General features: G+C 46.3%; 5 protein-coding genes and 1 pseudogene across 5 annotated transcripts; 5 read left to right on the plus strand and 1 right to left on the minus strand.

The window, feature by feature from the left end:
* Positions 1-21999: 21999 nt before the first annotated feature.
* Positions 22000-28723, plus strand: LOC136449377 (aspartate--tRNA ligase 2, cytoplasmic-like). Its single transcript, XM_066449394.1, has 10 exons — positions 22000-22739; positions 23112-23222; positions 23368-23481; positions 26067-26357; positions 26429-26539; positions 26632-26685; positions 27096-27175; positions 27252-27367; positions 28104-28218; positions 28341-28723. The coding sequence occupies exons 1-10, from the start codon at positions 22227-22229 to the stop codon at positions 28465-28467; spliced, it is 1632 nt and encodes a 543-aa protein (XP_066305491.1). The 5' UTR covers positions 22000-22226; the 3' UTR covers positions 28468-28723.
* Positions 28724-33147: 4424 nt separating this feature from the next.
* LOC136454129 (aspartate--tRNA ligase 2, cytoplasmic-like) lies at positions 33148-44170 on the plus strand (annotated as a pseudogene).
* Positions 44171-57693: 13523 nt separating this feature from the next.
* LOC136451334 (mitochondrial arginine transporter BAC2-like) lies at positions 57694-62348 on the plus strand. The gene is made up of 2 exons (XM_066452045.1): positions 57694-58414; positions 60058-62348. Exons 1-2 carry the CDS (start codon positions 58091-58093, stop codon positions 60754-60756), a joined length of 1023 nt encoding a protein of 340 aa, XP_066308142.1. The 5' UTR covers positions 57694-58090; the 3' UTR covers positions 60757-62348.
* Positions 62349-89825: 27477 nt separating this feature from the next.
* Positions 89826-93027, minus strand: LOC136451336 (indole-3-pyruvate monooxygenase YUCCA4-like). Its single transcript, XM_066452046.1, has 4 exons — positions 92281-93027; positions 90626-90874; positions 90405-90527; positions 89826-90273 (listed from the first exon to the last, which is right to left on the minus strand). The coding sequence occupies exons 1-4, from the start codon at positions 92989-92991 to the stop codon at positions 90082-90084; spliced, it is 1275 nt and encodes a 424-aa protein (XP_066308143.1). The 5' UTR covers positions 92992-93027; the 3' UTR covers positions 89826-90081.
* A 36770-nt stretch (positions 93028-129797) lies between these two features.
* Positions 129798-140292, plus strand: LOC136451337 (uncharacterized). Its single transcript, XM_066452047.1, has 5 exons — positions 129798-130142; positions 130266-130380; positions 139444-139508; positions 139591-139677; positions 139759-140292. Exons 1-5 carry the CDS (start codon positions 130008-130010, stop codon positions 139993-139995), a joined length of 639 nt encoding a protein of 212 aa, XP_066308144.1. The 5' UTR covers positions 129798-130007; the 3' UTR covers positions 139996-140292.
* A 363-nt stretch (positions 140293-140655) lies between these two features.
* On the plus strand, positions 140656-143078 carry LOC136451338 (plastid division protein PDV1-like). The gene is made up of 2 exons (XM_066452048.1): positions 140656-141130; positions 142196-143078. The coding sequence occupies exons 1-2, from the start codon at positions 140831-140833 to the stop codon at positions 142697-142699; spliced, it is 804 nt and encodes a 267-aa protein (XP_066308145.1). The 5' UTR covers positions 140656-140830; the 3' UTR covers positions 142700-143078.
* Positions 143079-144179: the final 1101 nt, after the last annotated feature.

Genomic DNA, 144179 nt, shown 5'->3' on the forward strand with positions numbered 1-144179 from the left:
CTCACTGCTATATTTCATTACTTGTACTTCTACTACACTTATACTACATTAATGCGTGGTGTTATCTGAACTATGGGGAGTGTGCTGCGTGTGTGACTTGGGTGTGTGGAGGGTGAGGGTTGTGTTGACCAAGTTGGAGTATACAATGAGCCTGGGGTAAGTCTTGCCATGGGGTGCTACCTGGGCACCCCTAGGAATAGATACCCATGGTGGGTAAATGGCATATGAGGCGGTCCTAGGTGTGAACCTGTGATGGGAGGAGCCCAGGATGGAGGTGCTGTGGTGGCACAGTAAATGGAAACCCTGATGGAGACATTCTGGCTCGGTCATCCCTAAGGACTTACTAGTACTCAGATTCACCGGGAAGCCTTACGTACCACTTGCCCTATATGGTGCGGGACGGCCGGACTACTTGGTAGGATATTGCCACTACTGCTAGGTTGATAGCAGACCGTGTAAGGAGGTACGTGGTGCGGAGGATTTCCCCCACACCCTTCCGAGACTTCATGGAGGCCTTGTGGACCCAGCTCATGACTCACAGTTTCAGCCACCCTAGACTAGACTTGGGGTGTATCAGGGCTGAATGGTAGAGTGGCATTATCCTAGGCTAGCAAGCGGCCGGAATCAACCCAGTTGACGATGGTCAGCGAAGAAGGCAGATCTTGTGGTTATGTAAAACCTTTTGCAGAGTGTATGGTTGATCGATCGATACATGTGCCAACTTGTCGGCTATGGACCTTTCCTGGGTTTCGCTTAAACTAGATAATGAGATGAGTCCTTCTCTTCTTCCCCCGTGAGAGAGTGTCGGTCGTAGCCAGGGGCTACGGGCCTTGAGACAGTGCCGAGAAGGAGTTGGCCTATCGGCTGAGCGATGGTATGGTGATGGTGTGGAGATAGTGGTATATCGATCCTAGGATCGAAACCTGGCTCGGAAAAGGGATTGGGGTGGAATGCATATGGGAATGGTGTTAAAACTTGACAAGTAGTGTTGTGGGTACTGACATTTGCCCTACAGTATTGTGGGCGCCATCAACTCCCATACTAGACAAATGCGGTAAGGCTCCCCCCATATGCCTCTAGACATCAACAGTGTTGTGGGCGCAGTCATCTACCATACATGGTGAATATGGTAAAACCTCCCACATGTGTTTAACAACAACAGTGTTATGGGCATCTACCATCATCTTGTACTCGACGGCGTGGGCAACAAGATGTAGTAGCATGCGTACTCTCTCTCTCGCTTGTAAGGTCGTCCTCTTCATCTATAAAAGGGGACATGCTTTCTCCCAATAGATAGATCCCTCGGTTCACTTACATTGATTCACCCTCTGTAGCTTTAGACACTCTAAAGCTACATAGAGCGCACGCTCGAACACTCAGCACATAGCGGAGCTCCCGTCACTCTCGGCCCTTCAGACCAGAGTCTGACCGGACCTCTTGTACCCTCCATCTTTCTCCCTTCTGTTTGTAACCCTACAGCAAACTTCGAGCACCTAGGCTCAGGAATAAAGTCACCGACCGACTCATACTAGACGTAGGGCACGTTGCCTGAATCAGTATAAACCCTGTGTCATTGAGTGTTAGGCCACATCCGATCACAACGTACGGCAAAACTATAAATATTTACGTGTTGGTCACTTTCTACACCGATAATTGGCGTCGTCCGTGGGGAAGACGTTGTACGTTAACACTTTTGGTCATGGGATGGCCCACTTTTCTGTCATCTTTGCCATGGCGAGCTCAGGCGATACGACTCGCTTTGGCTCGCTGGAGTTTTTCGCACTCCCACCTGTTGGGATATGGGTTCCACCCGTCTTCGAGCTGTCCCAGGCCTTCCTCTTCGGAAGCCTGGACTTTGTCGCCGACTGACTCGGCATACTATACCTCCGCGAGGAGGCACTTGTTCTGGCACCCATCGGAGGGGCGCCCTCCATCAGCTCTGAGACAGACGACGACTTCAACGACAAGGTGTCTACGCTTCATTTCGAGTAAACGCTCTGCTCACCCCGCTATGAGTAATGTATATACTGTTATTTACTTGCTATTTACCATCTTTCGCCAATTATCCGGAGGGACTGTAACAGCCCTCGTGTTACGAGCTTGTTTAGCACCACGATTTTGGCCTAAGAAAAATTTTCGAAGCGAGTTTCTTAGATTTTTTATTTAAAAGCATGAAAAGCAACTTTTATAAATAAAATAAAATCCATTAATAAATAGAACGATATATATATTTATTCTCACGGGTTTATTTTGATAAGCACGAACTGACGAGAGAAAGAGCGCAGTAGTTTTGTTTATTTTTCCTAGCGTACAGCGTACTCGTTGTAAGGTAATTATTCACCATCTCGTTCTCGTCGTGGCTCTGCACCCCCGGCGCATCGTTTTGCCTGCGTCACTGGCCTTGTCGTGTCCACGCCCCGCTAAGCGCCACTGTTTGACTGCCCGTTTCATCGCATCATCTCTGCTGCAATGAGTGTCGCTGCCTCCCTTGCCTATCTCTACGGTCGCAGTCTTGTCCATGCCAACTGGCACGATAGGCAATATAAACGACGAAGAATAGTAGATGTTAGATTAGTGAGAAAGTAGTAGACTTATAGTACAATTTATAATGACGGAACCATTACGAATGTAGTCATATAATAGAAACTAAAATTTGGTGCTAATATAGGAGGGCATCTTAGGCCAAACTAGAGAGGAAAGATGATTAGAAAATTCATCAATCACACAGTTGAACTGTCACTGCTCAATCTTGCCGTAGATGCTAGATGAGGTTAGTCCCACCACTGCTCCTGTGCAGGTTTCATGCAGATGCAGAGATGCAACAACTTTTCAGTCAATCAGTCTTGTAGGTCAGATGGTTTCACTGGCTAACGGAGCCCAGTTTGGCCTTCACAAGGCTTCGCCCATGCTCATACATAGTTGAATTTGCATCCTAACTCAAACATGGGTGACCCGCTGCCGTGCTTGACGAGAGCTGCGTCCTTTTCCTTTGCCCTGTTGCTTGATTAGTCCACTGCCTGCCTCTGACAGGTGCCTACCTCTGCCTTGGCCTCACAGTGTCAGGTCACCCTGTCCCACGCTGTGTCCTTTCATCTCCATGTGTGTGCATAGGCGCGCTGCTGCCAGCCACGCCGCGCTGTCCTGCCCAGTCCGTATGTCCGTCCTCTGCCACGTACGATGTTTCCATCCTTTAGAGCACCAGCGGCCAGCGCACCTTTACAGCGCCAGCAGCCGAGCCTTAACAGCTGCAAAAGACCCTTTCTTCCCTATGGCTGCGCTAGACGTAGTCCTAGCTTCTGCTCTCCCTCCCCGATGTCACCATGGCCATTGTCTGCCATGGACGCCACCGTCTCGGTCCATGCGCCTCCTCCCCATGTGCCCGTAGCACCACGCCGCCTCAAATCACGCGAACTGCTGCTGTCGTCACCCAACTCCTCGCTGTGTCATGGGCCTCGTGGCTGCGTAGCTCTTCTCTGAGCCGCACTATCGCCGTGCCTCCCACGCTGTTGCCATCGTCGTGTGGGCATGGCTAGGACCCCTTTGCGGATGCGCGTGTGCCCCTTGGCTCCGCGTGGACCTGCTGCCCTCGGCGTGTCGTGCCACAACACCGGTCATACCGTAACCGCTTGCTACCCTGCAGCACCAAGTCTGCCTGGTGCCGAGCCTCCCTGTGCATGCTCTGCTGCGTTGAGTCGTCTAGTCGCCTTCTACACCCCTTTCCGCCTTTGCTGCGCCCCTTAGCGCCGCAGCCGCCTTTACCGCCGTGGACGTATGTAGCCTAGCCGCTGGGTCCTCGTGCGTCCTGGCCGCCTCAGCCGAGGCTATGCGGGTCCTCGTGCGTCTTGCCGGCGGATGGTCCGCCGCCGCCATGCCTTCCCCGGCCCCGTCATGTCGTTCCTATCGCCGACCGGTGCTCCCCGTCTGCCCTCTATTTTGAGGATGAAGCGAGGGTATAAATCTAAGCAAATACTTTGTACAAGGTCTTTACTGTTAAATACGTGACTTATGCAAATAGTACACGCTGGGTTGATGGGTAGTTTCGAGAAAGTGCAGGGCCCTTTTGCATAAGTATGTGCCCTCTCTAGTTCCTAGCTACGTGGGCCGGCTATTGGGCCACGGCCTGTGCGCCTGGGTTGTCGCGCCGCTAGGCCGCGCACGCTACCCTGCCGGGCCAGCCTGTCGCTAGCTACGCGCCTAGGCCGCCCACGCCGTTGCCACGTGCCCTGCTAAGCCGGTTGTGCCGCTTAGTTGGGCCACTGACCGCATGCCACGCCTGGGGCGGCCGAGTGCCAGTCTCGCCTGGGCCACGCGCGTGTCTACGGGCCGAACCGAGTCGCTGCCCCTTTTAGTTTTCTAAAAGTATTTGTTAATTTAGTCTTGGAAATAGACTTGTAAAAATTGTAGTAAATAGTAGAAAATCATAAAAATACGAAATCAATTTTGTTAGTCTCCTAAAATCATGATCTACCTAGTAGTATATTTTGTTCACATAGGCTTGGTATGTTTTTAGGGTTGCTCTAATTATTTTAAAATGCTTAATATTATTAAAAGGAGAACTTATAGGAATCTCCGTGATAAATCGGTAATAGTGTTAGCTCTAAAATTTTTATGGCAAATTACTAATACAATTAGCTGCTCACTGTAATTTTTGTAGCTCTGGAATAATTAGTTTGCTAAATAGATAATGATGTCCTATTATGAATAAAGATTAAATTGATAGAATAGAATAAGGAAACAACTTGGGTTTATATAACTAAAATCATTGTTGGGAAATAACGCCTTATCCGACAATGTGTATATGTAGCCTAAGTACGGTCGTTGTTAGAACTAGGCGTTAACTCGAGAGGTGTACGTCGTATTTTACGAGTCACGATTGCAATTGATTAATTACATCCTTGCATTGCATCGCATGCATATCATATAGATACGATGATGGATCAGCGGATCGATCGAAGGATGATTGAGAATCCAAAGATGGTGTAAAGGTATTCTCTCCATGAGATGATGCAATGAGTTTTCTATCCAGTTGATGATGGATGATCTGAAGATGTAGATACTAACTTTTAATATATATCTTACCTAGGCAAGTCCTCGTACGTCTCGCCGGCGGATGGTCCGCCGCCGCCGTGCCTTCCCCGGCCCCGTCACGTCATTCCCGTCGCCGATCGGTGCTCCCCGTCTGCCCTCTATTTTTTTAGGATAAAGCGAGGGTATAAATCCAAGCAAATACTTTGTACAAGGTCTTTACTGTTAAATACGTGACTTATGCGAATAGTACACGCTGGGTTGATGGGTAGTTTCGAGAAAGTGAAGGGCCCTTTTGCATAAGTATGTGCCCTCTCTGGTTCCTAGCTACGTGGGTCGGCTATTGGGCCACGGCCTGTGCACCTGGGTTGTCGTGCCACTAGGCCGCGCACGTTACCCTGCCGGGCCGGCCTATCGCTGGCTACGCGCCTTGGCCGCCCGCGCCGTTGCCACGTGCCCTGCTGGGCCGGTTGTGCCGCTTAGTTGGGCCACTGACCGCACGCCACGCCTGGGCCGGCCGAGTGCCAGTCTCGCCTGGGCCGCGCGCGTGTCTATGGCCGAACCGAGTCGCTGCCCCTTTTAGTTTTCTAAAAGTATTTGTTAATTTAGTCTTGGAAATAGACTTGTAAAAATTGTAGTAAATAGTAGAAAATCATAAAAATACGAAACCAATTTTGTTAGTCTCCTAAAATCATGATCTACCTAGTAGTGTATTTTATTCACATAGGCTCGGTATGTTTTTAGGATTGCTCTAATTATTTTAAAATGCTTAATATTATTAAAAGGAGAACTTGTAGGAATCTCTGTGATAAATCGGTAATAGTGTTAGCTCTAAAATTTTTATGACAAATTACTAATACAATTAGTTGCTCACTGTAATTTTTGTAGCTCTAGAATAATTAGTTTGCTAAATAGATAATGATGTCCTATTGCGAATAAAGATTAAATTGATAGAATAGAATAAGGAAACAACTTGGGTTTATATAACTAAAATCATTGTTGGGAAATAACGCCTTATCCGACAACGTGTATATGTAGCCTAAGTACGGTCGTTGCTAGAACTAGCCGTTAACTCGAGAGGCGTACGTCATATTTTACGAGTCACGATTGCAGTTGATTAATTACATCCTTGCATTGCATCACATGCATATCATATAGATACGATGATGGATCAGTGGATCGATCAAAGGATGATTGAGAATCCGAAGATGGTGTAAGGGTATTCTCTCCATGAGATGATGCAATGAGTTTTCTATCCAGTTGATGGTGGATGATCTGGAGATGCAGATACTAACTTTTAATATATATCTTACCCAGGCAAGTCCTGGTGCATAACCCCTACTCTTCTGCAGTTAAATTATATTTGTGCATTAAGTTTTAAGGAGTTGAATGAAACCCACTTGCATATATATATCTTTATCCTATGGGTCTTACTAGTATGACAGGATCGTGTAGAATGCTATGCTACAGGACTCCGGTAGAAGTCGAGTGATTGCCTGTCACTCGCGAGAGATAAGAAATATATTATTGGGTTATTATTACTTGGAAAATATAAATGGTGGAAAAGAAAAATGGTGACCGGATAGGGATATGGTTTGGGTATTGATGGGTGTAAGAGGTTGTGTCGCTGTGGACGCGGGGCATGGCTTGGTTACTCTGCTTTCCCTGTTTGTGTCAGTTAAGGACCGATCGTTGCATAAGCCATCGAGGCAAGTCACAGACTTATTATCTCGAGCATATACTTGGGTATGGGCGCTTGGAAGACTTGTTGCTCTCTTGTCGTGGATCTGGCTTTTTTCGAACCGACTGTTAGGGTTTTATTTTGGTGGAGGAGGTCCTTGCACTGAGGGCTTGGAGTCCTAGTTTGGATGGGGACCTGGACACCCGGGACAGGAGAGTGATGGGTTGGTCCTGCTTGTGCCTTGGATACAAGCGGAGCATGTGTTTTCAGGGTACCCAGCTGGGGGCATTGATTCACGAATCGCTGAGCGATCTGGTATGGCTTGTTTCGTGTCTAGCACCGTAGTAAGAACTAAAAGATGAAAGATAGAAAAAGGAAATCTGATTGCTTACCATCTGCTTGAAAGTAGCGCAGGTGCTTACATAGAATGGTTAGTTAATGAACCAATGCGGCTATAAATAAAAATCGAATATAAGGACGCACGCTTAGTAATGCTTCCCGCAGATGCAATAAACCCACAAGCCAGATAGCCTTGCATATCCTTGGAGTCTTTTCTTTCCTCCTGTCGGGTAAGTCTTGCTGGGTACAATTGAGTACTCAGGGTTTTATTCCCCATGTTGCAGGTGACAGGTGGATGCTAGAGCTAACTCTTGTGTGTGGATATCTCCTGGTGGGCTCAGTGAGGATTCCTTTATGCTGTGATCATAGTTTTTAACTCTCACTAAATGTTTTTATGAATGAAAGTATTATAATCTATTGTCATAGTTTATATATCAATGCTTCATCCTTTCATGAATAGGTATTTATTTCCGCTGTAATTCTGATCACATGTGTATATTCCGCTGTTAAATTAAATTGATCATAACTCTGATAATATGATTACATTCCGCTGTTATAATGATAAATATTATACTCTGATGTCGTATTAAAAGTGATGTAAGAAATGGTTAAGAATGATGTAAGCTTTATTCTCTCATTTGTGATCCTGATGGTAAAAATGTGGATTTTAGGGTTCTCCCCTGGGGTGTGCTTGATGGAACTGAGTAATTTAGTGTTCTCCCTTAAGTGCTTAGTGTCTAATGGAAGACAAGCACTCTTGTGAGGCATTTGATTAGGCGGTTCTACCACAGGGACCACATTGTCCGCACCGCAACCACCATACGACCGTTCCCCTATGGTCTCACATCCCCGATGAATGCGTATGCTCGGGGGCTCCGAAGGACGCTGGCGTCGCCCCCTCTCACATCCGAATTCATGGGAATGGTGAGCTATGCTCCCACCACTTCCCACAAACTCTTGGCCGATGAGGTTGAGAGTGACGGCTCTAGCATCGACGACATGGCACCTAGCCACCGTCTGTCCCAGGAGTGCGCTATGGTAGATGCTCTAGGACAGCCACCGGTGGTACCGGAGTCCTTGCAAACTCACACCCCTTTGGACCCTCGTGCGAGGGTCCTTGCATTGGCACAAGAGCACGTCGAGGAGCTACGACAACGATGGTAGAGCCAGCCAGCGCGTTCGGTGCAGCACGTTGCGCCCCATGTGTGTAACCCAGCGAGCGGCGCTCAGGGTCATGCTCGCTAGGTCTAGCGTGACATCATGGATGAGTGGAACATCGCCGCTGCGGCAATGCTTCTGCATGGCGTTCTTGAGCCTGTCGACCCCTAGGAGCGGACGGTCCATCGGAACCTCCGGGCACTGGTGGAAGCCACTGCCAGTTCAATAGGTGGAAAGCTCCACACCGTGACTCCGACTTGTGGCCTCTCTCCACACTAGGGGAGTAGGGGACGCACCTAGACTGGATTGCTCCATCCTGTTCATCGCTACAGCCGCCAAATGCTGCATAGGAGGCCACAGCTGCGCCGTGGTTCGACCTGGCGCCTGCTCCACACCGACCGCTGGTATGTGAACGGCTTAGTTCACACCAAGACGCTAGCAGCGTCATCAACAACCGACATCAGGTCTAGCATGATGATGACGTCCCTTGAGCGGTGGTGAGGGCAAGCGACACGGGCCCTGGCTGGACCATTGAGGGGAGCGGTGAAACATGCCCCAGTCATGGTCATCGGCTAGACGACTAGAGTCCTAGCCTAGATAGCCTAGGACCATGGGCCTTTGGCCAGCATATCCAGAGAGCTCTATTCCCACAACTCTTTCGACTGCCCACCAACATCGCTAAGTACATCGGGGAGACGAACCCTGGTATTTGGCTCGAAGATTTCCGACTCGTCTGCCGAGCCGAAGGGGTGGATGATGACCATTTCATCATTCAATATCTCCACATATATGTAGGGGAACATGTTCAGGCATGGCTTGAATTCCTCCCGCACGACAACATCCATGACTGGATGGACCTCAAGAGTATCTTTGTTGGAAATTTCTAGGGGACATATGTCTACCCTGGTAACTTCTAGGACCTCAAGAGCTGCCAGCAGAAGCCCAGTGAGTCCCTATGGGATTACATCCGTAGGTTCTCCCAACAATGCAACTCCCTCCCTGATATCATTGACGTGAACATCATTAGCTCATTCCTCTTTGGAACAACCTACGAGTCCCTGATCCACAAGCTTGGCTGCCTGAAGCCCCGTACCACCTACGACCTGCTCGACGTCACAACAAACCATGCCTTCGGCGAGGAGGTGGTCGGAGCGGTCTTCAACAGAGGCTGAGACAAAGGCAAGGCCAAGCGCAAGGACCAAGACAAGGGCCCCTCCACATAGAGGGGCAAGAAGAACAAAAAGGATCTGCGTTGACCAGCCAACACTGCGTTGGTCGCCGTAGCTGATCGCGCAGGTAAGCAGACCCAGCAGGGCCTCCCTGACCACTTCAAAAACCTCATGGATAGCCCATGCACCAACCATGCCTATCCCGTCAAACACCTCTACAAGGACTGCGAGCTGCTCAAACATTTCCTACGATAGCTGGTGGGCCAAAAGAAGGAGACAACAAAGAGGTGCTAGCCAAGAAAGGAGGAGCGACGGGCAAGGACAGAGATGGCTTCCCTAACCCTGAGGAATGCATCATGATCTTCAGGGGATCCGACATGATCTACTCCAAGTGTAAGCACAAGGTACGCTACAGAGAGGCATACGCTGTCGAGATGGCCGTCCCCTCCTTCCTTAGCTGGTCGAAATCTCCGATCACCTTTGATCAAAGGGACCATCCCTCCCACATCGCTAGACCAGGACGCTACCCACTCGTCATCGACCCCATCGTCCGCAAGAAGCGCATCACCAAGGTGCTGATGGATGGAAACAGCGGCCTCAACATCCTCTATGTCGACACCCTCGACGCCATGTGCATCCCTCGGTCGGAACTCCACCCAGTGGGCTCTCCCTTCCATGGCGTGATCCTAGGAGCACAGGCGTACCCACTTAGGCAGATTGACCTGCCCGTCACATTTAACAACTGAGCCAACTTTTGCTCGGAGGTCCTCACCTTTCAAGTGGTGGACTTCCTAGGGTCCTACCACGCCATCTTGGGGCGACCATGCTACGCCAAATTTATGGTAATCCCCAACTACACCTACCTCAAGCTAAAGATGCCGGGACCAAATGGCGTCATCACTGTGGGCAGCGCCTTCTCACTTGCCTTTACGTGTGACCACAAGCATTTCGAGATTGCCACCATGGTCATCAACTCATCTGAGCTCCTGCAGCTCGAGGAGTCATCGACCCTAGCAGTCCCGGACTGCAATAAACCAAACTCCTTGATGGCCTTCCACCCACTCGAGGAAACCAAGGTGGTGGGGATTGAGCCCACTGACCCAACCAAGATGGTGTGGATCAGGATCCATCTCTCGGCCAAATAGGAATGTGAGCTCATTGACTTCCTACGCGCCAATCGCTATATCTTCGCATGGAAGCCATCTAACATGCCAGGCATACCATGGGATGTAGCCGAGCATGCACTACGCCTCATCCTAGGCTCGAAAGCCCGCTAAGCCATGCCTATGTTGCTTCAATGATGAGAGGCATAGGGCCATAGGCGAAGAGATCGCCAAACTCCTGGTAGCCAGATTCATCAGATAGGTATTCCACCCTGACTGGCTTGCCAATCCTATTCTTGTTAAAAAGAAGACCAGAAAATGGAGAATGTGCGTTGATTATACTGGCCTCAACAAAACATGTCCAAAGGATCACTTTCCTTTGCCATGTATAGACCAGATAGTTGACTCCACCTCAGGATGCGAGATCCTCTCCTTTCTAGATGCCTACTCAGGCTATCACCAAATTGCGATGAAAGAGTCTGATCAACTCGCAACCTCGTTCATCACCCTATATGGTTCATACTGTTACGTAACCATGCCTTTCGGTCTAAAGAATGTTGGTGCCACCTACCAAAGGTGCATGCAGCAATGCTTTGCTGACCAAATCTCCCCGCTCGATCAGCCTGATCAAGCCGAGTGGCCGAAACCAACAATCGCCATCTATGTTGATGATATAGTGGTCAAAACGGCTCAAGCTTGTGACCTAATCACAAACTTGGCCGCAACATTCGCGAACCTCCGAAGGTTCAACATCAGATTGAATCCCGAGAAATTTGTTTTGGGGGTTCCAAAGGGGAAGCTGCTTGGATACATTGTGTCCGAGCGCAGCATTGAGGCTAACCCCAAAAAGATCACGATCATCTCCAACATGGGCCCTATACGCAACATCAAGCACATACAAAGGCTCACCGGCTGTCTGGCTGCCCTGAGCTGATTTATCTCCTGGCTCAGCGAATGGGGGATGCCACTCTACAAGCTCCTCAAAAAGATGGATGCCTTCATCTAGACTGAGGAAGCTCAGTAGGCTCTAGAGAGCCTCAAAGCATCACTGATGTCCGCCCCAATCCTCGTCGCTCCTGAATGGGGAGAACCCCTCCTCCTCTACATCACAACAAGCAACCATGTGGTGAGCACCGCCCTAGTCATCGAAAGGGAGGAGTCGGGACACCACCTTAAGGTCTAGCGACTCATATACTTCGCCAGGGAGGTACTCATCGACCCTAAGGTCCAATACCCCTAGGTGTAGAAACTTCTATATGCCATGCTGATGGTGACCTAGAAGCTCCTACACTACTTCACTGACCACGAAGTCACGGTCGTCACTTCATACCCACTCGGGGACATCGTCCGCAATCACGACACCGTGGGACGGATCTCCAAGTGGGCACTCAAACTCATGAGCCACAATATCAGGTATATCCCTCATACCACTATTAAATCTCAGGCTCTCATGGATTTTGTCACCGAATGGACGGTGGCCCATCTATCGACCCTAGACGTCACCAATGAGTACTAGACAATGTACTTCGACGGGTCAGTAATGGTGCCCAGCTCGCGGGCTAGAGTGGTTCTGATCTCCCTGGACGGGAGTAGGCTCCGCTATGCCATTCACCTCCATTTCTTGGCCTTAAACAATGTCACAGAATATGAGACCCTCATCAATGGGCTGCACATCACTATCGAGCTCGACGCTATGCGACTCTATGTCCGCGGTGACTCAGAGCTGGTCGTTGACCAAGTCATGAAGGAGTCCTCCTGCAAAACCCCCCTCATGGTAGCATACTGCCAGGAGGTGCATAGCTCAAGGACAAATTTCAGAGGATCAAGCTACATCACGTCCCTCGAAAGGACAATGATGCCACCGATTTTCTTGCAAAATTGGCCGCCAGACGAGATCCATCTCTAAGTGGGATCTTCATCAATGATCTCCATGAGCAGTCCGCCCACATCCTAGAAGGTCTGAGCCAGACACACACCGACACCAACCTAGTGCCTAGGGGCTCCGACCTCGACGCCAATTCGATGCTCGGGGGCTCCGACCCTAGTGCCTCCATGACGACATCGCCCACCGATGTCGCCATATTAGCACTCGATCAAACCGACTGGTGAGCACCGCTACTCACCTACCTCCTCAAGGAGGTTCTCCCACCCTAAAGGACTAAATCCCAATGGATTGATCAATGCACCAAGACCTTTGTCATGCTCGGTGATGAACTCTACAAACAAAGTCCATCAAGGGTGCTCATAAAGTGCATCCCTACCAACTAGAGGAAGCAGCTCCTCCTCGAGGTCCATGCTGAGATCTATGGATATCACGTGGCCCCGAGGTCGCTGGTCGGAAAAGCCTTTCGCTAAGGTTTTTACTGGTCCACTGCACTACGAGATGCAGAGGAGGTTGTCAGTAGGTGTGAGGGATGCTAATTCCACGCTCGACAAACTCATTTGCCGACACAAGAGCTTCAAACCATCCCCATCACCTGACCATTCATGGTCTAGGGCCTTAACATGGTAGGACCCCTCAAAAAGAGCTCGGGTAGCTTCACTCACCTGCTCATAGCAGTAGACAAGTTCACTGAATGGATAGAGGCCAAGCCCATCACTAACATCCATACAGAAGAGGCGGTCAAATTCTTCCTCGACGTCATCTATCGGTTTGGCGTTCTGAACTGTATCATCACTGACCACGGGGCTAACTTCATCGGGAAGAAGTTCCTAGACTTTAGTGATTGATATGGCATCAGGATCGACTGGGCCTCGGTCGAACATCCACGTACTAACGGTTAGGTCGAGGTGCCAATGACATGGTTCTCCAAGGACTTAAGCCACGCATCTTCGACCGACTCAACAAGTATGTCAGGCGATGGGTTGTAGAGGTCCTAGTGATCCTCTAGAGCCTCAGAATGACCCTGAACCGATCCATAGGGTTCACCCCCTTTTCCTGGCCTATGGAGCTAAAGCAATGCTGCCCTCCGACCTCGACCATGGTGCCCCAAGTGTGAAGGCTTTTGACCGTGATCGAGCCACAGAGGCTCAGCAAGACGCAATTGACCTGCTCGAGGAGGCCCGTGAGATGACCATCATCCGCTTCGCTTGCTACCAACAAACTCTCTGCAGGTACCACAAAAGGAAGATCAAGGGAAGGATCCTCGAAGTCAGTGATCTCATACTCCGAAGGACCCAATTAACGAAGGAGAAACACAAACTCTCTCTACCATGGGAAGACCCCTATACGGTGACCAAAGTGATCTGACCGGGCACCTATCGACTGAAGGACGACAATGGAAATGTTCTCACCAACACTTGGAACATTGAACAACTATGTCATTTTTTCCCTAAATTCGGTTTTACCGCTTTTATTCAACACTTGCTCCTATAAAGCACCCAGCCTGAATACTTTCAGCCTGGGTCACTCGAGGACTCCATGAGGGTACAATACTAAATACTACCTCTCTTTTTAACTATCATATGGTAAAAACTTTCCGCCCAAACAAAGGGGCGTTGCTCGAGCGAAAGGGCATTCCATTCCTTTGATTACCCTACGTGACTTTGTTTTTACTCCCGGCCGAGTGCACCCCGCCACGACCTATGATTACGAGCAGCCGAGCCTCATAGGCCATGCCCATGTTCTTAAAGTTGCTACCTATAGAATGAACGGGCAGGTGCAAAAAAGAAAGGATAAAAATAAAGCTATGCTAGGATAAAAAACATGGAACGGATAGTGATTCTATCACAAAGTAGAACTAATGTATTCATTGATACAAAAATTGTTCACATAGGGGCTCCCCCATGAACTTAATAGTTACATTTGCTGACTACTTCTACTCCAAATGCTATTGTGGCCGCTCAGCAGCATCGGCTGATGCCAAAGGTAAGGTCATGACACATGCCGTCGGACATAACCACCACCGCAAGGGCCCCGCTTAGTTCTGCTCCCTTGACTTCGATGAGCACAACGGGTACCTCAAGGGTGTCGCACCCATAGATGCTCAGTAGAAGAACATAGAGCTTTGGGCTTTCTCATGCAGTCGAGGCAGCTCCTGGATAGAGACGCTACCCGCCGAAGTATGGTCGCCATGGCTGAAGGATGCCTCATCAAACTTGATGAACTGGCCAACCTAAGTGGCTACAAGGGTGAAACCCCCCACCAGCAAAGTCCTGGGTGGTTTCCCCTCTGACAAAACTTGCCTAGAGAAGATTCGTCGAAAGGAGTCCATGTGCGGCTCCATCCCGACGAAAGCCTCGCAGACAGTGATGAAGCCGATGATGTGCAGTACCCTCAAGTGTGACACCTCCTTCGGCGGAAGCAGCCCCTCCTCGGCGAAGGTGGTCAGCACCACCTCATCTATGTTGGATGACCTCTAGCTTGACATCGCGCTTCAAAATCATGAACAGGTTTGTGAGTTCTCCTTTTCCTCTCCCTTCCCCTATTTAAAGAAGAAGCGGAGCAGTTGAGGAAAGGTGAAAGGATTGGGGTGAGAAACCCTCTCCCTTCCCCCATTCAATGTGGATAGGAAACAACGAGATGCACCCTGCCCGATGGGATGCACCCTGCTTGGTCAGACGGAACATGGCCTAGGTATGGCCCACCACTACTGCATGCCAGGTGCAAGAAACAAAGCGCCACCATGCGCTGGCAGCCCTTTGCCTTCCCAGGCGGGACTTCGAAAGGCCCAACTACGGGATCTCTGCCTAGGAGAGACCATCGGGCTTCCTAAGTCAATCAGACAGCTCAAGCAAACACTAAGAGACATGTAAGGAGCAGAGGGACACCCCATGTGAGCCATGCTGACTCTATCACGAATGACGATCATGGATCCTGGTCGGACATTTCCAATTGGAGCTCCTCAAACCCCATCACTCGAGTTATCAAGGTAACATTACCAACCCCCACTATTTCTTTATATAATCATTCATTTATCTATACATGCATTCATTCATCCATACATCCGAGGCATCGCATGTGATGTTAAATGCATCATAACGCTCTGTGTTGCATCACGAAGTGGCAGTTGCCTCATTCAACATGAGCAATGACTGACCTGGGTTCGAAGGCTAGCCCATAAAGGGCTCGAGGCCGCCTCATGTCAAATAGAGCTAGGGGAGAAAACACAGATGAGCCCTGAGTGGCCCTAGCCTAGTCTGTCCCGAAGCAGATAGGGTCATCTCAACCTTCTTGTTCGATCCTAACCTCGAGCTAAACCCATAGAATCTCCATCAAGGGGAGGCCAGCGGGCCACCTGGATCGGTCTCCAGAATGACCCAAGCATCTGCCAGGTTGTAGGTTAAGGAGTAGTGGAATGTCACATGTGGGCTATGCCGACCCTATCACGAATGATGGACCCAGATTTTACTCGAACGTACCGGTTAGCGAGCTCACCGAGTGCATCACTTGAGCCATCGAGGCAAGCGATGTTAGCTCAGCCCCTCTGATTGTGAGAAACCATGGACAGGGTAACATACAAAACTCAACCAACCCCTACCAAGCCCAACAGGGCTCAGGGGCTCAAGACACCCAAATGCCTCGGCTGCGTCCGACGCTAGGATCCACGAACTCTATCTTGCCTGATCCCTAAACGCCTCGGCTACGCCCGATGCCAGGATCCATGAACCCTATCTCGCTCGATCCCTAAACTACCTCGGTTGCATCCAATGCCAGGATCCATGACCCCATCTCACCTGATCCCTAAACTGCCTCAGCTACACCCGACGCTAGGATCCACAAACTCTGTCTCGCCCGATCCCTAAACTGCCTCGGCTGCGCCCGACACCAGGATCCGTGACTCCATCTCGCATAATCCTTAAACTGCCTCGGCTGCGCCTGACGCTAGGATCCACAAACTCTATCTCACCCAATCCCTAAACTATCTCAGCTGCACCCGACGCTAGGATCTACGAGTCTGTCTCGCTTGATCCCTAAACTACCTTAGTTACGCCCGACGCTAGGATCTGCGAACTCTGTCTCGCTCGATCCCTAAACTATCTCAACTATGCCCAATGCTAGGATCCGTGACTCCATCTCGCTCGATCCCTAAACTACCTCGGTTGCGCTCGACGCTAGGATCCGTGAACTCCATCTTGCCTGATCCCTAAACTGCCTCTGCTGCACCCGACGCTAGGATCTACAAACTCCGTCTCGCCCGATCCCTAAACTACCTCGGCACGTCTGACGCTAGGATTCGTAAACTCCATCTCGACCGATCAGATCCGCGACTCCATCTTGCCCGATCCCTAAACTACCTCGGTTGCACTAATATTTGCCATACAGTGTTGTGGGCGCCATCAACTCCCATACCATACAAATACGGTAAGGCTCCCCCCACATGCCTCTGGACATCAATAGTGCTATGGGTGCCGTCATCTACCATGCATGGTGAATACGGTAAAATCTTCTACATGCGTGTGACAACAATAGTGTTATAGATGCCTACCATCATCTTGTACCCGACAGCATGAGCAACAAGACTTAATAGCATGCATACTCTCTCTTGCGCGTGCTTATAAGGCCATCCCCTTCATCTATAAAAGGAGATACGCTCTCTCCCAATAGATAGATCCCTCAGTTCACTTACATTGATTCATGCTCTATAGCTTTAGACACTCTAAAGCTACACAGAGTGCACGCTCGAACACTTAGCACATAATGGAGCTCCTGTCACTCTCGGCCCTTCAGACCAGAGTTCGATTGGACCTCTTGTACCCCCATCTTTCTCCCTTCCGTTTGTAACCCCATAACAAACTTCGAGCACCTGGGCTTAGAAATAAAGTCACCGACTGACTCAAACTGGACATAGGGCACGTTGCCTGAACTAGTATAAACCCTGTGTCATTGAGTGCTAGGCCACATCCGATCACAACGTACGACAAAACTATAAATATTTACGTGTTGGTCACTTTCTGCACTAACACTCCCTGTTCAGCAGATAATGATCTGCTTGAACCTTATTGCTACAAGTGACCTGTGGCAAAGAGGGATGCCAGAAAAAGAAGAACCAAATGCTTTGTTCAACATAGGACTCAGCACCAAGCATAGTTCAACACTTAAACCCAACTACAAGGTTCCCGGATTCTAACACTTAAATCAAGGTTCAACACTTAAATCAACATAACAGCATACCAGTAGCATCATACCAGGTTCAACTACTGATCTTACAACCATACAAGGTTCCAGCATACCAGGTTCACAACCATATAAGGTTCCAGCATTCTAACTATAAGGTTCCAGGAATCCAACTACAAGGTTACACAAACAACAAGGTTCAACTGCTGATCTTATAAAAGCATACCAGTAGCAGCATACAAGTTCTCTTTTTATTACAGAAGCATATCATAAGCTACTGACAAGCTCTAGTCTTCATAGACTAGCCTCCTAAGGCTACTAACAACAGTAGTAGGTGGGTCGGCTATAGCCTTCTTGAGCTTCTTCTTGATGGGTGTCTTCTTCTTCTTTAGTGTGCCCTTCTTCTTCTTCTAAACTTTCTATTTCTTGGCCTGGGAGGGACCAGCTGCATCTATTGGAGCTTCTTTCCTACATTTTAAAGGTGACATTATATATTGTGAAGTGAAAAACAATGAGATAGATTTAGTGCACAGAAACATACCTTTTGTTAGCCTTGTTCCTTAGTGGAACTCTCTCACCATCTTCTCCAATCTCTGCTTGTTTGCAAGTTTTTGAAAAGTGGCCAAAATCTCCACATCTCCTACATTTGACCTTCTTTTTGGATGCCCTTTTCTCCAAGCAACCTCTTTGCCTTTGAACCTTTGGTCTTCCTGCTCCTCTGCCTAGCAACGATGGATACACTTTGAATCCAAGTTCCACAATAGGCCATTGTGACATATCGGGATAAGTTCAATTCTGTCCTCATAGGTTGCCTTAAACCAAGCCACTGAGTAATACTCATGAACAAAATCTTTAATTTTCACCCCTCTGTTGGATAGGATCCATGCCAAAGCATGTTTGCAGGGCTTTCCTGTCAACTGCCACTCCCTACAGGAGCATTTATGGTTCTGCAAGTCAACGGTTTGTCTTTTCTAATTGTTCCACTCATCCAAGATGGTCACTTCTAGCAATATCAACGTCACTAACTAATACCTTGACCACTTTGAGGATATTGCTGATCAAGTTGAGCTCTTTCATCACATTTGGGAGTATTCCATCTGTCCACTGCCTAGCAAGCATCTTTCTAGTGCATCTCTTCTCCATGATCAACTCTCTGATTCTATCAACTAATTCATGTAGTAGCAAACCTTTGAACTTCTTTATTTATGCATTGAAGCTCTCTGAAACACTATTTGTCAAGTAGTCACACTTGCTGTTTTCTAAAAATGCACACCTGTACCAGACCTGTTGTGGTGCTCCTCAAGGTACTCAATGGCTTTAGGTGCAAACTCAAAAATTTTCTTCATGTGCCTCTGAAACAACCCTTGTGTGTAGCTTCTAGCTACAGGGTACAAGTGATCAGTGAACACCTCACCAGAATACTTCTTAAAAAAATTATGATACAAATGCCTCATGCACTCCCTATTTTCAACTTGTGGGAAGACAACCCCACTATAGTCTCTAGTCCTTTACATGCATCTATACATATAACCATATTTGGAACATCCCCTACAACCTTATGCAGCTGTTGTAGAAACCATTTCCAATTATCTTCAGTTTTTGACTCGAAAATTGCATAAGCTATATGGCATAACCAATTGTGTCCATCCACACCAGTAGCTGAAGCTAACTGACCCATGTATTTACCATGCAAACAGGAAGCATCTACCCCAATAAAAGGTATGCAACCAGATAAGAATCCATTCACACATGGTCTAAGAGCAACAAACATCCTCTTGAATCTGTTTTTGGTGCCAATCTTCTCTAACTCTATCTCTACTAAGCTATCAGGAGATACTTTCTCAATTTGAGCACCCCAATTAAAAAGCAACTGAAAACTCTCCTCATATTTACCATGGATCTGCTATAAAGTTACCTTCATACCTGACCATGCCTTGGAATTTTTCAACTTAATGCCATAGTCACCCTTCAATTTGTCCCTGCAGTCAGTTACACCTTTGGTTGGATTCTTCTTCAGCTAGTCTACCAACCTATCTGCACACCAACCTTGGGTAGCCATCTTCCCTTCTCTGAGTTTTGTGGTAGGACAGTTGTGTTCAAAAGGTAGCCTTTGGATCTACACAAACAAATGCAAAAGGACATTAGTTGCATAAATAACAAATTTAATAAACAAACAACTCCAACAGTAATGACAAATTTACCTCTATTGTCTCGCCATAAGAATTTCTAGAAGCATGTATACACCAAGGACATCCCTCTGCTTTACACTTGGCAATAAATCTAGTCTGGTCAGTTTGTAGACCAGCAAACGCAAAGCCTGTCTTCACTGCATGATGCCTAATTGCCTTCCTGAATGCAACAATATCAGGAAAGAGCCCTCCTTTCACAATCTTGGGGTTTTCTGGATCATGAATCATATGGACCTCATGTGGATCTGTATCATCAATCTTTGCCTCAAGAGGAACACCTCCTTCAGCAGCACCACAATCATTTGCATCAGCATTAGCACATGGTTGTGGGTGAGAACTGTTAGCAGCCTGTGCATTGTTAGTGTACTGATGAGGAGGTACTGGCATGTACATTCCCTCATCATCGACACCCACATACTCCTCCTCATTATCAAACATGTCTGGCTCCCTATCAAGCTCTAGTTCAGGCTCTAAAGGATACTCTAGTCCTTCATCTGGCTCAGCAGTAGGCTTAAGGCAGGGCTAACATGAGGATTTGGCTGCTCAGCAGGATCTAGAATAGGATTCTCATGCCTATTGGGATCTGGAATAGGATTCTCATGCTCAACAGGGGAAGCACACAAAGAGGCTCTAGGGTAGCAAACTCATCAACATCTGCAACTTTTCTTTAAAAAACTCCTACAACAAGTTGTCAATGCATCTGATCCTTATACATTTAAAACACATCATTCAGCTGAAAGTCATTAACTAGTCTGACGTCTTCACACATCCTTTTGTCAAAGAACCACACACAAGGACTCTAGGTAGGGGGACCATTTCTGATTGGTCAAGCTTTGCATCAGCAACTCAAAAGTGAACGATCCTACCTCCACATCCCATTTAATCACACTACCCTTCGTGTAAGCTTTCCTACCATTACTGTCTATAGTACATAAACCTTCAACTTTAATCTCTATGGAGAACAACCGAACCCTAGCAGCAAACAAACAATTTGCAAATAAAATACACTAGGGTCAGCGCAATTCCTCGACCTACTCGCATCGCTACTCAGACTCAAGAGATTGAAGGTTGGGGATCCATACCTCTCCTCGCCGTACTCCATGTCCGTGGGGTCAGCCATTGCGCTTAATGGAACACCATCGTGAGGTCGCTGGAGAGGCTCCAATCGTCCGGGATCCGGGAGGACAGCTCGGGCACGGACGGCAGTGGAGTTGGGCGGCGACGACAGTTGACTCAGGCGTGGGCGTGGGCTTTAGGACGCCGACGGCTAGGGTTAGGGTTCCGCCGCTGTTGCCGCATCGGGAGGACGAGAGAGTGAGAGACAGAGTAAGCGCGAGGAGGAGAATGGACTAAGAGATGGGGCCACGGGCGCAGCGCAAGGCTCTTTCAACTTCGGACGGCAGCAAATACGTCCATACAGAAAGGCGAACAGTACGCATACGCCTGCCAGTGGCCCCAAGTAGCTGGAAGACGTAAAAAATGGCGAAACTCAGTGAAACGTTGAATTATAATGGTAAATCTCAAAATAGATGAATTTTAATGGTACATCTCAAAGTTCTGAGAATTGTAATGGTACCAATCCAAATAACCAAAAAAACCTACGTGATGGAGGGCGCAGAAGGAGTTTTATGCGGTAGAAACACGTAAGATGTAAGATCGGTAGGTGGTCCACTGATGAATGATATGGAGCGTTAGATCTAAAGGCTTAATTCATCTTACGGTTCTTATGTAAGGTGGGTGGGTAAACAAATTTTGGGTGAACGATATTTTCAATTCCTTCACTCCTTTATAGTATAGATTATGCAATCATGAAAACTTTAAACCATAAGCAATATTGCTCCAAATCTAAAACAGACTGAATTCTACACTTTAATCATTTTTTTGCCAGGGGTATCACTTATAATAACATCATTAAAGTCCCGTTTGCTGGTCTAAAACTTGACTGAAAAACACTGTTCCGGCTGAATTGTTGTGAGAAAAAATACTGTTTAACTGATTTGATAAATAGTAAACTAAGAAGGGAAACCAGCCTGGCTGGCTGGTCTGAACCAGGACCAGCCAACGGCCCCTAAGTGTCTAGACTAACGGAAAGGCCATATGGGTATCTAAACTTAGTTTTCGGGACTAGTAGATGAGTTAAAAAAAAAGGGTCATGAAAGAAGCCGGACCTTTTTTAAAGGGCCTCACGGGTAGTTCTCTCTATGTAATTTTCTGATCCAGTTCTAAGATTTGGGCCAAATGCTGTAGTCTTCCGGCCCAACATAGACAGGAGAGAGGCACGACATCTAGCGAAGCACGGCGCCCGTCCGACTCCCCGACCTTCTCTCCGTTACTCCATAACCCTAGCCGCCGGCCACCGGGCGCCGTCTTCCGCGGCTCCGCCGCCCGCCGGTACTCCCTCCCGCAGTCGCCCGTACCTCCACCCCGCAGGGCGCACACCGTAGCTGTATCGACCAGACCACTTCGTTCGTAGGCTAGCCTTGCTCGCTTCTCGTCGTCGCCACGATGTCGTCGGAGCCTCCACCTGCCCCCTCTGCCGCCGCCGCAGTGGAACTAGCTGCTGACCTTTCCGCCGCCACCCTCAGCAAGAAGCAGCAGAAGAAGGACGCCAGGAAGGCGGAGAAGGCTGAGAAGGCGGCGCAGCGCCAGCAGCAGCCGGCGGATCCCGAGGACCCATTCGCTGCCAACTACGGCGATGTCCCCGTTGAGGAGATCCAGTCAAAGGCCATCTCCGGCCGCTCGTGGTCCCAAATCGGCGACCTCGACGACTCTGCTGCGGGCCGCTCCGTGCTTATCCGCGGAGCCGCGCAGGTAATCCGCCCTGTCAGCAAGAAGATGGCTTTCGTCGTGCTGCGCCAGAGCATGAGCACCGTGCAGTGCGTGCTCGTCGCTAGCGCCGACGCCGGCGTCAGCACGCAGATGGTGCGCTTCGCCACCGCCCTCAGCAAGGAGTCCATCGTCGACGTTGAGGGCGTTGTCTCCCTCCCCAAGGAGCCCCTCAAGGCCACCACACAGCAGGTTCGTCTGACTTATCTCCTGCTTTGTAATTCATTCATGGCTTCACGCAGATATGGTAATTTCTTATCACCACGAGTAGTAAAACCGGTACCAACTGATCCGATACATGTGAGCAGTATATTTCCTGATTTCTCTAGGATGATAAATTTTTTTGGAAGTGGCTAGGCTGATGAATTAACATGGGATGAATATGTTGTTTGTACATATGCATGTTGGATTGTTGTCAGTATCAATTAGGTTTGCTGACGTAGCCTAATTCACGCTTCAATCTACTGCATGCTTCTGTAAACATGGTTTGTTTCGATCCCGTGACTGTCTATATTCAACTAATGAATGGATTGTCTCTGTGGTCGCTTTGGATGTAATCTATAGGTTGAGATTCAATTAAGGAAGATCTATTGCATCAATAGGGCTATCCCGACCCTTCCAATTAACCTTGAAGACGCGGCTCGGAGTGAGGCAGATTTTGAGAAGGCTGAACTGGTATGCCTTATGCACATCCTGTGATTTCCCTTGCATTCTGTTTCAAGGAAGCACTCAATTTTGTGCTTAGCCTTTCTGCCTATGAATTTTAGATTCATATATTGAAGTTCTTTAAATTGACTATTCCTAATTCCTATGATTGAAGGCTGGAGAAAAGCTTGTTCGTGTTGGTCAAGATACCCGCTTGAACTACAGAGCTATCGATCTACGAACACCCTCTAATCAAGCCGTATTCCGGATCCAGTGTCAAGTTGAAAACGTGAGTGTTCCATACTATTTTATCGCTAATCTGTTACCATTCATGTATGTATTGTGCTGCAGGAGATAGCATGCTATATGATTTATGTTTTAGGCTTTAACTAGCTTTGTTATTTGTTTGGTGACTATACTAGAATCATGCCCGTGTGTTGCAACGGGAAAAAACAATCATATGATAATTTATGTTTGAAATGTATGTTATACTATTAGAATATAATACTTGAGTGTAATGTGAGAGCTAGAGGCCAAGAGTATCGCACACTCCTTCCATCCTTTGTCCTACGGGTAGACCTAGATGCTTGTATGGCTTTGTTTCCCCAAGCTAGATAATTGGGTACTAATAAAATCTGGATGTTTGAGACGTGTAATACTCCAAATGCACAGGGACACACGTGCAAAAGCTCCTTGCAACCCCCGTCTCCTTAATGTTCAAATATATTCCACTGAAAACAGAAAAGGTAAAAACATAGCTGTTCAAAAATATATTCCATTGAAAGCTGAAAACAGAGCATATAATTTCAGCAAACCAGAGCATTCCTAGCTCCACCTCGTGCCGGGAGGTCATTATCAGCCCTTTCAATCATCGAGAACAGGGACTACGCCGTCATCGTGGACACCAAGCTCCTGGGAGCACTGCCCCTGCTAATGGGAGCAGGCTATTTAACAAGAGCATTGAGAGAGGATAAGCAATCTCATTAACTGCACTAAACAGCGTCAAGTAGCAAACAAGTAATGGTAACCTGAGACCAAAACATTGAAATATTTTGTGGTAACCTCAAGTTGCAAATAGTTAGTTCTATCCTTTTTTTTTGGCAAGAAAAGACGCAAAAGTAGTAACCTCAGTTCATAGCATTAGCAATTATATATTTTAGACTTTTTTTTGGATCAATTGCTTTTTCTTACCAATGACACCTAGTTTTGAGTTCATCTGACAAACAAAATCTACAGGGTAAAGTTGAACATTTTTTACCACAGAAGTTGGTACTAAACATTTGAACTTTTTCCGATTTTACCAATCATAGTATATCAATCCATGGCAAACCAATTATACTTATTGAGATGTTAAGATGCAAACAGATTTGCATCGACAAATGGGGCTTTGTCATCACGTCCTCTTTGGCTGCATAGTATGTCATCTATTCAGATCAACGAATTACTGTTCATAGTCACCAAACCATGTTAGATTGTTTTCACGTTGTCATCTGTTCTCTAAAATTTATACAGAGTATTTTATCCCTTGCACAAATATGCACGGCAAAGTGATTAAACTGACCGCTTTATTACCAAACAATGTTAGCATGCTATCATTCTTACTGTTTTATCTGCTGTAATTTTTGGGAACTTGCCTTGAATAAGAAGCAAAGAATTTTTTTTCAAAGGTTGGCAAAAAGAAGCAAATAAAATAATGGTGGAAACTATTACAATCCCGTATCTCTAGGTGAGAGATCACATGCACCTTGAGGTTGTGTACTAAACATTAATCTTCAGACTTTCGAGTCATATCAAACGACATCAGTAGACTTTAGGACCTGGGATAGTAGCAATAGCTGAATGCCGTTATTGATGCACTGAAATCTTAGGACATTTGTCTTTCATTCAGTAGTCAGTACGCACATGTTTTACTGGCATCTCTGTACGTACATCCCACTCATCCTATTCCTATAATCTTGTTCCGAAAAGGAATCAGAGTGCAAGCTTGAGGTGGTCATTGTAGGCGTTTGGCCGGTGTTATGGCTCCGGGCCACGGAGACGCAGACCTGCCCGATGTGCTTGCCACCGATCGCATATGTTCCTGCACCTTGCGTTGCTGCTGCGGCTGCGAGGTGAAGCAGGACCACCACCTTGTCCGCCAGGACATCATCTAGCATCAGCACACGCCCTCCGCACCAGCGTCGCTTGCACGGCCCGCTGCAAGTTGTCCTGCACCAGAACCTCATCGCCCGCGGCCTCCAGGGCGACGAAGTGCCCGCCTCGGGGCTCTCGGATCCCGGCCCTGAACTGTCTGCCCGCGCTGCGAGAGGAGTCTGGTTGGCGCAAGCATTCAAGGGAACAAAGAAGGGTTGGCCTAACGTGGCATCCACAGTTATTGGGCTGGGCCGTATCGAGCAAACCGGCCAGATACGTTGTTGGTTGATGCACGGGATTACTGGGTGACGGGGCGGGGGTGGGTGGGGCGATTAACCGCGCTGATGATAACACTCGAGATTTTTTAGGTGTAGCGACTGAGTCTGCAAAACCTTCATACTTCCAGAACAGAATAATTTTCTTCTATACAAGGCTGTTGTGTCTTAGGTGCCAGACTTGAATTTGGCATATGCTAACAAGTGGAATAACATTAATCGTAGTACATTATCTAACAAGTGGAATGTGATTCTGTCTAATTGTTCACAGTAGTTTTCACTTTTCAACATTCAGCATGAGTCGTTTATTGTTCAAAGCTGTTTTCTGTTTTCATTTTCATATCTCCATTTTACATCAGTGGTGTGTCAAGGCGCCAAGCATATGGATTTTTTTATTATCTAATTTTTAACATATACTGTTCTTTCTACTTATTTTGATGCATTCTTTTTTGCTTAACATGTGCAGAAATTCAGAGAATTTTTGTTGTCAAAGGACTTTGTTGGGATCCACACCCCAAAATTGATTTCTGGATCTAGTGAAGGAGGTGCAGCTGTATTCAAGCTTTTTTACAATGGTCAACCTGCTTGTTTAGCACAGTCTCCTCAGTTGTACAAGCAAATGGCTATCTGTGGTGGTTTTGAACGAGTATTTGAGGTTGGCCCTGTGTTTAGAGCAGAAAATTCAAACACACACAGGCATCTCTGTGAGTTTGTTGGTCTTGATGCTGAAATGGAGATTAAGGAGCATTATTTTGAGGTAAGATTGTAAGAAGAATGCATTATTTAATTGTCTGAAGCAGTCATTGTTAATTATATTTTTTTACACAGGTCTGTGACATTATAGATGGCTTATTCGTATCAATATTTAAACACTTGACTGAAAACTGCAAGAAAGAACTCGAAACAATAAACAGGCAGTATCCGTTTGAACCTCTGAAGGTAAAAATTCTTGCTTGTTTTGTAATTTGACTATGCAGTTCTCTGGGTTCTGTAGCTCAAGAGATTGACAGATCACTAACAATGTTATGCAGTATCTAGACAAAACCTTGAAGCTCACTTATGAGGAAGGGGTTGAAATGTTGAAGGTACATACTTGCAGCTGTCTCTTGCATAGTCTAGGCTTGCTCTGTGTAGCATATATAAATATATGATCATGAAATAAATCTAGTTGCTATTTCCTCTGATCCCTAATATGAGTCCATAGCCATCTCAGACTCAAACCAAATACAGGTCCATCAGCAAATCCAATGCAACTTTTTTTTATCTCCACTTCCCTGTGTTGCCCCTATTTAAATACACCTAATAATAAATGAAGTAAACAAGCTAACTACTTTTTCTATAGCAATGATAGCAGCAATTGGATCTTTTCTCCACCCACCTTAATTTGTGTACGCAAGTCCAAATGGACTTATCTAAGTCAGTGGAAGTAGTTGCTACTGCTAATTTTGTTATAGGCAAAATCAGACTATACATTGTTGATTTATCTAATCAACAGGAAGCCGGAACAGAAATTGAGCCTATGGGTGACCTCAATACTGAAGCTGAGAAAAAACTTGGTCGGCTTGTCAGGGAAAAGTATGTAAACTCTACAGCCCTATTATGTTTCACTAATTTATATTTTGATAATAACAACTTTCTTTGTTATTTGTAGGTATAACACAGATTTTTTCATCTTGTATCGATATCCTTTGGCTGTACGTCCATTCTACACCATGCCTTGCTATGACAACCCAGCTTACACCAATTCTTTTGATGTCTTCATTCGAGGTAAGCACTACAATTGTAAATGTTGTTTCTGACGCCATGTAGTAATTTGGCATGCCTCTTGATCATGTAAATAAGTGTATTTGGGCAAGCCTTTTCTTTTGTAAGTATATGCGATGCCTCTTTAACTGCTGTAGTGTTTTATATGCAATTATATGCATAAAGAAATAATTTGATTTCTGATTCCTATTTGTAACAGTAAAAGTAAACTATATGTTTTCTTGTTCTATAAATGTATCTCTATTGCTTTTTATTTATAATAATAAAATGTGCATGGGCAGGACTTGTTCTTCCTAAACTGTTAAGAGTTAGGTTGTCTCCTTTGGGTTTGAGCTGTATAAATAGCTTGTTTTATTGTTCAGCGTTACACCCTTACTGCTAGGGTTGTACTTCCCGTTATACTTAGCTGTTATGTTTACTTCAGTGAACTTAAAACATGTTGCTGGACTCCTCTATTCCTGTTTGTCTCTTGGGAATGCAATTTGACCTTGATGAAGTCATTTCCCACTGGATGATCCGTTCACTTTCAGCTATTTCCTAACAAATACATTAGTGTTAGTATTGTCAAATAATTGAAATTTTGTTTCAACATGCTGCAATTTAAGCTTCCTCTAGAATTTTCTTTCACTTAAGCAAATGTATTTGTTTCATTAAAGCTAATGCGCTTGTCCTTTTGAACTTCAAATATAACTCATGGACATCCAAATAATGAGCTGAACCAATTTCGCTGATGTTACAGGCGAGGAGATAATATCTGGAGCACAAAGGATACACACTCCTGAGCTGTTGGCCAAGCGTGCAACAGAGTGTGGAATTGATGTGAGCACTATCTCGGCCTACATTGAATCCTTCAGGTATGTTGCTTGCCTATACCATGCTCAAAATCTTGAATCTTGATCAGTTGGGGTACACTTTCTCGCCTAGCCTCCTTTGTTTGGTACTCATGTTGACATATATGTTTCCCTGCCCATTGTAGCTATGGTGTACCTCCACACGGTGGTTTCGGGGTGGGCTTGGAGAGGGTCGTGATGCTGTTCTGCGCCCTAAACAACATCAGGAAGACCTCAATGTTCCCCCGCGACCCGCAGAGGCTTGTGCCGTAATTTCCTGATTCCAAGCCTGAGCCTGCAAGTGGTGTCACTAAGCGTACGGGTTGTTCCGATGTTCTTACCATCATCGTTAACTTGCAATCTCAGCTACTGAACCCGGTTGCTGCAGTTCAGAGTTCCTGTTAAATTCACAAAGCTACTTGTATCTATTAGATTGCTGAAACCAACAACAATAAATTCACAAAGCTACTTGTATCTATTAGATTGCTGAAACCAACAACAATACGATCCTTTTGGGCTTTTCTTCCCACCTCACGTATTGCTCTGGTCTGATTGTTGTTAAGTGCAAGTATTGCTCAGTTCTTTGTGCTCAGGCCTGATTGTTGGTATATACCAAGGGCTTCAGTTCCTAAGACTAAACGAGTGAGTTTTTTTGTTTTTGTTTTTGGAGAGCCGGCAGGAGTTCTGCCCGGCATAGTGAAGAAGAATTGTGCTACGAGTAGTCGCCAAAAGAAAGAAAGAAAGAATTGTGCTACGAGTGAATTCGTCGTCCGTTAGATGGCTTGATTCTAGGTTCATCCCTTTTTCTTTTTGTTCTTTATTTGCCGGGAAGGCTCATACCTTTTTCTTTTTCTTCTTTATTTGCCGGGAAGTGTAATAAAGTGTAATGATAAAATCCATCATGTTGTCCTCTTTGTGAGTAGCAACATACCTTCTGTTGAGAACAAAGAGAATTCAAACAAAATAGACCTTTAACTTCTCTTAAATATATTACCATTTCATAAAAAAAATCAATATTATCTCATAGCCATGTAAAATGATGTGAGTTTTATGTTCTAAACATTTATATAATTTTATTAAAAACCAATTTTATCTCATAGCCACGTAAAATGATGTGAGTTTATGTTCTAAACATTTATATAATTTTATTATATAATTTTGATTAGTTATTTGTCAAAGTTTGGATGGAAAACAAAAACCCGATTAGTTATTTGTCAAATTTTATTATATAGCCTACTCCAAAACACGCTTATGTGAAAAAGAAAACCCGATTTGGCCTAGCCTGTTCATTTGGCTGTGGCTTGTCGTAAACGATCGTAAATTTTTAGCCGGAACAATATTTTTCTCTCAATAAATCAGCCAGCAGTACTTCTTTACGAACCAGCAACGATACGAACCAGCGCAATAGGCTGAGGTCTTCCCGACATATATGGGCTGGGTTTTCCGGTTTCACCCGGGTTTGCAACCCAAGCCGCCTGCGCGTGATTAGGTCCGGTTTGGGTTACTCCACCGGTTCCTGACAAAATTAATCCACTGCGTTGGTCTGTTTTGGACGGGTCGCGGGTTTTTCTACCTTGCAACTTTGCAAGTACGATAATGACACGCCGTGGTCGTCCGGACAGATGGACCGACCCACCAGCGTTGCTCACGTGGGCTGTGCCCCGCGCGTCTAAACCTGTGTCGCCCGGTCGCGCTGCGCGTCCTTGTCAACTCCGTGCTCGCTGCTGCCACCTCACCCTCTCCCTCCCGTCGCCCGCGCAGCCTGCTCCCACCCGTCGCGCGCACCGCCTACCCAGCTGAGCCAAGGCCGGTGCTAGTGGTGCTAAAGATGATAGTGCTTGCGCGCCGCCACTGGTGCTGGTGCTGGTGCTAGTGGCGCTCGCACACTGGCTTCCACCCCGATGCCTGGATTCGACCGGTCCCGGCCTTCCCTATGTTGCAAAAAAGCATGTTTGGAGTATTTCAGATGTTTCATATAGATGTTGCACATATTGCAATGGTTATATACATATGTTGCAAGAGTTTGTTCAAAATGTTTCATCTGTTTTAGACGCATGTTGCAAGTGTTTTATCTGAACGTTGCATATGTTGCAATGGCTATGTTGCAAATGTATGTTTTAAATGTTTCATCTGTTTCAGAAGTATGTTGCAATTTGTTTCATCTGAGTGTTGCAAAAGTAAATCTAGATATAAGATTGTTGATTGAGGAAGAAATAGCTTGTGCGGGAGCCATGGCGGTGTCAATGTGGGGATGAGGCGCAAGCCGCGCAACGCCGGTGTGGAAGAGGCGGGGAGTCATGTGAGCGGCGCGGAAGAGGTGGGCGCGAAGCGATATGGAAGAGGCGGGCGAGGCGCCGGTGTGGAAAAGACGAGGCTAAGTCATTTGGGCGGCATGGGCAGTGGAGCGGTCTAAAGCGGAACTGGCTCGGGCAGCGCGTGAACCCGAGAGACCAGGGTGGAGCAGGCGTGGACATCCGGATGCGTGCAACCATCCGGACGTCCGGGCGCTAGTCTTTCTGTTCCAAGTATGGTGTGAGCCTGTGATATGGCCCCAGGCTACAGCAACCGTGCCATTTGGCGTTTCTGCGCACAGCCGCCCTCGGGGAGAGGCCAGCAGGCGAGGCTGGGTGACAAAAGTAAACGAGCTAGGTTAGAAATTAGAATCATGTACCAACAACTAAATACCTGTTTACCTCCAACGTCACTAAGTATGATTGATTCATATAAAAAACAAGGGTAACTGGAGGAGTAGCAACGAACTTAAGAATAAATAGCCACTAATTCATCATTTATCACCGTAGTGCCAACCCACTTAATGCCGTTGAGGTCTCCCGTTATGGGGGACCACTCCTCGACATCTTCTATAGCGGCGTCCATGGGGCAGCGTAGAAGGTCTGCTCATGACTCCAAAGGTTTCCATTCGCCGGCTTTCTTCGCGAGCAGCCCTGGGCTCCGCAAAACAGGAAGACAAGGTACCTTACGCCAAGAGGGCCGGTGGAGCCGTGCAAGGTCGGCCCGTTGACGGAGTCCAGACAGTCATTGCTCGCCAGAGCATTGTTGGCAGCAAAGACCCCGTGCGAGTCCAGCGAGGCCGCGAGGGTCTCTATAACCACGGCCACGGCGTAGCGCTAGTGATTGGGGGTCCAGTGACAGGGAGCATGCGTGCGAGGGTCCACCCTCAGTCCACGGAGGGGCGGGGTGGCGCGTCGAGAGCGTTCCCCCAACAATTTTCAGTGGCAGCTAGCGTCGAAGACTACGCTAATAGACACATATAGTTTGGAGACACATTTATTTTGACTAGAATAGATAACAAACTACTTAAGGTTTTAGTTTACCTTTTCATTAGTTGAACCATTAATTGATCCAGGAAAATTTTATTTGATCCAGTCAAATTTTAATTCTAATCAAAACTATATTAGCAACTTGGTAGCGGAAATCTTTGTCTATTAAAAAGAGTTGAAAGGCCCGTAATATTAGAGTGAGTATTTGTTATTTTATTTTTAACGCGGTGAGAAAAAAACAGGACCGAACGGTGGAAAAAAGAGAAAATAAGAACAGGTGGTAAGAAAAGGCCGTAAGAAAAAAAATCGGGAAGCCGAACGGCGAACGGGAAAAAAATAAAATCGAAAGTTCCTCGGTATCGCGTCCCAGTCGGGCCGTCCCACTGCAGTTTCCTCGCCGCCTTTTCTTTTCCACATTGGTGGGCTGAGAGAATTCCTTATTTGACATCAGACAAATGACCCGTTCCTTTATTGGTCCTCAAAGAATTTTCGTTACATATTTGACATCGAGTTCAACTTTTATTTCTTACATGACACCCCGTTGCATTTTCCATCCGGCCACCGTTAACTGCGCTGTGAAAAGACGATTTTGCCCCTGTGGGCCCCACCACCCTTCTCTCTCCTCTCCTCCTCCAGGCCGCCCCCTCCCCACTCTCGCTCAACCCCCATCTCTCTTCACTCCCTCTCCCACAGCGACTCCATCTCTCTCATTCTCTCTCTTCCTCAGCGGACCCGACGACCACATCGCGGGCCCCTCCCGGCGGCGCGAGGGGCGGTCACGGCATGGCCCTTTCCCGTCGGCACGCGGTGGAGGCCCGGTGCGGCTGCGCGGCCTCGCAGGCACGGCGCTACGGCGCAGCCTCGCGGGCACGACCAGGTCCGGCTCCCTCTCCGACGCTCAGATCCGGTGGCCATCTTCCCTCTCCCTCGTCCTCCATCCCTCTCACTTCCCGTGCGGCTTCCCGTGCTTAGATCCGCTCTGGTGAAGGCAGGCGGCCGCGCCCTGAGGGTGGATCCAGGGCCTCCGCGCGAGCAGATCCGGCGCAGGTGGCGGTGGCCGTCGAGCACGCGGCGGCTCCGGTGGGCGGAGGCGTGCGACCTCCCGGTCCTCCGAGCACGGCGCTGCCTCCCTCTCTCCTCTGACGAGCCGCACCACCAGGTACCGCTTCTCTTCGTCGGAGCAGGCAGGAGGAGGGTGGCGCGGCTCGTCGGACGAGGGAGGGGGCTCCGGCCGCAGCGGCGGGGACGGCCAGCGGCCTTCTCCTCAGGTGGCGCGGCCGCGCGTACGTGGAGGCGGTGGCCGGGGCTATGGGAGGACGCGGCGGCCTGGAGGAGGAGAGGAGGGAGAAGGGTGGTGGGGCCCATAGGGGCAAAATCGTCTTTTCACAACGCAGTTAACGGTGGCCGGATGAAAAATGTAACGGAGTGTCATGTAAGGAATGAAAGTTGAACTCGGTGTTAAATAGGGAACGGAATTTTTTTGGGAGACAAGAAAGGAACAGGTTATTTATCTGGTGTCAAGGAATTCTCTCTGGTGGGTTTCGGTCTGATCGGTTTCCTCGGGTTGAACCCGTCGAACCGGCTGTGTTGTTTCTTGTGGTTCAGATCGGTCTCGACCGAACCCACGTCGCGCACCAGGATGACGGTTTCATACGGCTTGTGTACGCCGTCGATGGCCGATCGGAGCGGAGCCGTGTCATCGGAACCTCGTGCACTTACACCCACCGCGGCGGAGGAGCTCGCGGCCGACCTGGCATCCGCCGCCGCCCACGGCCCACCCCATCCCCAGCAAGAAGCAGCTGAAGAAGGACGCCAGGAGGGCTGAGAAGGAGGCGGCGGCGCAGCGCCAGAGACAGCATCAGCATGGGCACGCGCAGGCCGGCGCCGAGCAGGCGGAGGAGGACCCCTTAGCGAGCAACTACGGCGACGTCCCGGCGGAGGAGACGCAGTCGAAGGCCGTCACCGGCCGCTCGTGGACGCGTGTCCGCGACCACGGCGCCGCCGAGCTGCTGGACCGCTCCGTGCTGGTGCGCGGGTTCGTGCAGTCTACCCGCTCCTTCTCCAGGATGACCTTCCTCGTGCTCCGCCAGGGCATGGCCACCGTGCAGTGCGTGATCGTCGCCGGCGCCGGCGTCAGCCAGCGGATGGTGCAGTTCGTCGCCGCGCTCAGCATCGAGTCCTGCCTCCTGCGTCCACGTCGAGGGTGTAGTCTCCGTCCCCAAGGTGCCCATCGCGGCCACCACACAGCTGGTTCGTTCGTTCTGCCCGCTATTAATTACTGCCTCAGTCCAAAAAAAAAACCTCACTCTTTGTTTAGATGAGTCAAAGGATTTTAAGTTTATAATCAAATCAAATCTATATAAAGAACAAACACTTCAACGTTTATGACACGAATAGTTAGCACTAGATTAGTAGTTGTTCCTTCCTTCTTTGAAATCCACAGAGACTAACAAGTAGGAGTAACAACTAATTAAGCGCATGGGTTTTAATCCTTATTTGTGGTTGTTTGGCCGCCATATATTCAAGTTGAGATTCAAGTCAGCAAGATCTATTGCATCAACAGGGCAACCTCGATGCTTCCATTTAGCCTTGAGGATGCAGCACGGAGTGAGGCCGAACAAGTACGTATAGTTATGTCTTATAGAAACTACTAACATGATTACTATGTTTTCTTCGAACTGCACTGAAGTTCAAGGGAGACTAACTGAATACCTTTTTTGCTATGCATGATTGAAGGCTGTTCATGTTGGGCAAGACACCTGCTTGAATGCTAGGGCTCTTCATTTGCGATTACTCTTCAATCAAGCAGGATTCCGGATCAAGGCTCAAGTGAAAAACGTGAGTGTTCGATATTATAGTTTATTTCTGTCAACCGTTGATTTCTTATTATCTATATATGTAGTAAATAGTAGTAATAGTCTAACAGAATGGGCAGTGCCAAGCCACATACTCACATCTGCATGTAGCCCATTAGCTAGCTAGCTAGCTTAGCAGCACTTTGTACTTTTTTTCATTGACTAAAAAGTATTTTTTTGGATCAAAGAGTGAGTTTTCTTTGGCATACAATGTTCCTTTTATTGATTCATATCTATAATTATGTTATGAGCATTGCGCAGAAATTCAGAGAGTTTCTGTCGTCAAAGGACTTCGTCGAGATCGAAATGCCAAAACTGATGGCCGGGTCCAGCGAGGGAGGTGCGGCCGTGTTCAAGCTGCTGTACCACGGACAGCCTGCCTGCTTAACGCAGGCCCCGTTCGCTTCGTCGAAAAAACAAGCTGAAATACTATTCTGGCTGATTTGTTGTGAGAGAAAAACACTGTTCGGGCTAAAAAAATAAGCTAAAAAGTACGGATTATAAGAAAAGCGAACAGGGCCGCAGTCTCCTCAGCTACACAAGCAGATGGCCATCTGCGGCGGGTTCAAACGCGTATTCGAGGTTGGCCCTGTGCTCAGAGCAGAAACCTCCAGGACGCCCAAGCATCTCTGTGAGTTCACTGGGATTGACGCTAAGATGTGTAAAGTAATTTGCTGCTCTTCTCTATACGTGCGGTAGGGGCAGACGTCGAAAGGGCTCTCCTGCTGCTGCACTGTAGCCGCGGCAGGTAGTGGCGTAGCTAGGATTTGTAGCTATGGTGTTCCATTGTCTAATTTTTTTTAACTGTTATAAATTTAACTCGTCAGTACACAAGTATATGAATTACAAAATACGATTAAGCATAAAAGGACATACAGAGTTCATAAAATAGATGAGTATAGTTTTCTTAACATAGAATTGAAATATTACAAATTTGTTCTTCTGAAACGGAGATGGAGAAGAAGCCTTTTTCTTTGATTCATATTTCTGAAAAAGAGAGACAATATCACCACTCTTCATTTTTTACAAATCTGAAAGAGAAATAAATAATCCCAATGTCCAATGATACAATGTTTTAATTAAATATTTAAATTATTTCAGTGCTACAATAAAAATTTAAAATTGCGATGAAATAGAAACTAAATTATTTTTGCATACCGCGGCAGTGGCGAACTCCAAACTGGGATGTGCCATGAATTGAAGTTGAACTGCAGATCACTAGATCGTTGATTGTCTCCTGTTTAGCAGTTTAGGGCTTAATCACTTGATACAGATAGAGACGTGATAGAACTTTGGTAAAGAAAGGATATCAGGAATTCAGGATCAACATACAGGTACTGAAGTGCGTTGCTAGCCTCTGACTCCGACGTCTGGCCGGCGGGCGGCGGCTGCTCCGGTGCTCCGCTGCTGCAACTGCAACGCTGCAGTCCGTCGAGTCGAGCGGTTGGAGTCAGAAACCAAGGGGCAGGTCGCGGTCTTGCATTGTGGACGTCGCTTCGAGTCTTCCACCAGGTTCGATCGGCAACACGGGCGAATAGGCTTTGGGCCAAAATACCGAGGGATATTAGACTTTGGGCCAAATCTACAGGGTGGTCCGTGGCCCACAGGGACCACCCTGTAGCTCCGCCCCTGGCGGCAGGGGTAGACGTCGAAAGGCTCTCCTACCGCACTGTAGCCACACCAAGGGCAGGTGTCAAAGTCAGCCCTGCTATCACATTTAGTCACTGTAGCAGCATGACAGTCTGACATGTCTGTGTACTAGAATTAGATGGGTAGAGTTGTATATATAGCTTCCCACTACAACTCAGTGAAGTGAGAGAGTTCAGTTTTGCCATCTCCTCTGCAGAACTCCGGTCAACGCTGGTACTTGTACTGTGCGTGTGTGCTCTGTTCTCCCTCCCTCTTCTACCTACAGCCATAGTGTGTGTGCGAGAACGCCGGTGAGCGGTCGGCTCACCCGTGCGGGAGATCTCGGGCCCAACAACTGGTATCAGAGCCGAGCAAGCGCCGTTGATGGACTAACCGCTGGCGATGACGGACGGTTCGGAGATGGGCGATAGGAGATCATCGTGCGCACGGTGCGAGAGGTCAACGACACCAGTTGACCGACGTTGACTCGCACCAACTATGGCGAGTGGGCAGTGACCATGAAGGTCAAGCTTAGAGTTTGATGGCTCTGCAATGCCATTGACAAGGGCACCGACAATAAAGAAGACAATATGTCAGCGTTAGAGGCTATCCTCGCTGCTGTGCTAGTGGAGTATAGGAAGCCGTTGGGGGCCAAGAACTCTGCTAAAGAGGCGTGGGAAGCCATTGCAGCGATGCACGTCAGATCCGATCGGGCAAAGAATATGATGGCCCAGCTGTTGAAGCAGAAGTACGCCAACCTAAGTCGGTGGAGGACTTCTCCCTCCGCCTGCAGTCGCTCATCAGCAAGTTGAGGAGCCACGGTGTCACCATCAACGAAGAAAAGGCGGTCTTCAAGTACCTCCATTCCGTGCCTGTGAAGTACATCCAGGCTGCTCTCTCCATAGAGACGATTTTGGACTTGTCCACCCTCACCATTGAGGATGTGACAGGCCGTCTCCAGGCGGTGGATGAGTGCATGGAGCAGGCCACAGTAACGATAGACAACGTCAAGCTACTGCTGATAGAGTTGGAGTGGGCTTCCCAGATGATGAAGAAGAAGTCCAGGGAAGCCTCCTCCAGTCATGGTAGCGATGGCAAGCGCTGCGGCAAGGCTTCTTCGAAGAAGAAAAAGAAGAAGAAGGTCGACCCCAATGCCTGTCGGCGCTGTGGGAAGATGGGCCATTGAGCAAAGAAGTGCCTAAATCGTAAGCAGAAGAAGAAGGTTGAAGCTCATTTAGCATAGGCTGATGACGATGATGAGGCCACTCTTCTGATGACGATGTTCTGTGCACTATACGACGTTGAGGCCAAGGAGAAGGAAGAGATGATGGCGGTAGAAGGGCATGGCAAGGCTTTGAAGGCTGTCAACCTCGATGAACCGCACGCCCAAGTCCACCTCAGATGTGTGGGCGGTGAGCGGGAGCAGCGGTGGTACCTGAACTCTAGCGTCAACAACCACATGAAGTGCTTTAAGGAAGCCTTCTCTGAGATCAACGGCAACGTGACCGACACAGTGAAGTTTGGTGATGGCTCAAGGGTGGCGATCTGAGGGCACGACACCATCATCTTCAGGTGCCAGAACGGCGAGCACGACGCACTGACGGATGTATATTACATCCCACAGCTACGTTCAAGGATCATTAGCATTGGCCAGCTAGATGAGCGCGGCAGCGAGGTACTGATCAAGAACGGCGTCCTTAGGATCAGGGTCCAGGTGCGGCGGCTTCTTGCCAAGGTGAAGAGGTCTCAGAACCGGCTGTACCTGCTCGACTTGAAGGTGAGCAGCCCATCTGCTTGGCTGCATGGCACACGGAGGAGCCGTGGCTGTGGCATGCCCGGTATGGCCATCTTAGCTTCGACGCTCTTGGTCGGTTGGAGAAGATGGTGACTAGGCTGCCTCATATCGAGCACGTAGGCGAGCTATGTGATAGCTGCCTGGTCAAAAAGTAGAGAAGGCTGCCGTTCTCAAAGGTGGCCAAGTATCACGTGGTGGACGCTCTCGAGCACGTCCGCGGCGATCTCTGCAGGCCAATCACGCTAGCCACAAACGCTATATGTGACTGCAACTCCTGACGAGCAAGGATGAGGTGGCAGAGGCGATCAAGAGGTTCCAGGCACGGGTGGAGGTAGAGTCCAGAAAGAAGCTGCACGTGCTGAGGACAGATTATGATGGTGAATTCACTTCGGTGGAGTTCGCTGCGTACTGCGCGGATCAGGGTGTGGTGCGACACCACACCACACTGTACTCGCCACAACAGAACGACGTAGTGGAGCGGTGGAACCAGATGGTGGTCGACATGGCACGATCCAAGATGAAAGCCAAGAGCATGCCAGTAAGGTTCTGGGGTGAGGCGGTAACCATGGTAGTGTTCATCCTCAACCGCGCTCCCATAAAAGCCTTGAAGGGCGTGACGTCGTTCAAAACTTGGTATAGGCATAAACCGAGCATGTCCTTCCTACGGACATTTAGCTGCATCAGCCATGTCAGGAAGACAAAGTCGGTCCTCACCAAGCTAGAGGACAGGAGCACACCGATGGTGCTCTTGGGCTACGAGGAAGGTACCAAGGTATACCGGCTCTACGACCCACATGGAGGCAAGGTGGTTGTCTCATGTGACGTCGTATTCGATGAGAAGGTGGCCTGGGACTAGGACAGTCTAGGCACGGGGGAAGCTGGTGGCTTCACCAGCACCTTCATCGTTGAGCACTTGGTCATCCACGGTGGTGGAGACACTGGAGATGAGGTGTCGACCACTATGGGAGGGGTGCCGAGCACTACAGGAGTGGTGCCAAGCGGTCCTGCAGTAGTGTTGACTAGTACAAGACGGGTGCTGAACGCTCCTGTAGTGGAGCCAAGAGGTCTTGCAGTGGTGTCGACCACTCTAAGACTGGTGCTGAGCACTCCTATAGTGGTGCCAACCACTCCAAGAGTGGTGACAAGCGGTCTAGGAGTAGTGCCAAGCACTGCAGCTGGGGTGCAGAGCACTCCAGGTGCTGTACTGACCACTTTGGTGGAATAGGGGACTCCATCGACGCCAATCGAGTTCGCCTCACCTCCAAGCAACATCACCGAGTTCGTGGATGCCTTCCACGATGGTGAGGAGGTGTGGTTCCGTAGGCTGGACGACATCGTCGGTGACACAGGGTCCTCAGGCCTGGTGGGTCGGCTGCTCAATGACCTAGAGCTGCTTCTCATCAGTGCAGAGGAACCACCCACGTTCGCGCTAGCCGAGCATGATGCAAATTGGTGACGACCGATGCTGGAGGAGATGAAGGCGATCGAGGAAAACGAGACTTGAGAGCTCGTCGATCCACCTCTAGGATGCAGTCCGATCAGCCTGAAGTGGGTGTACAAGGTTAAGCGGGACGACTGTGGCGCCAATGTCAAGCATAAGGCGCGCCTCGTTGCCCGAGGCTTTGCCCAGCGTAAGGGCATCGACTTCGAGGAAGTCTTTGCGTCGGTAACGCGCATGGAGTCTATCTGACTGCTGCTAGCTTTGTCAGCAGCGAAGGACTGGCGCGTCCATCACCTGGACATAAAATCGGCCTTCCTCAACGGTGAGCTGGCGGAGACAGTCTTCGTCAGGCAACCTTCAGGTTTTGTCGTCAAGGGAGCAGAGCAAAGGGTGCTCCGACTGCGCAAGGCGCTCTATGAGCTACAACAGGCCCCGTGAGCGTGGAACGCCAAGCTTGACACCACGCTGGTCAAGCTTGGGTTCATGCGGTGCGCAACCGAGCACGCGCTCTACACGCGGTGATTGGAGAAGGAGGAGCTCGTCGTCGGCACGCATGCGGAGGACATCGATAGCTTTAAGCACGAGATGGTGGCTCGTTTTTGAATGAGCGATCTCAGCGCGCTCTCCTACTATCTTAGCATCGAGGTGAGACAGGGGAAGGAGGCGCTCATGCTCAGTCAGAGCACGTACGCCTCGAAGCTGTTGAAGCGGAGCGGCATGGCTGAGTGCAAGCCATGTGTGACTCCGATGGAGGTGCAGCTAAAGCTGACGAAGGCTAGTACTATGGGGAAGTTAGATGCAACACTCTATCAGAGCATCATCGACGGTGTGCGCTACCTAGTCTACATGAGGCTGGATATTGCGTTCATCGTGGGCTACGTCAGTCGCTTTATAGAGGATCCCCGAGAGGATCATTGGGCCACGGTGAAGCGGCTGCTGCACTATGTCAAAGGGACGGTGGATCAGGTGATCGTCTTCCCCAAGACCAGTGGAAGTAGGCTGTAGCTCACTGTGTTCAATGATGCAGATATGGCGGGGGACATCGACAGACAGTGGAGCACCTCTGGCGTGCTTGTCTTCCTCGGGTCGGCTCCAATCTCATGACTGTCGCTGAAACAGAAGGTGGTGGTGCTGTCCACGTGCGAGGCAGAGTACGTGGCGGCGGCCACAGCGGCGTGCTAAGCTGTGTGGCTGCGTCGGCTGTTGGGCGAGTTGAACAGTGTGGAAGCTCACTCACCAGCACTGATGGTGGACAACCAACCCGCCATCACCCTCGCGAAGAATCCGGTTCTCCACGACCAGAGCAAGCACATCTACATCATCAAGTTTCACTTCCTCAGGGACTGTCGATGGAGGGCAGATCGTCATTGAGTTCGTCGAAACTGGTCGGCAACTCACGGACGTCCTCACCAAGCTGCTCGGCGGTCTTCGGTTCACGGAGCTGAAGAAGATGATCGGTATGGTGTAGGTTCTAGGGTTAGCAGCAGGATTAGGGAAAAAATTGTAAAGTAATCTGCTGCTCTCCCTCTGCATGCGCGACAGGGGCAGGCGCCAAAAGGGCTCCCCTGTTGCTGCACTATAGCCACGGCAGGGGCGGGCGCCGAAAGGCTCCCCTGCCGCACTGTAGCCACAGCAGGGGCAGGCGCCAAAGTCAGCCCTGCTGTCACATCTAGTCACTGTAGTAGCATGACAGCCTTGCATGTCTGTGTACTAGGATTATATGGGTAGAGTTGTATATATAGCTTCCCGCTGTAACTCAGTAAAGTGAGAGAATTTAGTTTTGCCATCTCCTCTGCAGAGCTCCGGCTAATGCTGCTGCTTGTGCTATGTGTGTGCACTCTGTTCTCCCTCCCTCCTCTACCTCCAGCCGTAGTGTGTGTGCGAGAATGCCGGTGAGCGGTCAGCTCACCCGTGGGGGAGATCTTGGGCCCAACAAGATGGAGATCATGGAGCACTATTTCGAAGTAAGACGAACCAAAACGAGAATAATGCTGGTATTTCATTTCATTTGGTTTGGTTTAATCCAGTGTAGTAGCAGTAGTGATGGCTAATGGCTAATTATCTGCTGTGTTACCAGGTCTGCGATGTCATAGCTGGCTTGTTTGTGTCAATATTTAGACATTTGAATGAAAACTGCAAGGAGGAACTTGGCGTCATAAACAAGCAGCGTCCGTTTGAACCTCTGAAGGTAAAACAACCTTGCTTATTTATTTTAAGGTACTACTCTACTAATTGCAGATTGAATGGCCACGTTCGCTTCGCTGAAAAAACAAACTAAAACACTGTTTTGATTGTTTTGTTGTGAAATGACATTTTGTGCGGTATCTAGAGCAAACCTTGAAGCTCACTTATGAGGAAGGAATCCTAATGCTGAAGGTAGGTAGCAATACATGCATGCAAGCTTTGAAATACCTGCTTACTCTTGCAGAATGTAGGCTTGCTTTGTATTGTACTGTATATATACCAACCACATTGATGGTTTATCTAATTGATAGGACGCTGGAACAGAACTCGAGCCTATGGGAGACCTGACTACTGAAGCTGAGAAAGTGCTTGGTCGGCTTGTCAAGGAAAAGTACGTAATAAACATAGTCAGTGGCGGATGCACGATGCGAAATAAGAGAGGCTAAAACAATGGAGATGTTGATTTACATGAAGATTTAATGGTGAAATTAAGCTTTTACTACAGTAATTAGGCTTGAAATCAAGAAATTAGGAGGGGCTGGAGCCCCCCAGCCTCCCCTGTGGATCCGCCGCTGAACATAGTATATCCCCATATATTACTCGGTCCAAAAAGAATGCAGTTTTTCAAGGAGCATCAATTTTTTTAATTTTTTTTGATCAAATCTATGTAAAAAAATACTAACATATAATATCATTGATTAATTATGGAATCTGAAAGCTTAACAACTGCTTTATTTTTGTGTGATGGTGTAGGTACGGCACAGACTTCTACATCCTCCACCGGTATCCTGTGGCCGTGCGCCCGTTCTACACCATGCCTTGCCCTGACAACCTGGCTTACAACAATTCTTTTGATGTCTTAATTCGAGGTAGTTATAAGAAAAATGGATCCTAGGTCCATTTACTTTGGATTTTGGTGTTTAATGATCAACACAACTAAATTGGACTAATTATTTTGCAAGTGATTGTTTTATAGTTCAATATGGCGCAAGACGTGACTTGGACGAAGGCGACATGATGATCCGATGATCAACACCATACGCAAGACCCTAGGAGCACAAGAAAAGACCCAAGATATCAAGCAAAATCCAAGCACGAAGATAGGAACCAAGCCGTACGTAAGATCACGAAGAAACGAGCTCACAGAGGTGACCAGACGCTGGACCGGACGCTGGCGGAAAGTGACTGGACGCTCCGATCAAGAGGACGCTAGAACAGCAGGCGTCAGCAGCAGCGACCGGACGTTGGCGGCAAATCGATCGGACGTAGGACTGCAGCGTCCGATCGAGTACAGAAAGGTTCCAGAGCGACGAAATTGCGACCCGACGCGTCCAGTGGCATGTGACCGGACGCTGGCAGCGTCCGATCAGTTGATCGCGGCTCTAACGGTCGGGACGACCGGACCGGACGTGTCCGGTCAGGACGTGATCAACGTCCGGTCAGTAGCAGAGAAGTAAGATTTCGTCCCCAACGGCTACTTTCTCAGTGGGGCTTATAAATAGATCCCCAACCGGCCATTTGAATGGAGTAGAGCTGAGGAAACATATCAAGGGCGCTAGTACACCATTTTAGTAATCTCCACTTGCATAGTGCTTAGTAATTCATTAGGTGATTAACGTAGGTGCTTTTGCGAAGTGCTTAGGTTGATTAGACCACCGCTTATGCGCTTGCTCTAGGTTTAGGCCTAGTGTTTAGTGAGGTTTGCATACCTCTTACTACCCGGTGCTTGCGCGCACCATTGTTGTACATCGGAGAGGCTTGTAGTCTTGCGAGATCACACCGACTGTGGTTGTGGTGTGGCCGCCACCGTGTACCAGAGGGAACAAGGCATGCGGCGTTTCGACCGGAAGCTTGATAGTGAAGACGGCGGGGAGCATCTGGGAGAGGCTTGCTGGAAGGCACGTCAGAGACCCACTTGCGCGTGGGGAAGGCCCAAGGCTATCCACGGAGTTACCCGACCGGGAGCTTGGCCTTTGCGAGGGATTCCTTGCGAGGGGCTCCAACGAGGACTAGGAGGAAGCTTGCGCGCTTCTCGATACTTCGGTAAAAATACCGGAGTCGTCGACGGGATTTTGCATATCTCTGCCTTGCTTTTTAACTTCCACATTTACATTGATTGTATTACTCCTTTTGCGGTAGAGATGGTAATACACTAGAAAAATCGTAGTTGCACATTTAGATAGTTTATCTTTTGCATATGTTTTGCTAGGGTTTGAAAAAGAGGCCATAGTTTAGAGTTAGAATTTTAAGTTGCATAATTCACTCCCCTCTTAGACGTCATGGTCCCCTACAGTAATTATATATATTAACTATTAAGCATGCGTTTTAGTAGAACCGCGGAGTGCTGCTGCTGGCACACAGCTGATGATAATGTTGTGTACAACGACACTCCTGCATTACATAGGCCAGGAAATAATCTCCGGAGCTCAAAGAATACATTCGCGTGAGATGTTGGCGAGATGCGCTGAGGAGTGTGGAATCGACATGAACACTATCTCGGCGTACATGGAATCATTCAGGTACTTCTCAAAATGTTTGTTCCTGCATGCATGCTGTCAACACTTGTGCATTTCCAAACTTCATCTCGTGATATACCCCATATTTTCCCTAGTCAGCTAGGGTTCTTCCTCATGTTGGTTTGGATGTTGACTTGTTATATTGTAGCTATGGCGCACCTCCACATGGTGGTTTCGGGGTGGGGTTGGAGAGGGTGGCGGCGCTCTTCTGCGGCCTCAACAACATCAAGGAGATGTCCATGTTCCCACGTGACCCGCACAGGCTCTCCCCATGATAAACCAACAGCCGTGAGGACGAACACCCTGTTCGCTTATGCTGAAATTTGGCTTATGCTGATGCTTATGCTGAAATGTTGTGAGAGGAAAACACTGTTCTATGGCCGAAAAGTAGCTCAAGCGAAACTTCTTTATAATGCATTGCTGTGTTATCGTATATTCTACTCATGACATCATCTATGTAGCTTGCACCTTAACAGGTGGTATATGCAAAGTATGTGCATATTGTGTTGACAGTAAAATATGATCGAGGGGTTAAAGATGGTAAAAAGAAAAGAAAATCAAATTCAAATGCAATTAAAAAGAATCAAATTGGACGCAAAATATGCAAAATCCAAAGAAAAGCGGTCGAGGCTAGTTTGGCATGGTAGATAAAACCGGCCCATGTCGGTTTCTTCAGACAAGCCTGCAGGTTTTGCTATAATTGACCTAGGCCAGTTTTCCTATCTGAGGAGATTTTGAGATTTTTTTTTGAAACTCACCCGATTTCATGAGAAACATGTAAATTATGTGCCGAAGTTGAAATATATTTCCTACTGAGATAAAACCACCCACTCTATATATATGAGATGATCACGACCGATCGAGAGATCCATCTATCCAATAGATTAAAACCAATCTACTACGCTTTTTAACCCTTTCTTCAACCTCAAGCTCTTCCAACTCCCTTCCTCGTTGTCCAGTGCGTCTCTCACGAGTTGTGCTGGCATTTTAGGTGGCCTCTTGCCAATCCTAGAACATCCTCACTGTGTGCCTCCCCGATGGTCTTTTTGGGAGACGTTTGTGGGTGTTTCAGACGAAGAATGAGTGTAAAATCAGTCTTGCTGACCCCCCTAGTATGTCTTGCCATTTAGACCTACCTTATCTACGTGTATCAGCCATATGAAGCACGTACAATCAGTCATGCACTTACCGGTGTGTGACCAAAATTTAGGTCATCATCAAGCTCATGTTTGGTGCATGGGGCTTGCACAAAACTGTACTTAATGACCCAAATCGTTTAAAAAAACACTACTACAGCAATCTTTACCATGGCGGGCAAAAAGTGTTAACCGAGGCGGTTTTTGCAATCGCCTCGGTCGAAAGGTCACGGTTAATCGTGGCCTTAACCGAGGTGGTTGTTCTGCCCGCCTCGGTAAATCGAAGAAAAAACAAAAAAGGAAAACCCGTGGATAAGCCCGGCGAGCCCATCAACGGGCCTGCTGAGCCCATCCATGCGCCGCCGCTCCGCTCGGCGGATCTGCGCCACCACCAATCCCCGCCGCCACACTCGCTCGCCAGATCCGGGCTCGTCCTCGCCGGATCGGGCTTCTCCTCGCCGGATCTGGTGGTGGCCGCTCAGATCTAGGCTCGTCCTCGCCGGATCGAGCTCATCCTCGCCGGATCGGGTGGTGGCCACCACCATGTGCTTCATGCGGCCTCCAGCAGCGCGCCGGAGGAGAGAGGGTGAGGGGGACTGCGCCACCGAGTCCCGCCGCCGCTGGAGCCCGACGGGAGGCCACGCCACCGAGCTCCGCCACTGCGCCTCCGCTAGGGAAGGGAACAGGGTCCCACGCGCCGCCGGCGCTAGGGAGGGGGACGGGCCCCACGTGACCGTCGGGAGGCCGCGTCCCAGAACCCACGCCGCCCTAGGGTGTGTTGCCAAGTGCCGCCACGCGGAGAAGATGGGGGTGCGACGCCGTGCGCCACAGCTGGAGAGGGAGGGGCGTCGTGGGGGAGAGAGGGAGGGGCTCAGAGGATAGGGAGGGTGCGGTACGGGGTAGAGACGGAGTCACGAGAGAGGGAGAGGGCGGCGCGGAGAGAGGGAGTCATGGACAGAGGGAGACACGGGGCTGAGTGGGTTAGAGAGAGAGAGAGAGACTGTGTTTAGTGTTTCTGAGTTTTGTTTATATATTGGAGAGGGTAGTGGGCTGGTGTGTGGGCTAGTGGGCTGGGCCTGATTTACCAAGACGGTTGAATTAGAATGCCCGCCTCGGTTAATGATTTAACGAGGCGGTTGCGTTAGGTTGTCCGCCTCGGTTAATATATATTATATTAACTGATGTGGTTTTTTTACAGTACCTGCCTCGGTTAAGCATTAACCGAGGCGGTTGCTGGCCCGGTTGCCCTGCATCGAATAACCGAGGCGGGCAACCAGGCCAACCGTCTCAGAGCCCTAAAGTGAAACGTTGTGCAGAAGATTTTCTGTAGTAGTGAAATGCCCCGAGGGAGTTGTCGCCACAAAAATTGAATCCAAACTCCTGAACCTTTTTTTTAAAGATCCGGTTATCCGGCTTTGATTGATAATGAGTTAGCATACAACAATGATGAGCATTTATTGAAACTCTAGAAGTTAGTATAATTTTACAAGAGGTCAAAGTTAATAGCTACGACAAAAGGAAAGTGAATTATATAATTTAAAAATTTAAAACGAAGTGGCCCGAAAAACGTCATGGTCGTTGATAGGGGAATTTCACACGTGAACACCATATGCATGATGCATGGTTCCAGAAACGTCGACTACGTACGTCGATGGAACCCCATCAACCACTACTAGCTAGCTAAGTACGTTGCGTGCTCGCTACTCCCCCATCAACAAGCAAACCCAAAACCCAAGCAAACGTAGGTAGCAGTAGCATGGTGCTGCACATCTCTCTTCGTCGATGTTTGCTTGTTTCAGTTTGTTTCTGTGTCGCCGTTGGTTTCCTCTCGAGCTGGAGTGCTGGACTCACCTGTCACAACTCACTACACGAGTTCACACGAGTCCGTACCCGTCTTGCATTGTCCTGGCAACCAACGTCTACGTATATGTCGCGAGTCGCGTACGTGCTCACGTACGTTCCCCGAGTGCCGGCCGGACACGTGGAGACTTTACTTGTTTGTTAATCCGGTTTGGACAATGCAACGTACTAGTGATGATGATCAGTTCCCTCATATCTCGTCAGTTATTTCTTTCTTATTTTCTTTGTTCTTTACTATAAATTATTATTTTTTCTTTCTAAATGCATAACTTTTGATAAGGACCTAGACATATATTATGCGAGCTCTTTTACAATGGTTGGGAAAGTACCTTGGTACCTCCATGTACTTTCATTTTTAATATTTTCTAGCCAATTAATTAAAAAATTATATTTATAAGATGAAATTTTATTATGGAGGGTATATTGGTAATTGAGATTATACCTTAAACCATGTGAGTTTTTTTACTAGCAAAAGTGCCCATGCGTTGCAACGGGAGGTATAACGTCATCCAAAGTTTTGACATCTTGTGTTTTTTTTGTCTTGAAAGCTAAAGTTTTTCATTTACATCGTCATATTTTTATTGCACTCAACATTATGCTAAAAAACATATATATAAATAATTTGATGCAATATATTTTCTTCTACTTAAGTAATCAATTGCATCTATGCCATAGCGCGAAGGGCCAGGGGCGCACGTTTTCACTTCCACTTCCAATTATGGCATAAAAAAATCAACAAATGTAACAGAGTACCAATGAATTTACAGTGTATAAACACTTCGTCGTGCAATTTTTGTTAAAGTCGATACCAATAGCACACAGTTAATCGATGAGGAATATCACCAGTGAAGCAACTTTTTTTTATTTCAGCTCCACGAGCACCTCTTGTGATGGAGATGAAGCTATTTTGGTAAAACGTTTGGTTAAACAACTCCTTATAGTATTTAAAAGTATAAAATATCCATAACACCCTATCTTTGCTTTTCTTTTCTTTTTCTTTTTTCTCTCTCCTTTCTCATCCTTATCTGCTAGCTCGGACTCGGAGTCACGTGGCCTCATCCACTCGCACCCCAAGTCCTCCAACTTTGTCCACCTAAAGCCTTACAAGGCGGCTACGGAGCTTTGACGGGCTGACGGTCACAACACCCCCGACGGTCATGGATCCTCGGCACGACCACGCCCCAGTAGCTCCACGTGACAGCGTCCCGGCAGCCTAACAGGTCCATGCGACGGAGGCTCGGTGGTCGCACGCCCCAACGTCTTGCAGCCTCGCCGCGTCGCCGTCGACGGAGGCTCAGCGGTCGCACGCCCCAACGTCTTGCAGCCGTCTTACCTTATGGGACGGTTTGGACTTGTGGAACGAATTAGACTTGTGAATTATTTCTATTTAATGATGGATTGTATATATTCTTGTGAATTGGACTTGTAATGATAGTTTATATAATGCTCTTGTGCTTGTGGTCAGATTTGAATTATATATATATATATATGTGTTCTGGTCGAATTTGAATTGTAAATTTAATTTTTTTTTGTAGAAAAATATACTGTAGGTCGGATCTCAGATCATATTCTGATCAAGAAATCATCGTACCCATCGACGCGAGGACGGGGTTCATTCAATCTTCAATTCCTGCCTTTCTTTTATTCAAAATGACAGGAAGAGCGATGATGACACAGGCAGTGGCTGGGCACGTGCACTGCTATGCTACAGGAATGGTTTCTAGGGGTAGTTGGTGAGGCTTTGTAGAGATGGCTCGGTCAGCCATCCCTACCATATCGTCTCTACAAATCATGTATTTATAGGGGCGATTTCCAGACCGCTCTTATAAATCGATTTGTAGAGGCGGCTGGTGTTATCAACCGTCCCTACAAATTTATAGGGGTAGCTGTAGTACCAGCCGCCCTTATAATACCTGTTTGTATGGGCGGTTCAATTTAGAACCGCCCCTACAGTATATTTTTCTGTAAATTTTTTTAAATATATATATATATATATATATATATATATATATATATATATATATATAATTCAAATCTGACCAGAACATATATAATTCAAATCTGACCACAAGCACAAGAGCATTATATAAACTACCATTACATGTATAATTCACAAGAATATATACAATCCATCATTAAATAGATATAATTCACAAGTCTAATTCGTTCCACAAGTCCAAACCCTCTCATAAGGTAAGACCAATGTCAAATTTTATACACATTGTTCTCAACGGCTTAGAACTAGCCTTTCAGTCTTACGAAGGTGTTGGTACTGAGAATTTCTACTTAAGTCAGAATCTCAATCATGGTAGGTGCCTTTGACGTGTACAATCTGGTACAATATGAAGTTGCAAAGATCGCCGACGAGCTCTAAGAGTTGATCATCCTTGTATGGGTCTCTTTTCATTTCTTTCTCTTCTTTTCAGTACAAGAGAACAAGTTTCAGTTTAGTATTTTTATCATGTGCGAAGTTTTTATACTACGGGTGAAGAGGTTCAAACTTACCCTTAAGGGGTGTCTCCTGTAGGTACCGGTGTTACTCATCATAGAACATACATAGTATCCACAATGTACACTCACAGGCTTCTGCTTGGGGCACTGTGTGTTTTGCATATGTAAATGTTAAGTAATGCTTTTGATAGCCATGTAATGGAGTACTAAAGTAAGTTACACTTACTGCACATAGTGTTTTTATAGGCAGCCTTTTCTTCCTTACTGGATCATGCCTTCCGTGATGTTCATTAACATAGAACCTAAATGCAACTTGTTAGTATCCAAAAGTGAATGTTACAAGTATGTATACAAACATATAAGCTAATAAGGATTGTCGATATGTATATGTCTTGAGAATCGATATGAAGTCTTTGTATGTCACCGGGTCTCTATCTATTGAACCAAAGACCCATGCCATGCTCCTCTCGACATCGACGCCTATACAAATCCAGTGGTTGCTGCATAAATTTAATCATAGAACTAGATAAGCTCTTTTGCATCGAATAAAATATATCAAACAAAGCTTTAAGTATAGAGTTGAACTTACTCGAAGTTGTATGGTAGCCATATTATAGAGTGCTGTTAGAGATTTTTAAAAGCCAGGGCAATGTATGCCTAAACCTTAAGGGACTCTTGCCTTAGTTTCTTCGCACGGATGTCCTCTTTCTCCCGAAGGATCTTTCCAGCAGCTAGCTCTTTGGCATCCAGTTTCCACTATCTAGGGTAATTAAAATTTGTTTGTGCTATAGCTTGAGGGTCTATATACCTGACTTTCACACTTAGCATTTGTTTTATAATGTGCACTTGCATTTTATAAATCACGGCGTGGGTTAGTTACAACAAAATCCAAAGATTACATTCATATCATATCGGAAGGGCAAGGACTTATAGGCACCACGTGCGAATTAGATTCATTTTCATTGCCTGAGGTGAAAGCATGTCTGCATGTCATTGAAGTCAAAGACAATTTTTCCGGCTAGGCTTCCAAATGTGCCGGCTGGGAAGCATGCTTGTATGAGGTCTATGCTCGTTAGAAGAACACGCAAGTACCAATCATGGAACCTTCTCATTCCAAGTGGTAGGCGCTAGATGTCCTAGTTTGGTAGGAAGGGCTTGTCTCTTTCATATGTTTTTGGGTAATCCTTTGACCATTTGATGGCATCAACATTTGGATACTTCTTTACTGTTTGGTGGACTTTGGTAGTGACGGCCTCCTCAGAATTCCGTGTTGGGACTTTTTTAACTTGGTTCTCAGGCTTGAACTGGTCATGGGCATACCACTTGTGCACCGACAAGACGTCTTGAAGGGTCGAGATGGCGGACTAGAGGGGGGTGAATAGTCTTTTCTAAAATTAATCGCGTCGGCTAACCGATATAAATGCGGAATTAAAACAATCGGTCTAGCCAAGACTATACCCCTCTATATATGTTCACTAGCACCTTGCAAAGATACTAATTATGCAACTAAGGTGCCGGGCTAGCTAGAGCTCTCCTAAACAATTCTAGGAGCAAGGTCACACAAACCTATGCCACTAGTCTTTTAAGCAACAAGGAAGCTCCTACACATGCTAGTAAATAAAAAGCACAAAGCCAACTAAGCTCACTAGCAATGCTCAATAACAAGGCAACCAATGCCAAATTAGAGAGCGCAAATACTTAGCTATACAAACTAAGTAATGTGACTAACAAGGTTACACAAACCAAATTAGACACTCAAGGGAGCTACTTCTATGCTACACAAGCAAGAAGGTAATTAGCAAGCTACACAAGCTATCTAATTACAAGAGCAACTACACAAGCTTAATATGTATAAAAGTAATTGCAGGCTTGTGTAATGGGGATGCAAACTAATGGGAAGAACAAGGTTGACACGATGATTTTTCTCCCGAGGTTCACGTGTTTGCCAACTCGCTAGTCCCCGTTGTGTCGACCGCTCACTTGGTGGTTCGGCGGCTAATTAGCATCACCCGCTAAGCCCGCACATCGAGCGCCGCAAGAACCTACCCCGGAAGTGAGGGTAGCTCAATGACACGCTTTACTAGAGTTGCTCTTCGCGGCTCCCGCGGGGCGAGCACAATGCCCCTCACAAGCACTTCTCCGGAGCGCCGCACAAGCTTCTTGCGCGCTTCGACGGAGACCACCACCAAGCCGTCTAGGAGGTGGCAACCTCTAAGAGTAACAAGCACCACCGGCTTGCAACTCAATCACCTAGTGCCACTCGATGCAACCTCATGATTCAATCGCATTAGAATCGCTCACTCACACAATCGAATGATCACTATCAAGTATGTGTGAGATGGAGGGCTCCCAAGCACTCTCAAGCATGGACACTAAGTCCCTTGAGGTGCTCAGCACCAGCCATGGCCGAAGTCCACTTCTATTTATAGCCCCAAGGGCTAAACTAGCCGTTACCCCTTCACTAGACAACGGTCGGGCCGACCGGATGCTCCGGTCGTGTTGACCGGACGCTGGACCTCAGCGTTCGGTCGCCCACAGACGGCCACATGTCCCGACTCCAACGGTCACTTGACCTGACCGGACGCAGTAGCTTCAACTGACCGGATGCTGACCCCCCAGCGTCCGGTCGTTTCCAGTAAGGTACCGACCTCGACCGGACGCGTCCGGTCACACTTGATCGGACGTAGCCAGCGTCTGGTCACACTCCAGCTTCTGCGTCACTCCACGTCAGCGTGACCGGACACAGGCAGGCAGCGTCCGGTGCTTTTGGATCCAGCGTCAGGTCACTTGACCGACGGTGGCATCTCCTCCATTCTCTTCACCCTTGCTCAAGTGTGCTAACCACAAGAATTTGCATCCGGCGCAATAGAAAAAAGACATTCCATATTCCCAAAAGCGCCGAATCAGAGAGGGACCTAAACCCATCTCACCCCTACAAACACCATCTCCTTTGTAAATATGCCAACACCACCAAGTGTACACCACCATGTGTAAGTGTGTTAGCATTTTTACAATCATTTCCCAAAGGATATTAGCCACTCAACTTGCCACGCCACTTGATCCTAGCGACAATGCAAAGTTAGATCACTCGAGTAGCACTAGATGACCGATATGCAAACAAGTTTGCCCCTCTTGATAGTACGGCCATCTATCCTAAACCCGGTCATAAACTTCTCTACACACCTATGACCGGTGAAATGAAATGCCCTAGGTTATACATTTGCCTTGCGCATTCTATTCCATCTCCTTCAATGTCGATGCAACACATGCACCAACACGATCAACAATGATATGATCCACTTCATATCATCACATGATCATATTGGTTCATCGATCTTGACTCTACTTGCTCTTCACCGTTGCCATCGTCCATCGGTGCCAAGTCTTGCTTAAGCTTCACCGTCACGCGGTCCATTACTCCAAAGCCTTCGACTTGCCCTTCACGCTTGCAACTGGTCCATCAAGCCAAGTCTTGTCTTGATCTTCTCCACCTTGATCACATGACTCAATATCATGTCTCATGTGTATTTAAGCTCCTTCATCATCACATGTGTGAGCTTTGCAACATCTCCAAGCCATTTTCACCTTCATGGCATATGTTGCTCACACACATATACCTGTGGACTAATCACCTGTGTATCTCACATAAACTCAATTAGTCCACCTAGGTTGTCACTCAATTACCAAAACCAAACAAGGACCTTTCACATCTTTTATCGGAACATAAATTTGCCATATGGTGATTGGATGCTTCTTTCAAAGTTCCCATCCTGGCACATCCTCATCTTCTTGTGCATCACCTTCTTCAGGAGGCACTCATTGTTCATGTATCGACTGCGCTTGTTGAGAAGACCGTGACATCTCATCATGCACTTGCTCGGTATGAGCTGGAGAAGGTTGTGGCTTATCAGGCACATGCTCGCTAGGAGGCGGGGAAGAATGTGGCATCTTAGGAATCTGGTGGTCACGAGACGGTGAAAATATCTCCCCGTCCTCAACAACTTGCTCCAAATTTGAGAAAGGGGGAGGCGACGAAGAAGCAGTCAATATAATGTCCCATTTGTGCCAAAGGATGAATTGCCCTATTACGTCTCCGAGTAACACCAGCCCCTCTAGAGTTGCGTAGTCTATCCTCCACTGCATGAACTTAGGCTTCACGGTATGCACCTCGACCCTAGTGTAGTCCAACGGTATCTTATTATTGTGGTGTAAGCCACTAGGAGGATGTGCCACACCCATTGCCACCTCCATCACAATGTTCTGCCGGCCGCTGAGAAACACCAAGGTGCAACAAGTTGGTTCCCGTATGCGATCGACGAGGGTTATGGCTACAGTGGAACTTTGGCTGCTAGAAACTTTCAGAGGGCTACCAACTAATGCCAGTTCTCCCAGCGACGCCATTAATGTCCGTGGCTCCATAGACAGTCCTTGCTCCTCCAGCGCCTTCGCAACTAGTGCCTTCACTTGGAGCTCAAGATTAGCCTCTCGGTCTCTGCCATGTTTCTTGTACATGTGCCTGTCCTCTTCAAATCCATGCTTTCAGATCGTCCTTTTCCCTAGCCCCCTGGTGTAGCCTGTGTGCTCGTTGTTTCCCAAGCCAAGGCTAAGCTCGTCCCTCTCTCTGGAAGGATTGAATGAGCCCTTCTCTTTGTCTTCAGCATATTTCAGTATCCTTGATACTGCCTCTTGGGTCTACGGCTTATCAAACTTAAGATTACCGCCGGATGATTTTGTACTCCTCGCATATATCTAATTCCCTGAGCGTACCTTTAAATTCTTCACATCGATATTCCCAGAAGCTGCGCCCTCTTCGTCCATCTTCCTAAACTGCTCTTTCTTAGCATAGTAGCCACTGAGGCCTAGATGATGGTGGTGTTTGTTCCTCTAAGTCAGCTTGGTGTTACGGGTACTGAGCTCCAATGCCTCCGGTGAAGTCTTCTGAGCCACGAGCTCCTCCCATTAACTAGAAGTTATGTTATCGAACTCGTTGAAGGGGGTTAACCCCTTTTGGATATACTTCTTGTTGAGCTCCGACCTCCAATGTCGAAATGACTCTCCCATGATCTTGAAAGCATTTTTTACCGGTTCTTGCTTACCCTCTGGAAATCTAAAATTGAGCTTCAGCTGCTTATCCCATAGTTCATCCTTTTTTTTCTCTGGTACCTCTTTCTAGTAAGGGATTGCTGGGTTCAATTTATCTCTTACTAGGGCCTCGATCGCATTACGGAATCGTCCTCTGAATTCCTTCGGCTCAAGGATCTCCCCTGCTGGCCCGACCTCCGTTATCACATAGCATGCCTTATCTGGATATTGGTTTGCTTTTCTATCCCCTTGTTTCCTCTTTGGCTTGGTAGTTGTGTTCGTGGTTGTGTCTTGAGGTTGTGGAGCATAGGCCTCAATGTCCGTCTCTGTGGCTGTTGCCTCTGCTCTCCTTTCCTCTACTCTGTCTTGTCCAGTGAGATGTCGCGGACGTCGACGTCGTCTTTTTCGAGTTTCAGGAGAGACCTATATATATGACAGGTCAAAGTGTTAGCAGAGATAATACAACCAAAGCTTTAACAAAATTTACAAGCTAAGGCTTTATCTCTACCTCCTCATTCGGGTCAAAATTCTTGTCCAAATCTTCCTCCGTTGGCCTTCTTCTGGCTTCACGTGGGAAAGAATCCTTGGGACTTATATATCCCTCTTTTGAGTCCTCCTCCTCATCATCATCTTTTTCTTCGCCTTTAGTAGCCTCTCCTGCTCTTCCTTCTGCTCCCCCTTCCTCCTCGTCACACTGCTCCTGAGTAAGCATCACTTCTAAATCCTTTTCTAACTCGTTATCGAACTGCTCCTGAGTAAGCTGGTCCTCTAGTGCTTGCTCCTCATAGGTTGACCGCTCATCATGCTTGGGACATCGGGTTGCACTGTCTGGTGTCCGCAATATTATTTCGCGTTTTATTCTAATAGATGCAAGAAAGTATGCTTTAGGTACGCGAGAAGGTATAAGAAATCAAAAAAGATCTATAAACTAAAGTAGTCCTATAAAACAACAATATATAAAAAAACAAGTAGTAGCAGTAGTAGAGGCCTCAGAAACATGTCAATCATCATTTGATCATGAACTTGGAGCATCAAGGCATCATAACAGAGAAGAGAGGAGAAGGTAATGTAGGGGCGGCTTGTAACGATGCCAACAGTTGCTTAGCAAATGCCTGCAAAAGAAAGCAAGCACAGGATCAGTCGGAGCTCTCAGAGTTCCCAAAAGAAAGCAAGTACCATGGGGTTGAAACTGAAATGATTAAACCAAACGCCTGCAGTTCAAATTCACCATTCTAATTCTACCGCAATTCTTGCTGATTCTACTAGAAGTCTAGAAACAATCGAGACAACACAGCACAGAAATTATATTGCTAACTAAAATTACTAACTGATATTGCAATCTGCAAGCTAACTGAAAGCACCTCGAAATTAAAAACTGAGATTACTAACAAATACCAGACAGAAAATACAATTGAAAATGACAACATAGCTACCAAAAACTAAAACTAACTGATATTACAAAACTGCAAGCTAACTGAAAGCACATTGAAATTACAAACTGAAAATACTAACAAATACAAAAAAGAAAATAAAACTGAAATACTACGTGGAATTGCAATTTCTGAGCTGAAGTTACTAACTGCAATTGCAAACTGAAATTGAAAACTAAAAGTCTACCTGCAATTAGAATCTAAAATTAAAAAAATGAAATTACTAACGGCAATTGCTAACTGAAACTGAAAACTAAAAGTAACACTACTTGAGATTAGAAACTAAAAATACAAAATGAAATTACTAACTGCAGTTGCTAACTAAAATTAATAACTAAAATTGATAATTGTTGTTACAATACAAAACACCAAGCAGCAAAGAAGCTAGGTGAACATGGCAAGCCGCTGCTCAAACCCGAAAAAAACAGAGCTAAGCTATGCAGTGCCAAAAATTCTGCTTATGCTGCCTAATAGTGGCCTACCTGAGATTGCAGGTGCTATGACCTGCAGATAAGAACCGGAGCAACCAATCAATAGAGAAAGCAGGGATCCGAGAAAGCACAACAAGCTGCATTTTCTTAGGCAATGCTGTAGTGCATAGGCAATTTAAGTCTCATTTGCTAGGCAACAATGTCTTCATATATAGGCAATTTATATATTCTGAAAAGGCAGAAAACTGCATTAACACTGCTGCACCATAAAACAAAAGAAAGACAGAAATATGCTTGATATATAGGTAAGTTGCAGAATTCAAATGCATCAGTAGAGAGGTTTTTACACTAGTAAAATAACAATAAGATGTTCTAATGCTCATCTCCCATGTTGAACTCCATCCATAAAAAGCCTAAAGATAATTATGCTGCAACTGCATCCAACAATTTACACTCACTACAGACAACAATTTGATACTGAAATGCTTCTATTGCCCCTGACATTTCTTTACTAATCAACATTGGTAATAAAAAAATGACATCATGACTAGCACCCTCCCAAAATACCACAATAGTAGTAGTAGTCGATGGCTACCACCGTGGCAATCAAACCAAAAAATAAAATATGAAACTATCAACTGACAAGAAGAAATACCATCCAAACTCACATGACACAAAGGAGTCACTGACACAGCCGAAAGAAAGAGACGCCAAAAAAGCTTCGGCAGGTCGCAATTACAACAGCTCACATGACGACTCTTTTGGTCAGCAAACCGACGGAAATCAGTGCCAATGGGTCTAACACGGCGTCTGCAGTTGATGACTATGCTTATTGACTTGTGATGGGCTAGCAGTTTTGTATATTAGTGCAGGAAAAAAATCATTTGTTGAGCAATGAAAGGGCCTAATTTTTATAGTAAGGCGCTCCACTTTCCCTACTGAAAAGTTAAAACAAAAATAGCCAGTTCATGGGACCGCAGGAGCGAGGGTCGCCGTCATGGCGATGCCCAGGTTGGTCACGGGACCTAGGACGCGCACGCAGAGGATTCGCGATTTGGGCCTTGTTTAGATCGAAAGTTTTTTCAACCTGATGAATAGGACCATTTTTGTTTTATTTGGTAAATATTGTCCAATCGTGGACCAACTAGGCTCAAAAGATTCATCTCGTGATTTTCAACTAAACTGTGTAATTAGTTATTTTTTTACCTATATTTAATACTCCATGCAAGCGTCCAAAAATTGATGTGACAGAGAGAGTGAAAAAACTTGGAATTTTGATGTAAACTAAACAAGGCCTTGTTCCAGTCGCATTGTTGCAACACCATGTGGAGTACGGGTAGGGTAACTTTTTGTTTGACAGAGATGGCGGACATGACAGGCATGCCCCTCTCCTCGGCGCCCGCCAACGGCCAAACCAAGGCAGACGGCCACACGCACATAGCATCCACGGCGCCCTCTCCTCTCCTCTCCTCTCCATCCAGTCTTCTTCTCTCCGCTTCAGGCGCCGCGCGCCACCATTATCCCGCCACCGCCTCCTCTTTTTCCTCCACCGGCCTGTCCGCGCGCGCCGTCTCGCACGAGCCCGGGCACGGCGGGGCGTGGCGTCCCTTTCTTTTTTTTTTCCAACGGAGGCCGCCCGCCAGCCAGCGCTGCCTTTAATTTTGGATCCATCCATCCGTCCGTCCGTCCATCACGTTCACGGGTGGGCGCGCAATCTGCCGTGCACGGGCACCTAGCAGGCGGAGGACGATCGATCGAGTTCGAGTCGATCCAGCCCGGCCCGTCGTCGCTCGTCCGGTCCTCGGATGGTCGCCGCCGCGCCAGCAGGCACGTACAGCGACGACAGGAACTGCGGCGGGTCCATGGAGTTCTGGCCGGAGTTCCTGGCGACCAGCGGCGGGAGCGAGTTCGTGGCCGGCGGTGTGGGCGGCATGGCGGGCGTGCTGGCGGGCCACCCGCTCGACACGCTCCGCATCCGCCTGCAGCAGCCGCCGCCTCCGCCCGCCGCGGGCCTCGCCCACACGCCGCAGCCCTCCGCCGCGCGCCTCCTCCGCGGCATCCTCCGCGCCGAGGGCCCCTCCGCGCTCTACCGCGGCATGGCCGCGCCCCTCGCTTCCGTCGCCTTCCAGGTCAGTCAGCTCTGCTCTGCACCACCGCGCTCCCCTCCCTTCTCACTCCGCTTCATGCCGCGGCTATCCGGACGGCCGGATCACGGATTCCAGGACATCGGCGCCGTGGATTATTTCGATACGTCTTCCTTTTTTGTTCTTTTTGTTTATCTCCGCTGATTACCTACTTTTAATTTTTTAGTAAAAGTCGATCGCTTTCAAAGATAACATTTTTATTTGCTCAGAAACAAGCACGCAATCGAGTTTAGCCGTCGGGGGACGGCACTAGTTACCGTCTCACTCACTCAGAAAGATCATGCGCAAAATTTCACCTTGCTTGTCGCGTTTGAACTCTTGTTGCAGCGCTACCTTTTCTTGCCTTTGTCTGCCTTCGCGTTGCCTTACCATGTTTCCTGTAAGATCGCACTAGGAAACACAGCCAGCCAGCTTGTGGCCATCAGTTTCAGAAGTAGACGTGACGAAATGCCCATCTTGATCACCCATCACCATTCACCAAAACATGATGAATGGAAATAGCTGCATTTCTGCATTGGGGATTGTGTGGGCAGTTGGCAATCTGGGCACAACATCTTTGGACGGAATGCTGCACGCAATGGTCCTCTCACTCACAGGGTATGCTTCAGCTTCAATGAACTGTTGCTCTGTGCCCGCCCGCTGCTTCTGGAGCTTCACATGGTGTGCCTCTGCCTCCTTGTGCTCTCACCAGTCAGCAACAAAGCCAGTAACGTACTAACGTACGGTGATGCACATGCCCATGCCCATGCGCTCGTGTTCCTGCCGACCTTTGCGTACTGCCTCTGAACGCCTAACGTCGGCCAAGTCTTCATATATCTTACAAACGCCTAACGCCTGACGCCTAGCGTTGGCAAACCCACAATTCTACCCTCAAGGGGTGCTGGATTAGACAAGGGACACTGAATTTGATTGAAAAATAGATAAAATTTAAGTTGTAGATTTGGTACGTTGCGTTGGATTTGCGGTCATACAAGAAGGGATCGAGTTCGGAACGATGATATACGTGATAGATTAGGGGTAGCACCAATTGAATAAAAGCTCGTCCAACACCGCTTGAGATGGTTTGGACATGTCTAACGCTCCAGAGGCACCGGTGCGTAGTGAAATCCTAAGTCAGGATAGTAACGTGAAGAGAGGTAGAGGAAGACCAGAGTTGACTTGGATAGAAATAATAAAAGGAGATTTGAAAGGATGGAATACAACCAAAGACTTAGTCTTAGATAGGAGTGCTTAAAAAACAACTATTCACGTGCCTGAACCTTGATTATTTGTGCTGGGTTTTAACTCTAGCCCACCCAACTTATTTGTCTTATTTGTGATTTAAAGGCGGCGGCGGCGTCGGTGTTTTCTTCCGTAAAAAAACGCAAAGCTAGGTAGAAGAAAAGGATCTAACCTGAATCAAAATGGCACCATTCCTAGCCACACAACATCATATGAATGAATAGTCAGCCATCCAAAGTTTGGTACAGTTAGCAACAGATTTGTACCCATCAACCTTCACTGCACATGGCCATGGCCTTGCCGTGTTCGCACAAGTCACCGACGTGGTGTTACGAGCTGCAACACCATGCATGCTCTGTGTCGTGTCATGACAACTGACGAGAATGCTCGCTGCTGCCTGTCTGCAGAACGCGATGGTGTTCCAGGTGTACGCGATCCTGTCGCGGTCGCTGGACCCGGAGAGCTTGGCCACCTCGGAGCCGCCCTCCTACGCGAGCGTGGCGCTGGCCGGCGTCGGCACGGGGGCGCTGCAGACGCTGATCCTGTCCCCGGTCGAGCTCGTCAAGATCCGGCTGCAGCTGGAGGCGGCGGGGCACAAGCACGGCCGCCACCGCCGCGGCCCCGTGGAGATGGCACGGGACATCCTCCGGCGGGAGGGTCTCCGCGGCGTGTACCGCGGGCTCACGGTGACCACGCTCCGCGACGCGCCGGCGCACGGCGTCTACTTCTGGACGTACGAGCGCGCCCGGGAGCGTTTGCACCCGGGGTGCCGCCGGCAGGACGGGGACGAGGACGAGGGCCTGGGCACCATGCTCGTGTCCGGCGGCCTGGCGGGCGTCGCTAGCTGGGTCTTCTGCTACCCGCTGGACGTGGTCAAGTCCCGGCTGCAGGCGCAGGGCGCGGGGTCGGCGCCCAGGTACCGCGGCGTCGTCGACTGCTTCCGGAGGAGCGTCCGGGAGGAGGGCCTACCCGTGCTGTGGCGCGGCCTCGGCACCGCCGTCGCCCGCGCGTTCGTCGTCAACGGCGCTATCTTCTCCGCCTACGAGCTGGCTCTGCGGTTCTTGGCCAGCGGCAGTGGCCCCAGGCTAGTCATGGAGGAGAACTGAGCTCAGTTCATTGATGCAACAATGCTCCCATTTGTGGGACGAGATTGGACCGTGTTGTACATAGGCTAAGTATTCATTGGGATTTGGGAGTGGTTGGGGTGGAGTCTCATGCCATGGCAATGAGATGAAATTCGTAGAGTACCTTAGCTGCAAGCTTCATACAGATTGAAGCATGCGTCTTGATGATGATGGCGATCAATTCCCCCGATATTTGGGGAAATACAATGTGCAGTACATACATTGGTGTGCTGCTATTTCAGATACTCTGCATGAACATCAGTGAGAGAATGACCAATTGACATTACAGTATGCATTGATAAACCATTCATGGAAAACATCAGAACTCTGCTTGTCAGTTGCTTTCAGTCAGAGCAAGGACGAGGCTGTGTTCACTCATTATTTTGTTTTCTTTCTTTTTTAAAAAATTGTTACTTTCAGCTTCAGTCGAAGAGGCAAAAATGGACTAGCTTTTCTGTGTAGCAACAGAGGATATGATCATGTGAAGACCTCGTTTGGCACGGTTCCAAACAAACACTTGCAAGATTCATAGAGTACCATAGCTGCAAGATTCATATACAAATTGAAGCATTCGTCTTGACGATGGCGATCAATTCCCCCCGATATTTAGGGAAATAGGACAATGTAGGAGTACATACATTAGTGACTTGCGTATTTCGTTTCAAAAAAAAAAACTAAGTCTTTTGGGTATTTGACTGAGAAAAGAAAAAAGAAGAAAACATCAGAACTCTGCTCGTCAGTTGAGCAAGGAAGAGGCTGTGATCAGCCATTTATTTCTTTTTTTAAACGGTTGCTTTCGGTCTGCAACTACATCAGTGGTCAGTGCAAGAGGCTGATCACAAACACTCTGTTTGCGGCCGGCGGCCGTTGTATCGTAAACTCTCTTCTCCTTAATATGAAATGATATGTAGAGCTCCGGCTTATTCGAGAAAAAAAAAAGTGCAACAGGCAAAATGGACTAGCTTTTCTTGCAGCAACCGTGGATATGAAATTTTACCAAACAGAGGATATGAAGTTTTACTATTTTTGTGCAATTCTCCCGCGCCGCCGCTAGCGCTTGCAAGATTCTATCTAGTTACAGTAATCTAGGAGGCGGCGTCCAACCGTCCGCACGCTCCGTTGCTGGACCGAGACGTCCTGACGCCGGCCCAATGACCACCTCTAATTTGTTCGTCCATTAGCCCACAACCGTTCTAAAAAAACTCACCTCACCACAGTGCCGCAAAAGCGCTCCGCAACCACGCTCCACCGCATTCTCCACCGCGCCTCCCTCTCCATTGTGCTTCCACTCTGTCGGCCGGCCGCCGGCATCTCCACCGCGCCCAAGCGCGGCAACCGGTCTTCCTCCCTCTACACTGCGCCTCCCACCCGTCGTGGCCTTCTCCACCAGAGCAGTGAGCTCCGCGCCACCGGCGAGCTCTACACTGGTGAACTCCACGTGCCGACGAGTCTCCATTCGCAAGCAACAAAGATATGTTGCACCGAAAGAGCATGTTGCAAGCCTATGTTTTAAGTGTTTCAGATGTTTCATAGGTATGTTGCAAGTGTTTCATAGGTATGTTGCAAGTGTTTCAGATGTATGTTGTAAAAGTAGATCGGGATGTTGCATATGTTACAATGGTTGTACACCTATGTTGCAAGATTATGTTCTCAATGTTTCACCTGTTTTTCCATACATACGTTGCAAGTGTGTTTATTTGGATGTTGTATATGTTTCACACATATGTTGCGAGTATGTTTATATGAATGCTGCGTCCGTTTCACAATGGTTTAAAGTGTTTTTTAGGTGTTTTTGCAAGTGCTTCAAATGTATGTTTTAAGTGTTTTATCTGTCTTAAGACTTATGTTGCAAGTGTTGCATTTGGATGTTTCAAAAGTAGATCACGTGTTGCATCTCTCTCCTTGCGTTCTGCTGCTTCGCCTCGGTATCTTCTTCTTCTCCTGACACCGGTTAGGCATCCGAACCAGAGGCACATGCGGGTGCTGGCCCCTTCCTCTCTTCTCGATATTGATGACGTTCAGGACGACGTGAGGCGTGTGAAACAAAGTGCAGATGTGGGTGTCCGGACGCCGGTGTACATGCACTAGCACTACTGCCGGCAAGATTCTATCCAGTTAGTCCAGCCAAGCCAAGCAGGAATTGGTTCCGATTCCAACACGGAATCCTGCTGATTTTGAGGTCCCGGCCTCCCGTCCGGGTCACTGGAGAATTTGTTAGGGAATCTTTGTTTGTATGCGTGTTCCAAGCAGTGCCCTCCAAGCGTCGTCCTTTCCGTCGGACCTTCGCTACCAGCGTAGACGTTGGCTTCTACGGTTTTGAGCTTTTCAGCCATAGTACATTTGGCTGCTCTTCCAGTGGTCGCTGCAGAGGAAGTGCATGTGACCCCAGAGCAGAGATGTGTAGCTGTTTGTATTTTCTTTGGCCCTTTGTGTTTCTTCTTTCTTTTGGTGCCAATGTTCGTTTTTTCCCTTCTACTAATAAATATAATTTGGCAACTTTCTTGCCGTTTTTCAAAAAAAAAAAATGTATGCGTCCATGCCAACATGGACTTGAAATAAAACAATGCATGGTGGGTTAACAAGGAAATTTAACATTTTTGTTGTATGGCCACAAAGTGGGAAAAGCGGAACTGTTCAGCTCGCTGTTCTTTTTCCGTAGAGACCGGAATGTATTTTTAAATGTTTTTTAGATTACTCATGAGTTGAACTCATTATCTTAAACACTAGTTCTATTTTTTTAGAAAAACAAATAATTCAAGTCAAAAATACCATAATGTGCACAATAGGAAGCTCGAATCCACCAGGAGAAAAAAAAAGCCATGTCCTTTTCTCCTCCTCGTCGCTACCGCCGTTGTCTAGGGTCTCTCTCCTTCCACTCCGACGAGTCTTCTGGTGAAGAAGGGATCCATCTCTTGTCTACAATAATTCATTAGATCTAGTTTGTTTAGGTTTTGTCCAAATAAATCTACCGATGAAATCAAATAATTTTTGGTCGTGATCTTGTTACACATGATGATTTCGGTGATTACCACAATGAGGTCGCCATTGCATACATCAATTTCATTGACATGCGACCATTATCTACAAGGAGGGGTGTTCCTGGGCATACCTAAAGAGGGCAGTTACTCCATGTCATCGATCTCATTGACGATGGTCGCAGAGAGAATCAAGAATTGAAGGCGATTAATCTGCAGCCTATGCCGTATCCAATGGTACAATTACAGATGTTTTTGGGCTGATCGTTGGATTTTGAATAAGGACTGCACTCTGACTCTTGTATTCAACAAGGCTATGTTCATCTAGAGCGTTGGGTGTGTTGAAGAAAGCCATTAGGAAAGAAAACGGTAGAAGGATATAGAAAAAATATTCTATGTTCTTTATTTCAGTTTTTCATGGGTAATATGGGGATGTACCGTGCTAAGTTTTAGTATAATTCCCGCTTCCCTTTGTAAAAAAAAGAGACTGAAATACCGTAGGTGTGATGTTTCAAAGGCACTATCTAGTTGGCCTCATTTGTAGGAGAAACAAAGAGTTCAAAATCTCTAGTATCTAAAAATTAGCGAGGGCCTTGTTTACACCCAAATTTGGGAAGAAGAACTCGAGAATTCGAAAATTCTAGGATTGTGTCATCAAGGAATCGATTGGATGAGAATCAATATCAGTTGATTTAGATGTAATGTCAGAATCGACTATTTTATGGATGATGTCAGTTGTCAGCAGACGACGTCAATGGGCTATACTTGAGTGACGCCAGGGAGATGTGCCAGACTCTACGAATAATGAAAAATTGGGGTCCAAATTATTATTAAGTTAGAAAGTTTTCTTTTATTCCAAGAATTGTAATGAGTCGTATTTGAGTAGGATTCATGTTTAGGTTCTGAGCATAAATATTAGACCCTGGTTATTGTAAAAGGACACGAATATTCAATCAATACAATCTTTTTGACTTTCATCATCGCATTAAGAGTAGAAGTATTGTAGATCTCAGCGAGTTTTTTAGCAAACAGGGCTGCATCGACTGATCGACCTCCGGCTTGCTTGTAAATACCGTCATGACTTGTATTGTGCTTGTAAAGCTGCATCAGCTGATTGATCTTTTATGAGTCATAATATAAGTTAGTTATCGATCTGTATCATAGTTTGTAAGGCTGCATCAGGTGATTGATCTATTACGAATCATAATATATATCAAAGTTATCGATTTTATGTTAGATAATTTGTTGTTTAATACAATATCACCAGTTATCGAATATGCTGAGATTAGTAAAAATTTTCTTACTATTTTTGGTTGATTCATCAGTTATTGATCTTGTTATAATTAATGCTTTATTAATTATAATAAATCACCTGATTGAGATTGAGATAGAGATAGATCGGTATCATATCATCTTAATTGGTCGTTTTCTAGTCTGGTCGCGCTTTAAATCTTACGATTGACAGCTTAATTCCGCTAGATCGGCTGTTTTATTTTTATTCCAATCAAACATAGTATGTATTCAAAGACATGTTTCAATTTTGTATAAACTTACTAGTTAATGAGATCTAATCTAATGATACTACCACAGCTGCATTGATCTGGTTGAACCTCACTAGTAAGACTTTAGATTAGAAATTATCGATTAGTAGATTTGTTCATGATCAAGATATGTACTTTGTTTGTTTGCTATGACTGCATCGGCTATTTTAGCCGATTTGCCTATACTCTTATGGATATAGCATGTTTTCATGAATCTGTCGGCATATAGATGGTTTTATAGATTCTTTGGCTTTAGTTTATCATCATTATCATAGCTGTATCGATCCGATCGAACCTCACTGTTAATAATAATAGATTTGACTCAAACTATTTGTACATTCATTTATATTAGACAGTCGATTTGTTCGCATGTTATACTCTTTTTTATCAAACTTATCAGCTCAACACTTTATATCGATCATGTTCCATTTAGCCGATGATGCTTTCTTGTATCGCTTCTTATGGATACGCCGAATATCGACTATTTAGTCAATAGCCTCATCGAATCGACTATCTAGCCATACATCTGGAACTGTTTGGTGCAACACCGACATGTTCTACCTTAAATTACTGATAATATTTTCTCTCCTTGTCAATTACAGGTCAAATTGACTGGCACATCGTTGGGTTTTCAGAATCGGCTGGTTCTGTGTTGAAGCCAAGCAGATCTTTGGTCTCGTTCCATTCAGATCTTCTGGCTTGTTGTGTGTTGATCACATCGCCATACTTTTGTGTCAACACACTTTTTGGCACGCTTGGTGGGACCACAATCGTCATGGCGGTTCACAACAACAAGAACATTCTTATGGTACCTTATGAAGACGTGCCTATTGAGGATAAAGATGTCATTGGTAAAGCTATAGAGGAGTTTCAGAACAAGTGTTTGTTGTCATACACCAAAACACGTGACAATAAAGTTATTCAGAAATATCCACTGCCGAGAGTTTTGATGCACGAACAGCCAGATACAGACGAAGCCGATGATAGACGTTTCTTTATAGAAGCTGTCAACAAATCTATTCATGATGCAATGCTAAATCATAATATAGTTTTTTTGAATACATTCCACAATACCATGAAGGAGGTGTTTCATGAATTTCTACTTGATCAGATTGGATCGGGTTATTACAATATTCCACATCCGTCGACTCAGGGACTAATCAAGCTGGTACTAGCCATCAAGAAGTAGCTTTAGCTAAGAGTGATGATGCCCAAGCAATTCAGAATTCGTCTGAGCAAATTCAGGGTGCTACTACGAATCAAGTGCAATATAATCCTAGATTATCAGTGTAGCATGCGCAACAGCCGATAGGACAAGTTCAGAATCAGATGATTAATTTTAGTACATCAGGCCAAATACCATCGTCGGCTTAAAAAATAACACCATCAATTCAAATGATTCGTAGAGATATAGATCATAATATTTTTAATCAAAGATTTCAAGCAGTAAATCAACAAGGGGCTCAACAAATAGAGATCCCACATGGATATCATTATGGTTCAGATTATAATAGTCTCAATATGATTCCAAATCCAGGATATCAAGACACTCAGAATTTTAATCTACAGATGGGTTAGCAGTTGCCAAGAAATTCAAACTCAAATGCTGATGAATTGTTGCTCAGAGTAACCGAAATAATAAAAAATTAGTTTGGTTCAAAACCAAAATGGCAGACCTTTTTGTACAAACGTCCATATCCAGAGTGGTATGATTTAGTAGCCCTTCCTACGAATTATAGGCTTTCAAAATTTGCTAAGTTCACTAGTCAAGATAGCACAAGTATAATAGAACATGTCAGTCGATATCTTACTCAGTTGGGTGAAGCCTCTATTGAGGAAGCGCATGAGTTCATTTCTTCTCTTTGTCCCTGTCAGGACCAGCCTTCACTTAGTTTTCATCACTAGAGGTTAATTCTATTGCCAATTGGAGTGATCTTGAAAAAAATTTAATATATATTTCTACATTGGGACAGGGGAAAGAAAGTTTATAGATCTGACAACTATAAAGCAGAGAGCTAATGAATCGGGTGCTGAGTTCCTTCAGAGGTTCCGAGAAATAAGAAACTTCTCATTTTCATTGAATTTGACTGATGATTAGCTAGCTGCGTTAGCCGTTCAAGGAATGTTGCCAACATAGAGAGAAAAGTTGCTTGGGCAAGAATTTGACAATTTAGGTCAGTTGGCTCAACAGGTGACAGCACTTAATAGCCAATTCCAGAATATGCGCAGAGGTACCTGATTCTAGAAGAATGCTGCAATCGCTGAAGCTTATAATCCATATTTAGTCGATGAGGATGATGAAGAAGAGGAAATTGTTGTAGCTAATGGAATTGGGGTAAAAAGATAGTAATGGTTCCAAATCCTTAGGCAAAAGAAGTTGAAGAGAGTTATGATTTTGATGTTACAAAAGCCGACAAACTTTTTGATTTCTTACTTGAGAAGGGACATATTAAACTGCCTGCCAATCATGTTATATTACCTCCCAATCAGTTGAAGAATAAGAAGTTCTACAAGTACCATAATACTACTTCTCATACTACTAATGATTGTAGGATTTTTCGGCAGCATATTCAGAGGGCTATTCAACAAGGGAAGCTTAAATTTGATACAGCTCGGAAAATGAAAGTTGACGATAATCCTTTCCCAAAGGATCAGAATATGGTTGATGCTAAGTTGTTCAAAGGGAAAGCTAAAGTTTTAACATCAGCCAAGGCAAGAGAAACTAGAACAGTTGATCCAGAGATGCAAATATCGGCTGATGAATATAGAGAAATCAAAAGGCGTCGTGACCAACAAAAGAACTAATATGAGCAAGGAGAAACATCGAGAGATGGTGCGATGAGACTATGTGTTACATCTCAAATTCTGTTGAATAAGTGCAACGGCAGAGAGAGAAAGATTATCAGCGTTGGTTGGAAGAAAAGGAATATCAATGTCAATAAGAAGAGATATATGAAAGAGAACAAGCTGAGTCACATTGAAATTGCCCTTTCTTCAGACTTTGTTGGAACAAAGGTTTGAGATTGCCTACTAGAAATAATTGCCTAGCATATAGCAAATAATATTAGGAGTTTCGGCAATATTAAGTCAACCGCCGGTATATCCATGATGGAATTTAAAATCAACGTAATGATGTGGATCGACGCTTAAAAATAGAAGCATTCATGATTGGCTTGGAAAGTGAGTTGTTGATCAGAACTGGACTGATTAAGAGGAAAAAGATGATCAAGAGTATGTTTGGTAGGAAGAACAGTGGTGTCTAGGAGGTTTAACGGGAAGTCAGAAGAGCAGAGTACAACGCCTATGGAGCAAAGAATTAGAACAAGCTCAAAAATCTAAACCGCAAGTATGGCGTGCTAAACTAAGAGCCGATAAGGGTCAACCATCGGCTAATATTCAAATGACTTTTCTTTTACCATCTAAATTTAAAGCTCCAGCAGATCAAGAAGTTTATTCAGATTTTGATGAATCGAAGTGTGAAGAGATAGCAGCCCAGTTGGCATTGATACAACAAGCTATATTTGATAAACCAATTAAGCATCGACATTTGAAGGCTTTATACGTGAAAGGTTTTGTTGATGGGAAGCCGATGAGTAAAATATTAGTTGATGTAGGTGCTTCTGTTAATCTGACGCCTTATACTACTTTTCGCAAGCTTGGTAAAGGACTAGAAGATCTGATTGAGACTAACATGATGCTTAAGGATTTTGGGGGTAATGCGTCCAAGACCAGGGGGCAATAAAATGCTGAATTGATAATTGGAAGTAAGATTTTGCTCACTACATTCTTTATCATTGATGGAAAGGATTCATACAGTTTACTCCTTGGTTATGATTGGATTCATGCCAATTGTTGTGTACCATCGACTATGCATCAATGCTTGATTCAATGGCATAGAGACAATATTGAGCTAGTTCATGCTGATGATTCTATGAATATAGCAACAGCTGATCCAATGTATTGGGAACTAGAAGATTTTGAGTGTTTTTCTGACAAGTAATGGGAAGGAGGCTTCATTAGGATCAATGATGAAGGCCAACAGCCGATCCAAGTTGTTGGCTCTGAAAGTTTGTTTTAATGGATAATCCAATAGATGGTACAGATGGTAAACTAGGTCATGATTTTATATCGGCCGATGAGTTAGAAGAAATAGATATTGGTTCTAGAGATAGGCCTAGGCCGACATATGTAAGTGCTAAATTGGATCCTGAGTATAAACAAGAATTGATAGATTTGTTAAAGAAATTTAAAGATTGTTTTACTTGGGAATATTATGAAATACCTGGTTTAGATCGGTCAATTATTGAACATCGATTGCCAATCAAAACTGGATATCGGCCATTTAAACAAGCTCAAGGAGATTTAATCCAAATATTCTTGATGGCATCAAGAAGGAGACTGAGAGACTACTAGAAACAAAATTTATCTGACCTTGCCGATATGCAGAGTGGATATCGAGTGTAGTTCCTGTGTATAAGAAAAATGGGAAGTTGAGAGTCTATATTGATTTCAGAGATTTCAACAAGGCTACACCGATGGATGGATATCCGATGCCAATAGCCGATATGTTGATAGATGCAGCGGCCGGGCACAAGGTAATTAGTTTTATGGATGGTAATACAGGTTATAATCAATTTTTTATGGCTGAGGAAGACATAGCGAAATAGCCTTTATGTGTCCCAGTGCAATTGACTTATTTGAATGGGTTGTAATGACTTTTGGATTGAAGAATGCTGGTGCAACTTATCCGAGTGCGATGAATTATATTTTTCATAAGTTGATCGGCAAGATTGTTTAAATCTATATTGATGATGTGGTAGTGAAATCTAAAGGGTATAAAGAACATCTGGCTGATCCATGGGAGACTTTGGAGTGCACAAGAAAACATGGTTTAAAGATAAATTCTAATAAGTGTGCCTTTGGAGTGTCAGCTGGATAATTTTTTGGGTTTTATGGTCCATGAGAGAGGAAATGAGATTGGTCAGAAAAGTATGAAAGCAATTGATGAGATAGTACCTCCAACTAATAAAACAGAATTACAATCTCTGCTTGATAAGATTAATTTCATCAGAAGATTTATTTCAAATATGTCATGAAGGATTCTGTCGTTTTCTCTTTTATTAAAGTTGAAAAATGGTCAAGAATTTAAATGCGGCGACGTACAACAAAAAACGTTTGAAGAGATAAAAGAGTATATAAAATCTCCACCTGTGCTGGTTCCTCCTCAGTAAGGTAAGCCTTTTAAGTTGTACGTGTCGGCCCAAAGCCAAACAATTGGATTAACCTTGATGCAAGAGTTTAAAGGAAAGGAATGAGTTATTTTCTATTTAAGTAGAAGACTTTTGAAAAGTTATGCTTATGCTTATATTTCTCCTGCACTAAGTTACGACATTATTTATTATCGGCTGAGTGTATAGTTGTGTCTAAAGCTGATATGATCAAACACATGTTGTCAATGTCGATACTAAATGGGAGAATGGGAAAGTGGATTCTTGCATTGTCAGAATTTGATTTGAGGCATGAATCGGCTAAAGCAGTCAAAGGGCAAGTGATAGCTGATTTTATTACTCAACATTATAAACCAAGCATCGGCTATGTGGAACCTATGCCTTGGACATTATTCTTTGATGGATCATCGTGTAAACAAGGGGGTGATATTGGTATTGTTATTATTTCACCTGGGGAGGCAAGTTTTGAGTTTGCATTTCAAACCAAACCAATGACCACCAATAATCAAGCTGAGTATGAAGCTATTCTTAAAGGACTTCAACTTCTTCAGGAAGTAAAGGCTTAGTCAATTGAAATATTTAGAGATTCACAACTGTTTATTAATCAGTTGATCGGCCTGTATGAATGTAAGGATGATATTCTAAAGAGATATCATAATGAATGTCGAAAGTTGCTTGAGGGGTTTCCTCTTACTTCTCTTCAGCATATACCGAGAGCACAGAATCAAGAGACCAATCGGTTAGCTTAGAATGCGTCAGGCTATCGAGTGTTCTAGGAAATTTTAAGCAGTGAAATTTTGGCTAATGATTGGAGAGTTGAGATAGCCGATTACCTCAGGAATCCATCACAGAAGGTTACTAAAAAATTAAGATATAAATCGACTAAGTATGTTTTGTTGGATGATCAATTGTATTACAAAATAGTCGATGGAGTTTTGCTTATATGTTTAAGTCAAGAAGAAGCAAAAGTATTGATGAGAGAAGTGCATGAAGGAATATGCGGAGCTCATCAATTGGCTTATAAAATGAAATAAGTTATTCACAAGTCTGTATATTTTTAGCCAATAATATTAGAAGATTGTTTTGAATATTACAAGAGGTGTCAGGATTGTTAGTGTTTTGGTAATATTCAGAAATTGCCTGCATCAGCTATGAACCCAATAATTAAGCCTTGGCCATTCCGAGGCTGGGGAATTGATTTGACTGGCTAGATTTTTCCACCTTCAAGTAGAGGGCACAAATTTATATTGGTAGTAACAGATTATTTTACTAAGCGGGTTGAGGCGATTCCTTTGAAAATAATAACTTCAAAGAATATTATTGATTTTATTAAGGAGCATATTGTTTATCATTTTGGGATTTCTCAAACTATTACTACTGATTAAGGAACAATGTTCACATTAGAGGAATTCATAGATTTTGCTGCCAGTATGGGAATTAAATTATTAAATTCTTCTCCTTGTTATGCTCAAGCTAATGGTCAGGCAGAAGCATCCAATTAAATTTTGATTAAGTTGATTAAGAAGAAAATTGAAGAGCAACCAAGGAAGTGGTACCTAACACTTAATGAAGCATTGTGGGCCATATAGGATGGCTTGCCATGGATCGATTAAATCATCACCTTATGAGTTAGTATATGGGCATAATGCAGTTCTTCCTTGGGAGGTTCAGACTGGTTCAAGACATGTTACATTGTAAAATGATTTGACAGCCGAAGTCTATAAAAACCTTATGATGGATGAGCTGGAGGACTTAAGTTGTCATCGGCTACGCGCTCTTGAAAATATTGAGGCCAATAAATTAAGGGTTGCAAGACATTATAATAAAAAGGTCAAGAACAAATAGTTTTGCGAAGGAGAGTTAGTTTGGAAAGTAAGATTGACGATTGGGTCTAAAGACAACAGGTTTGGCAAATGGTCGTATATTTGGGAAGGTCCTTATCGGATTAAACGATGTGCGCCTGGCAATGCTTATATTTTGGAAACGCTAGAAGGGGAAGAGGAGTTTGATAGAGCAATGAATGGAAAATTCCTAAAGAAGTATTATCCTATTGTTTGGATTAATACTTGATAGTTGATTTGTTTGTTCGTCAGCTCTAATAGCCAGTACTAGGAGTGTATCGCCTTTAGTTCAAAAATCAGCCCTAAGGGGAAAAGCCAATACGATATGTATCGCCTATAGAGCAAAAACACACACAAAGACAATCAGATTTATATCTTAGTAGATTCTAAAATGCATTCATAAGGAGAAACATAAATTTTATTCATTGAAAGTTTGTTCCTAGTACAAACTAATCAAAAACTTTATTGATTACATCCTAGGTGGATGTAATGTCCATGATGGCCATAACTGCATAGTCAAAGTTCTCAATCAAGTCCTTGTGCATGTCGGGGTCATCGGCCATCGGGAAGCCCGGATCCATGGTGCGGAGCTCATGCTCGGTCTGGACCTATGTTGCGGCTAGGGCCACTACTGCGCCACGGCGGATGCCGTGGAGGGCGATCTCTTAGATGTGCGTCAGGATGTCATGCAGGCGGTTGTTGAATAAGGGGCCACGGGTGTTGATGGCCGCCGTAGCTGCGTTCACCGCTAGTTGGAGGTTCTCCAACTGCACCGTTAGGGCTGGTAATCATAGAAACAAAGAAACTGTCAAGACAAAGGTAGAGAAAATAAGAATATAAGTTTTCTTGGAATCCATCTTACCCGTCACCATGGCGTCGGATTCAGCCAACCATGCCTGGGCGGCATTGGTTTCTTCCTCGGCGGTGAGGAGGGTGGCTTGATAGGTCTTGAGGCGGATCTCAAGCTGACCGTTCTCATGAGTTGCCTCGGAGTAACGGTCCTTGGCCGCCTTCCATTCTTGGAGGAAGCACCAGGTGTTGTCACCGGTGTAGGAGTCAGAGGAGTCCAATGATGAATCTAGCGTAGGGGCGGCAGCAGACTCAGCATTGGAGGGCTCGCTAGCCCTAGGAGGAGGAGGAGGAAGCATGTTGTTCAAGACAAACATGCAAACACATCAAAAGGTGATCTGTTGATATGAGTAGGAGTCATTTGGTCATACCTTAAGCGGTGGAGCAGCTGGCTCATCGACATCTCCTCTAGGAGATCTTCCGCTGCATGCTTGCCGTGGTTATCTTCATCGACCATGGGTGCTGGTTAGATCTTGAGGGGAGGAGAAGTGGAAACTGCTATAGGGTCTGTGAAGGTGGGAGGACATAGGAGAATGGGAGCAGTTGCAAATGTAGATGTGTTCGAAGCCAAAACCCTTGGCTGGTATTTATAGCCATGAAGGCGAGACAGTAGATATCTTGGGACGTGTGAAAGTAATCCCAATTGATGGAAGGGGAAGTGCCGCTTCACTAATACCGAGGGGAATGCGGCGTTGATGACTGAGAAGGAATTCAAAGGGTTTTGTGATAAAAGCCGTTTTCAGATTCAGTTAAGTCAGAGTAAAGTCAGAAATCGGCTAATTCAAATCGACCATTCTAGCCAAACTAGAAAGTACAGTTATTATCAGGTTTATGTGCTATAGATACTGGAATGTAAATTGCAAGTTAAGAGCATCATGAATTGCTCGTAGTGCTTTCAACCGAATAGTATCAACTTCTGCAATTTGTTGTTTATCTTCTTTGGCTGATCCAGGAATGCTCTCAAGACTACTGTGAATAGCTTTGCCCTCTTTGACCTTGGTCAGCATTTCTTGTTTCTTCTATTTGATAGCATTGGGGATCTAAATCAAGTTAGACTCATGACGTTCGATGGTGGCTTCCACACTTTCTAGTTCTTTTTCAAGCTCAACACACCTAGTTATTAGCTGATTCAGTTCTGGTTCAATTTTAGAAGAAGAGTTCTTCAAATTGTCGATCAGTTGTGCTAATTCTTTGGCTTCCTGTTTGTTAGAATTCTTTTTGGCCGTGAAAGCTTCACGGTCGATCAGATTTCTTTGAGCCTTTTTCACCTTGGGAGCTTGGTCTTCAATATTGGATATAGGTATCAAGGCCTCAGTAAGATTTGGGGTCAGATTATCCTTTATGGCCAAGAAGATTCTTCTCATTGGGTTTGCATCCTAGACCAAATCGGCTATATTTCTCTCGAGCATTGGCAATATGTCTTTTAGCCAATTTTTGGTCTCATCTGATAAAATCTCTTGGGAAGAAATGACTGATGAGCTAATCTCACTTTTGTCTATGTATTCTTCAAAGTTGAAGGAGTAGCTCAGAGCTGGAGAATTAAGTGCCTACATGTGAGCAAAAGAAATCTTATTCAAAATGGCAAATGGGTTGACAATGAGATGAATGGTGAGGGGGACATAGTACCTTTTCTAGAAGAGACTCTAGCTAAGGAGAAGGAACAGCCGATGATGTGCCAACATCTTTTTCAACATTTGGTTGAATCGGCTCTGGAATTTCGATGCTAGTGTCTACAGGCATTAAGAAATTTTTTGGTTTATATTTGTTAAGAAGGACAAGAATGAGCATATAAATTTCTTACCATCGACTGTTTGCTGAGTTAGAGGATCAACGATTTGGGTATCAGCATCAACATGATCATCTTCAACTATTGGGATGTTAGACCTTTGCTCTTATGTAGATGTTTTCTCAGGTGGTGTCTGATAAAGAAGAATGATCAGAGAAGAGTGAGGATTACATAAGATTAAATGGGTTGAGGAGATGCCTTGGTAGCATCGGAGGTGAAGTAGAGAGGTTCTTATCTTCTGCTATTTTGGGTCTGTTAGAAACATTGGTTATTTTAGTTGTAATCGGCTCTTTAGGAGGATTAGTCGATGGAAGGTTGGTAGACACCGATTCAAATGCCTGGGATAACAATTCAACACCCAAGGCAGATTGAGATGTAATGGTCGATGGCTGTAAGAAAGGGATTGAATTAGAAGTTGGATATCATCTTAAGAGGGAAGATAAGTTAAGTTACCTGAGCAATTGATGATTCTGTTCTGCAAAGTCTCTTCCTAGTGGTGGTTTTCTGAGTTACACCTTGGGTTGCCTTGTGTTTTGAAGACTAAGATATTGGGGTAGCTAGGGTTTTCACTAACTTTTTTAGAGTGGGTGCAGTTGATCCCATTCTTGAGGCTGAACATGGTGGATAATATTCTATAGGATGCCCTTTCCTGTCCATACTTGGTGGATCAAATTCGGTATCCTATAAAAGAATTTGTTAGATGAATTGATAGGAGAACTTGTTAGATAATCCTTTGAAAGAAAAATAGTAAATTACCTCACTATCATAAGCAAATTCTTCATCCAGGGCTAAACAGTTGGGATGAATTGGACTACAGAAGAGGTGAGAGTGCCATTCTTGCCACCAGGAATCAAACAAATTTGAGGAGAAGGTAGCTCTTGTCCATTCATGCGGGCAAAAAGAAGGAAGGTCTGATCTCAGTTGAAAAACTTTAGAAGCTTCTATTATCTCACTGATACCTTCTCTTGGCTTCAGAGTGTTCCAAAAGAATAACCGAGGAGGTAGTTGACCAAGGCCAAATTGACGGGCAACAAAAGAAGGATTATAGAATTTATAAGTTGAAAGATTATCCAGGAGAAAAGAACTAGAAGTCATTTGCCACAGCCATGGTGAAATTTGACTAGCAGTACACAAGGTTTGATAATACAACTTTAAATTGTAGTAGCCGTTTCATCTGAGCAACCTGATTCAAACCAAAATTTGACTGGCAGAACTAGTTCATTATCTTCATCCTCATCATATGGCAGCCAAGTCAAGATGTTTGCATCAAACCCTTTGAAAATTTTCTTGAAAAGGTGGCCTATATCAATAGCAATTGTTATGGCTGATGCAGCTTCACCATAATTCATACACTATCGAGTTCTTCTTTTCCTTTATAATCTTCAGCAAATTTAGAGGAAGGGAAGCTCAACTTCCTAAGATTGGGTCTTACAATTTTATGCATGTACAGATTCAGCCACAATTGTATTAATCACCAAGGGCCACTGATGGTATGCACTGGTTCATCTTTTAGTAATTGAGCAGACACTTGATGCATCAAGTGATAAGCAGACTGTGGTAGAACCGCTCGAAATAACACACTTACGGAGGCGCTTGTCTTCCACTGACACTAAGCACCCTGAGAGCGGGCTACATTGGGCGGGTTCCATCGAGCACACCCAAAGGAAGAGCCCGAATAATCTACATTTTTTTCTTAAGGATCCAATAATGAGAACAAATTACAATACTTAATTCATTTCATACATCCAGAGTTCTTAGAAATATATTATTACAGTGCCAAATTCAGAGTGTGGAATATTAAACAGCAGAATGAAAATACACATCTATCGATAATAAACAAGTATCTGTCTGTGCCCACCAGAAGAATCCTTCACACAATGGCTACTCCTCAAGCAGTACCTACAACAGGGGTAAATAAACCCTGATTACACAATGTACTCGCAAGACTTATCCGACTAGTGGGAATAATTTTTCAACTCCAAGGGATATGATAAGCTTTATGATTTGCTGGGTTTCTTTTTGTAGAAAGCAATGCTAATAGTGGATCCTTATTTATATTATTATTAGCAGTCATGATTAATTCTTTATCGAGCCATTCTATGTAAGCACATGTTCTACTTTCATGCAAGAGCTGAGCAAACAGTCCCATTTCATCACCTTTCATCTTTTAGTTCTTACTGCGGTGCTAGACTATAGACAAGCCATACCGGATTACCTGGCGATTCACGAATCAATGCCCCTAGCTGGGTACCCCAAAAACACACGCCCCGCTTGTACCCCAGGCATAAGCAGGACCAACCCATCACTCTCCTGTCATGGGGTCTAGGTCCCCGTCCAAACTTGGACTCCAAGCCCCCGCTCCTAACTCCCAAACTCAGTGCGGTGCTTAGACCTCCACCATCCCCGCCTCTAATCAGTTGGTCTGGAAAGAGCCAGAACCCACGATAAGAGAGCAACAAGTCTTCCCTACGCCCATACCCAAGTATGTGCTCGGGATAATAAGTCTATGACTTATCTAGAACCCAATGCAACAGCCAGTCCTTAACCGACATAGATAGAAAAAAAGTGTAACCAAGCTATGCCCTATTGGCCGCAGGACACAACCTCTTACACCCACTAATACCCAAACCATATCCCTGTACGGTCTCCATTTTTTCTTTCCACCATTTTATCATGAGTGATCATAATTATCACCTATTGTGAGTAATGGTAGGTTACTCATGCTACCATACTCTGAGCATAGCAGCTACTCGACCTATACTAGTAGGACTCATAGGTAGATATATCTATGCATATAGTTTTCATAAAATGCCTGTAACGTAAATGCACATCATATATATATATTCACCGATCATTCAAAAATAGGGGTTATGCATCGGGGCTTGCCTTGGGCAGGCGGTGTGTCAACCAAGTCAGCAACGAACGGCTCCCGAGCTCCCTCCTGTACGAGAATCTCCTCCTCATACTCCTCAATAATCTCCTCATAGTCCTGTTGGTCTGTAGGCATGAACTCTACCAACTCGTGATCTACATGCATGAAATGATGATGCAACACTTAGTAATACGACAACAACAACTCTTAAAATATGAATACACCCATCAAGCCACTAAGCTAGTTCTACCAGCTAAGGTGCTAAGTTACCTATTGCTACCACTAACAAGTATGAAACATGGCATGTACTATCTTAGCAACTAAAGGCATTCCTACTCTTAATACCGATTTACTCTATATGTGATAAAACAAGGAGTACTAGCTATTCTATTTATCAATCTACTCTAGGGCTACAAAAATTATAGTGAGTGCATAATAATCTAATGAGCCTACTATAAAAATTTCATGACTAAAGCTACTACCAATTTGTCATAAAAATTCCTACAAATATTAAGCTAAGTAATACTAACCTTTCTAAATTGAATTAATGAGCCTATCATTATCATAGATAACTGTAAACTAACTATACCAATAGATAGATAGCATTTTTGTGAACCTAACAAATTTTGTTTCACTATTTTTGGATACCTACAACATTTACTATAATTTTTCAAAGTTCAGCTCAAAACTAAATTGAATAATCATTTATTAATTCACTGGAAAAAGAAAAACTAAATCCACCATGTGGCCCATTGCGCAAGCGGACTAGCCCACTATGGTGCCTCACACGCGTGCTACGACCCACTAGCACGGCCCAATGCAGATGCGGCCTATCCACGCGACTACGGCCCATGACGGGGAGGCCCGTGCGTGCCAGTCATCTTATGAAAATGCCCTTGGACTACCTAGTAATAGAGTGAGCCCTAAGTGCACTATTCCATCTGTCGGGTACCATGAGAAGGGGTCCCCTAAGCAACAATCGAGAAAATCACTTAGACCCCATCAAAATCAAAGCCAAGAGACAACTATTGGCTAAACCCCGGCCATGTCCGAGGCCACCTACTCTCCGCCTCGCTAGAGGCCTCGCATGAGAGGCCTCGGACGGCCTACCGAATCTCCGCCTCGCTCGGGGCCTCGCACGAGAGGCCTCGGACGATCTACCGATTTTCTGCCTCGCTCGAGGCCTCGCGCGAAAGGCCTCGGCTGGGGAACCGATTCTCCGTCTCGCTCAAGGCTGGCTCGGCAAAACAACCCCGTCGCCTTCGCCTCGACCAACTTCTCGGACAAGATGTCACTTTCGACCGATGTGTTCAACCGCTCCTGTGATATCAGCCGAACAACGGCTCAACACAGCGGAGTGGCCGACGAGACGCCAGTCACATCGAAGCCATGCCGTCCATGATAGGACAGGACAGGGGTTACCGGTCGCTGTGCTCGATGCTGTGCCCACGACCAGCACCCATACTGCGCTATGCTACCTAACCCCTACTCCAGGAACATCGTGGCGTGTGGAGTCAAGTCTAGGTTACTATAGCCTTGGAATCAGTGTATAGGACCAACTGCTCCCTCCACACCTCGACAGTCTACTTCAGGGCCTCGGCAACCTCAGGATTCGCGCCCGCTGAGCCCCCCCACGATGTCTTAGCCTCGGCACCAACTGAGCCTCGGCTCTTCACGCAGTCAATGCACAGCAACCATCACATCGCTTGCCATGCCCTACGTCAAGCCATCACTGGAGCTCCCACGTCGCACAGGATCGGATGTGACCGGCGCGTTGCTCCAGCACTTCAAGGGTAGGACCACTCCATCAACCATGCCGCCATAGTGACAGGCTATAGGGCTCGGACGTGCCACCTCTGTTCGCATGACACCGTGTAGCTAACACATGTATCACCCCCCATCCCCCCTTCAACTATAAAAGGGAGGGATCGGGGCCGCTTCTAGGGGACCCCAAGCGCACGAGATAGATGAACACGTATAGGAGGATAGACTTACTCTCATGCTCACACACACTCAGGCATAGGTGGGTTCATGAGGTAGACGGACACACGCTCGACACTCTGTGACGTGCACACTTCCCCACCGCCTGAGATCAACATCTTAAGCAATCCACGCCGCTCCACGTAGAGACCTAGGATTAGCTCCCTCACTCGCCCTGCTTGTAATCCCCTACTACGAGCATTTTTGTGCAAGAAATACAAGATCGATCTCTCAGACTAGATGTAGGGCACCTATAGCTCGAACCAGTATAAACCTTGCGTCTCTTTACATCACCATTCGGGATTAGGGGCACGCAGTATATTTTTACTAGTTGATTGAGGGCCCGCCGCTCCAAAACACCGACACCATCAGTCTGTGATTACACAAAATGGCCCCTACAACAGCCTATCTTCACATCGAGGAGGTCCTTGATCGGGCTACGCACGCCAGCGCAGTGGCCAGTGGCACCGACAGCCCCTGCCGAGCACCTAGGACCCTCCCCACCCTATCTAAGGAGCTGATACCTGCCTAGGCATCAACACAAAGCACTAGGCGAAAAAGCATGAGCCAGGATGCCGCAGTAAACCGGACCATGGCGACGGAGCTCCTGCAACAAGGCGGTGGCTTTCTGATGAGTTACAACAACACCGGAGTAAATAGGGTAGCGAGCGAGCTCCAGACACTCACCACAGATCCAGATGAGGTGGTAGTTCGACCGAAGGTGGCCTGAGCCAAGCTGTCCACGCACGCATGGATGGTGCGGTGGTGCGCCATGATGGCAAGGCTACGTCAGGGGTGGCTAGGAGGTGATAGTGACTTGGCAAGGGTACATCGAGTGATGGGTAGGTGGAGGCGAAGTTGGTGGTGCAATGAAATGAACGTGAGCAGCTCTGGAGTAGGGGCCTTGCCATCGACGTGTGCCGAGACAGTCTTAACGACCCAGCGGGAAGAAAGCTCCAAATTGGAGCATGGCACCGCAAGGATCACTGCACTATGGGTCGGGTGGTTGGTTGACTACATCGTGAAGCCATGGACTGAGTTAATTGGATCGAGGCGACTCCACCACGCTGAATTGAAGGCGCAGGTCCGGCGACTATGGCGATAGAGGAACAGGGGAAGAGCCGACATGGCTTGGCTCATCGCTGCCGTAGCGGGACGTGGCTGTCAACTCGGTGCACAAGTGCGCACGCGCTATAGGTCATTGGGGGAATCAGGCAAACGCGCTCAGGGATGGTTGGCCACATTGCCATAACTCGCAAACCGACGGCAGCTTGGCTCTGTGCGTCACAGTGACTGGTGCCGGTCTGAGCAGAGGCAGCAGCACAACGTTGCATCGAGCGCGGATGCGATAGCAAAGGCAGGCGAGGCAAGCCCACACGTGGCAAGGCGACATGCGGGCAGGGCCATGTGCTGGCCACAGCAGGCCAAGTGTGGCCACGCAAGCATGGTCCCATGTAGGTGAGCACGAGGTGGCACAACGGCCAGGCGGACGCGACAATGGTGGCAGAGTGAGCGCACGCAGGCGACTTAGCACTCGTGGTCGTGGCTAGCAACAGCGCGGTGACGCGACGCAACGCAGGCAGCGACACGACGAAGCGGGCGACAGCGGACTAGCTAGGGTAGCAGGCCCGCGATGACGGCGGTGCTTGTAGAGCCGCCAAGCCCACCGAGCGCGGCGTGTGCGTGTGTGCGCGAGTCACGTGCCAGGGCGTGGCAACGACGGTGCAGGTGAGTGAGTGGCATGCTAGGGTGTGACAACGGTGGTGCGAGCCTGTGCAGAAGTGCACGTGTGCACACATGGGCAAGCCAGTGCTGCGGTGCTGAGCCGACCCGAGGCATGGTGACCGCGTCCAAATGCTGAAGCCGGCCGGGAACGTGCCTTGTACGCTTTTTAAAGCGCCCCAAAAATCCCACTCAATGCTTAAATTGCTAAACCACCTATTTTACACTCGAGATAGCATGTCATGCTACTAAAACAAACCCTAAGACCATACCACTACTTAACCCGATTCCTCTACAAAAATTGCCGATCTTAGCTTCGTCATAGCGTTTTCCGACTTAGGAGATTCGACTAAGTCTCAATCGGTTTCGCACCAAATTCGATTTTCAAGCTATTAAGTATGCTAAGTAGTGAATCCTATTCTCGACTGCAAGTATTTCATCGTCACCTATGAAGTTTGTACTATAAACTTTATTAAAGTTTCGTACATGCATTCTATAACATTTTTGTTCCATAAAAATTCGTTTAAAACCCTAAGTGATATAATGCGACATGAAATATAACATTCGTTTTGCGTTTTCGATGAACATTTCAAGTTACGTACATTGCTTTACACCCTATATTACATACATTCACACATAAATATGATGGTCATGCATTGTTTTAGCAAAAACTATGTAGTGTAACCTGAGGGTGTTACACAGACCCGAGCAGATATTTTTCGAGGGGGATTTCATTGCCGGCTGCTAGAAGTTCTGTCATGTATTTATGATTATAAGTTGGCCCACAAGATGACCCACAAAAGATAATTTTTTTAGCCACATGTTCAGGAAAGCTACATGTTCTCTTTCATTAACAATCGATCCATCTCCAATATATTTCAGAATATAGCTTGCCCATCCTGTGCAGTCTGATATTTTAGCTAATTTCTTGGATCCAACACTTAAGAAATCATAGGGTTGCATTGATCCTGTTATTCTAAGGTCGGTCAACATGTAAATATCGGCCAGAGTGATGGTCATTGAACCGTGACAAAAAACAAAAGCATTCAAAGTGTTGGACCAAAAGTAAGATGTAGAAATCAGAAGTGAGTCATTCCTCTCCATGCCAGATAGTGAGAGTGTCAGGAATTGATTCAAGTCATAAATTTCCCAATCTCCAGCCTTTTTCTCTGATACTCTACGAAACCAATCTCTCCATCCCTTAGGTATTTTGGGCTAGTTTCTAAAGGGAGTTTTGGTGTTCCAAGAACATAAATCTACCACAGATTTTTTGAAGGGGATTTGGTTGGTTTCTTGATTGATGAAATCGGATGGATGAGGGTCACCCATGGGTCCAAGATAATAGGCATTAGGAACAACAGCTGATGGAATCAGAATTTCGTTCCTTATTTCCTAGAAACCAATTGGGATGAATTTAAGAAAAAGGAAAATACAGAGTAGCGGCTAACACTTGAAAGGAAGAAGTTTGAAGGCATACCTTGGGAACGCGATCGCTGGTTGCCATTGTAGCCAAAATAGATCTGAATCTGAGGAAGATTACTTGAACGGTAGCTTGGTAGAGCAAATAATTTGCTAGGGTTAAGACTTTGGCGGTGGCGGCTTTGGCTATTGAAGTTTGTTCGAGAAAAAAGGGGAAAGTAAGCAGGCTGGGTGAATTGGAAATGATACTATTGGGGTGTTATGTAGACTTTAGCCCGAGAAGTCAGGAGCCATGCATTTATTTTGAAATGAGCGGTTGCAACACGGGGAACAAATGAATAGGAATTTTAGAATAAAATTATTTTTATCCAAAAATTGGGGGACATGTGTTTACAACAAAATTTGGGAAGAAGAACATGCGAACTCGAAGCTTTCAGGATTGTGTCATTAAGGAATCGATTGGATGAAAATCTGTATCAACTGATTTAGATGTAATGTCAGAATCAGCTATTTTATGGATGACATCAGCAGACGACGTCAATCGGCTATACTTGAGTGGCGCCAGGGAGATGTGTCGTACTCTACGAATAAGGAAAAATTAGGGTCCAAGTTATTATTAAGTTAGAAAGTTTTCTTTTATTCCAAGAATTGTAATTGGTCTTATTTGAGTAGGATTCATATTTAGGTTCTGGGTATAAATATTAGACTCTGGTTATTGTAAAAGGACACGAATATTCAATCAATACAATCTTTCCGGCTTTCTCCATCGTATTAGGAGTTGGAGTACTGTAGATCTCGGCGAGTTCTTAAGCAAACAGGGCTGCATCGACTGATCGATCTTCGGCTTGCTTGTGAGTACCGTCACGACTTGTATTGTGCTTGTAAAGTTGCATCAGCTGATTGATCTTTTATGAGTCATAATATAAGTTAGTTATCGATCTGTATCATAGTTTGTAAGGCTGCATCAGCTGATTGATCTCTTATGAATCATAATATATATCAAAGTTATTGATTTTGTGTTAGATAATTTGTTGTTTAATACAATATCACCAGTTATCGAATCTGCTGAGATTAGTAAGATTTTCCTTGCTACTTTTGGTTGATTCATCAGTTATCGATCTTGTTATAATTAATGTTTTATTAATTATAACAAATCACCTGATTGAGATTGAGATAGATCGGCATCATATCATCTTAATTGGTCGTTTTCTAGTCTGGTCACGCTTTAAATCTTATGATTGATGGCTTAATTCCGCTAGATCGGCTGTTTTATTTCTATTCCAATCAAACATAGTATGCATTCAAAGACATGTTTCAATCTTGAATAAACTTACTAGTTAATGAGATCTAATGTAATGATACTACCATAGCTGCATCGATCCAGTCGAACCTCACTAGTAAGACTTTAGATTAAAAATTATCGATTAGTGGCTTTGTTCATGATCAAGATATGTACTTTGTTTGTTTGCTATGACTGCATCGGTTATTTTAGCCGATTTGCTTATACTTCCACACATATAACATGTTTTCATGAATCTGTCGGCATATAGATGGTTTTATAGATTCTTTGGCTTTAGTTTATCATCGTTATCATAGTTGTATCGATCCGATCGAACCTCACTATTAATGATAATAGATTAGACTCAAACTGTTTGTACATTCATTTATATTAGACAGTCGATTTGTTCGCATGTTATACTCTTTTCATCAAACTTATCGGCTCAACACTTTATATCGATCATGTTCTATTTAGCCGATGATGCTTTCTTGTATCGCTTCTTATGGATACGCCGGATATCGACTAGTCGATAGCCTCATCGAATCGGCTATCTAGCCGTACATTTGGAACTATTTAGTGCAACACCGATATGTTACACCTTAAATTACTGATAAGATTTTTTCTCCTTATCAATTGCAGGTCAAATTGACTGGCACGTCGTTGGGTTTTCAGAATCGACTGGTTCTGTGTGGAAGCCAAGCAGATCTTTGGTCTCGTTCCATTCAGATCTTTTGGCTTGCTGTGTGTTGATCACATCGCCATATTTTTATGTCAACGGGCCTTAACAAGATTGTTTCTGAAGAAGATCATGCAAAAGCCTTAATTAAAGAAAGAAGAGGCAACGAGAAAGCATAATGACACGGAAGACAGAGAACAGTGGAAGATAAGCCCAAAAGACCCATGGGCTTTCTGTTTCCAAGGCGGTTGGAAACCTGGCAAAGGCCCACCTTGCTCTACACGGGCCGGTTAAAAGTGGGCTGGGCTTTGTTTGGCGAAGCTACTGTATCAATATATATGAGAATTTGGAGGGGCTCGCATGATCGCATCGCAACGACCACCTGAGCACGCGATGTGATGCGATATGATCAATACATGGTGCTCATGCAGGTCGACTGATGGACGCTGCAATGATGGGAAGATGCCGAAAAGAAAAGGCTCCTGTTAATTAACGGGACGCACGGGGTGGCCAGGCCAATAGGCCATGGCCACTTGACCAGGCAGAGGCAGCCGCCGAGCCCGAGCAGGAGCAGGTGCCAAGCCCAAAGCTGAACAGGACGCGCCGCCCACCTGGGCGCCCCAAAATGGGCAGGCCGGACACGCGCGTTGCCCCCTGTCGGGCCGCGGAAAAGTGCCCCTTTCCCTTTCCACGCGAGGACGCGAGGCTTTTCCCATCATTTCAGGTTTCCATCCGCCGATGCCCGATCTCAAGCGCCCGGCACAGCGGCATGGCGGTGGCGGGGCGGGCGCACCCATGTCGACACGGACACGATGGCGTCCAATCATTCATTTTGTAGGGCGCGGGCGTCGGGCGAGACGAGACACGCATGGCAATGGCCACCACCACCACCACCACCACCATGACAGGCACCACACCACCAGGCAGGAGGAGTTGAGTTGCGCGCGCACGGACAGGGGCAGGGATTGTACCGGCCGACATGCATGCATGGCAGGAGCGGAACGGCCGAGCCCAATCGGGCGGCGGCTTTGCCGGCCGGCCCACGGACGGCTACTGCTGCTGCTGCCCATTACGACTATGTCCACTTGGATCTCTGCAGGGGATCCCATTAATTCATGCTGGATGCGTGTGGGGATCTCTCCCGAATCTGACCGACTGGCATGGCTGCTGCCGTGCTGCATGCTAGCTAGCTGCATCCAGAATCCGAGGCGAGTGGATCGTGTGCTCACTCGGTCGACACTACCGCCGTAGTACGACAACACCTAGTAGTGCTGATGCATCATTGGCTCATTGGTGCATCGCTCATTACTCATTATGGATGAGGATGGTACGCCACTTGTTCGTCAACGAGGCCATCAGGGCCAATCCAGTGGAGAGACCTGGATCCGATCCAGCCACAGGTCCCATTCAGATTCAGGGAGAGGATCGTCGCAGCTGCTGTGCCTGCCTCCTGCGGCGCACAACCAGCCAATAAGCTACATACCCCGATACCCGCTGGCCGCCGGCCGGCCGGCCGGTCCACTCAGCAGTGCGGCGTGACTGTCACGTCATGATCGATATGGAACTATGGAACACAGCTCAAGCTGACAAGCTACCAATGCAAGCAGCCCAGCCTGCATGGCATGGCGATCGAGCCATGGGGCGCGGCCGGCGCGACGGGGACACGTACGGGCCAGGCCACCAGCAGTCCAGCACGCACGCATGCCGTTTGGCAGCTAGCGACCGAACCGCCGGGAACTAGTTTGTCCGTCGATGTCGTCGATCATTCGATGCGCGCGGTGTCATCACCATCACGTGGGCGCCGCGGCCGCGCAGGGCCGGGTCACTCACAAGCGTCCCCTGTGGCCTGTGGGCGCCACGTGAGGCGCACGCGCGCGCGCGGGGTGCTGTGCATGCCCGCGTCAGGTCGGCGTCGGCCTCAGCCGGCCGCCATTCTCCCGCCCGCGCGCCCTGCCAGTGGCCAGTGGCCAGTGCCAAGCGCCAGCGCTGATGGAATGGAAACCCACGACATCGATCGGTGGATGCTCGCGCGCGGAATCACGCAAGGGCCTCCTCTCTCTGGCTCTCTCGGCCACGCACTGTTCATGCGCGTCAGCGTTCGGCGCCGGGGACCGCCGGAGCACTACTGCACTAGTCGCTGACTCGCCCGCGCGCCGGTCGCCTTTCATTCCTCAATCATTCGCGGCGGGGCTCTGATTCTCGGACAGATTCCGATCCACGGCGGCAGCAGGCGCGCGCAAGTACTACTGCCTTCGATTCTACCGGCCATATACACATGCGACAACGACGGCCGGCCGGCGGGCCGGTCAGCTTTTATTCCTTCACCCACCACCTGCGACGGCGATGCATATATGGAGACTTGGAGAAGGATCGGAGTGCGCCGGTCGTCCATGCATGCCGTCCAGGCCAGGCGTATATATATCTAGTGAGTGCCGCTCGCTGTCGCTTCAGAACCGAGCGTTCATGCTGATGCCCCCGTCGATTTTTTTACCTCGATCGTCTTCACAATGTATGCTGTGTCCAAGCATATCCGCTTTGGTTACTGGATGTCGTAGTACCTAATCTAGATAAGGCTATCTAGTTACAAGCAGTTTTTCTTACCAATTGTACTGCCTTTCTATCATTGCATAGTGACAACGGTTTTATCCATATGGATCGATGCATTGCGGTCAAGGCATGTTTGGATCCATGCTACATTTTTAAAACTATTTTTTATTCTTAGATTGTAAAAGGCTAGAGCAAAAGGTACCTAGGTGTTTTAATAGGCAAAAAAACTCGTAAAACCCATAGAAAACTAGTTTTGTGAATTGTAAAAGCTATACTAAAAGTTAGGCTGTTTGGATCACAATATGGATTTCACGCTTCATTGGGATCTAAACTGGACATACAAGTGCTTGTATACTGTAGAAGATTACACTCGGTGGACTCTGTAGTGTTGTTGGCTCCTTTTGTGTTCGTTGGTTCGACACTTGGGATGTTGTGTTGTGGTTTTTCATTGGGTTTTCTTTGATTAACTGTGCACTTGTATGGTTTTCGGCCCTAGCTTTTCTCAGGAACCGAGTCAATTCTTTCTTCTATAGTGAATTCTTGGAACCTTCTGTCCTTTTCGAAGATCCTTCAAAAAAAATCCTGCGTGATATATCTTTTCCAAAGCATGATTTGAATATATGAAACATATGAAATGCACCGAATCCCTAGTCTTCGGAATACAGTGAACAAGAGAGCTGCATGCTATGCAAATACACACACTTTTACTTTTTTTTATAAGTGTTGTAGGTGCAAACTAACCAAAAGTAACAAGTAGTTATGGGCTTATGGCACACACATATAGTAACCATTTCACTAAAAAGTCCAATGCATGGTTTGCTACATTGGTTTGCAGCTAGAAATGAGCTTGTCACTTGACTTGTGTTCATCATATATGTCGATCTCAGACATCATCAACTCGTACTACCATTGTCAGTTAGCATACACACATACTATATATACCCATATACCAGGTGTACTTCCAATAAGTGTATGAGTAGATAGCCCAAAAGTCCATGAAAATAATGGACCAGTTGTGCAGAAAAGAAAATATGCAAAACCCAACAACTTGCATGCCCAATACAAAATGAGGTTCCACATAAGAACACCATCTTACGTTGCTGCTTATCTAAACACAAAACCTCGCAAAAGTGGAAAGTAACACATGTGCCAATGCAAAAGAAGAGATGAAATGGAATCATGACTCTAGAAAAAGCTAAGGAGCAAGGTTGCACACACTAGTAAAGTGACAACGTTTGTAAACTGATAAAGAATATGCTCTCGTGTAGAATAAGTACCGATGGAGTATATTTGTCTGCACATGATCAGGCACAACACACACAACAATGATCTAGCTTAACTTTGAGAATCATTTGTTCATTTTACTCATCACTCGATCAAATTCTATTTTCTGATATTATTATACGTGAGATGGTGAAAGTAACGGTGGTTTATTAGAATGCAAATGGATCTAGAATGACGGCAATAGAATTAGGAGCGCTTTTGACATATGCATAAAAAGACTAGACTGGAACTATAATTAAATCATATGGAACGATGGACTTCCACACCATTTTATCTCATTCTAGAAAAAGAAACATTGTAGTGTTTTTGATATTTTTATAGTTTTCCTTAGTTTTATTGCCTAGTGGTATAGTTATCACGTATTCAACCAAAAGTTTCATTGCCATTTGCTTGATTTTCTATACAATTATTTAATAGATCTAAAGTGACATAAATATCGCAAAACATATCATAGCCATAGTATATGCAAATTATAGATGAACTTGTTATATAGTGATTTATAAAGATTTAAAATTTCAACACTGTCTAAATTACACACTTGTCTTTTATATTTGTTACGCCTAGCAAATATAGGCACCACTATTTATTGATCCCAAGTAATCATCACAAGCTATGACTTCTATCCAATTAAAATGATCTATTGGATACAAAACTATGGGGCAGCCAACAAATTAGCATGAATTACTAGAGCCTACAAGCGTGTTGTGGAAGAAAAAAAAAATTGGTCAGGAATATGCTTCTCTCAAAAGATCATCATTCACAAAAAGAATTAAATAACACGTTGAATATTTCAATATTTGTTTGAAAAAGGCCACTTGGCCCGGCCTTCTTTGGAGTCATTTGTAGGAACCAGGGATCGAACCCTGACCGGCCAGCTCCCAACCAATTATATTAAGAATTGAGTGGTCTGAAGACTAAACAATATATGTACTCATGATTAGTTCAAGCACCAAGGTAAAAATATTTATCCATTCATCTATTACAATCAACACTTATAAAAACAACTTACATTGTTTGTTAAAATAAAAGAATATTTTCAACCTCACAAAAAAAGAACCTATCAGCTGTCTCAAATCAGGAGATCTAATGTTAGAGCAAAACTAAAAGACAAAATATCAACCTATATTTTTTTTTACATGTACTAGCCTAATTCAACTATATGATTGTGGTGGTAGAGAAGCTAGCATCATATTTTTCCTATTGCACCTACCCATTAGAATAGATGTAAATAGACTGGTACATGTATTCACAAAATTTTTCGACTAAAAATAGAAGATGGATGGCCTTATCAATCAAACAAATCAGATATTATTTGCTCTTGTGTCTTTCATAGCCAAAGTCATTCCAACATTGAGCGATGTCATCTGCAATATTGGTAGCATCCACAGACACACCAAGGAGCCCACGTCTTGAGAACCCAGCAGCATAAAGGCCATTCTTTCCTTTCCATTCATTTGAATTGTGTGGAAATCCATTTTTCTCTGAAAAGAAATCCTTCTCCTATGTACAAATGAAAGAAAATTAGGTCAATAATTTGTTTTCATAACATCAACAATTATAAGGAGCACATACCAAAAGAAAAGTGATATTAAAAGTACACAACATGCTAGTTTTTATATAAACTTTTATACCTTCAACCAATAAGGAACATTGCTTTTGTATCCAGTGGCAAGAATCACAACATCAAATGATTCGGTTTTGCCGTCAATAAACTGAACACCATGCTCTTTGAAACTTCGAATTGCTGGAAACACCTGACAAATTTACAATGGAGACAGAATTATTAGGACATGTAATTAAGATAGTTATATAATCACAACAATGTCTAAATGAAAACAAGTAAACTAATTACTTTAATGTCTCCAGACTTGATCTTGGCTATAGTTCCCACATCTAGAACCGGCGTCTTTCCAGAGACTTTCTTCAGCTCCATTGGGCCAATGCTAGGTCGAGGGATGCCGAGGCGTGCAGTGTCACCTAGCACGAGCTGCGTGAGCACTAGGAGGATCTGGTCCACTGTCTGGACTGATAGACACATGAGAAGCCACATGGACAAACCAAAAGTGGAGAGCCCCATGATCTCTCTTGGAAGGACATGCACCTGGAAAAGATAAGAAAAGATACTATCGGTTTCATAGTTCAGAATAAGAGTCAGTAATGCACTAAATACAGTTACAGTCAGTTGGAGAAATGATCATCTATCTGAAATACTGTAAACTAACACCGAAAGGGGAAGCAAATCAAAGTGGCTCTTGTTTTTTTTCCTTTCGTGACAGGGATGCAAGTTAATAAAAGTAATTTGGCAAAAGGGAGCAAAATAATAAAGGTTGAGCCTCGGGGCCCAAACACTTGGAGCTAACCTGCCCTTTATAGATATTGTGTTAGTTGCAAGCTAGCGGTTGCTAGGTTGTACTACAACTTTACAAAGTGTGTGTGGGAGCAACAACACCTGTGGTGCAACTTCCATATTCATATGCTTATCACGTTCCAGTTTTAGTAATGGTTTGCAAATCACGTTCCAGTAAGAGAAAAGAAAAGATAAAACACAAAATATATATGTAATATCGCAGTGTAAAGTATGTGGAGGCCAATCCCGAAGAGTTCTTGCCGAACAAATATTGCAAAGGGCATGCATCTGTTAGTGCGATTGTTCGTTACTCCTATTTGGCCAACTAACTGATGAACTGAATGTGGCAGTTTCGAAAGTTCAGTTCAATCTGTCTTGAAGTAAACAAATCTAGCTAGGAAGGTTTGTTTTTTCTGTTGTTATTTCCTTGAAAAGGATCAAGCGCATGCTCATGAATCCCGAGAAAGTTCCATGGAGAATCACGGCCTCTTTCTTGGCATGCATGCCAGGGGCGCTCTCTGTGGCTAGCTAGCTCGTGTGCTTTTTTAACCCAAGAAAGAAAAGTAAGGTTAACACATGCATCCAGTGAGATCTCACAGACTAGCCACAAAATTATTGTGCTTCGGGAATCGAAGTGTATGAACGCACGTGAGATCAAGTGTGATGCCAACTAAGGCTAAGCATTTTATATATAGTTAGTATAATAACAGCCATGCTAGCTATAGCTTTATCATGCGGCCTTATATTTTGTTGCAACATAACATGAACAAAAAGAAATAAAGGACCGGGGAAAAAGTTGCACCAATGGAAAAGATGCAAATACCACCTTTGTTCGTTTAGTGGGTTCGTTTTTGTGCGTGCATCTTTTCGTTAATGTTTGTAGGAGAGTATTAGCAAAACACAAATCTCTGAATTATATATCGACTAGTTAGTGATTGCAATGGTTAGTTAAATCGATCCGTATTATTCCATCTGAAGAACAAAGCAAATCTATTTATTTAAATACAAGATGAAAAAGAAGCAAATTGCAAAAGAAACCCAAACACAAACGATCGAATTGAGGTGTGCAAAATTAGACAAATGGTAAGAGCGAGCTGAGAGGCGATTGAGATTGAAAACGATGATCCATGAAATGAAGACTCTGTTATATATCTTCTCACCGAGTCACGCACAACCATGGAGGTGTGCACATTATGGTTGGAGAGGTCAAGAGACACCTCCGTACCGGAGTTGCCGCAGCCGACGACGAGCACCTTCTTACCCCGATAGTCCTCGCCGCTGCGGTAGTCGCTGGAGTGCATGACGAGGCCCCTGAAGGCATGGATGCCGTCGATGTCGGGCATGACGGGCTCAGCGTTCTCGCCGGTGGCGACGACGAGCCATTTGGAGCGGTACTCACTAGTGCCGCCGCCGCCGTCGACGGTGCGGACGCACCAGAAGTCACCGTCGTGCTCGGCACTGACGACGGCCTGGCGGAAGAAGGGCCTGATGCCGAAGGTGGCGATGTAGTCCTCGAGGTAGGCGAGGAACTGCTCCCTGGTTGGGTAGGCCGGGTAGCTTGGCGGGAAGGGCATGAGCGGCAGCTCGCAATAGCGCTTGGGCAGGTGGAGGCGCAGCCTGCGATACGTGCGGTGGCGCCACAGCGAGGCGACGCAGCCGTGGCGCTCCAGCAGCACGTACGGGACGCCGCGCATGGTGAGGCACGCCGCCACCGCCAGTCCCGCCGGCCCCGCGCCCACAATCACCGGCCCCGCCAGCACCTCTCCGTGCTCGCCCACGGGGAAACCCGTGGCCGTCGCCCTCGCGGCGCGCCGCGGGCTGTACAGCGGGTCGTGAGCCCTCTTGCCCTCCGTCTCGGCGTAGCGGTCCATGATCGATCTCGGCCGGCCGGCCAGCCGCCAGTCTACTAGCAGAGCACTGACTATATGCGCTCGCGACCAGCACACCAGAAAGCTCGATCGATGGCACTACTACTATATCTATTTATATATCCGCTAGCTTGGCTGATCAGATATAGTATAGATGAGATGGATAGACGATCGATCTGCAGACTGCAGCTAGAGGTACCTGGCGACGCAGGACTACACTACAGGAGGAAGAGGATGTGAGCTAGATGGTTTATATATATATATATATATATATATATATATATATATATATATATATATATATATATATATATATACACACAATGTGCAGTGGCCTGTTATCTGCTGTTCCTCCTCAATCTCGCTCTCTGCTCTGTCTCTTGCGAGCACGAACGCCACTAGTGGTTCACTGAGGAGAAGGCAGAGCGGGAGCTAGGGAGCGGTGGTTAATTTTCCGACCGGTTTTTTTTGGAATCAGCTGATTATTAGTATATATAATGCCGACCGGGTGATGCGTTGCAAGGAAAGACTGAGACAAGTGTGCACCAGCAGGCAGGCAGGCATGTCTGCTTCTTGATGCCTTGTCTTCCTCATCGACTAGTCCGAGATCACCGTGGCGTCAATGAGCGGTGACTAATCAACGGCAGTCCTAGCAGGAGCAGCTCTTGGACCCCGTCCCTCAGTCCAAGCAGCAGCTCTTGGACCTGTTTGCTAATTTCGTAGAGCTGGCTAGTTTCGGTTCTTCGTGCACTGTAGTAAAGAACTATTTGTCTCTTCTTAAAACGAGTTTTTTTTCCCTTTTGCGGATTACATAGTACAATATAGTCAATCACAACATACGCACACTCACACCCCTATGAATGCATGTACGCAAACCCTATACCTATGAGCATCTTAGAAGGCTAGACCGGTAAATCCTCGAGATTGACGAAGCCGCCACAGACACCTCGCTATCGACGGAAACGTCGACTAACACTGAAAACACAATGCCGTAAAATCATGGATATTCGCTCCAACGAGGAGTTGAATCCAGGACCTGAGGTGCTACTACCACTAGGCTACCGGCCATTTCGCCTCTTCTTAAAACGAGTTAGGAGCAGAAGAAACCACTATTTTAGTTTCACCAGCGATGTATAGCAAGAAGCCGAAGTCGTGTCAAATAGGACCTATATTTAGGTTGTTCAACGGATCAAATGCAGCATTTCTGCACGGATATACATCTCATTCTTTACAATATCGTTTATAGATACAAAACAGAATGGTATAGATAAAAACATAGTGCAATTATTTATAATGTTCTATATTCTTGTAATTAAGAAAATCTTGGAATTATTTATGAGATTTTTAAGTAACCATTCAAAAGACATGTCATTGGAGTTTCCTACATCAGCGATTAACATGGGCTATAAAGTGAAAAAACATGCATTGATCATCACCAGGAGATGCATCCAAATTTTATGGCTGGTGGTATGATACATCCGCGCAATCATCACTTAGCTTAAAAAACAAATGTTTTCACACAAAAATGTTCTTGTTGCATCCTTAATCAAACAAATTACACTCTTAAAACTATACAAAATAGCATTGCCATTTTGGACTAGAGAAAAATGGGTGAGTCAGCCGGGGTCCAGGGGATCTGGTGGATCTTGATCCTTGAAAGCAGCACTCTACCAAGCAGGATTGATTTTGGCCGGGACCAAAATATACCTAGTTAATAATGATCTTGCATGATTAACATCCTAGTGTCGAAGTAGCAACGCATGTGCATCATTGCACCTAGATACAAAAGCTTATTGGAACTAGAAAACATTAATAAATTTGCTTTGTAATATAAAGGAGTTCCATGTATAAGTTCTAACCCTAGCAATAAAAAATGTATTTACCTCCATAATCTGTTCCAATTTATAAGATGTTTAGAAACTGAGGGAGTAATATATATACAACCGTGTTTATCATTCAAACACTCCCGCATATCATGTTTATGCCGTATACTTATGTGGACTAAATGTTGTGAAAATATCCGATATGGGCAAGCAAGGTGCTTTTCAATTATTATGACCATTTAGTCACGAGATCTCTAAATTGCATCAAATATCACGATTACCTTTTTTTGAAACTACACACAGCGTATATTTTTTGAAAGGACGGCAACAGGTTTGTCGCAATTTTTATTAGACGAGGAAAGCAAAAAAAGCACAGAACAAGAAAAAACAACTGTAGCCTAAGCCGGGGTCAAAGGAAATACCAAAACAAGACAGCAAACCCCTAACAACTCCTAGATGAAAGAAAAAACGACAGCCAAGAACACCACTAGACCCCGGCTTTGGCAAAGGAACAACTGACCACAAAAGACGGCGAAGGAAATAACTACTGCACTATATAGTCCTACAAGCATCCATTGGTGTGTGGAGCTGGGCATGATCACAGATCACTTGCATGCTGGGAACCTTCGTTCCATAATACATAAATCATCGTGTTAATAATCAAAGTAAAATAATTTCACTTTATAAAGTCTACAAAAAGTTAGATATGGGCGGGCAAGGTACTGCGAACGAAGGTGGTACCAAACTTTAACGTCCTATGAGATGAGAGATTGGAATGTTTGGATTTAGAATGCACAGCCAATCAATAGTAAGAGAGGGTATTGTAGTGCAGCAATATCAAAATGTTCGATCCTTGCAAACTAAGTTATCAAGTTTGACTTTTCACAACATCATATCAATTCCTTCATGCGCCTTTGCAACTTTTAAATCCATGATTGAGAAGTAAAAGGCTATTGAACCTCTTTGTTTCATGGCTCTTTGTTTTCATTCCAGGCTAGTTAAATGAAAACTTTTGCCGTGGCCAGTTGAGAATTAGATCGAGCAGCTTTTATGTGCCAAAGTTAGGTTCTCTTTGACATGGTTTCTCGAGGGGCTTCAGTCTAGACTTCTCTGACTTTTTAGGAAAAGTCCTACCAAATGCTAGGTCATAAAAATGGCCCTACAAGAAAAGTTATAGAGGTGAGAAGCTGTTTTTACTAGAAGGGTGAACTCATCTAAGCGTGACTTCTCCAACTTCTATGACTTCTTGGGTGAAACCGTTTGCAAAAAAGCCACCAAATAGGGCCTTAATTATTCAATTGGACAGCACAAAAGCCACCATTTTACATGTCAAAAATTTACACCGGTTAAACAATCTATATACTCCCTCATAAATAATTTACAGTAGGGGCGCGCGCCCCTCCTGTTTTTCGTCAAAAAATTCTATATACTCCCTCCATGTTTCTAAAGAAAGTCATTTTGGACATTGACACGGTATTCAAAAAACAACTTTGACAACTACTTTTTACTATAAAATATTTATAAAATATAGTTAATATATACTTTTATAAAACTACATTTTGAGATGAATCTACTTACATCACTTTCATATTTTCAAACTCAACCCAAAAGAGTTTATTTATAGTCAAAGTTAAATGTTTGACTTAAGACAACATCAAAACGACTATCTTTAGGAACATGGAGGGAGTACCTAATAATATTAAAGTGAGAATAGATTCTTCCAAGCACTACGCTATAATTGCTAATCACTGCCGGTTCAAAAGCAATGTTATCTTCCAAGCGCCCGCGTTGTAGAATTTCGATTCATCCATAGATTTATTCATCACAAAGAGGGGAGGATTCAACACCACATATCGATTAATTCATCACATCATACAGAGGGAGAGATTCAAAACATCATAGATCGATTCATCGAATCGCACAGAGAGATAACACATCAAAGAGAGAGGGGGAGACTCAACACATCATCGATTCATCCATGCATTATTGTGCCTAGGAGCTCCGCTCACAACCTGTATGTCGGTCGGGGAGGTTGGCCGCTCGCATGCCCACACCCACCACGTGCCACTAGGGAGGCCACTACCCACACCCCTGGGATATAGCTAGGAGGAGAAAGGAGGAAGATAGCTTGCTAGAGGAAGACTGGCCGAGAGGAGAAGTGAGATAAGTTAATGGAGAGAGAGAGAGAGGAGCGAGCGGACATCATCTATATGACTTAAACGGATCGACTCAAATGTTCAGGTCTGTGTGCAGGAATCACTACCAGTTGATAATAATACAACTAGACAACGATAGTATCACTGTCGGGTTGCATTACCAAGCAGCAGTGATAATTATTCATCGTTGTCGGTTGTTTTTTAAAATCTAGCAGTGATAGGCTTGTTGCTTATGAACCGGCAGTGATTATCTGCTATGAGTGAACTATCTTTTTTTTCACAAAATGCCCTCACTTCTCTCTCTATCTCGTATGTAGCCCAACCTCACGACCTGTGCCCACACGAGATAAGAACCGTGCGACGTTCATATGCCCAGCAACGGTATTGAGTCCAATTTCAAGCTATATATGTACTGGAACAGATAATACTATCGCCGATTAAATCTCTAGGCCGCAAATCGTCCAAGTAATCATACAACAAGGTGTACATTCCGTTAACGTTGCAATGCACAGGTGTATTTGCTAGTCATTGCAACAACAAATAAATACGTCCATTTGAGAGAAAAGAAGGATGCTTTGTCGGCCCTTAATTACTTGAAGCTTTGACGTATGGCGTTATGTAACAACGTTTATCCATTTAATTACTTTTTAGAGACCTGTTTCCTGCCTTTTTACTTTTTGGCACTAAATAATGCACTCCACATATGAAAAGCTTGCTAATAATGAGCGATTAGAAAAACGGACAACTGGGAGGTAATAGATTTAATTTCCCGCTCAGTTCCACGCTCAAACTATTCCATTGTTCATTATAAAAATATACAAACAGCTAAGAATAATAGGTCACCATCAAAAGGCTATAAGCCTATAACAAGCATGCACGTAGGTGAGCTATGCTTTTGTATGAACTACAGCATATCAAAACCAAAATACTCCCTCCCTACCAAAAATTTGATGTTTTAGAATTTTTATTTTAGGACAGATTAGTGCTCAACAAAATTATCCACACAGTCATACACCCCTATTTATTAAAGATGAACTATGCTAATTAATAAGAAATAGGCCCCTCTAAAAAGAATACACAGAGGCATGCACACCGCAGTCCTAAACTGATATGGACCAAATCTATTGTCTAAGAGCTAAAACATCATGTTTTCTAGGACATTTTTTAATCCTAGAACATCATCAGGTCTTCTGGGATGGAGAGAGTAGTATATTAGGAACAATACGTACAGAATATTGTTCAAGTTGTACTTAACAATGTCACCTGCTGGTTGTTAGATTCTTGCTTCCTTCACAAGCAGTACCCTGATAAGATGAATTGTGTAGGCGGCCGTCGTACGAACAATTAACCATGCATTGTTGTATATATAATCTTGTGTTAAGTTAAGCTGGGAAAAGGAATTTGCAATGAGTGAGTTAGGTATAGGAGCATGCATGCATCAATGTGGCCCCAAATGCAACCTTCTGAAAACACGCAGCTGCAAGTGCAATGCAAACAATGGCGCATCTGCATGGCATGGCCAATATGTATGTAAAGATCATATCTCATCTCTTCTATATATGCATCTTTTATTTATGTTAGTAATCATATCGTTCGACAGTGTAGATCATGTATGATATTGCTCCGACATTATCATTACTTCTCCTTCCCCTGAGATCACTACGGAGATCGATTAGCAACATATCACACTTGTTTGTACCTGATGCATGCATAATATATATGGCAAAGACAAATATGGACCCTTGCTTGTCACACCCAATTTTAAGGATAAAATTGAATACGTAAAACTCATGTGTGTCCAGGGATTAGTCACACACATAAGTCGATAAATTACAAAAGTATCATCACGGTGTATCTTACATCACGATTAATATCATCACATAGTCTTACACAACACAGCGGAAAATAAAAGAAAGTAGCTCTCTCGTGGAAGCTCCAACACAGGGACGGTCAACTGGTTGACCACAAGCCTAAAAGTCCTCTGAAAACTCCTCATATTCATTAACATCTGTTACCCATCCGGGATTTTTATCCAAATATAGAAAGTAAACAAGCATAAGTACTTCCCGTACTTAACAAGATAACATGGGGTTATGAAAGCTCAAAAAGGATGACACTGGTTTACTGCAGTTAGCACTTTTAGTAAGTCAGGATTTTATCATTAACTATTATCAAGTAATGCTTAAGCTCCAATTAAACCCACATGATCAGATATCAGAATCCATTGTATCATATTATCATCGTAGGGCATCATAAATGAACAACAATAAATAACCAGTTATTCTGTGAGTTTTCCGGGCCGCTCATGACCGTGAGCACGGCTGTTATAACAGTTTGTAACCCTCTGCAGAGGTTGTGCACATTCACCGTGAGTCGTGTTTCCCATATGCCCGGGTTAATTATTCCCATATCACTGCCAAGGTGAGCGGCGGGGTACACTATGAAGCCATTTCATAGGTTTTTCTAACAAGTTATGGCCGCTAGGTTTCCTCGGCAGGCAGATGTAGGAACCCCCTTTCCTATGGCATAAATCCTTCGTTGCTATACACATAAGAACAGGGGCAGTCCTATACCCAACGTGGCAAGCCCCTTTTGCGCCATAAAGGTAACCTCTAACAAGCTAGAAAATGTCCTATTACTGAGCTAAAGTCAGAGCCATGTGACTCTCACGGTTGCACTGTCAGTCCAAGCTTTTGGCGATAGATAAGTCCTTATGGAGGGCCAAGAGCATCATGATCAAAAGTTATTTGCTCCTTCGCCCTATAATTCAGTTGTTTAAAAACAAAATTTACCTTTTTGTTCCATAGAACCATTATTCATTATTTGGATCATGTACAGTTACATTGAGCGCTAGCAACTACCCATATGCATATAATCCATAGGAGACAAGGGAACAGGATAATCAACCACTAGGATGTCCTTACGGGTATCAAAATTAGACACATGCAAATGAGTAATTATTAAAGGTGAATAGGACATCAAGGTAGATCCCATGCTATACTTGCCTTGGTTAACAAACTCTTGCTGGTCCTACTGGTCATCAAAGAACTCTTGGTCACCAACGTTCTCCTCACCGTCTGAACACGACCAACACGGCAACATATAACATTTCAGGAACATTCATGCAAAGCAAACAATCCTATAGTTAGAACAGTATGCCAGTAGTATATAAAACAAGATAAAATGTTTATGAAAAGAATCTACGTCTTGCTACGATCATGTCAACGCGAAGTTCACGAAAAACGGAGCTAAAACACGAAAGTTATGAATTAAACGGGGTTTTCTATAGCAATTTATTTAATTAAACCTAACCATGAAATTTAAATGTTGCAAACATGTTTAACAGTGGTACTAACACGTAGATTATGCAATTACGAAACTAACACAATTTGAACGGGTCGATTCGGAGCTAAAACGACGGTTTTATGAGCAAAACAAATCTAGTGGCATTTCTGTAATTAGAATGAACTATTTTTGGATTTAAATCAAATCTGTGATTTTTAAAATCGGCCAAGGACTGTGGGTTCAAAATGGAAAGACTTGGGGGTCTCTTTAGAAAAAAAAGACCCACGAAGGGGTATCGGCCTTCGGTGACCATTGATCAAGTGATGGATAGCTCAGATCAGAACTGAGGGGAAGAGAGAAGGAGGCAGCGGCCGGAACAGTGGTGGCCACGGCGGGGCTCCATGGCCGGCGATGAGGAACTCGCCAGCGCATGGATCATGGCCTACAGGCCATAGTTCGATGAACCAAAGGCACCGGGGAAGAGAGGGGGTGCACGCGACCTCGCCCATGCCGAGATTGTGGCCGGAGGACACGACCGGCGGGGTGGTCTCCATGGCCGGTGGCGGGAAGGTCGACGACGCTCACGGATTGGGCCCTAGAGGCCATGAAACTCAAAATTGAAGACATGGAGAGAAGGAGGGGAGCAAGGGGGTCCCACCCCGGTTGAAAACAAGGTCAGAGGTGGCTCGAGGACGGTGGCCGCGCGGCGGTTTTGAGCTCAGCAGATCACGGCGCTGCTACGGTGGTTGTGGCTTCCTCGTGCATGGGCGAACGCGAAAACAGAGCTGGGGAGACAGCAGGGAGGGTAGCGATGGGTCTCGGCTCCGTTTTATAGAGGCCGTGAGCTGGGGAGACGCTCCCACAACGACGCGAGTGGGTGCGGGCGGTTGTGGCTTGACTGGCGCGGGACGTGGGAGGTTGGGGAAGGCGCTGACGTGCGGGCCCAGGCGGTCAGCGGCTGAGGCGCGAGGAGGGCACGGCAACGGTTGGGCGTGCGGTTCCGCCTGAGCTGGGCCGGCGCCTTGCTAGCGTGCGGTGCTAGGCCGGCGCCTTGCGGGCGTGCGGTGCTGGGCCGGCGAGGCTGGGCGTGCGCGGAGGAAAAGAAGGGCCAGCGGCCAAGTGGGCCAGCGGGGAAGGAAATGGCCAGCATGCCAAAACTGAAGAAGGGAGGGGAGAGAAAATGAATTTCATTTTCTTTTTCCAAATCAAATTTCCAATTTCATTTACAAATGATTTTTGAATCCTTTTGAGTTTAAATCAAAACCACTCAACATATTAAATAAAATGTTGTAGCATGAATGCATCAACATGTATCTATCCTTATGATTGATTTTAATTTCACAAAAATTATTATTTTCCTATATTTTAATGCACACATATTTGCATAAATATATCAAATTTACTATTTTAAAAGAATGCAAATTTTAGGGTGTTACAATTCTACCCCCTAAGATGAATCTCGTCCTCGAGATTCGGATGATTGCTTACTCAAACAGTTGTGGATAATACTTTCGTAAATCCTCCTCTCTTTCCCAAGTAGCCTCATCCTCTATATACCGATTCCACTATACCTTGCACATTTTTATAACTCGGCTCTGTCGGTGCAGAAAGTGACCAACTAGTAAATATTTGTAGTTTTGCTGTACGTTGTGATCGGAGGTGGCCTAGCACTCAATGACACAGGATTTATACTGGTTCAGGCAACGTGCCCTATGTCCAGTTTGGGTCGGTCGGCGACTTTATTCTCGAGCCCAGGTGCTCGAAGTCTGTAGTGGGGTTACAAACGAGAGGGAGAAAGATGGGGTATACAAGAGGTCCGGTCGGCTCCGACCGGAAGGGTCGAGAGTGACAGGAACTTTGCTATGAGTTAGGTATTCGAGCATGTGCTTGAGGGATTGTAAGCTATCGATCTAGTGAGTCTGAACTTGAAGAAGTCTACCTCCCCTGTTGGAGGGAGCTCATTCCCCTTTTATTGATGAAGGGGATGGCTTTACAGGTGAGAGGGGGAGAGTATGGATGTTTCTAAGCCTTGTTGTCTATGCTGATGAAGACTGGATAATGGTAGGTGCCCCCAACACTGTTGATGTCGCTGTAGAATGTTAGATACGCACGGGAGGTCGAGCTATCTTCTTCAGGAAGGATGGACGCCGGTACCTGCAAATACTTTTTGATGCCTAGTGGCCTATGAGGAGCCACGCTATGTTTACTCGGTATGGCAAATCCTGGACCCCATACTGCGATTGATGTCCAGAGACACGCGGGGGGCTTACCGTATGGGAGTTTTAGCGGCCCCTACAATATTGTTTGTGTCAGGGTGGCTGTAGAGCACTGTTTCATGCAGGGTATGGTCCCTGATACAGTGGTTTTGACTTGTGAGCCTTGCCTTGCCTTTCTCCGCATGTCTTCTGGTTCCTTTCGAGCGGGGTGCCTCTAGTTGGATGGCTCCAGTCGACTCCGAGTGCGCCGGTCGGAGAAGGGCGGTGAATAGGGTTCCCATGAGCCCCGATCGTGGGGTCAGAGTTGTGGGGTCAGAGTCGTGGGGTCAGAGTAGCAAGCAGCATTTTGGGCCAGGCCTTTCGATCGGAGAGACCTCTTGGAGGCGGCTGGTGCCCGAGGCGAGTGCTCCGGTCCAAGTGCGACCGGACTGCCCTTCCGGTCCGTTGTGTTTTAGACTCTTCGACCGGTCCATGAACTACATGTTGTTTTCCTGGGCTGAGCCCAGGCGTGGAAGCTGGTCCCTTAGGGACCTTGAGTTTATGAACCTGACAGGAGCCCCCGAGCCCCTGGGCGATTTTGAGCCAAATCGTCCGAGGGATTTTTTGTCTTGTCGGCGGGTGCGCGCGAGCGCACCCACGGGTGTAGCCCCCGAGCCCTCGGGCGGTTCGGGCAGAACCGGCTAGGGGGTTTTCTATGTTGTCAGCGGGAGAGGTTTTGTGTTGTGTTGGTGGGTGCGTGTGAGTGTACCCATGGTTTGCGTGTTTTTATTTTTGAGATGAAATTTTGTTTAACCATGGCGTCGTTGTGTAGCCGAGGCGTGTTTTAAGCACGGAGATTGGATCGAGACAGAACTTACTGCTCCCAGCGTCAGTGCACTAGGGATCAGGGGAGGAAGTTTAGATTGAGACAAAACCTGGCATCGGTGCATGCCATGAATGGAGATAGCTTAGTTTGGAAGCGATAGAGTTCACTGATCTTTGGCGTCGATGCGCGCCGTGGGATCGGGTGAGGCGGAGTTGTGAGTAGACCCAGGCATCGGTGTGCACTATGGGTCGAGAGAGTTAGTTTCAGTTAGTGAAGCCGTTATGCGAGTTCAGAGTCACGGTCCCAAGAGCCGTAGCCGGATGTCGCCGATCCTGTTGACGTGAGTTCGGAGTCGTGGTCCCAAGAGCCATAGCCGGATGTCGCCGATCCTATCGATGCGAGTTCAGAGTCATGGTCCTAAGAGCCGTAGCCGGATGTCACTGATCCTGTCGACATGAGTTTAGAGTCGCGGTCCCTTGGCATTTGAGCCCCCGAGCCTTGTCGGGCCTTCATGGGGGTCGATGTGAGTTGTTTTGCGCTACCCCATCCAGTTCCTCACAACCGAAGGGGCTGAGTTTCGTCGCCTGTCCCGATCACTCAGGCTCGAAGACTAGCTTGGTGAGCTCGCTAACGGGTGTGATCGAGCGGAATCTAGGTCCGTCGTTCGTGACAGGGTCAGCATAGCCCTCTTGTGGCATTCCACTACTCCTTTACCTGCAACCCGGCAGATGACTAGGTCGTTCAGGAGACTGACCCAGGGTGGCTGAAAGGTCCTAATGGCTATAGGGGGGGTGAATAGCCTAATAAAAATTTCTACAACAACACTTAACCAAATGGTTAGACAATTATGAGGCGAAGCGAGTGTTGCGCTAGCCTACTCAAAATGCAAGCCACCTACCACAATTCTAGTTTAGATAGTGTCAATTCACATAAGAGCAATGACACTACCCTATGTTAGTGTGCTCTCAAAGGCTAACTAAAGAGCCACACCAACCAAGCATGCAAGCTCTCACAACTAGCTACACTAAAGAGCTTGTCAACTAGTTTGTGGTAAAGTAAAGAGAGTGATCAAGAGGGTTATACCGCCGTATAGATGAATGAACCAATCAATCACAAAGATGAATAACAATGATGACCAATCACCTCGGAATCAATGATGAACACAATGATTTTTTATCCGAGGTTCACTTGCTTGCCGGCAAGCTAGTCCTCGTTGTGGCGATTCACTCACTTGGAGGTTCATGCGCTAATTGGCTTCACACGCCAAACCCTCAATAGGGTGCCACACAACCAACACAAGATGAGGATCACACAATCCACGAGCAATCCACTAGAGTACCTTTTGGTGCTCCACCGGGGAAAGGTCAAGAACCCCTCACAATCACCACGATTAGAGCCGGAGACAATCACCACCTCCGCTCGATGATCCTCGCTGCTCCAAGCCATCTAGGTGGTGGCAACCACCAAGAGTAACAAGCGAAATCCACAGCGAAACATGATCACTAAGTGCCTCTAGATGCAATCACTCAAGCAATGCACTTGGAATCACTCCCAATCTCACTATGATGATGAATCAATGATGTAGATGAGTGGGAGTCCTTTGGCTAGGCTCACAAGGTTGCTATGTCAATGAAAATGTGCAAGAGTGCTCCCTTGAGCCAGCCATGGGGCTATAAATAGAGCCCCTAATCAAATAGAGCCGTTATACCCCTTTACTGGGCAAAACGCGCTCTGACCGACTGCTCTGGTCATATTGACCGAACGCTGACCCTCAGCGTTCGGTCGCCCGATGGACGCCATGTGTCATCGCCTTCAAATGCTGTTCGTCAGATTCCAACGGCTCTGGCGCTGACTAGACGCAGCAGCTTCAACTGATTGGACGCTGAACCCCCAGTGTCCGGTCATTTCTAGTAAGGTACCGACCTTGATTGGACGCATTCGGTTAAAACTGACCGGACGCTGGAACCACAGTGTCCGGTCGAGTACAGTAAGGGTTGAAACCTGGTTTTCCTCAACCGGACACGTTCGGTCCACCTCGACCGGACACAGCCAGCGTCCGGTGGTAAACCCTAGCCACTGTACCGATAGTCAACGCGACCGGACGCAGGCAGTCAGCGTCCGGTGCTTCTAGATTCAGCGTCCGGTCACTGGACTGACGCTGGCATCAGCTCTATTATCACTTCTATCTTCTCCACCCTTGCTCCAATGTGCCAACCACCAAGAATTTGCATTTGGCGCAATAGAAGAAAGAGAGGGACCCAAACCCTATCTCAACCCTGCAAACACCTTGTGCACATATGTTAGCATATCTTCACAAATATTATCAAGGGTGTTAGCACTCCACTAGATCCTAAATGCATATGCAATGAGTTAGAGCATCTAGTGGCACTTTGATAACCGCATTCCAATACGAGTTTCACCCCTCTTAATAGTACGGCTATCAAACCTAAATAGTGATCACACTCTCTAAGTGTCTTGATCACCAAAACAAAATAGCTCCTACAAGTTATACCTTTGCCTTGAGCTTTTTGTTTTTTCTCTTTCTTCTCTTCAAGTTTAAGCCCTTGATCATCTCCATGCTATCACCATTGTCATGTTATGATCTTCATTAGCTTCTTCTACTTGAAGTGTGCTACCTATGTCATGATCACTTGATAAACTAGGTTAGCACTTAGGGTTTCATTAATTCACCAAAACCAAACTAGAGCTTTCAGTGGCCTAATGGCCTCCCCTCGATAGAGATTCTGTGGGCTTGGCGAGAGGTTTAGGATCGAACGAGAAGGTTGAGATGACCCGGATTGCCAAACCGAGCAAAGGCCGCATAGTGCTCATCTATGGTTTTCTCCCCTGGTTCTATTGTTTGCTCATGTCGAATGAGGCAAACACCGCTTCATGGCGCAACACAGAGTGTTCTGGTGCATTTCGCTGCACGTGCGATGCTTAGTTCCCGAGCCCCCGGGTAGTTCATGCCCTAACCATCTGGGGGGTTCAGGCGTATGAGATGAATGCGCATATGGATGTATGAATGATTAGTAATGAAATAGAGGGGGTTTGATAGTATTTACCTTGACGATTGGAGTGACGGGGCTCGATGAGCCCCAATCGGAAAAATCCGACTGGGACCTTGATGACATGAGTGATGGGGTTCAGAGAGCTTCAGTCAGAAATGCCTGACCTAGACCCATGCTCGTCGTCCATGATGGAGTCGGCGTGGCCTATATGGGGTGCCCCTTCGCTTCCTTACCTATCATCTAGTGTCTATCCTTAACTATCATTCGGGTTCTTTTAGGTCTGGCCTGGGGAAGTGGAGATCCGCCCACGTGCGGTGGCACTTCGGTTCCTGTGCCCATCGTGTGGTAGTGGTTGATCAGTGTGGTAGTGGTGGGCCATGGCCAGGCCATGTCCCTTCTGATCAGGAGCCGTTCTAGTCGGGCAGAGCATGTCTCATCAGTCAGGGTACAGTCTTATCTGCATTAAACGAAAGAAAGAGAAAATCTTGCCCCGTCGTTCTGGCTTCCTCGATCGGCGCATCCCTCCAGTAACCGCTGCTCCCTTTTCCTTAAGTAGGAGAGTGGAGAGGGTTTTTGTTTCGTTCTTTTGCCTGTTCTTCATCTGTTGCTGCCTTCTCTCCTTCTTTTTGCCAGTGAGCATTCCTGAGAGCCACGAAGGTTTCTAGGAAAGAAGGGGAGAGAGCGAGGGAGAAGAGAGGAACTCACCGACATGTCGGACTAGAGGTCATCCACCATGAGGGCGTCGGTGCTAGAGGCGTTCATCGTTAAGGGGTTCCTGCCGCCGCAGGAGGTGGCGCACTGGAGGGTCCCCAGGAAGGAGGAGAAGTTCCTGCAAACCTCATCCCGATGAGGTGGTTTCTTACCTTACCTTCCACGAGCATGGATTAGGATACCCCACGCACTGGTTCCTGCATGGGCTCCTCAATGAGTGGGGTTTGGAACTGCAGCACCTCAATCCGACGGGGGTGCTGCACATTGCTGGTTTTGTGACCGTCTGCGAGGCTTTCCTCAGGATGGAGCCGCACGTGGATCTCTTTCGGTTCTTCTTCTCTGGGAGAGCTATGGCGGACTGGAGTTCGGCCAAGATCGCACCGGTCAGAGGCTTCACCCTATAGAGGAAGCCACGTGCGGGAGGCTCGTATCCCACGTACTCCCCATGTGACTCCAACCAGGGATGGCATGGGGAGTGGTTCTACATCAGGAACCCGATGGGGGCACTGTTTCTAGCATTTACCGATGGGAGGCCGGTGAAGCAGAAGAGTTGGTTGTGGGGCTGTGCCCACACAAAGAGGCACAAGGTGGAGGCCATCGAGGAGGAGCTCTGGAAGCTCATAAGGGCTAGCCTTGATGGGGTGCGGGTGTTCCACACCGACTACCATCGCTGGGTTGCGCCGTTGGCGGAGAGGACGCACCCGATGTGGACGTACAGCGGCCGGTCAAACCTAGACCGCGCGTTGCCAGAGGAGCTAACGAACGATGAGATCTGGAGTCATGTTGGCCGAGTGCTACAGCTGAGGCCTGGAGAGACAGTGGTGGGGAAACCCATACCGTTCAATGTCTCGATCGTGCCCACACTGGTATGCTCCCTTATTTTGTTTGTGCTTTTTCTCTGTCCCCTTTCTTTTTTATTTTGGTTTATTCATTCCGTAGGGGCTTAGGAGGTATAAGTCCTAGCCGCACCTTCCCAAGGGGCTAGCGGGCTGGGCCCAGGCAGGCCACCTAGAAGGAGGCGGCAGACGCCCAGAAGAAGAAGAAAACTAGGGAGGTTCGGTGGAACAAAGAGAAGAAAATGGAGGTCGCTCGGCGCGTGAGGGTTGGGAGAACGTAGGAGCGATGTCGAGTCAGAATTCACATCGGATGATCCTATGGATTTGGATGACATGATCTTCTCTGATGAGGAGGAGAATCGGGAGGTCGCTGTGACCTCAGCGGAGCGTCGCGATCCTGCAGTGGCAGTCCGCTGGCGAGGAGGAGGAGGCCGCATGACGTGCGGAGGTTCCTACATCGAGGAAGCATGCTACAAGTGCGGATGTCATCGGAAAGTGAGCGGCGAAGCAGACATGGTCACCGTGCCCCTTGGTGGCGTTGCCAGCTCCGTCGTCGCCTGTGGCGGACATGGCTAGACGAGCTGGGCCAGTTCCAATGCTGGACTTACGGCGGGAGGAGGCCCCACCTACTATGGGTGCAGTCGAGCAGTCTAGCCGGTCTGAGGGGCAGACTAGTGCCCGGTCGATGCGCGACTCGCAGTCGGGGGACGCCCCACCTGCTGCTTCGATCGAGGAGCCCCAAGCCGGAGGTCGTGGCGACCCATAGGCCGGGCAAAAGCCGGTTGGGACGACTCCAACCCCGTCTAAAGTGAGGGGGCATGGGTCGTAGTTCGGGAGCGGTCCTCGTCCTGTGGGCCCATCATTGTCGGAGCCTGCCTTCAGAGTAGTGCCGCTAGCCACCTGGTATGTTTCCTTTTGCTGCTTCTTCGACTTTTGGTGGTTGAGTCTTTTTTTGGAGTGTGGCTTACCCGTGATTTTTGTCAGTGGACGGGGGATGCTGGGCTTGAGCATCGCTTCGACCCTCGTGTGGGAGGTTTGGAGGCCCACTCTACAGCATGTTGTGGCGAGTGAAGGGGGCAGCAGGGTGGCGGTGGCGAAGCCTTCCCTCCCACGGGTGGTGCCCCCCAGGGCGGCTACTGATAACATGACAGCGGCGGTGATATTGTTGGCGGTGATCCCAGTGCCGATGGCGGAGGTGGCGTCAGAGGTAACTCTTGTGATCCCTCCTCCGCCGATCGTGGTGGAGGAAACAAGGGGGGTGAGCTCCCCACCTTGTCAGGTGGAGGGCTGCACGACCCATCCTTGCCGTTGGAGCCAAAGACGCATGAGGGAAGCATGGCTGGGATGAAGTTGGGACGCCTGGCGGCGTCCCATGCGAACATGGTGGTGGAGATCCTGTCTAACGATGAGGCAGATACCGCGGCGGAACCGCTAGTGTCACCGTGGGAGCTAGCGGTGTCACCACGGGAGCTGGCGGTGGTCCGGTCGGAGGCTGGGCCCTCCGACGGTCATCGAAGGGTGACCTAGAGTGCCCCTTCCCTGAGGACCCGTTGAGGGCGAGGTTCGTTCTTCGGGATTCCTGGGAGCACCAACTCTGGGACATTTTTGGGGGGCAAGGGCATGCTGCGGTGTCCGAACTCACCAAGCTGTCCGTGAAGCTTGAGAGTGCCCGGAAGTAGGCTCAATTTGCTCAGTAGCTGGTTGAGGTCGACCTGCAGCTCGCCACGGAGGTGAGTTTCTGGTGCTTATCCTTGCCCTTTGAATCTTTTGTCGGTTGTTTTTAGCATGCCTATTTTTCATAGGAAATAAGGAAGGTGTCGTCCCACAAGTCCTATTTCCTCTAGGCAAAACATGCCTGAATGGCTGAGCTTGAGCACCGAGTGGAGTCCGCTTGCCGCAAGTCCTAGGTCCGGGCAGCCGAGGCGGCCGCAGTGCGGGCAGAGGGGCAGCCTGCAGGGGAGTGGGCGACTGCCGCCGAGCAAGGGCTCGAGGCGACGAAAGGCTACTAGGCGGAGACTAAGGCAGGGCTACGGACGTCCCTAGCGAACACCAAGGCAGCACTTCAAGAGGCCTTGGCAGCCCTTGAGCCAGAGCGGGCCGCCCTAGAGTCAGCATAGAAGGCCCTCGAGGCAGAGCAGAGGGTCCGATCGGAAGCAAATCAGGAGGTGCTTGCACTCTGGGATCAGGTGATGGGGATGGAGGACGTGAGTGCCTGGCTGCGTGAGCAGGTGGCTCGGCAGGTAGAGGATTTCTCCACCCTTGAGGCCTCTTGCATTGGTGCATACCTTTTGTTTTCTCGTGGTGTTGATTTTTCCCCCCAGCCTATTTCTGAGCTTATCGCCCTTCTTACAGAGTTGGGTGAAAAGGTGAAGGCACTAGAGCGAGATCTGGAGATGACCAAGGCGAACTTCAGCCAAAATGTTGAGGAGGTGGCCAAGTCTCGCAAAGAGCGATGTGCTCTCGAAGGGGAGCTCAGCCAGATCCGCAACGCTGCCTAGCTCATCATCTCGGAAGTCTTCGGGTCAGCGCCAAGTGCTAGCGCACCCGTGGTTCAGCTAGCGAAGCGGGCTGTTTTATGGAGCATCGGGGGTGCTAACCTCGGTGGTGACGTACCACTCGAATCTAGATTTCGCCACTATCTATAGCGGGTATGCTAAAGGCCTGAGCATGGAGGACATCCAATCAATCGAGGAGAGCTTGCTGCCGCACACAGCAGTCAGGTGTCAAAGCAAGTCTCCGCCGAGTGGGTGATGGATGTTCGCCGTCAAGACATGGCCCGAAGCATGCATGGAGAGGATGCCTCCGAGCCTACAGATAGCACGAAGCCTAGTTTGGGGGGGGAACGTCGCCTCAGCCCTGATCGAGCCGAACGTCGTGCTGCTGGGGAGCGAGCAGCCTATGCCTTCAGTCGGTCGCGCCATCAGCAGATGCCACCAGGCCGGTTTAATACCTTGACGAATATAAGTAGTTAGTAAATGTAAGAAGTTTAAGTTCATGGGGGGGAACCCCTGTATTAAACATTTGCATATGTTTTAATGACTGTAATCAGTTTTTATTTTTGTGATGGAGTTGCTCCGTTCGGGGAAGCTTGTTTCCTTTCAGTTCCTTAGTCCTCCCTTAGCATAATTTTGTTTCAAATTTCTTTCTCTCTCGCACCTGCCCAGTTTGTTCCATAGACTGCAACTTTGTGAGCTCGAGGCTGTGGCCCGCGAGGCTCGGCCAGTCGTAACCATAGGAAAAGGCAGGGGTGCGATCAGTCGGAATGTTTTAAAGCAAAGTTACGTAAGGTAAATTAAAGGAACGAACTACCCTTTTGTTCGAGTAGGAAGGAGTTTCTCCATATGAAAGTAAAAGAGTACTCAAAGTAAAAACAAAAATAGAGGGGTAGTAGAGCCCCCTAGTGGAGCCCCTGAGTGCCTCGAGCCTGAAAAGTGTTCGGGTCAGGGTGCTCTTATAGGAGCATTCGCTAAGTAAAGGTAAGACTGAAACTTAGGAAAAGAAGAAATGACATAGTTGTTCCAAGGTCCTCGAAGAGGGTGTCGTCGTCAGTTGTCCTTCAGTCGATAGGCTTCCGATCGGATCACTTCAGTCAGTCTGGATCCTTGCCCACTGCTGCCCCTACCCTTGGTTGCTGCTTCCTCGCCCTCTTCTTCCCTTGGCCTGCCAGCCTACCTCAAGAGGCGCTTGAGGAGCTGGTAGTCCTTGTAGAGGTGCTTGACGGGGTAGTCGTAGTTGGTGCTTGAGCTCTCCATGAGATCGTGGAAGTGGCTCGGAGGGTCTTGCTGGGGCTATGTGCCCACGTGATCGGCCGCGGCGACCGACATGAAGTTAGCCGGTTGGCAGCGATCCTTTCTATTCTTTTTCCCCTCTACATGGAGGGGCCCTCGTCTTGATCCTAGAGCTTGGCCTTACCTTTGTCGCGGCCTCCATTAAAGCGTGGTAGGAACGGCGCTTGCTGGAGCGGTTGGACAAAGGTCCATGGTCCTAGGTAGTCAGGGCTAGGACTTTGGTCGACGCTGCGCACGTCTCGGTTTGGCCTGAGCCACGTGTAGATAGGCGGGCAGCATGGGGTGGTCGTCAAGTCAAGACAAGGTGCGATTGTGGCTTCCTGTGCCGCACTCAGTGGTTGTGGCGGTGATAGGGTGTAGTGCCCCATCTACTGTATCCCTGTTCCCAGGATGGGGAGCGAGGTCATGAGTCGGCAGTTGTGATACGGAGCACTCCGCTTGTTGAACGGCGGCGGTCTCCACCAGTGCCTAGAGGTTCTGGTGGATCGCCTATTCATGAGGGTCGTTCGGCTCGGGTAGGCTGCACTAGGAGCATTGCCATAGGCAACAATGTTCTGACTGGCTCGAGCAAACTATGGGGGGTCAGTCCCCCGAATCAGGGGTGTTGCACTGGGGCTGACAGGGTGTGACCCTGAGCGCCGTTTGCCGGTCTATGCGCACGGGGCATAGTGTGGTGCGCTGAGCGTGCTGGTGCAGTTGGTGGCTGATGTGGCCACTGTCGTCATAGATCCTCCCCGTGCTCACGCGTGAGCTTGGGGGTCTCTGCGTGAGGGCCCAGTGGGGCGTGGGTCCAGGAAGGACTCCGTTACCCCTAGCGGCTATTCCGAGGGCGTCCACCACAGCGTACTCCTAGGACCGACTGGTGGCTAGGTGCCATGTCACCGATGCTAGAGCCATCACTCCCAACGTCGTCATCCATGATGTCGAGGAAACAGGTGGGAGCATAGCTCGCCATCCCCACAAACTCAAACGTGAGAGGGTGCGGCGCCAGCACCTTTTGGAGTCCCCAGGAGTATGCGTCCGCAGAAGACGTGAGGCCATAGGGGAACCGGCCGTATGGCAGCTGCGACGGGGACAGCAGTAACCCACTGGGTATTTGGTGGAAGATAGAGCGTAATAAGTAAATAACAGCATGTATATTACTTACAGCGGGGTTTGAGCAGAGACTTTGCTCAAAATGAAGCGCAGATGCCGCGTTGTCAAAGTCATGCGTCCCGGAGTCGGTGGAGGATGTCCCTTCGACGGGTGCCGGGTCGCGAGTCTCCTCGCGGAGGTGGAGTACGCCGAGCCGGTCAGCGATGAAGTCTAGGCTCCCAAAGTGGAAGGCCTGGGATGGCTCGAGGATGGGTGGAACCCACATCTCGATGGGCGAGAGTGCGAGGAACTCCAGCGAGCCGAAATGAATCATATCGCCCGAGCTCGCCATGGCGGGGGTGGCAGAAAAATGGGCCATCCGATGACCAAAAGAGTGTTGAACGTACAACGTCTTCCCCACGGACGGCGCCAACTATCGGTGTAGAAAGTGACCAACTAGTAAATATTTATAGTTTTGCTGTATGTTGTGATCGGAGGTGGCCTAGCACTCAATGACACAGGATTTATACTGGTTCAGGCAACATGCCCTACATCTAGTTTGGGTCAGTCGGTGACTTTATTTCTGAGCCTAGGTGCTCGAAGTCTGTAGTGGGGTTACAAATGAGAGGGAGAAAGATAGGGTGTACAAGAGGTCCGGTCGGCTCTGACCAGAAGGGTCGAGAGTGATAGGAACTTTGCTATGAGCTAGGTATTCAAGCGTGTGCTTGAGGGATTGTAAGCTATCGATCTAGTGAGTCTGAACTTGAAAAAGTCAACCTCCCCTGTTGGAGGGAGCTCATTCCCCTTTTATAGATGAAGGGGATGGCTTTACAGGTGAGAGGGAGAGAGTAGGGATGTTTCTAAGCCTTGTTGCCCACGCTGATGAAGACTGGATAATAGTAGGCGCCCCCAACACTGTTGATGTCGTTGTAGAATGTTAGATGCTGCATGGGAGGTTCGAGCTATCTTCTTCAGGAAGGATGGACGTCGGTACCTGCAAATACTTTTTGATGCCTAGTGACCTATGAGGAGCGGCGCTATGTTTATCCTGGTATGGCAAATCCTAGAGCCCATACTACGATCGATGTCCAGAGACACGCGAGGGGCTTACCGTATGGGAGTTTTAAGCGGCCCCTACAATATTGTTTGTGTCAGGGTGGCTGTAGAGCACTATTTTGTGCTAGGGTAGGGTCCCTGATACAGTGGTTTTGACTTATGAGCCTTGTCTTGCCTTTCTCCGCACATCTTCTGGTTCCTTTCGAGCGGGGTGCCTCTGGTTAGATGGCTCTAGTCAGCTCCGAGTGCGCCGGTCAGAGAAGAGTAGTGAGCAGGGTTCCCATGAGCCCCGGTCATGGGGTCAGAGTTGTGGGGTCGGAGTCATGGGGTCGGAGTAGCAAGCAGTGTTTTGGGCCAGGCCTTCCGATCGGAGAGACCTCTTGGAGGCGGCTGGTGCCCGAGGTGAGTGCTCCGATCGGAGAGGTGGGCCGAAGAAGTTGACGAGTGGGCGCTTGTTCTAAAGGGTAGACCTTCCGGTCGGCGACCTGGACATGCCCTTCCACCCCGTTGTGTTTTAGACTCTTGGGCCGGTCCACGACCTACATGTTGTTTTCCTAGGGCTGAGTCCGGGTGTGGAAGCCGGTCTCTGAGGGACCCTAGGTTTATGAACCCGACTGGGCTCCTTGTAACTCTTTCTGCCAGTCTATAAGATCTTTATCGGATACTCTTCATATGTGAGATCTTCTTTAACAGCAAGTTCTTCTAAAGGAATCTGCTCTTCTGGTACTCGCAAACACTTCTTTAATTGAGAAACATGAAACACATTGTGCACACATGACAAACTCTCAGGCAGTTCCAATTGATAGGCTACTTCTCCACGTCTCTCTAGGATCTTGAAAGGTCCAATATACCTCGGTGCCAACTTTCCCTTCATATTGAATCTCTTGACACTTCTCATTGGTGACACCTTCAAGTACACATAATCTCCAACTTCGAAAGTCAGTTCTCTTCTGCGAGTATCAGCGTAACTCTTCTATCGGGACTGAGCCACTCTCAAGTTGTCTCTAATCATTCTCACTTGTTCTTCTACTGTCTCTAAGGACATCGGGTCCAAACACTTGAGTTTTCACCAGTTTGATTCTAGAACAAGGGCGTTCTACATTTACGCCCATACAGCGCCTCAAAAGGTGACATCTTAAGACTCTTTTGGTAACTATTGTTGTACGAGAACTTAGCATATGGCAGACTCTTATCCCTAGCTTGTACCATATTGCAGTGCACATGCTCTCAACATATCTTCCAAAATATGGTTGATCCTTTCAGTCTGTCCATCAGTTTGTGGGTGGTAAGTAGAGCTAAAATTCAACTTTGTCCCCAAAGATCTATGTACTTTCTGCCAGAATTACGATGTAAACTGAGTGCCTCTATCAGACACAATTTTCTTGGGAACACCATATAAGCACACTATCCTTTCCATGTACAACTCTGCTAGCCTTGCACCTATATAGGTAGTCTTGACTGGTAGAAAGTGAGCAACCTTGGTGAGTCAATCCACTATTACCCATATTGAATCATAACCTCTTTGAGTACAGGGCAAACCTACGATGAAATCCATACCAACTTCTTCCCATTTCCATTTAGGAATCTTCATTGGTTGTAGCAACCCTGTAGGTCTTTGATGCTCAGCTTTCACTCTTTGACAAGTGTCACACAAAGCCACATACTCTGCCACATCTCTCTTCAAACCATACCACCAATACTTCTCTTTGAGATCCAAATACATCTTGGTACTTCTAGGATGTATAGAATAAGCAGACTCATGTGCCTCTTGCAGAATTTCATCACGAATAGCCTTCACTTTAGGTACACATATCCTTTTCCCTGAACCAAAGAGTACCATTCTCATCCATCCTGAATCCTAGGTGCCTTTCCAAGCACTACATTCTCCGCTATCTCCTTAAGTTTTTCATCCTCTAATTGACCCTTGCATATCTCTTGCTCTAGGGTAGGCTCTATCACCAATTCCATGGCATTAATGACAAAACTCAAGTTGAGATACTCCATTTCAGCACACAACTCTACTGTCATCAATGTCATCTGAAGTCCATTGGCATAACTCTTCCTGCTAAGTGCATCAGCTATGACATTTGCTTTTCCTGGATGATAATGCACTTCCAAATCATAGTCTTTGATCAATTCTAACCAACGACGTTGTCTCAGATTTAGATCTGACTGGGTAAAGATATACTTCAAACTCTTGTGATCTATATAGATATCACTCTTATGCCCAATTAGATAATAGTCTCTAGATTTTCAAAGGATGAATCACAAGCTGCCAATTCCAAGTCAAGAGTAGGGTAGTTCAACTCATGTTTCCTCAATTGTCTAGATGCATATGCCACCACTCTTCCTTCTTGCATAAGAACACATATAAGGCCCAAATGAGATGCATCACGATATATAGAGAAGTTCTTGCTTAAATCTGGCAAAATTAACACTGGAGCTGTAGTCAATATCCTCTTTAGCTCATCAAAGTTTGCCTAGCATTTATCAGACCATACAAATTTAGCATTCTTTTCCAATAGAGATGTCATAGGCTTAGCAAGCTTGGAAAAACCTTCAATGAACCTCCTGTAGTATCCAGCCAATCCTAAAAAGCTATGAATCTCACTTACATTGGTTGGTGGTTTCTAATTCAATACATCTTGCACTTTGTCCTGGATCCACTGCTATTTCACCATTGGAGACAACATGACCCAGAAAAGAGACCTCCTTCAACCAAACTCACACTTGCTTTGCTTAGCATATAACTTATGTTCTCTAAGCTTTTGCCAGACCGACCTTATATGTCTAGCATGTTCTTCTTCAGTCTTGGAGAATATCAGTATGTCGTCAATGAATACCACCATAAATTTATCAAGAAACACCATAAACACCTTATTCATCAGATACATAAAGTATGTAGGTGCATTGGTCAATCCAAAAGACATAATGGTATACTCATACAAGCCATATCGTGTAGTGAATGTTGTCTTGGGTATGTCCGAGTTTCAAATCTTAAGCTAATGGTAACCTGAGCAGAGATCAATCTTGGAGAACACATAGGCTCCTCTCAACTGATCAAACAAATCATCAATCCTTGGTAAAGGGTATTTATTGTTGATAGTAACCTCATTAAGTGAATGGTAATCCACACACATCCGTTGGCTACCATCCTTCTTATCCACAAAGATCACAGGTGCCCCACATAGGGAAGAACTGGGGCGTATGAAATATTTTTCTTACAACTCTTTTAGTTGTTTCTTAAGCTCTTCTAATTCATTAACCCCCACTCTATATGGACATTTAGCTATTGGTGTAGTTCTAGGTAATAATTCAATAATGAATTCAATATTACGATCAGGTGGCATACCTGGCAAGTCATCAGGGAAGACATCCGGGAACTCCTCCATAACATGATCTTGTTTATTGGCATCACCATCCAACTGGTTCATAGTGGCTATTGGTTGAGCTTGCACTACTACTTCTACATAGATTCTATCTCCATTGGGTGATGTCACAACAATAGATTTCTCCTGACACTGAATCACTGCCCAGTGTTGTTTCATCCAATCCATTCCCAGAATAAGATCCATTCCCACTGTTCTCAACACAATAGGTTTCACTTTGAAGTCTACCCCCCTTAAGGAAATACTAGCTGAGGGACTCCAATAAAAAGCTAGCATACTACCTCCTAGTGAATTTACTAGTATGGGGTTTTTCATGGCACATAAAGGATATGCTATGCATTCTAACAAAAGCTTGGGAAATAAATGAATGCGAAGCACCTGAATCAAAAAGTACAGTAGCAGAGATAGAGTTGACACTGAACGTACCCAACATGACCTCAGGTGTCTCCTGAGCTGCATCAGATGACACATAGTTCACTTTTGCAATGTGAGGTGGTCGGGCATTAAACTTCGGATTGCCATTCTGGTTCTGAGGAGCTTGCTGGTTCTGCTTCTTTGGACACTGATGAGCATAGACGCATAGTGACCTACTTCTCCACAATGGTAGCATGCATTAGGGTTATTGGGTGCACCACTCTTCATAGGAGTATTGTTGGGCATTCCCTGGCATGATGCCGGGTTGCCGGTCTATTGCTGGGGACGCTGATTACCAAACTATTGCTGGTACTAAGGGCGTTGCTGGAACTGGTTACGCTGAGGATACTGATGATGGTTTCCCTAGTTAGATAGTCCTTGATTCCTCTACTGAAAACCCTGCTAGGGATAAGCATGCGGGTGGGTGTTGCTTCCAGAAGCTTGCCCTTGAAGCCTCCTCTTCTTAGCTTCCATCTCTTTGCGCTTATCGTTAATCATAATAGCGTGGTTCACCAATGACTAAAAGTTAGGGTATGTGTTGGACATAAGCTGGAGCTGTAGTCCATCATAAAGTCCCTTGAGGAAGTGGTGTTGCTTCTCCTTATCCTTAGCTACATCATTTGGAGCATAGCGTGACAGTTGAGTAAACTTGTCACGATACTCCACCACAGACATGGATCCTTGCTTAAGGGACTTGAATTCCTCATGCTTCAATTCCACTAGTCCATCGGGGATATGATATGACCGGAAATTATCCTTGAATTCCCGCCAGGTGATAGCAGGAGCATCGTTGGGGCGTCCATACTAGAAAGAATCCCACCAATCCTGAGCTGCTCCCTGGAGTTGACCAGAAGCATACAACACCTTCTCAAGATCATTGCACTGTGCTATGTTAAGTTGCTTTTCCACAGCACGCAACCAATCGTCTACCTCCAAGGGGTCTAAGGCATGGGTGAACACCAGAGGGCGACCCTTCATGAATTCTCCATGCTTGTCTCTGACCTGAACAGGCGGTGGTCCTCTTGTAGGTTCGTTATCCAAGCGTTGCATCATGGCTTGCATCAACTGCGCTTTCATTCCCATCAATTGCTCCATAGTCACTGGTGGCGGTGGTGGTGGATTCATGAGAGCATCACATCCACAACCACGGCCTCTGCCTCTTCCTCCTCTTGCGGCCATCTGCTTTCCAACAAATATACAAAATTTTAGAGATTTCTAAATTATAGAGAACTTATAAAAGATAAGGAACAATGCTGAGAATTTTCTAGACAAGATTCAAATACAGCAGTTCAGTAAATCTATCATAACTCGAGTTTTCGAGACCCAACAGAGACGTACTAAGAACAGTTGGAAATCTTAGGAGATCAGCTACAACATTTGTTTAGAACACTTTTACAGATTCTGACATACACATGGTCAAAAACAGAGCTAAACCGAATCTGTTATGGGTTCTAGTCTACGCAGAAACATCAACTTGTGATAGCTAGATCTCACAAACCTGAACAGATATTGACATGATTCCAGAGACATTTCAAAGATACAGAAGTCTAGATATCTCCACAAAAATTTCACAATTTTTGGCAGCCCAGATTTCGAGAAACAAGATAAAGAACATAGGCTGCTCCAGAAAACAACACATCAGAGATAAGATAAAGCAACCCATTTGCATTAAGATCTCATCTAAACTTAAGGTTCAAATCTAAGGAATTTGTGGACATGCCCACAAACTTCCAGCAATCAAACAAACTCCAAATCATCTAAGTTCACAATTAAAAACATCTAATCACTAAAGTTCACAAGACAAGACAAGACTAAACATGACTCACGAACTAACAACGTCGTAGCTTTAAACAAGGCACCTAGCATCTATGGGGCGATGTCAATCATGGTGAACGACCGGGGCTTCTTTTTGTAGATAGGCGGCAGCCCAAGTTGAGCACGCAGTACGTCAACTTGCTTCTGGAGGCGCCTCTCGGCCCTCTGCAATGCTCGCAGCTCTCCCTTGACCTCTTCATCTACCCCCTGCATGGCATGGACATGTTGCACAGTGGCTTCCAGAGTTGGATCACTTTTTGGTGGTGCCAGGACCTACCAATTACCCTCATGATCATTGCGAGGAAGGAACCTAAAATGATCCTCCTTCATGGCCTCAAAACGACGACCATGGTTGTAGATGTAAGCGTCCTGCGCTGCATCTTCCATGCCATCCATCGCATGAGCCCTGTCTAGCAGTGGCAAGATGGATAATCTCCACCTCATGTGCATTCTTTATGTCATTCTAGGCGGTGACAATCAGCTCTACCTTCCAAAAAGTTGCCTCCAAAGGGTGCTGGTACTTGTACAGTAGTAGTTGATGGAGGCGTGCAAATCAGTGAAGTAGTCATCCAACACATGAGTAAGGAGGGTGTGGTAGTAGGCTATCTTCGGGGCTTGCTTGAAGTAGTACTTGCACATCCAGCCCATCTCCTCATCCACCACAGGGACAGCTAGGGATGGCACAGGCGTAGGTGAAGTAGCTGATGACTCCGCTGGTGTAGCTGCAGCAGCATAGACAGGTGCAATAGCTGGAGTGGGAGCAGGTGCTAGTGCAGGAGTCAGGGTAGCCATCCACTCCTCATCATTGGAGATGACCACAATCTCCTTCTCCACCTGTGGAGCACGGGGTGAACAAGGCACAGTAGCCTGCAGTGCTGAGGCGGGCGGTCTTCGAGTTACGAGGCATCTATAGATTTAGAGTAAGATAGAATTAGAATCAACAATTTTATATAATAGATTAAGGTATGAAAGCATAAATATTTTAATAAAATAACAAGAATGAGACAGTAAGCAAGAAACCAGTGGAGCAAAGATGCTAAAACGACCATTTCTAACTAGACTTGCGTCCTACAGTCTACACGGCTCTGATACCAATTTATCACACCCAATTTTAAGGATAAAATTGAATGTGTAAAACTCATGTGTGCCTAGGGATCAGTCACACACATAAGTTGACAAATTATAAAAGTATCATCACGGTGTATCTTACATCATGATTAATACCATCACATAGTCTTACACAACACAGTAGAAAATAAAAGAAAGTAGCTCTTTCGTGGAAGCTCCAACACAGGGACGGTCAACTAGTTGACCACAAGTCTAAAAGTCCTCTAGAAACTCTTCATACTCATTGACATCTGTTATCCATCCGGGATTTTTATCCAAATATAGAAAGTAAACAAGCATAAGTACTTCCCGTACTTAACAAGATAACATGGGGTTATGAAAGCTCAAAAAGAATGACACTGGTTTACTGTAGTTAGCACTTTTAGTAAGTCATGATTTTATCATTAACTATTATCAAGTTATGCTTAAGCTCCAATTAAACCCATATGATCAGATATCAGAATCCATTGTATCATATTATCATCATAGGGCATCATAAATGAACAATAATAAATAACCAGTTATTCTATGAGTTTTCCAGGCCGCTCGTGACCATGAGCACGGCTGTTATAACAGTTTGTAACCCTCTGCAGAGGTTGTGCACATTCATCGTGAGTCGTGTTTCCCATATGCCCGGATTAATTACTCCCATATCACTGCCAAGGTGAGCGGGCGAGGTACACTATGAAGCCATTTCATAGGTTTTTCTAACAAGTTAGGGCCGCTAGGTTTTCTCGGCAGGCAGATGTAGGAACCCCTTTCCTATGGCACAAATCCTTCGCGGCTATACATATAAGAACAGGGGCAGTCCTATACCCAACGTGGCAAGCCCCTTTTGCGCCATAAAGGTAACCTCTAACAAGCTAGAAAATGTCCTATTACTGAGCTAAAGTCAGAGTTGACTCTCACGGTTGCACTGTCAGTCCCAGCTTTTGCCGACAGATAAGTCCTTATGGAGGGCCGAGAGCATCATGATCAAAAGTCATTTGCTCCTTCGCCCTATAATTCAGTTGTTTAAAAACAAATTTTACCTTTTTGTTCCATAGAACCATTATTCATTATTTGGATCATATACAGTTACATTGAGCGCTAGCAACTACCCATATGCATATAACCCGTAGGAGACAAGGGAACAGGATAATCGACCACTAGGATGTCCTTACGGGTATCAAAATTAGACACATGCAAATGAGTAATTATTAAGGGTGAATAGGACATCAAGGTAGATCCCATGCTATACTTGCCTTGGTTAACAAACTCTTGCTGGTCCTGCTGATCGTCAAAGAACTCTTGGTCACCAACGTTCTCCTCACCGTCTGAACACGACCAACACGGCAACATACAACATTTCAGGAACATTCATGCAAAGCAAACAATCCTATAGTTAGAACAGTACACCAACAGTATATAAAACAAGATAAAATGTTTATGAAAATAATCTACGTCTCGCTACGATCACGTCAACGCGAAGTTCACGAAAAACGAAGCTAAAACACGAAAGTTATGAATTAAACAGGGTTTCCTATAGCAATTTATTTAATTAAACCTAACCATAAAATTTAAATATTGCAAACATGTTTAGCAGTGGTACTAACATGTAGATTATGCAATTACGAAACTAACGCAATTTGAACAGGTCGATTCGGAGCTAAAACGAAGTTTTATGAGCAAAACAAATCCAGTGGCATTTTTGTAATTAGAATGAACTATTTTTGGATTTAAATCAAATCTGTGATTTTTAAAATCGGCCGAGGACTGCTGGTTCAAAATGGAAAGACTTGGGGGTCTCTTTAGAAAAAAAAGACCCGCGAAGGGGTATCGGCCTTCGGTGACCGTTGATCAAGTGATGGATGGCTCAGATCAGAACGGAGGGGAAGAGAGAAGGAGGCAGCGGCCGAAACAGTGGCGGCCGCAGCGGGGCTCCATGGCCGGCGGCGAGGAACTTGCCAGCGCGCGTGGATCACGGCCTACAGGCCACGGTTCGACGAACCGAAGGCACCGGAGAAGAGAGGGGGTGCACACGACCTCGCCTAGGCCGAGATTGCGGCCAGAGGACACGGCCGGCGGGGTGGTCGCCATGGCCGGCGGCGGGAAGGTCGACGGTGCTCACGGATTGGGCCCTAGAGGCCATGAAACTCGAAATTGAAGGCATGGAGAGAAGGAGGGGAGCAAGGGGGTCTCACCGCGGTTGAAAACGAGGTCGGAGGTGGCTCGGGGACGGCGGCCGCGCGGCGGTTCCAAGCTCGGCGGATCACGGCGCTGCTGCGGTGGTTGCGGCTTCCTCGTGCACGGGCGAACGCGAAAACGGAGCGGGGGAGACAGCAGGGAGGGCGGCGACGGGTCTCGGCTCCGTTTTATAGAGGCCGGGCGCTGGGGAGACGCTCCCACAACGACGCGAGTGGGCTCGGGCGGTTGCGGCTTGACTGGCGCGGGACGCGGGAGGTTGAGGAAGGCGCTGACGTGCGGGCCCAGGCGGTCAGCGGCTGAGGCGCGGGGAGGGCGCGGCAACGGTTGGGCGTGCGGTTCCGCTCGAGCTGGGTCGGCGCCTTGCTGGCGTGCGGTGCTGGGCCGGCGCCTTGCGGGCGTGCGGTGCTGGGCCGGCGAGGCTGGGCTGGCGCGGAGGAAAAGAAGGGCCAGCGGCCAAGTGGGCCAGCGGGGAAGGAAATGGCCAGCAGGCCAAAACTGAAGAAGGGAGGGGAGAGAAAATGAATTTTCTTTTCTTTTTCCAAATCAATTTTCCAATTTTATTTCCAAATGATTTTTGAATTCTTTTGAGTTTAAATCAAAACCACTCAACATATTAAATAAAATGCTGCAGCATGAATGCATCAACATGTATCTATCCTTATGATTGATTTTAATTTCACAAAAATTATTATTTTCCTATATTTCAATGCACACATATTTGCATAAATATATCAAATTTACTATTTTAAAAGAATGTAAATTTTAGGGTGTTACATTGCTGCGTTGATTCATGGCAACATGATCACTATGCTAAGTAGTGCTGACAGACAAATAATGTAGCTGTGAGCGCCCGCCACACCTTCAAATTAAAGCTGCTTGCCGCCAGCAAGTACTCTGACAGCTCTAATTCTTGTGGTCAAAATTTCGAGTTTTATTTGATTTCACTCTGATGAATAAAGTAATGTTCTTGTGTGGCAAAAAGGAATAGTTAATAACTGAAAAAAAAAACATCGGATTTTTCTGAACATGCACGCAGCACATCAAGTTATGCAGTAGTATCTTCAGAGTGATGCTACATTGCGCATGTATCCTGCTGATACAGATGACGAAGTAAAAAATCATGTATGGCTGTATCTATCAGATAACGATGCTTAAATTTTGTGAATGCAAGTTATGAAGCTTCCATCATGCTGATAGCGAAGCGGATTCTGATCTACATATTTTTATAACCATACCATGCCACATCAGAGAAAAATGCCCGTGATCCTGCTCATCATTTAGCCCACTTCCATCCATACATCATCAGAGAACTTTATGTATGTGTATCTGAGAGAGAGAGACCATCTTGTTTTGAGAGGGTTCAGCTTGGCCTTTTTTAGTGTAATCTACTACAGGCACCATTTTCTTGGTGCAGAGTTTGGCGAAAAGCTTGTGGACGCACAATCAGCGACGAAACAGTACTGTTCGGTTGGTCTGAATATAAATACTCATCTTGTTCGTGTGCACCTGAACGAATGACAAAAGCAAGCTGCACTTCTCGGTTCTCAGCATGTACCAACTCCTGCTATATTAGCATCAGGCAGTTGATGAACTGGGGAGCTACAGGTATAGTAAGGTAGCAGGATTAGAATTCTGCTTGTGGAGAATCTCAGAATCACAGCATAACACAAAAGTAAGGTTCAGGCAAGGCAACTTTTAAGCTTTTAACCCAGCTCCAGCTCAATGATGTTTTTATAAGGCTTAGAGATGGTACTTGTAGCATTCATGTGGCAATTATATATACTATCTTTGTCATTACGAAATCACAGTAAAATAAAGTTGCCTAGAACCCTATCTATCTAGCTAAGCTAGCTAGGTGCCTAGCTCCAATATATTCCTATGACAGTGTGTAACATCAGAGAATGGAAGTGATTAGGATAAAGAGCTAGAAGAATACTTGGTACTAGCTAGCTCATTAGTCCTTATCTAAAAAAAGCTAGCTAATTAGCACTTTGGCACCGTAGGGAGGACTTCTAAAAGTAGCAATAGAAGAAGCAAACTTGCAGTTGATTTATGAAAAGAAGCAAACTTGCAGTTGATTTATGGCTTTGGCCTACCAAATTGAGATTTATATATAGATAATATATAGTGCAGTGCTGAGGCGAAACACAAAAGGAAATGCGGATTTGCAGGCACACGCAAAATATGGCCACCGATCCGACTCCAAGGAATCAGAAGCGAGCATAGTGGAAATTAAGTTGTGTGGTGTGCACACATAACCACCAACTGAAAACCCACTGATTGCATGCATCGATCGACTGAATTGAAAATGGGAAGCTTTTGGATGCAATATATGAGCCTTTTTCTTTCGTTGTTTAATACTAGTATACTGCAGAAGGGCAATTTAATTGCAACAAAAAGACTTATATATCGGGCAAATGCATGATGACAACCAACACCTGTCGATTGTTGTCGATAAATGGATGGCGATATATGTGATCCCTTTTCAAATGAAAATGCATGGTTGAGATTTCAGTAGTTGGCCACCTAATTTATTTCCTTTATTATTGTTCTCTTTAGAGTAATCCCAATCGGCCAAATTTAGAGTGAGCCTTTATGTTGACGACGCTGCTATTTTTGTTAATCCAGTCAGACAAGAGGTTCACACAATCAAAGAGATTTTGGATATTTTTTGGGAGGTGTCTGGCCTCCATATCAACCTCAACAAGTCTGCTGCCTACCCAATTATGTGTGACAACATCGTTGTAAATGATATAATGCAAAATATGCCCTGCACGATCAAAACATTTCCATGCAAATATTTAGGTCTCCCACTGTCACTCAGAAAACTCAGAAGGGTGGAGGTGCAGCCACTAATTGACAGGGTGGCATCCAAATTACCAGCATGGAAGGGAAAGTTAATGAACAAGGCATGAAGATTGACTTTGATAAAATCAGTGCTATCAGCAATGCCAGTTTACTTCCTCACGGTTTTCTCCTTGCCAAAATGGGCAATCAAGAAAATAGATAAGATTAGAAGAAGTTTCCTCTGAAAAGGTGAAGAGAATGCTAGTGGAGGTCACTGCCTAGTGAATTGGAAGAAATGCAAGCTGCCTAAAGAGTTGGGAGGATTGGGCATTCTAGACCTGCAAATATTCAGTAGAGCTCTAAGGTTGCGATGGATATGGTTTGAGTGGAAGGACCCGGAGAGGCCTTGGGTTGGGTCGCTAACACCCTGTGATAACATAGGCAGACAAATTTTTAGAGTTAGCACTGTTGGCAATGGTGCGGTGGCCAAGTTTTGGCATTGCAGTTGGCTGCAAGGAAGGGCCCCGATTGACATAGCACCAACCTTGTACAAATTGGCATGGAGAAAGCAGCGAACAGTTCAACAAGAACTCCAGAACAACAACTGGACTCGCGGTCTGTGGCGAATGACAACAGCACAAGAAATGGCAAAATTCATCATCTTGTGAAAATTGGTACAGGGTGTACAACTTAGTGATGAAACTGATTCAATAACCTGGCGATGAACTGCTAATGGATCGTAAACAACCAAATCGGCATACAAGATGCAACTGCAAAGCACCTACTCAGATGGCAGCCAGCATAAAGTCTGGACAACATTCGCTGAGGGGAAGGTTAAATTCTTTGCCTGGGTTCTGCTACAAAGGAAAATCTTGATGGCCGACCTGCTATCGGCTAGGCATTGGCAAGGTCCAGCAACCTGCCCTTTATGTGACCAAGAGCCTGAAACTACATGCCATCTGTGTCTGCGATGCTACTTTGCAAGGGTGAAAGGTCCTTGTGTGGTTTTGGTAATTGAGTGACAACATAGGTGGACTAATTATGTTTATGTGAGATACACAGGTGATTAGTCCATATGTACATATGTGTGAACAACATATGCCATGAAGGTGAAAATGGCTTGAAGATGTTGCAAAGCTCACACATGTGACGATGAAGGAGCTCACTACACATGAGACATGACATTGAGCCATGTGATCAAGGTGGAGAAGATCAAGATAAGACTTGGCTTGATGGACCGGTTGCAAGCGTGAAGGGTAAGTCAGAAGCTTTGGAGCGATGGACCGCGTGGCGGTGAAGCTTGAGCAAGACTTAGCGCCGATGGATGAAGGCAACAGTGAAAAGCAAGTGAAGTCAAGATTGATGAACCAATATGATCATGTGATGATATAAAGTGGATCATATCATTGTTGATCATGTTGGTGCATTTGTTGCATCGATATTAGAGGAGATGGAATGGAATGCGCAAGGCAAAGGTATAACCTAGGGCATTTCATTTCATCGGTCATAGGTGTGTAGAGAAGTTAATGATCGAGTTTAGGATAGATGGTCGTACTATCAAGAGGGGCAAACTTATTTGCATATCGGTCATCTAAGTGCCACTCGAGTGATCTAACTTTGCATCGTCGCTAGGATTGAGTGGCGTGGAAAATTGAGTGGCTAATCCTTTGGAAAATGATTATGAAAATGCTAACACACATACACATGGTGGTGTACACTTGGTGGTGTTGGCACATTTACAAAGGAGAAGAAGTTGGAGTTGATGTGGATCAACTTGGTGAAGGAACGGAGGCAAGGGTTTGAAACTCCACCGGCGGAGTGTGACGGTGCCACCGGTGCCCTATACAGAAAAGAAAGGGTCTCTCAGAGTGGACCGGACGCTGGTCACATGGTGACCGAACACTGGGGTCCTGTGTCCGGCCAGTGGCGGCAGAGAGCATGCAGGCATCGGTCTTCAACCGGACGCTGGCGCTGGAAGTGACCGGACGCTGGCAGGGTGCGTCCGATCAGGCTAACGTACGGTGACATAGGCAACACAGAAAAGTTGGAGAAGGACCAGACGCTGACGCTGTGTCCGATTGTGACCGACCGGACGCGTCCGGTCGCGACTAGTACTTTACTAGAAACGATCGGACACTGGGTTTGCTGCGTCCGGTCATCATTTGACCGTTGAGATCAAGTGACTGAGGTTGAATGGAGGCGACATGTGGCGAGCATCCATTGACCAGACGCTGAGGTCCTGTGTCCGGTCGATATGATCGGAGTGTCCAGTCGTCCCGAGTTTTGCCCAGTGAAGGGGTAACGGCTAGTTTATCCCGTTGGGCTATAAATAGAAGGTGGCCTTGGTCATGGCTAGAGCTGAGCACCTCGGGGGACTTTGTGTCTATGTTTGTGAGTGCTTGGGAGCCCTCCATCTCACATATACTTGATAGTGATCATTCGATTATATGAGAGAGCGATTCTAGTGTGATTGCATCGTGAGGTTGCATTGAGTGGCACTAGAAGATCGAGTTGCAAGCCGATGGTGCTTGTTACTCTTAGAGGTTGCCACCTCCTAGACGGCTTGGTGGTGGCCTCCGTCGAAGCCCGTAAGAAGCTTGTGTGGTGCTTCGGAGAAGAGCTTTGTGAGGGGCATTGTGCTCACCCCGCGGGAGCCGCGAAGATCAACTCTAGTTGAGCGTGTCATTAAGCTACCCTCACTTTTGGGGTAGGTTCTTACGGTGCCCGACATGTAGGCTTGGCGGGTGATGCCAATTAGCCGCCGAACCACCAAGTGAGTGGTCGACACAACGGAGACTAGTGTTGGCAAACACGTGAACCTCGGGAGAAAAGTCACCGTGTCAACCTTGTTCTTCCCGTTGGTTTGCATCCTCGTTACACAAGCTTGTAATTACTTTTACATACATTGTGCTTGTGTAGTTGCTCTTGTAATTAGTTAGCTTGTGTAGCTTACTAGTTACCTTCTTGCTTGTATAGCATAGAAGTAGCTCCTTTGTGTGGCTAATTTGGTTTGTGTGACCTTGTTAGTCATATTGCTTAGTTTGTGTAGCTAAGTAATTGCGCTCTCTAATTTGGCATTGGTTGCCTTGTTATTGAGCATTGTTAGTAAGCATTAGGTGGCTTTGTGCTTTTGCTTACTAGTATGTGTAGGAGCTCCCTTGTTGCTTAAAGTACTAGTGGCATAGGTTTGTGTGACTTTGTTTCTAGAATTGGTTAGGTGAGCTCTAGCTAGCTTGGCACCTTTGTTGCTTAATTAGTATCTTTGGAAGGTGCTACAGAACATAGATAGAGGGGTGTAGTCTTGGCTAGACCGATAGTTTTAATTCCACACTTATTTCGGTTAGCCGACGCGATTAATTCTAGAAAGGACTATTCACCCCCTTCTAGTCCGTCATCTCGACCTTACAAAGGAAGGTGTGGTTCCTAATTGACAATTGGATGGGGTGGGGTGCCGGCTTTCTCTCAACAGTTGCAACGGATATCCAAGATTGGTGGAATCAAACGTTACAGCCATTGAAGGGCAAAGAGAAAAGATCAGCAGCGGCAGTGTTAATGTACGCAACCTGGAACTTATGGAAGGAGAGGAACCGGAGAATATTTGAATCCAAAGCTTTGCGAGCAGATCAAGTCTTCGAGCTCATCAAGCAGGACATCTTGCTTTGGCGTCGGGTGTGTGCCACACCTCTCATTAGAGAAGACTTGCATCCCCTTAGCGCTCACCGTTTAGTTGCTTTTATTACTGTGTGTCGAGTTCTTTTCATCAAACTGGAATAGTTCGTAATTTATAATCGGTAATCAGAACTTCTATTCTCTTCTTAATTGAAGGGCAGCGCTCCTGCCAATAAGTAAAAAAAAATAGAGTAATACGACATCTCTCCCTAAATAGAACAACCTCTGAAGTTGTTCTAAGTCAAATTCTGTAAGATTTGCCGAATTTACGACATAAAATTAATATAATTAGATACAACATGACGTATATTTCCATTTAATACTTTTTAGTGTACGTATAGTTTTTTTTATAAAACCAATTGAAAGTTTAATTTAAGACGACTCTGAAAATTCACTTATTCATGGACGCTTGGAGCAATGACGTGCTTTTTTTAGGGAAGTAATGACTAATGAGGTGCTGTTGCTAAGCCTCCCTCTTGTTTCATTCTCATTCATTTTTTGAAATCAATGCGACGGCCCAGAAGGTAACAAGCCAACGCGTGGCGCCGTGCCCCTGCGACCGCGAGACCAGCACAGGCGCACAGCGAAGCTACGGATGATGGGCCGGCCCATATACGTGCCGACACCTGACGGATAACTCAATCCTATTCGGCCCAAAAAGAGCCCAATCCGCCAGCCCTAGACTCACCAGTCAGTCCCACCTCCGCCCTCGCAACTCGCGTCAGCTGTGCCGGCGCAGCCGACGGCCGACGCCGACCGTGCCTGGCATCTCGCGATTCTCCGAGCCGCCGTTCCCATCCTCCGGTTTCCGGTCGTCCCACGCCGACGCAGTGACGTTCTCCAGCAGTGCCCGAGGCTGTGGGGAAGGGGAACAGGAGGAGAACGAGAGGATGGTGAAGGGGAGGCCCAAGCCAACGCCGATCAAGGCGGCTGCGGAAGTGATCTTTGACCCGTTGGCCTCCCGTGCCCGGAAGCCCCGCCGCCCTGGGGCGCCGTCGGCCAGCAAAGAGCGGCACAGCTTCATGGTTTGTCTCCGTCTCTCCTGCCTTCTCTCTGGAACATCTTTGTTCAATTGGCGCTGCAGTTCCTCCACGTTCACAGTAGATCCCACTGGCGTCCTAATGGTCTTCGTTTTTTTCCCCTTCTAGGGATCGAGTCTCTCGGATATGTATCGGGAGCCAGTTTTGGAGAAATCTGCTGACACATCTGATGAGGAGCCTGAGATTGATATCATGAAGCTGTTGAAAGATGTTGAGATCATTGGTAATTACTCGAGAACTGTTTGTGCCCTATTAATAGTACCTTGACTATACCACATACACAGAAATTGCGATGTTTTTTTTTTCTCGTGCCTTGTTTACATTTTATACCATTCTGCCATATGGTAGGGAGTAGGGACAGCATGCCTTACCAACTATGTTAGGTTACAACTAGAAATATGGGCGCGGCGTTGCCGCGCTCCTCCATGGAGAGGGCCAGCCTATGCATCTAGATTAATCACTTGTTGAATCTTACTAAATTATGCTGAAAAATAGATGAACACCAGATTCAGGGCAGAGGGCCACAATTAATCATGTTGTGTTTGACGATCCTTTACCATTTTGTAAATGCCATTCCAATTATCCAATATGCCAATATCCATGGTCAAAATATGCTTCTCGTAATCAAGACAGAGCTGAGCACTACAGCTGCTCCTTGGATTATGTCATAAAAATATTAAGACCTCCACGCTGATCAGGATGATGATAATCCATTCTAGAGATTCAAGCTTCATGTTCGGAAGCATCTCCTGAAGAAATCTGATGTTATGCTACTGAGTTCAAAATACATGCAGTAAAACATTCCTAACAGAAAATCATTCGACCACAGAATGTTCTACATCATAGTATTAGTCTTGCCTCAACAAATTTCAACTTAAAATCAAGGTTTTCAGATCTTTGTGTTGGCCTGTATTCATCTCGAAGGTACTTCAAATTTGAGTGTAGTTTTATTTTTCCATGAATATATCTAACCTGGAAATCACAAAGTTGTAGCAAAAAGAAATAACACAAATTAGCAAGGTGAAAAAATAAAAATTCAAAAGACAGATTAGAAGATAATCTTTTTCTCTCATGATCTGTATATATCCTGTACTGCAAAACTGGGGATCAACACTAAACCAATATTACCTTGTTTTGAGATACGTGATTAGAATCTATGGAATCACAAGCTTGTCATAAAATTTGCCTGTACAAAGATGAGGTACATAGAATGGTGTTAACTTTAAATCCTTCCAGAGTGACCATTAGGCTACTTTATTCTTACATCCAGAATACAACCATTAGGCAGATCAAATATCAACTTTAGGAAGGATATATTTACTTTAAAGAAATAGAGACATGCTACAAATGCCAATTTAACGCCAGCCACGTTTGCCGCTGTCCATCTCAAGTTCCTTGAAATAACAAACTGTTGACCTCATAATATCTTGGGCTATATTAAGTGTTGTAGAGATTGTATCAACTGGACCAAGGATTTGTTTCTTCTGGCTATAAGTAATCAATTAGTTTATTATTTGATAAGAGCTTTCTTGTTCTAACGACAATCCCTACAAGTTGATTCACGGTAGTCTTAAATGTTGGCAATTTCGATTTATCTATAATGCTATATTTTATTCGCTTGATCAGAATGCTAACAGAATAAACCCTGCAATAGTGACACACCCAGTTGTCTCTGCCTGATGCTCTCTTCCAAGAACAGAGCATCCATGGTACTTTCATGGATGACAATAAGATCAAATTATAATTTCTGAACATACTAGGAGATAGATGCAATCTTAGGAGAAATGCAATTTTTTTCTTCCCTAATTCATTACAATGTAAGATGAATACTTGTGGGAATTTCTAGACAATACACATCAGGAGATATAAATGGATACATTATATGATTCTCTCACTGCTAATGGAATAGGCGTGTGAAGCAAAAACCTCAATGTTAAAAACAGATCAGTTCAACGCAAATAAACTGCACCTAATGTTAGATCTGAGATGAGGAAGGCTAACTATGAACTCGAGTAAAGCATCAGTTTGTACTTTTTGAAAAAGTAGTAGTAGTAGTTAATGCTAGAATAGAGCTTGTCTTCTGAGAAGGGGGCAAAAGGCCACCATATGTACATGTACAATATGCAGAAGCACCCTTGTGCAATATGAAAATACAAAGTACACACATATCTCTAACACCCCCCCCCCCCCCCCCCCCCCTCAAACTCAGGGTGGATCACGAAAACTGAGTTTGGAGAGAAAGAAACGATGTTGAGCTCTTGTCTGTGCTTTGGTGAAGAAATCAGCTATCTGAAGCTCTGAGGGCACATAGCGAAGAGCAATGACATCATCTTGGACTTGAGCTCGAGTGCAATATGCATCAACTCCAATATGCTTTGTGAGCTCATGCTTCACTGGATCACGAGCTATGTTGATGGCACTGGTACTGTCAGACAAAAGTGGAGTGGGCACATAAACTGAAACAGCCAAATCCTCAAGTAATCATCGAAGCCAAGTAACCTCTGCGGTAGCAAGAGCCATAGCTCGCAACTCCGCCTCTGCACTCGAACGAGATACCGCGGTCTGCTTCGTAGTCTTCCAAGCAATGAGAGAACCACCAAGGAAAATGCAGTAGGCAGAAAGAGAGTGGCGTTCAGAGGGGTCGCAAGCCCAAGTAGCATCAGAGTAGGCTTGGAGGTGAAGAGAGCTAGAGCGCGGGAAGAACAAACGACGAGTAATGGTCCCATGAAGGTAACGCAAGACCCGAAGAAGATGGCTATAGTGAATGTTGGTGTGAGCAGTAACAAATTGGCTCAGAATGTGCACAGCATCAGAGATGTCAGGACGGGTCACACTCAAATAGACAAGGCTCCCAACAATATGGCGATACCGAGTGGGATTAGTGAGAGGTTCACCATCAGTGGCACGGAGCTCTATAGGAGTCTCAACAGTGCGATGATCAGTGAGGGAGGAGCGAGCAAGAAGATCTTGAATGTACTTTTCTTGGGACAAATAAATGCCATCAGAGGTGGAAGAGACCTCAATCCCAAGAAAATAACGAAGAGGACCAAGATCGGACATAAAAAACTGCTCACTGAGACGTGTCTTGACAAAGGCAATATACTCAAAGTCATCGCCAGTGATAATCATGTCATCCACATAAATAAGAAGAAGAGTGCGACCACGAGGCGAGGTGTGAATAAACAAGGCGGGGTCATGATCGCTCGGAGAAAAACCAGCAGCAGTGATCACAGAGGCAAAGCGCTGAAACCAAGCACGAGGAGCTTGTTTCAGACCATAAAGAGAGCGACGAAGACGACAAACCATGCCATCAGGAACAAGATACACAGGAGGTGGTCGCATGTAGACCTCCTCACGGAGCTCACCATTAAGAAATGCATTTTTGACATCAAGTTGAGAAGTGGACCAAGCACGAACAGAGGCCACAGCAAGGAGAGTGTGAATAGTGGTCATGTGTGCCACAGGAGCAAAGGTCTCATCATAGCCGCGACCATACTCCTGCTGAAAACCACGAGCAACAAGACGAGCCTTGTAACACTCGAGAGAGCCATCGGAGCGAGTTTTGATCTTATAGACCCACTTGCACGTGATAGGACGAGCATGTGAAGGGAGAGGAACAAGGTCCCAAGTGCCGGTGCGCTCGAGAGCAGCGATCTCCTCAGCCATGGCATGTTGCCATTCTGGATGACAAATGGCATCATGGTAGGTGGTCGGCTCAGAAAGGACGGTGCCAACAAAGCCATACCGGTCGGCAGGTTTCAGCGAGCCATGATCACGAAGATTATAATGTGAGGAGGGCTGAGAGAAAAAATCCGCAACCGAAGATGTTTCAACAGGAGATGAAACATCAGAAGACGACTCAACAGGAGGCGAGGGATCCTGGAGATGACGACTGTAGGTGTGAATCACAGGAGGTTTGAAATCATAAATGGACCTAGGAGCGTGTGAAGGCGGCTCACAGGGCAGTGGGGGAGATGGTGGAGGAGGTGGAGATGGTGAAGATGGTGGGGGGAGGAAGAAGCACAGTGGAGATAGGTGTATCAGGAAAAGTCAAGAAGGACAGAGGCTCAACAACGGCCTGAGGAGAAACATCAGAGGAGGGCCGAGGATAGAAGGAGCGAGACTCATCAAAAGTTACGTCCCGAGAGATCCGCATACTACGAGCAACCGGATCCCAACAACGATAGCCCTTGTGCTCAGCACTATAGCCTAAGAAAACACACTCAACAGATTGAGGGGTCAGTTTAGTGCGTTCACGGGGAGCAAGAAGAACATAGCACAGACATCCAAAAAGGCGAAGACTGGAGTAATCAGGTGGATGTCCAAAAAGGCGCTCATATGGGATGCCACCTTTAAGAGCGGATGAGGGCTGACTGTTGGTTAAATAGGTGGTAGTGGAGATTGCTTCGCCCCAGAAATGAGGTGGGACCGAAGAAGCAATCATAAGAGCATGGGCAGTTTCAAGAAGGTGGCGATGTTGTGCTCAACAACACCATTCTGAGCGTGCGCACCAGGACAAGAAAATTGTGAAAGAGTCCCCTGCTCAGAAAGAAATTGGCGAAGAGCACCCGAAAGATACTCCCTAGCAGAGTCAGCACGAAAAACACGAATAGGAGTATCAAAATGAGTGCAAATCATCCGAGCAAAAGTCTTATATATGGGTAACACCTCATTGCGATGTTTCATGAAATACACCCATGTGAAGTGAGAGAAATCATCGATAAATATGACATAATATTGATGACCCCCTTTTGAAACAAAAGGTGCAGGACCCCATACATCTGAATGAACAAGGTCAAAAGGATGTCGTGACACAGACCCACTGGAGGGATATGGAAGCTGGGTCTGTTTGCCAAGCTTACAGCCCTGACACTGATCTAATGAAACATCACCAGAGACATTTCCTAGAACACCACGACGGACAAGAGTGGATAACCGGGAACCACATAGATGTCCCAAGTGATGATGTCACTGAGTAAAAGAGGAAGAAGCCGATGCAGGAGAAGCGGAGCCCACAAGTCCAGCAGAGGCAGCGGAAGAAAGACGAAGCCAATCGAGCTCCCAAAGACGCTGAGAATCACGGCAGCGAGGACCAATACCAACTAGGAGACCCGTGCTGAGATCCTGAACACGACAAGAGTCAGAATCATGAATAACACGACAACCATGATCAGTGAGCTAGCCAGCAGAAATAAGTTGCATGGTCAAATTAGGAACATAAGAAACATTGGGAACATGAAATGAAGATGAAAGAGTGCCACGACCAACAACCGAAAGAGGAGCCATCAGCAGTTTGAATAGTGAGAGGAATGGAAGGAGAGCAAATAGAAGACGGATACTATCAGGCGTCATATGAAAAGAAGCACCAAAGTCAAGAATCCATGGCAAGATGCCTGAAGTGGATGGTGGTCTCTCGATGGAAATCTGAGAAGTAGCAGCAGAGAGTGCTGGGGTAGTAGTGACAGAACCAGCAGCTTCAGAAGTGACAGAACCAGTAGCTCCAGTAGGTGCAGGAACAGCAAGACGACGAAGTAACATGAGTATCTCCTGCTATGTATCAGTATGCTAAGGCCGAGCCTGTGAGGTACGCCCACCTCGGCGAGACTGAGCCTGTCGCTTCTTCTTGTAACAATGATCCTCATCATGTCCATCTCTGTCACGGTGATTACAATGAAGGCCACCTGAGTTGCGAGTCCCAGAGCCACCAGAGGCTGTTGAAGCAAGCACTTTGGGAGAAGAACCAAGAATTCCAGACTGAGTAGCCAGAACTGAGGAGGACGTCGACTGATGAAGACCAGCAGAACGAAGGCGAGTCTCCTCATTACGAACAGCTGCAAGAGCCTCCATCAATGACACACACGGCTCACGAGCAAGTAACTGAGCACGAAGAGGCTCAAACTCGGTACGCAAACGAGTCAGGAAGTCATAGGTGCGCCGAAGCTCAAAGTGGCTCTGTTGCTTCCTGCAGGAATCACAAGTGTCCGGAGACAACTGAGGACTAAGAGTGTCAAACTCACGCCATACTGCAGATAGTTGTTGAAAGAAATCCTCAATTGAACTGTCACCCTGCTGTAACAACTGCTCTTGACGTAAAGCGGCAATATAAGTAGACTGACCAAAGGGCTCATAGTGCTGGTGAAGAAAGGCCCACATCTGAGCAGCATGATCAAGTCGAATAACCTCTCCAGCCAGATGTGGTTCCATAGTAGCAACAAGAACAGCCCCAGCATGAGCATCTTCATCCAACCAAGCCCGATAAGCCCGAAAATGAGACATAAGAAGCCATGTCATCATCATAAGCTTCGCGCAACTTCTTTTGTTCATCTTCAGATGTTCCTGGAGGAATCACCGGCTGCACTGGACGAGCAGGCAAGGCTGGACAAGGTAGCTCACCACTGAGAAACTCCCAAAGCCAGAGACCACGCATATGCCACCACGTATGTGAAACCCAGTCACGATAATTGGTGCCATTGAAAATCACTGGACACCGTGGGATTTGAGCACCACCAGAGGGAGGAACCTGTGGAGATGCCATCTTTTTTTTAATTACCCAAACTCAACCAGATCGGAGGTGAAGAAAACAGAGCACGCGGACTCGTGCGGGTGCGGGCGGCCACAGGGTGGAGCAGCGGCTCCTGAGTACGCGCTCGGCTGCAGGGGGGCCGCTACCGCACAGGCAAGAGGGCAGCAAGGGAGCGGGAGCAGGAGCAGCCACGCCGGCGGGCTGAGCACGCCGTGCCCAGCCTCGTGCAGCTCCGGAGCAACAGGGCAGCGGACGCCCGAGTTGCGGAGGTGCGAGCCACAGGAGAGAGAAGAGCGGGTGGGTGAGGAGCCGCGGCGTGAGGAGCAGCGGCCGGCCAAGCGACGACGCGACGAGAAGAGTCATGCCCCGAGCCTCAATTGAGCCGCGACGGCGCGACGAGAAGAGCCGCGACGGAGTCGAGGAAGGAGCCGCAGCCGGCGGCAGGAGCTCGGCGGCAGCGAGGTAAACCCTAGCTCGAAAACCAGGCTCCGATACCATGCTAGAATAGAGCTTGTCTTCTGAGAAGGGGGCAAAAGGCCACCATATGTACATGTACAATATGCAGAAGCACCCTTGTGCAATATGAAAATACAAAGTACACACATATCTCTAACAGTTAACAGTAAAATCTTGGTAAATCTTGACAAAATGTTCAAGCAACTATTTTCTGTCCTAATGGATCAGCGCTAAATTTCTACCATGTATCTTAATTGGTATTATATCCAGAATATTTGAAGAGGTAAAACTAATTGATTTTTTTGTGTTTAACATCAGCTCCATGTGAATAAAATGAAACGTAAAACTTACATGTTTGAGACTATTGTCAGCCTGGTTCTATATTCATTTAATGGTTCTATTTCTGCAAACAATTGCTCAAGCTCCAAATCGAGGGTAATGAAACTGAGATGTAAAATATTACAGATTTGGGACTATTGTCGACCTGGTTAGAATACTAAAGAAATGTGTATTGGATCAACTTTAATATTATAGTGGTAGAACGGTGCCTGTACATACTTCGATTGCAGTCATTCACTTTGTGATAGCTCCGTACAATCTACAAAAACATTATTTAAGTTGTTATAAACACATCAACCAAGATTGAAGGAAAACAGAAATACGATACGATGGATATAATGATACAAACAAACCTTTTGAGACTTCAAACAAATGATGTGACCCAATAATCATACGGGCATGATCTCTTCATGGTCTACTGCATCTATTGTGGCTTGAACCGCTTGGAGCTCCAGGCTAAGCATCAGCTCCATGGCCGTGCTCCCGTGCCTGCTGCTAGACCGAGCCTTTTCACACTCTTCAACTATCTGGAGTTCTCATGGGCAATTCGTCGAGCACACGATGTGCAGAGGCTGCTGAGGACCACGGAGTCCACTGCTCGTTCCCCTCCTCGGACAAATCCCCTAAAGACAGAGTGGAAGGGCCTGCCTGCTCGGGCGAGCATCGTGCAAGCGGGAGAACGCGGCTGGGCGAATTGAGTAGCGGACGTGGCAGTGGCCGCGCAGCAGAGATGGAGACCTCCCGCCACTATACTGCAGTAGCCCGTTGCTCATACTACTGGGCCTGGCCAGGATCCGAGGATGGCATCGCTTAGACTTCTGCTTGTTCTTCGACGGCCATAGAGGCAGGCAGCAAAAGGAGAGGAGCAGGAAGGTGATGTGTCTACATTGGGGACATGGGAGAGAGCTATGAGGTGGAGCTCCATGGCAACGGTCGCTTCCGCTTGGCCTCCACCATTTTTCTGTGGCCTAGCTTCTTCTCGTCTCGTGCTGCTGTACCGACCACGGCATCGAGGACTACGCCGCGGACGAGGAGGCGCCACAAGAGAAGCAGGCAAATAGGCGGAGCGTTTGAGCGTTGTGTGATGAGGAGGCTGTCCCTGCAGCCCCTGGAGCTCGAGCTCGAGCGTGGAGCGGTAGGAGGTGGCGCGCCAAGCAAGGAAAGGGGTGGAAGGAGGAGGGAAGAGTGAATGACGGCTGGGAGCGCGGCCGACGCCGGTGGATTGCCTCGTTCCGTGGCAGGGACAGCCGGGAAGATCAGGCAGACGGCGGCGCGAGAGGTGGAGGCGTGGAGCCGCGAGAAAGTTCATGATTGTTCGGGTTCTGAAGAAGTGGGTGGAGAGTGGAGACCTGAACCAAAACCGTGATCGGACGGAGGACATCACGAGTTCGGCGGATCAGACGGCGAGAGGGATAGCGGGCGACGTGGCGCTATCGGGTGCCCGAGCTTGGACCCGTGATTCGATAGGTAGAGATAACAACAATTTGTAAACCAAACTGTCGCACTGCTCAAGGTAAATGTGAAGCATTTGAAATTAAATTCATATGCAACAGACTATAGACTAGTGCATGTAAATTAGTTTCATCTATATTTTCAAACCTAGATTGGGTGAGTCGAGCAGCTTGCTCTATAGTCTTTTGGTTTAAGTAGCTGTAAACTATAGAAATGAATGCTGCATCAGTGCACCTTGATCCTCGTATAGTCGTATTATCAGGTTTTGAAAGGCTCCGACTTGTTCATGCAATTATTTTTCAACTTTTTATGCTGTTGATGAAGTGGGATCAGAATTGTTATTCCTTTTCATTCGGGAGGAAAGAGGAGAAGGATGTTTTTTTGTTTGAGTTCAGTTTATGTGGTTTTGTTCTTCTTCAATTTATCTGCACCTTTTCCCTGTATTGTTCCATCTTTCATAAACACTTATCAAGGATTTGGAGATGTACAGTCACTCACTTGATGCTTCTTTTTTAGGTGCCCCTACATTTAAGGGGCGGAAGAAAATCGAGAACCGTAGAGTCGTTGAGTTGGGTGGAAAGGTAATCTCTCATTTTTTTTACCTCTACATGTTCTGGCTTGAAACTTTTTTCATCATCTCAATGTTTATGCTATCTGAAATAGGCCGTTAAGAAGCACCGCACACCATTGAGTGTCGCGAAGCCAGCTATGAAAAATCAGAAGAAAAGAGAACAAAAGAAAATGGAAGAGGTATGCTACTGCTTATCTGTTACACTTTGTATAACTTCTTTCAAGGACATAGACAAGGAGTGACATGAGAACTCTATACAGGAAAAACTACTTGGGATCTTTGGGAAAAGAGACAAGAATACCAAAGCTCAGAAGACTAGACCAGAGGACCGAGTTCTTAGGGCCACAGAAGGGCGCTTTAAGAATGGTATACTGGACGTCAAGCATCTTCTGGCGCCACCGAAACCATCAGGGAGGGACGCTCCAGAACCGAAGATGAGAAAGGGCAAGCACAAGGGGAAGGGTAAACAGAAGGGGGGCAGAAGGAAGAGACGTTGAAGGAAACACACTTTTGTAACCAGGTTTTGAATTAAGATAGATGGTTGATGAGATGTTAAAATGGCACCTTGTAGTCGTTCTGAAACTAAGACATTTCCTTACTCTGCTGGAATCTCTGAAGTAATCCTTGAAACAATGTAATCCTCCAGGATGTGATTCAGACAAAAAAAAGAGTTTTTTTTTTCAGTCTTATGCCCTTAAATCTTTGGGCTTCTAAATATGTTTGTCTGGCCGCCATGTGCCTGGGATTACATATTTGTCTTGTCATCTTGGATATGATCAAAGCTAGGTGTATTTATCGAAGGCCCAAATGCTGCTGCCCCTAAAATGTTAGATTGATTTCATTCTGCAAAAGGAATACCTTTCAAATTGTTCAGCTGCAACACTGCCAATTTCGTTTTGATGGAAGAGACTTATCCTCTGTTCCAGTTCGTTTTGGCACTTGACAGCCACCCCTATGATGTGGTGGTGCTAGACGATTTTTAAAACAAAGCACATTAGCAGTGGTGACAAAGCCAATTTCTTGGCAATCGATATCTTTGCATGCCCAGTGACTGTACAAGATTATGGTAGATAAACACATGGACTCGTGGTTCAGTGGAGGAGCTGGCTGACATTTTCAACCCGAGCTAACAGTAATAACCGGCGAATAAAACGGCTAAAATGCAGTTACTGTGACTCGGCTAAAAATGAGGCGCCGCAAAACCCCCACCACACCAGTTCAGTGACGGTGAGTCGTCGTCCAACGCCTCCTCTTCTTCTCTCGATTCGAAATCGAAACAGCCCCCCTGCGTCCGAATGTTCTAGAACCTTCCGGCCGGACCTAGGGTTCCCGATGGGGCCCGAGGAGGCGGAGGCCGTGCTGGAGACCATCTGGGACCTCCACGACAAGGTCAGCGACGCCATCCACGCCCTCTCCCGCGCCCACTTCCTGCGCGCCGTCCGCCGCCGCGCCTCCGCCTCCGGAGACAAGCCCGCCGCCGGCCTCGTGTACGTCAAGGGCGGGGGTCTGGGTCTCGGCGTTCGCGGTGGAGACGAGGTCGCCGCCCTGGCGACCCTGGCTGATGAGGCCAGGAGCCTGCACGCCATCCGCGCCGCGCTCGAGGACCTCGAGGACCAGTTCGAGTGCTTTCTCGTGAGCCCCCTCCTGACCTGACTTTCCCTCCCTCCTCTCCTCCTAAACTATCCCTCGGTCTTGCTCGTGCGATCCGATCTTCTGTGCTCGATGCGAGCTGCGAATTTGTTTATTAGTTTGTTGAAAAAAAAAAGAATGTTCGACTGGTGTTGGGGACTTGGTGTGACTGCAAATGCGGGTGGTTTCCAAGCGAGTGATATGTTCAGGCTTGAAACCACGGTAGGATTTTGTGCGGTTGAGAATGGAACTAGTCAATCGCGGGGTGCCGATTTCCATTTTTTTTCTTGATGAAGAGGGGAATTAGTGAATTACCTGGATGAATCGCTTATAGGCAGATCTGCATGTGGTTGGGCTAATTATTTTCTTAAAGAAAAAGTTATTTGGGCAATTGGCCTGTATCCATCTTGTAGCCAGACCTTGTTTAAATCCTTTGTGATATGGTTATATGCGATGCAAGTTCATGGCGATGTTTGGTGGTTTCAGGCAAGTAGGCAGTGATATCTGATATGGCTGAGTGCATAAGCACATTTGTAATTTAGATCGGTCTGTCTGTACCATAACATGATTATAAACAAAAGCTCTACTCTGATTGTATTATCGCAGCGATATTTGCGTTCAAAAAAAATTATTGCAGTGATATTGTTGAGTGCATAAGCACATTTCGATTGGTCTGTCCATACCATACCGTGATTATGAACAAAAGCTCTACTCTGATTGTATTATTACATGGTATGGTTGGAGCAGAGAACTTCAGTTCTCTACATCCTTTATGTTTACAGTTGTTTATCATTATTATGTGGTTTCAGCACTTGTACTCGTTCTCATTCAACATGCCAAATTATCTTGAAAAATTGAGCTGGGTTGCATCTAAATGTTAAATGTCTAATATTTCTGTACTGCTCTGAAATCTAAACTTTCCATTTCTATAGATAAACTTGTAGAATAAATTATGTTGTTTGTTACCATCTATATAGTGTGTTCTGTGGCTATTATAGGAAATAATCACGTTAATGCTTTTAGTCTGCATTTGCATTGTCTAACTGCACAACGGTTCTTTCTTTTCAGGCTGTGCAGTCACAGCAACAGGCAGAACGAGATTTTGCATTAGCAAGGTTGGAGCAAAGCCGCATCATGCTTGCAATAAGACTAAAAGAGCATCATGGGAAAAATCACGAAGTCATAGATGAGGCGTCCGACTTCGTCCACAATGTCTACCAGGATGTTTGGCCTTCTCTGTCAGCTACCAAGCCTGAGAAGTGCGCTGACAGTTCCAGTAACACTACAAAGGGTCCAAATTTCTTTGCGCGGATGGTATCTTCTAGTCTTGCTATTGCAGGGAGCTGTTTCAATCTCAAAAGTTTGGGTTGTGCATTAGGGAACAGTGCAGCTTTAGCTCTCGGAATTGTTACGGTGCTGCAGCTGCGGTGGTTAGCTTCAGGGGCACACAGCTCAGGAGTTGGTAACTACAGCTACAGGAGGATCAGTGAGAAGGACTCATCATCGCGATTCGGAACATCTCCAAGCGGCAGTAGAACGGCTCGTCTTGATGTGTCACTAGCCAGGGGTTGAGGGATTTTGTGTCGCCTTATTTGTTGCTTGTACATGATTCGCTAGGACAAAGTATCGCAGTAGAAGGTTGTTCTCGCATGTTGTCCTCTAGGTAATATTGCAGATCAGTTCAGTTTAGTTGATGTCTGTTGTCATTTCGATGGATTTTGATCCTGAACTGCATCCCTTTAGGCAGGAGAACCTTTGTTGATGTTGTTACGTTTGCTCTGCTTGGAGTTGGTCGCTTGCCTGTATATGTGCACACCATTGGTGTGACCGTAGTTTGTTGATCTATGTTGCCTGCTACACACCGCCTTTGTCTGGCGTTTTTGCTGCTCAAGATGCCCTGATGAGCGATCTTTTGCTGAATTGAATCCATGTCGCAGGCAGTTACTTGTTTCTTCATTCTTGTTCCTTGATGAGATGATGGTTCTTAGATGTACCTTGCCGACCATTCCTTGACAGTTGCCATCCTCATCCTCTCCCAACACGTTGAACAATGTTACTCCCTCTTCCAATTTATAAGTCATTCTAACTTTCTTGGAGAGTCAAAAAAAATCTTAAGTTTTACCAAAATTATAGAAAGAATTACAAGAATTTATGACATCAAATAGGTATATGTTATGAAAATATAATTAATAAAGAATCTATTGATACTTTTTTGGAATAAAAAATATTATTCTTTTATTATATAAATATTGGTCAAACTTAGGATGCCTGGACTCTCCAAGAAAGTTAGAATGACTTATAATTTGGGATTGAGGGAGTATCTGTTGCTGCCAGAGTGTTGCTTACCCTACCTTGAACAATGTAGATGGTTTTGCTGAAGGTTTGACAGGTATATATATATTTTTCCTGCTAATAAAAATGACAATTCAGGTAAGGTAAAATTCTGTGTTAAATGTAAATATTTCTTGACACCGAACTGTGAAATCACTAGTGGCATACAACATCACAACTACCCCAAATCCTACAACACAGCACAGTAGTCAGTAGTGCATCATCTTCAAACAAGCATCAAACGTATGGCAACCACAAACTCAGGTCAAGAGTGAATACAAGCACATAAATGCTGCTCCATATGCGCAAAGAGACACAGTTAAGTATCACCAGAGGACGCAACACTCCAAACCACCCGAACCTAACATAAACAGCACATAAAGTGGTATCTCAGCTTCATCTAAACGACAGACGTTCTAAACAGAGCACAATCTCTGAAACAAGACCCAGAGCTCCACGTTGCGTGGCACCACGTAAGCACGCAACTCTCGAACATGAAATTCGTCAAACACCATTCATCCACTACTTATGGTGGAACTGGATAGACAATAAAGGGGTATTGGCATATCTGTGTAACAGAGCTCAGAAGTTTGGTGGACAACTGAGCAGGAGCGCCTCAGCAAAACTTGTTTCCGTGCCCATCTGATGGAAATAATCCTCTTCACTTTGGTTTTTGGTCTACCGGTGTAACATTGTTTACCATCTAAACATAACTAATCCT

The sequence above is a fragment of the Miscanthus floridulus genome, chromosome 5 (assembly GCF_019320115.1).
Source record: "Miscanthus floridulus cultivar M001 chromosome 5, ASM1932011v1, whole genome shotgun sequence".
In the NCBI taxonomy this organism is placed as follows: domain Eukaryota; kingdom Viridiplantae; phylum Streptophyta; class Magnoliopsida; order Poales; family Poaceae; genus Miscanthus; species Miscanthus floridulus.

Bases quoted from the DNA above. Each gene is read 5' to 3' on its own strand.
- LOC136451337 (XM_066452047.1), top strand. From the start codon at position 130,008: ATGGTGAAGGGGAGGCCCAAGCCAACGCCGATCAAGGCGGCTGCGGAA. The intron at 130,143-130,265 runs GTTTGTCTCCGT...TTCCCCTTCTAG, and splicing joins AAGAGCGGCACAGCTTCATG to GGATCGAGTCTCTCGGATAT. The intron at 139,509-139,590 runs GTAATCTCTCAT...TATCTGAAATAG, and splicing joins TCGTTGAGTTGGGTGGAAAG to GCCGTTAAGAAGCACCGCAC.
- LOC136451336 (XM_066452046.1), bottom strand. From the start codon at position 92,991: ATGGACCGCTACGCCGAGACGGAGGGCAAGAGGGCTCACGACCCGCTG. The intron at 90,528-90,625 runs GTAATTAGTTTA...TAAATTTGTCAG, and splicing joins TCAAGTCTGGAGACATTAAA to GTGTTTCCAGCAATTCGAAG. The intron at 90,274-90,404 runs GTATAAAAGTTT...ATTTGTACATAG, and splicing joins ATGTTCCTTATTGGTTGAAG to GAGAAGGATTTCTTTTCAGA.
- LOC136451338 (XM_066452048.1), top strand. From the start codon at position 140,831: ATGGGGCCCGAGGAGGCGGAGGCCGTGCTGGAGACCATCTGGGACCTC. The intron at 141,131-142,195 runs GTGAGCCCCCTC...CTTTCTTTTCAG, and splicing joins ACCAGTTCGAGTGCTTTCTC to GCTGTGCAGTCACAGCAACA.
- LOC136449377 (XM_066449394.1), top strand. From the start codon at position 22,227: ATGTCGTCGGAGCCTCCACCTGCCCCCTCTGCCGCCGCCGCAGTGGAA. The intron at 26,358-26,428 runs GTAAGATTGTAA...TTTTTTACACAG, and splicing joins TTAAGGAGCATTATTTTGAG to GTCTGTGACATTATAGATGG. The intron at 27,176-27,251 runs GTATGTAAACTC...TGTTATTTGTAG, and splicing joins GGTCGGCTTGTCAGGGAAAA to GTATAACACAGATTTTTTCA.
- LOC136451334 (XM_066452045.1), top strand. From the start codon at position 58,091: ATGGTCGCCGCCGCGCCAGCAGGCACGTACAGCGACGACAGGAACTGC. The intron at 58,415-60,057 runs GTCAGTCAGCTC...GCCTGTCTGCAG, and splicing joins TCGCTTCCGTCGCCTTCCAG to AACGCGATGGTGTTCCAGGT.